The sequence below is a fragment of the Phyllobates terribilis genome, unplaced genomic scaffold, assembly GCF_046119375.1.
Source record: "Phyllobates terribilis strain yellow unplaced genomic scaffold, ASM4611937v1 Scaffold_13__5_contigs__length_258822181, whole genome shotgun sequence".
Lineage (NCBI taxonomy): Eukaryota > Metazoa > Chordata > Amphibia > Anura > Dendrobatidae > Phyllobates > Phyllobates terribilis.
Window position 1 is genome coordinate 228,513,917 of NW_027362773.1, and position 144,179 is coordinate 228,658,095.

Consider the following 144,179-nt stretch of genomic DNA (forward strand, 5'->3'; position numbering starts at 1 on the left):
TCCGTGGCGGCGGCCCGGTCCCGTGGCTCAGGGTGGTCAAACCAGTAGCGGATCTGTTTATTTGGTTCTTAATGTTTAAATGTCCGACTACGCCACAAGGGATTGCGGTCACTAAGAACCGCCGCTGCGGGGTAGACTGCTGAGGCTGATGTTGGGTGCGCAGCTGAGGGTAGTATAACTCCCCACGGGAGGAGTATAACCTCAGGGCAGCGTCTATAGATGGTGAGGGTTGTGGTGCGTGGGCGCAGCAGAAATGACTCAGAGTCCATGCAGTGGAGTTCAGGGTCTTTACTGTTGGTAATGAAGAAGGCCCTGCCGGGAGTACTGGCTGACATTAGAGGCCTGGTCTGTGAGCGAACAAGAGTCCCCCTGGCCAGGTGGAGGTGTATAGGCCTTCCCGTCTGACTGCACTCTTCCTGGCTACCCTGCTGTAGTCGTGTAGTAGCCCACGTCCCTGAGTGTACCGTGTGGTGCTCACCCGTATGGCTGGTGACTTGGGGCCTTTGGTTCCTTCCGCTCCTCGATGGCAGTGCCGGTCCCTTGCGTGTGACTGAGCCTCCGGGCTTTCTATGGCCAGAGGACCTGAAATCCCCTGCCAGGTGGTTTCTGCTGCTGGGTGTATAATCCCCACAGCCTCGGACTCCGGTTCTCTGCGTCTTCGGCCAGACGAGCTCTGCTAGCTTCCAGTCCCTGGCCTTCAGCTCTTGGCTCCTACAGAGCTCCTTGCTGCTGCTCTGTCCCTTCCTCTGGAACTAGACTAGACTAACCCCGCCCCAGATCCAGTTTATAAAGGGCAGGTTCCTCCCCTCCCTGGACTGTGGCAGGAGGCGTTGCATGCAAATGTGCTCCTGACCAGGAAAACCCATGCTCGCTCTCAGACATGGTATTTCTAGCACTGTGGCAACCAGACCCCTGGGGTGCCACATTCCCCCCTAGTAAACTTTAGTACTCCGGGACTAAACACATTTTATGAAAACATACATAACAGGGTATAAACAATAACACAACAACATATGTACAAGGAGTTCAGTCTTGATAGGTCACGGCGCTTCCGTAACCAGGTGTCCATGTCACCCAAGATGCATTTTGAGGGACCCGTCCCAAACCCTCCACGTAGGCCCTGGGGTGGCTACAGGGCATCGATGATCCAGCGCTGGACCACGTCTTCAGCCACCTCCATGGGTTTTTGTTCTGTGGTCTGGCACAAAAGGGGCACTTAACAGGTGCAACTATTTACAAGGGTACAGTTCCGGTTATTCATTGTCCATAACCTGTTAGTCCATGAACCCTGTCGGGTAAGTAGAAAAACATTATTATTATTCAGGTAACAAACATTGAACACTTCAACAGTGGCAATATACAGGTATTTATATCACATTTAAATTCTCCAGCGAGCAGGCATTTGACCCCTAGTGCTCCTTGTGGACCTACGTAACACACTATCTGGTGGTGTTCTTTCTGGGTCCCCTGTTTCCACCCCTTGTGTAGTGGGCTCGCTAGTGTCTGCACTACAGGTGTTTGGAGATGTTACGGGTAGGCTGGGCAGCTTTCTGCATACTCTTTGGCTTACCACGGGCACGGCAGGCTCACTACTAGCAGAGGGTGGATTCTCCTGGGCTGCTGGTATGAAATCTTCTGCCTCCAGGGCCGGTTGCTCTCCCAACACTACTTGCTCTTCTGTAGGCCCTTGAGGGGCTGGCTGGAGAAAGGTAAGGACAGGTACCACAATAGCATTGTTAATTTGTGTCCAGGACCGGGGAAATTCTCCGAGTACTGTACTGACCATTTCTTCCCTTTCCTCTGCGGGTTGAGGGCTATCTTGGTCTTCATCAGTGCTTGGCAGCTGCTCGGGACACTTCTTCAGGTGGTCTCTGGAGATAGTGGCTGTGGTCTCTCCTCCATCCTTACTGATAATGCACACTTTCGGATTGCCATGACTTGAGGGCAGTACTGTGTACGGGTCTTTCTCCCACTGGTCATCCAACTTATGGAACCGCCTCTTCCTCTTCAAGACCTGCTCTCCAGGTGCCAGGGGAACAGCGGGAGCATGCTGGTTGTAAGTCCTCTCTTGCCTTTCTCTTGCTTGAGACAGACTTCTCTCAACACTCTCCTGCACTTTCTGGTACTGCTGCTGCCGTTCTGTATCCCAGTCTGCCTCTGGCGAGGTGTCCTCTGGTGTCAGGACTCCCATGTCCACGTCAATAGGCAGCTTACCAGGTCTTGCATTCATTAGGTAAGCCAGGGTGCAGTTGGTGGAATTTACTGGGATGTGGTTATACAAGTCCACCAGATCAGGCAGTTTTTCAGGCCACAGACTGCGCTCTTCCAGGGGCAATATTTTCAGCAAGTCTATCACCACCTGGTTCATCTTCTCGCACAATCCGTTGGTTTGGGGGTTATAGGGCGTTGTCCTTATCTTCTTGCAGCCATACAGGTTGCAGAACTCCTGGAAGACCTCCGCTTCGAAGGCTGGGCCTTGGTCAGTCAACACTTGCTCCGGATACCCGTGTGGACGGCAGAAGTGCTGCTGGAAGGCTCTAGCGGCTGTCTGAGCTGTTAAGTCCTTGACAGGGACCACCACTAGGAACCGAGAGTATTGGTCTACGATGGTGAGGGCGTAGACATACCCGGACCTACTTGGAGCCAGCTTCACATGGTCCAGGACTACTAGTTCTAGTGGCTGCTTGGTGATGATGGACTGCAGGGGAGTCTTCTGGCTGGCATGGTCCTTTCCTCTCAGGTTGCACGGGCCGCAGTCTCTGCACCATCTCTCAATGGCCCCTTTCATGCCAACCCAGAAGAACCGTTCACGCAACAGGAACTCCCAACTTCTTCCATCCAAAGTGCCCTGCTCCATCGTGGTATGCCTCCAGGACCATAGCCGGGTCTCGTCTCGGGACCACTACCTGCCAGGTCAGCTCATGTGTCCGGGAGTTGACAATTCTCCGGCACAGCTTCCCCTTGTAGAGAAACAGTTTACTCTTCTCCTTCCAGAGCTGTTTAGTTTCTTCCGGAGCGTCTGGGTCAAGGCGGGCATCAGCATCTCTTTTACGAGGCGGATGGCTGGGTCACTGTCTCGCATCTCCGCCCAGCTGTGGTGGGGTAAGGGATTGAACGTGGCAGAGTGCCTGTCCCTTACACGGTGGGAACACTGGGTAATCCCACGACGGTGGAACGCAGGGAGTTCAATCTCTTCCAGTTCTTCTGGATCTTCCCCTCCGTCCGGCAAGTTCGGCATCCTGGACAGGGCGTCTGGGTTGGCATTTGTGCGTCCCGCCCGGTATTTGATGGCGAACTCATAGTTGGATAGGCGGGCCATCCATCTCTGTTCCAGGGCACCAAGTTTTGCAGTGTCCAGGTGTGTCAACGGGTTGTTGTCCGTGTACACGGTGAACTTGGAAGAGGCAAGGTAATGTTTAAAGCGCTCGGTCACTGCCCATACCACCGCGATGAACTCTAGCTTGAAGGAGCTGTAATTTTCAGGATTCCTTTCTGTGGGCCGGAGCTTCCTGCTGGCATAAGCGATTACCCGTTCTCTGCCCTGTTGGATCTGGGACAGCACCGCCCCTAGCCCGATGTTGCTCGCGTCTGTGTGGAGAATAAAAGGCTGGCCGTAATCAGGGTACGCCAGGATTTCATCCCCCGTGAGGGCCATCTTCAGCTGGCGGAAAGACTCATCCTCCAGCTTGTCCCATTCGAAGGGCGGCTTCTGGTTTATGGCCTTCCTGGACTGGCCTATCAGGAGGTCCTGCATAGGAGCTGCCATTTTGGTGAAACCGGGGATGAATCTTCGGTAGTAGCCTACCAACCCGCAGAACTGCCGCACTTCCTTTATGCTGGAGGGTCTTGGCCAGTTCTTAATCACTGTGATCTTATCAGGGTCTGGAGCTACTCCGTCAGCACTCACCACGTGTCCCAGGTACTGTACCTTTGGTTTCAGCAGATGACACTTGGAGGGTTTCACCTTTAGGCCGTAGCCTGCCAGGACGTCAAACACCTCTGCCAGGTGTTTCAGATGGTCCTCGTATGTTTTGGAATACACGATGACATCGTCCAGGTATAGCAGGACCGTCTCGAAAATTCCTGTGCCCCAGGCAGCACTACATCAACCGCTGAAAGGTTCCTGGCGCGTTGCAGAGCCCGAAAGGCATACAGTTGAATTCGCTGAGACCCATCGGGGTGGTGAACGCGGTCTTCTCCTTGTCGGCCTCTGCTACAGGAACCTGCCAGCATCCACTAGTAAGATCCAAAGTGGAGAAGAAGTTAGCAGACTTTAATGCAGCTAAAGATTCCTCTATCCTAGGTAACGGGTACGCATCTTTGTGTGTGATACGGTTGACCTTTCTGTAATCTACACACATTCTCATAGTGCCATCTTTCTTTTTCACGAGAACTAGTGGAGCTGCCCAGGGCCTACAGCTGTCCCTGATTACCCCAGCCTCCTTCATGTCCCGCAACATTCCCTTGGCATTCTGATAGTGTGCAGGGGGTACAGGTCGGTATCTTTCCTTTATGGGTGGATGGTCTCCCGTGGGGATGTGGTGTTCAACCCCCTTTACTTGCCCAAAGTGTAGCGGGTGTTTGCTAAAGACTCTTTCGTACTGCTGCACCACCAGGTAGACTCCCTGTTTTTGGTGTGAGGGAGTGGAGTCGGTGCCCACATTCAGCTTCTGACACCAGTCCTCTATTTGTTTCTTGGAGCCGTTACCCTCCTCTGGTTGAGATGGAGGCAAGGGTTCCACGGCCTTTACAGAGTTTTGGTTAACGGTGAACAATTTGGCTAGAGTGGCATACCGGGGCAAGTATACTTCTCTTTCCCCAATGTTTAGAATATGGACGGGTACCCTCCCATGGCGTACATCGACCACCCCCCGTGCTGTCAAAATGGTGGGCCTACTGTCTGAGTAGACGGGTTCTGCCATGGCTGGGTAGTCTCTTCTTCTCAACCCGATTGCAGTCCGACACCAGATCATCATCTCACTTTTTGGGGGCATGGCGATAGGGAACGGGTCACTCATCCTAATGCTACCAATCTCACCACCAGACAGTTCTACCTGTTGCCTTTTCATCAGGGCTCTGATCTATTTTTGTAGGACACGCTGCTGGCTGGAGCTGGCATTCACCGCAACCTGCTGTAATATGACAATTATCTCTGCAAGACAATTTTCAATAACATTAGTACCCAAGGTTATCTTAGGGTGGCTTTCACGACGGTCAATGTCCACAATAATCAGTCCTTGAGCTGGCAGTTCAACTTTACCAATTTTGATGGTCACCTCCTTGAATCCCACCTGCGGTACGGGCTGACCATTGCTGGCGATGATGCTCAAATCGTCATCCGGGTAGCGGGTAATATCTGAGTCATTCCAGTACCGCTTAAAGAGCACATATGGGATGGTGGTTACCTGTGACCCGGTGTCCAGTAGTGCACTCATAGGAATGCCATCCAGCACCACAGGCAAGACCGGTCATCCCCCTACGTACTTATCACGCCAGCTCGATGGGCCTGATGGTCTTATGTCAGGGGGGTCGGCCCTCTGCCCCAGGTTGCGCCCGTTTAAATGACAGTACCTTGCCATATGTCCTGGTTGGTTGCAGCGGCGGCAGATGGGTTGTCCGTCCTGGTCATAGCGGTCGCTGGGCCTTCCTCTGAACGATGGGATCCTCCTCCGTCGGCTCCAAAGGACGTCCTCCGGACTGGAAGCCAGCTGGATCTTTCCTGGGGAAGAAACCTGTAAAGACTGCACAGTTCTGGTTAGCGCGGCAACACTTTTAGTCAGCTCTTGGACCTGATGGTGCAGGTCTGCCGCTGGGGCTTTGTCCAAAGCCTGTGCATCAGCTCCCACAGGCTCTGCAGACAAGGGCGCCGCCTCCTGGTGATAGGTGATAGCAGGGCGCCTGTGGGTTACAGCGCCACCTGGTGCCGGTTTTCGGAGCACCCGGATGGCCCTGTCTTTAAACTGCGCAAAATCTAAATCAGGGTTCTGCAAGGCCATTACACGCAACTGGGTTCGGTGAGCGCTGGACAGTAGACCCTCAATGAACTGTTCAGTCAACAGCTTATCCTCGTTCCGCACGCTGTCAGGGTCTGCCTGCTTAATGGCTCTCAGGGCCTCCTGCAAATTCAAAGCATAGTCCCGTATACTGTCTTGTGCCCGCTGTTTGCATTCATAAAATTTTAGTTTGATCTCTGCTGAGGTGCGGGTATCAAAAGTGTCCTTTAGACGGGCCAGTATTTCTTTTACAGTCCCCTTTTCCCTGGCTGACCAGGACTTCACTTCTCTTTGGGCTGCCCCGATTAACTGGCCTGTCAGGATGCTCACTTTTTGTTCCTCGGACAGGGGGTATACTTTGAATAGGCTATACAGTCTTTCTTTAAAGTCGCTCAGGGTATGCGACTCCCCTGAGTACTGGGGTAACCATGCCGCTCCGGGGATATACGGCATCGTGAATGGCATCACTGCGGCAGCAGCAGCGCTGGCGGTGGGAGCTCCTTCCATTCCTGGTGTCTTCCTCCCCCCTAGTTAACCGTGGCCTACCTTCCGTTGCTTCTTCTCCGTAGGTTGCGGCTCCGCAGGCGATCGTCGGGGTCGAGGACCTTGCGTCGCGCGCTGGTGACGTCGGCGTCCGCTGGGCTCCTTCCAGGACCTTGGGCAGCGTCAGTGCGTAAGGCGGGGCTTCAGCTATCGCGCGCTTTTGGTGTCCACGCCCCTCTTCTTCACGCGCGGCGTCCCAGAAATGGCACCCAATGGCGGGAAAATGGCGGCGGATGGCGGGAAAACGGCTGCGGATGGCAGGACACTTCACCACGGTAAATATCACAGTCTTTCTTTCAGGCACGCAGTACCCGGTGGTTGCGGGCACGAAATACTTGGCGACTACGCCAAAGTTGACGCGCCCCCTGGACCGTGTGTGGGGGAATACCCGGAGCCGGGTCTCTGCGTAATGCTAGGGGTTGTAGTCTCCGTGGCGGCGACCCGGTCCCGTGGCTCAGGGTGGTCAAACCAGTGGCGGATCTGTTTATTTGGTTCTTAATGTTGAAATGTCCGACTACGCCACCCGTGGATTGAGAACCGCCGCTGTGGGGCAGACTGCTGAGGCTGATGTTGAGTGCGCAGCAGAGGGTAGTATAACTCCCCACGGGAGTATAGCCTCAGGGCAGCGTCTATAGATGGTGAGGGTTGTGGTGCGTGGGCGCAGCAGAAATGACTGAGTCCGTGCAGTGGAGTTCAGGGTCTTTACTGTTGGTAATGAAGAAGGCCCTGCCGGGAGTACTGGCTAACATTAGAGGCCCGGTCAGTCTGTGAGCGAACAAGTGTCCCCCTGGCCAGGTGGAGGTATAGGCCTTCCGGTCTGACTGCACTCTTCCTGGCTACCCTGCTGTAGTCGTGTAGTAGCCCACGTCCCTGAGTGTACCATGTGGTGCTCACCCGTATGGCTGGTGACTTGGGGCCTTTGGTTCCTTCCGCTCCTCGATGGCGGTGCCGGTCCCTTGCGTGTGACTGAGCCTCTGGGCTTTCTATGGCCAGAGGACCTGAAATCCCCTGCCAGGTGGTTTCTGCTGCTGGGTGTATAATCCCCACAGCCTCGGACTCCGGTGTCCGGTTCTCTTTGGCCAGGATGAACTCTGCTAGCTTCCAGTCCCTGGCCTTCAGCTCTTGGCTCCTACAGAGCTCCTTGCTGCTGTTCTGTCCCTTCCTCTGGAACTAGACTAGACTAACCCCGCCCCAGATCCAGCTTATAGAGGGCAGGTTCCTCCCCTCCCTGGACTGTGGCAGGAGGCGTTGCGTGCAAATGTGCTCCTGACCAGGAAAACCCATGCTCGCTCTCAGACATGGTATTTCTACCACTGTGGCAACCAGACCCCTGGGGTGCCACACGTACACACATGGCTCCGCTCTGTACACCTCGTACATACACGGCTCTGCTCCGTACACCTCGTACATACACGGCTCTGCTCCGTACACCTCGTACATACACGGCTCAGCTCCGTACACCTCGTACATCCACGGCTCAGCTCCGTACACCTCGTACATCCACGCCTCCGCTCCGTACACCTCGTACACACACGGCTCTGCTCCGTACACCTCGTACACATGCGGCTCCACTCTGTACACCTCGTACATACACGGCTCTGCTCCGTACACATGGCTCTGCTCTGTACACTTCGTACACACACGGCTCCGCTCCGTACACCTCGTACACACAGGGCTCCGCTCCGTACATCTCGTACACACAGGGCTCCGCTCCGTACATCTCGTACATACACGGCTCCGGTCCGTACACCTCGTACACACACGGCTCTGCTCCGTACACCTCGTACACACACGGCTCTCTTCCGTACACCTCGTACATACACGCCTCTGCTACATCCACACATAAACTTCAGCTCATCCAGCACCATGACAACCAGCACAGCAGAGTCCTGCATACACTGAGGCCCCTGATCATGTGACTGCTGACTCCTCCCCTCCTGTGACCTCATCACAGGTCCTGTGCGCACAGATCAGCCATATATGTGGTGGCGGCTCTGCAGGTGGAGGTATGTGGAGATTCCCCATTACTGGGCGCAGGGGGGCATTAACCCCTTCAGCACTGTGACTCTCTTGGGGTCTTGTGTTCCTCCTTTACAAGAATCATAACGTTTTTGTTCTGTTACCAGTAATAGATACATACGACCCAACTATGGAGACAGGAAGTGAGGAAACTTGTTGTTCTCCTAGTACAGGACCCTTTATTGGCCCCCACACAGTGTAATGCCCCCACTATGCCCCTTATGCAGGATGTGTAATGCCCCCATTATGCCCCTTGTGCAGGTTGTATGATGCCCCCCCACACAGTGTAATGCCCCCATTATGCCCCTTATGTAACATGCATGATGCCCCCACACAGTGTAATGCCCCCACTATGCCCCTTATGTAGCATGTATGATGCCCCCACACAGTGTAATGCCCCCACTATGCCCCTTATGTAGCATGTATGATGCCCTCACACAGTGAAATGCCCCCATTATGCCCCTTATGTAGCATGTATGATGCCTCCACACAGTGTAATGCCCCCAATATGCCCCTTATGTAGCATGCATGATGCCTCCACACAGTGTAATGCCTCCATTATGCCCCTGTAATCAGGTGCCCGGATGTAACACAGACAAACACAAAGCCTCTATCCGTATGTTACTTTATCTACTGACACATATTGGCCATTATGCACTCCGGTGTGGATACAACTACAGGCATGCGCAGTTACGGGTACGAGTGGCGAGGCAGCAATCAGTTTATCTGGTGTTTTAGTGTGAAGCACGTCACTTCCGGACAGTGGCGTACATTGAAACCATGGGGCCCCATAGCAAATGTCCTAATTGGGTTCCTCTTCCCGCTCGGTGGAGTAAATGGGGTCACGGCACATAAGAGAAGTCACAAAATGGCGTGCCTCATAAATTTTAAAAACAGAGAGGTACATGTATTACGGTAAATACAGAGTAATGTTGCTCCTATTGAATCCCCTTTACTGTTCTCACCCACACCAATGTCCCTGTTATAGCCCCTCAGAGCCTCCAAAAATGCATCTAACACATTGCATGATACCCCCACACCCACAGTATGATGATCTCAGTGTCCCCAAAATAATATGATGTCCCACAAGTAAATACATCCACAATATGAGACCCCCATATCACCTCGCACAGTATAATACCCCACCAGTACAATTCCACCCACACACTGTATGAACGCTCCCACAATGATCCCCACCACAGAGTATGATGGCCCCCTATAAGTACTGACTGATAAAAGAAAGGAAAATACTACTTTCCTAGATAGGTTCCCTTCTTGCTATGCTCCACTCTGTGCAGCTTGTGGACTGAAGCTCCGTACAGCAGGAGACTTAGGCCACCGCCCCACTATCAGTATTTGGTCAATATTTTTTGTCAGGAGTGGGTGATAAATTATACCTTTTCTCTGATTGTTCCTCACCTGGTTTTGACTCCCATTCCTGAGAAAAAATACTGACCGAATATTGATAGTGGGGCCGTGGCCTTAGACAGACAAGCTGAATGATGCAGATCAGTTCTGACAGCTGCCTGTTCCACCATTGTATTCATTGTTGGACTGGGGTACATGGGACCCACCAGTGATATTGATTCCTAAGATCCAGACAAAAGGTGCTCATTACCTGGTGGCCAGATTCTGTAAAAATAACAAAATAAATCATATTTCCCAGCTGTCCCCCTCCCGGATCCATCGCAGGCTGCCCCGTGGTTTGCACTAGCATCAATGATGCCACCGCTCTGCCAGACACACGACTGCTGCAGCTTGTGATACATACAGTTCAAGTCACCTGACCGCTGCCACCTATCACAAGATTCAGTGTTCCTGTGTCTGTTAGAATGGTGACATCATTTATGCTGGCGCAGACCATAGATCAATCTGCGCTCGATCCAGAAGAGTGATAGCAGGTGAGTAGAATTTATTTTGTTATTTATACAAAATCTAGCCGCATTAGAACATTTTGCCCAGACAATCTATCGAACATGTATTACTTCTGATGTGCAGCAATTTCATTATTTTGGACAACCTCTTTAACCCTTTCTTCCCAGAGCCATAACTTTTTTTATTTTTCCATCAATATGGCCATGTGAGGGCTTATGTTTTGAGGGACAAGTTGTACTTTTGAACGACACCATTGGTTTTGCCATATATTGAACTGGAAAATGGGTGAAAAAATTCCAAGTGACGTGAAATTGCAAAAACTGTGCATTTCCACAATTGTTTTTTGGGTATTTTTTTACCATGTTCACTAAATGCTAAAACTGACCTGCCATTATGATTCTCCTGGTCATTATGAGTTTATAGATACCAAACATGTATAGGTTCTTTTTTATTGAAGTGGTGAAAAAAAAAACTAATTTTGTTAAACAAAAAAAACAAGCAATATTTTCCAAGACCCATAGCGTCTCCATTTTTCGTTATCTGGGGCTGGGTGAGGGCTAATTTTTTGCGTGCTGAATGGACGTTTTTATTGGTACCATTTTGGTGTAGATACTATGTTTTGATCGTCCGTTATTGCATTTTATTGCAATGTTGCGGCAACCAAAAATACGTAATTCTGGCCTTCTGATTTTTTTCTCGTTACGTCATTTACCGATCGGATTAATTATTTTTTTATATTGATATATCGGGCGATTCTGAACGCGGCCATACCAAACGTGTATTTTTTTTTTTTTTTTTTTTACTTTGAAAGGGGGATGATTTGAATATATATACACAGTACAGACCAAAAGTTTGGACACACCTTCTCATTTAAAGATTTTTCTGAGTTTTCTTGGCTATGAAAATTGTACATTCACACTGAAGGCATCAAAACTATGAATTAACACATGTGGAATTATATCCAAATTGTCGGCTCAAATTGTTAGCGGACACCATGTTGCGTTTAGAGAGCCCCTGTGTGCCCAAACATTGGAGCTCCCCAACAAGTGACCCCATTTTGGAAACTAGACCCCCCAAGGCACCTATCTAGATGCATAGTGAGCACTTGGAACCCCCAGGTGCTTCACAAATTGATTCATAAAAATGAAAAAGTGTTTTTTTTTTCACTTTGTCATTTTTACGAATCAATTTGTGAAGCACCTGGGGGTTCCAAGTGCTCACTATGCATCTAGATAGGTGCCTTGGGGGGTCTAGTTTCCAAAATGGGGTCACTTGTGGGGGAGCTCCAATGTTTGGGCACACAGGGACTCTTCAAATGCAACATGGTATCCGCTAGCAAATTGTCGGCTCAAATTGTTAGCGGACACCATGTTGCGTTTGGAGAGCCCCTGTGTGCCCAAACATTGGAGCTCCCCCACAAGTGACCCCATTTTGGAAACTATACCCCTCAAGGATTTTATTAAGGTGTATAGTGAACATTTTGAACCCAGAGGTACGACACAGAATTTGATAACATTAGGTCATCATATTGAATAAGTTGTCATTAGTCTTGAGCGCAAGTGCTCGCTACTTGAGTTTGCATCGGGTACTCAGGTATGCACCATGTACAGCGTGTGCTCGAGTGACATGCTCGAGTCCCTGCTCCGCATGTTTCACGGTTATTAGACACCCAAAAAAAAACATGCGGGGATCGCTCGTGCATGGCAAGCAATCCCCGCAAAGTTTTTTGGCCGCGAAGCATATGGGGCGGAGACTCGAGCATGTCACTCAAATACCCACGATACTCAATGCATACCCGAGCACCCGATGCAAACTCAAGTAGCGAGCACTTGCGCTCAACACTAGTCGCCATATTGTCATCTGTTTTTCTTACTTTTGAAAAAAATCACAACCCCATCACAACCCTAACCCCAAACCCAGCCCTAACCCTAGCCCAACCCTAACCCGAGAGTTTATTTTTTACGCCGTTCCTCGTGCGGTATAAGTGATTAGACTACCTTATTCTTCGGGTCGGTGTGATTACAGCGATACCAGAATCATATCGGGTTTTTATGATTGACAGCTGTCACACACTAAAAGACGCATTTTTTGTAAAATCTAGTTTTTGCATCGCCATATTTTGAGAGCTATAACTTTTCCAGATTTTGGCAGACAGTCATGTGATGGCTTGTTTTTTGCGGGATGAGTTGACGTTGTTATTGGTGCCATTTTCAGGCACGCGACATGTTTTGATCGCTTCCTATTCCGATTTTTGGGAGGCAGAATAAACAAAAACCAACAATTCAGGAATTGTTTTTTTTTATTCTGTTCCGTGTGTGGTAAAATTGATAAGGCAGCTTTATTCTTCGGGTCAGTACGTTTACAGCGGTACCACATTTATATTGTTTTTCTATGTTTTGCACTTTTACATAATAAAAGCAATTTTATAGAAAAAAATATTTTTTAGCATAGCTTTATTCTGAGAGCTATAACTTTTTTATTTTTCGGCTGATGGAGCTGTATGGCGGCTTGTTTTTTGCGGGACGAGATGACATTTTCAGCGGTACCATTTTTATATATTTTTGTCTTTTTGATCGCGTGTTATTCCATTTTTTGTTTGGTGGTATGGTGATACAGCATTGTTTTTTGCTTCGTTTTTTATTTTATTTTTTTACCGTGTTCCCTGAACGGGTTAACTAGTGGGACAGTTTTATAGGTCAGGTTGTTCCGGACGCGGCGATACCAAATATGTGTACTTTTATTGTTTTTTTTGTGTTTTTTTTATAATAATATTTATTGATGGGTACATTATATTTTTATTTTTGGTGGCTTATATTTTTTATTTTTTTTTAAATATTTTTGCAATTATTTATTTATTTATTTTTTTTTTTTTTCACTTTCTGATAGTTTTTTTGCTTTTTTACTTTGTCCCACTATGGGACTTTCACTTTTTTTTCTCTGATCGCCTGCATGGCACAGGAATGCAGCACCATCCCTGTGCCATGCAGGCTGTCAGCGCTGGACAGGGAGAAGATTGTTTGGAGATGCACTGCGCATGTCCAAAAAATCTTCCTGCTGTCTGGTGACCCGAATGTTGTCATGACGACATCGGGTCGTCATGGCAACATCCTGAAAGCCGGGGCAGACATCGCTGGAGGCCGGAAGAGGAGGTGAGTATCGGCGATCACCTCCCCTTGCCACCGCAATGCTGCGATCGACTTCGATCGCAGCATTGCGGGGGTTAATGTGCTGGGAGCGGTGCATGACCGCTCCCTGCACATAGCCCTGGGTGTCAACTGTGACAATCAGCTGACACCCGGCGGCGATCGCGCCCGCACAGCCTGTGTGCGGGCGAAATCGCCAGGGCGTACTAATACGTATCTGGTCCATAAGTCCCATGGCACAGATACATACTAATACGCCCTTGGTCGTAAAGGGGTTTAAGTAATGATGGCCACTCTTTTTTCTTTACTTAGCTGCTTTTTTCTTGCCATAATACAAATTCTAACAGTCTATTCAGTAGGACTATCAGCTGTGTATGCACCAGACTTCTGCACAACACAACTGATTGTCCCAACCCCATTTATAATGCAAGAAATCCCACTTATTAAACCTGACAGGGCACACCTGTGAAGTGAAAACCATTTCCGGTGACTACCTCTTGAAGCTTATCAAGAGAATGCCAAGAGTGTGAAACGCAGTCATCAAAGCAAAAGGTGGCTACTTTGAAGAACCTAGAATATAAGACATATTTTCAGTTGTTTCACACTTTTTTTGTTAAGTATATAATTCCACATGTGTTAATTCGTAGTTTTGATGCCTTCAGTGTGAATGTACAATTTTCATAGTCTTGAAAATACAGAAAAATCTTTAAATGAGGTGTGTCCAAACTTTTGGTCTGTACTGTATATATAATATATATAAATATATATATATATATAAATATATATATATATATATATATATATATATATATATATATATATTATATCTTTAAAAACATTTTTTTCTCACTGTACACTTGCTTCAATAGAAGCTGCGATCGTCTGATCGCCAGTGTTACATATAGCAGGGCTTCCTTCCTGCAGAGACCTGTCTATCACTGGCAGTAGGTGGAGGGGAAGCCGCCAGGGACCCACCTGTCTGACTAGTCTACAGCACGGTCTGGTCCCTGGCTGCTAATAAAGTGTTTTTCTTTGAAATGCATCCCAAACAACCCTACTAGGTGAGCAGTTTTTAATACTTCTGTACCATTTATTAATTGGGTAAGACTCTATTGCGCTCTTGCATTTTTTCATAGAGCACTGAGATAGAGGCATCCTCTGCATGGTGGACACAGTGCAGCCATAGTAGCAGTGGTAGATCCTTCTCCCGACTCCAGGCCCACGGAATCCTCCGCTGGTCCTGACAGAGCCCGGTTGCTTTCAACTGTAACTTCATACTAAGGATGCAGATACTGTTGAAATTCTGATGAGGGGATAGAGAGGTCTGGTGCTGTTACACAGTGAGCCCCCCTGTTTCATGGGCCCCATAGCAGCTGCGTGGGCTGCCGCTATGGACGGTACGCCCCTGCTTCCATACATTCACATACCTCCCAACTTTTGAGAACAGAAAGAGGGACACATCATGTGGCGTGCATAGCGTGCCGCTGAAAATTTTGGCCACGCCACTGGTCACACCCCAATCAAAGCCCATTCACCGTTATCTTTCTCCTCCGGCAGGAGGAGTTGTCAGAGGAGCGCTGATAAAGAGGGGCATTCACCAGACGCCCAAGACTGCCGGGTGCAGACCCAAATCCAGGACATTTGGGGCTAGAGATGAGCGAATGGATTCTCAGGTCCTGTGTCCAGATCAGTGCTACCGGGCGGCTGGATAGGAGGCCGTGAATCTCTAACCATCTGGCGGCTTTTGATCACCCAGGGCAGTGTGACGTCATCTGTCCATCCTGCTCATCTCCAGTTGGGACCTGTGGATTATTTTTTTGATTCTTCATTCACAGTCGGAGCCGCCGCAACTTTCTCATCTTTATGTAGCCTCACTAAACGACATCTGACTTTTTTTGTGTCTGTAAGGCCGTGTTCACATGTTGCATAAATACTGTGTTTTTTGTTTTCTGCAGGATCTGCAGCAAACTACACAATAACAATATTCTCCCGCTTATTTGTTGCTTTTCTGGTACAGATGTGAAGCCTCATTTTTAATGTGCTTTTTATAGTACAGAAAAGCTTTGATTCTGCACTTAATAAAGTATCTGTTTTTTTTTAGGCTCCACATAGAAGCATCTAAAGAATAAAAAGTACCAAAACCGCACAATTCAGCGGCGTCCTTGGGCGCACATCGGGCTCCTTTTTTTATTTAAGTAGTTTTTATTATGGATTTTTTACATGAATGGGGTAAAGAAAAAGGGGGGAGACATATTATAAATACACAGTAATATAGAAAAAGGGGGGGAAGACATATTATAAATATACAGTAATATAGAAAAAGGGGGGAATTATTATGAATACACAGTAATATAGAAGCAAACAAAAACAAAATAAAAGCAACATTTAAAGGGGTGAAAGATATAGGCAACATAATGGGTGGAATAAATTAATCAATTTAAAATCTTTGAAAATCAACAAATGAAAGTCAGACATTGCTTTTCTGCTTCCACAGAATTTAAAAAAAAAAATTAAACCCATGAAATTGACCTGGACAGAAATGATGGTTCTTGTTAACTTAATGTTTTGTTGAACAACCTTTTGAGGCAATCACTGCAATCAACCGATTCCTGTAACTGTCAATGAGACTTCTGCACCTCTCGACAGGTATTTTGGCCCTCTTCTCATGAGCAAACTGCTCCAGTTGTCTCGTGTTTAAGGCTATGTGCCCACAATGCAGAAATGCTCAGGATTTTTTCCTGAGCATTTCTGCATCTCCCTGGCAGGAAAAAACGCATGCAGATTGTACATGCGGTTTCCTGCCAGGGACATGCAGAAATGGAGCGTTATTCACTGACATTTCCGCATGCGGATTGAGAAGCGCTTTCCAAGCGATTAGCATCACTTGGAAAGTGCTTGTGACAACTAGGTCACACTATATAAATCCATGCAAACTGCATGGATTTATATAGTGTGACCGAGAGAGTGGTTAAAAATAAAAAAATAAATATATACTTGCCCTCCGATGGCCCGCGCTGGCTTGTTTCGCTCGGTCCCGGCTGCCGGCAGCACTGGATTGAAAGACCTGCCGACGTCAGCGTCGCGTGACCTGTCACATGATTCTGACGTCAGCGTAGGTCCTTCAATCCACTGCAAAGTGCCGGGAAGCAAGTAGGAGCACAGCGCAGGCCGTCGGAAGGTAAATATACATTTATTTTTTATTTTATTCTTTTTTTACAGATTTTTTAATGATACCTGGGTGTGGATGAGACTCTCCTCTCCTCTACACCCGGGTACCATCCGCACATTAAAAAGCTTGGATTACGCATCTACATATACAGTGATGCGTAATCCATGCGGTCTAATGCAAGTCAATGGCGGCGAAGACGTAGCACTTCCGCAAAATAATTGGTAGTGCTGTGTTTTTTTCCGCAATGATAATCCGCAGCGGAAATTTCCGCAGCATGTGCACAGCACATGCTGATTATCATTGGGGAACATGGCAGGCCTTCTACCATGCGTTTTTAATGCGTTTCCGCAGCTTCAAAAACGCTGCAGAAACGCATTAAAAACGCATCGTGGGCACACAGCCTGAAGGTTGCCTTTTCCAGACAGCATGTTTCAGCTCTTTCCAAAGATGCTCAATAGGATTTAGGTCAGGGCTCATAGAAGGCCACTTCAGAATAGTCCAATATTTTCCGCTTAGCCATTCTTGGGTGTTTTTAGCTGTGTGTTTTGGGTCATTATCCTGTTGCAAGACCCATTACCTGCGACTGAGACCAAGCTTTTTGACACTGGACAGCACATTTCTCTCTAGAATCCCTTCATAGTCTTGAGATTTCATTGTACCCTGCACAGATTCAAGACACCCTGTGCCAGATGCAGCAAAGCAGCCCCAGAACATAACAGAGCCTCCTTTAGCAAATTCCAGTCTGTTTTTTTTTATGATTTTTTATTTTTCAACAATGGTGTTTTCCTTGGTCGTTTCCCATGAAGTCCACTTTGGATCAAACAACAACGCAAGGGGCGATCTGACACTGATGTCCCTTGAGCTTGAAGTTCACCTTTAATCTCTTTAGAAGTTTTCCTGGGCTGTTTTGTTACCATTCGTATTATCCGTCTCTTTGATTTGTCATCAATTTTCCTCCTGCGGCCACGTCGAGGGAGGTTGGCTACAGTCCCATGGATCTTAAATTTCTGAATAATATGTGCAACTGTAGTCACAGGAACATCAGGCTGCTTGGAGATGGTCTTATAACCTTTACCTTTTAACATGCTAATCTGTAATTTTCTTTCTAATCTCCTGAGACAACTCTTTCCTTTACTTCCTCTGGTCCATGTTGAGTTTGGTACACAAGTAGCGCCCCGAGGGTTCGGCCGCTACAGGGGTATTGCACCTTTGCCAGAGGTGTGATATTCCACTCCCGGGTAAGGATGGAATGTGGACCAGGGCTCGGTAGGCTGCATGCATCACACACACCCCATTTCCGGGGGACAGCTCAACGGTGCTCCCATTAGACACTAATGCAGGCACGACAGACCATGTCCCTGGCTGGAGTGGGGAGGGGGGAGGAAAACCCAGTGATGTAGGAGCAGGAGGGGACGGTCTCTGGGCATAGGTAGGAGCCCATTGGTTGCAAGTCACCTGGGCTCATACACAGAGGGGGAGGTATATAAGGTGGCACCATCTTAAGACAGACAGACAGTGAGTAGGGTGAGTTGAGAAGAAGAGGAGTTCAGCTAGAGAGGGCTGACAGGGAGCTGTGGCTCAGTCTGGGCCCAGCTCCACGAGGCAGGCCTAGAGTGAAGGCCAGGGCCAGAAGGAACAGAAACAGAAGGAACAGAAACAGAAAGAGAAGTACCCAAAGTGTAGAAAGGCCCAGAGACACGAAGGCAGAAGGAACCCTAAGGACCCAGGAGATTGCGGGTGATGGGTTGGCAGAACAGGGTACCGGATCCCAAGTTGGTAGAGGCGACTAATCCTTAACCAAGAACCGGAGGTCGTGATCATCTCTTGGTGCGACCCCTCGCTACACCTACTAGAAAGGCACACCACATAGGGTCAGAGGGGTGAGCACGAAGCCCTCCCAAGAGAAGGCCCGCGGGAGCTGGACAGACGTAGTGTCACTGGTGGGGCACGGCCAGAGAAAGGAATAGAAGGGAGACCTGTGCCACACTCTGGAATTGCCTGGGGGTTGACCGAGCCCCCGCACCTGGTGGACGCAGCACGGCTTGGGCAGTCATTGTCGACAGAGTGACTTGGAATATAAAGAACTGTGAGTAAAGAACTTGAACTGCAACCCCACGTCTCTGTGCTTCATCGCCGCACCAGCACTACTAGTGCTGGGACTCCCGTGCACCACCACTCCCATCATCCACATTCTCTGCCCTGAGGCTATACTCCTCCCGTGGGGAGTTATCCCATCCTTTGCTGCGCACACTACACCAGCCTCAGCGGTCTGTCTCGCAGCGGCGGTACACCCTGACCGCAATCCACGGGTGGTGTAGTCGGACAATTAACCTAAGACCCATAAAAGACTGCCACTGGTTTGACCGCCCTGGGCCACGGGACCGGGTCGCCAGCCACGGAGACTACAACCCCCAGAGACCCGGCTCCGGGTAACCCACACACTTGCACACCTGGCCCAGGGGGCGCGTCACACACCATGTCACCAAACAGCACAGTGAGTATCTGTAGCCCTATATACAGGCCCACTGACTGATTACAAGATTGTAGACACCTGTGATGCTAATTAGTGGACACAACTTGATTTAACATGTCCCTTTTGTCACATTATTTTCAGGGGTACCATCATTTCTGTCCAGGCCTATTTCATGAGTTTAATTTTTTTTCAATTCTGTGGAAGCAGGGTTGAAAAGCAATGTCTGACTTTCATTTGTTCATTTTCATAGATTTTGACCATGTGTTTATATCCATGTTATTTGCTGATTTGTGATGTTTATTCTTTTTTATAAAACTCATTAAAAATTACAAGATTTTTTTCATTATCATGCGTTTTTCAATATAATTGTTTTTTACAATTTTATAGGCTGAATTTTTTTTTATATTTTTAGAATAAAAATATATATATTGTACACAGCAGTGTTTTTCTAGCAGTACAATAAGGCTATAGTCAACTTCTATAGTATAGATCAAGTAATAATAATAATAATAATCTTTATTTATATAGCGCCAACATATTCCGCAGCGCTTTACAATTCAGAGGTTCATATACAACAGTCATAAGTAACATAGCTAAAGATAATACAGATAATAAGATAATGGCAATAATTACAGCAAAAATAATGACAACCCTACTCGTAAGAGCTTACAATCTACAATGAGGTGGGGGTGACACAAAGTACAATGGCTTATTTACAAGGATGGTCCAGCCATCTTGAGGGCATGAGGGATAGATAAAGGCTGCATGAGCTCATCACCAGCCAGTATCTGTAGTTCTTTTTGGTTCGGTGGAGAGTTATGTTTGGAGAAATAAGGGATGGGCTATAAGAAGATAAAAGGACTTCGATTAGGGAAGTTGATAGGCCGCCCTAAACAGGTGTGTTTTTAGGGAGCGCCTAAAACTGTGTAAGTTTTGGTTCACCCTAATTTCTTGGGGTAGAGCATTCCAAAGAATAGGTGCAGCTCGGGAGAAGTCTTGAATCCGGGAGTGGGAGGTACGGATTAGTGCGGATGTTAGTCGAAAGTCGCTTGGGGAGCATAGAGAACGGGTAGGACGATAGACACAAGTGAGGGAGGAGATGTAGGGGGGTGTCACACTGTGGAGAACTTTGTGGGTGAGAACAAGCTATTTAAATTGGATCCTATAATTCATGGGCAGCCAGTGCAATGACTGGCACAGAGTGGAGGAGTCTGAGTAACAGATAGCCAAATAAATGACCCTGGCTGCAACATTAAGGATGGACTGGAGGGGGGAAAGTCGAGTGAGGGGGAGGCCAATTAATAGAGTTACAGTAGTCAAGGTGGCAGTGGATCAGGGCAACAGTGAGGGTTTTTGTTGTTTCCAAGGTGAGAAAAGGGCGGATTCTAAAGATGTTCTTCAGGTGCAAGCGACAAGAGCGGGCAAGAGATTGTATATGGAAGGTGAAGGAGAGATTGGTGTCAAACACAACACCCAGACAAGCGCCCCGAAACGCGCGTCGAGGCATTACATGTGGTGCTGGACCGGACACAACTACTTACCTGATGAGTAAGCCTGATAGCTCAAGCCTGTATTCTTTTTGTGTAGGGCATTAGCCCATAACTGTTTTGTATACACTCATTACTATAGGAGTTATATTTGTATGTTCAAACATTAAATATATATTGAGCTGAGTCCTATCAAGGATTTTTTCCTGTTTGTTTACATCCTTAGTCCCTAATTGGATGGAGAGGTGGGGCTCATCCTACCCCCTTTTTTTGGTCATTAACTTACATGCTTGATATTTCAGCATTGGTTGGTGTACCCTGGTCCATGTGTGCCCACAAATTCTTGATTCATCTTTTCCTCTTTGATTTTTATTTATCTGTGGTTTTGTAAAATGAATTTTTAAATATTTTTTCAATAAAGAATGATGTTATATACATTTGCAAGTAGTATTTGGATTTTATTTATCCAAGTTTAGGTTGTATAATCTGGTAGTGGATTGGCAATCCAGGGAAATTGTGGAATGAGGAGATTACTGTCATGAAAACTGCTTAAACACTTCTCTTTCTGTGGTCTCTACAGAGACGTTACCTGCATTCTGTCTGGTTTTGAGGACCTATTTTCTGAGAAAGGGCGTAAGTTTTGCTCCTCATTGTGTGTATGACTGTCCCATTAACCTGATTCTCAGAGCAAACTACCCAAGTCAAGACTGTATAATCTTTCTGATCCTGAGAGACAAGGATTTCATTGCCGACAGTCTAGTGAAGGGACTTATCAGACCCTCCTCTTCGGCCGTGGAGGCAGGGTTCTTCTTCGTTAATCCCTATTTAGATTTCCGGAAATTGAATCAAGTTACCATCACAGATCCATATCCTCTTCCTCTGACTCCAGATTTATTCAACCAGATTGTGGGAGCTAAAGTGTTCTCCAAGTTGGATTTAAGGGGAGCATATAATCTGGTTAGAATCAAAGAGGTGGATAAATGGAAAATGGCTTTCAATACTATTGAGGGGCATTTTGAGAGTCTGGATATGCCTTTTGGTCTCATCAATGCACCTGCGATTTTCCAGCATTTCATAAACAATATTTTCCACCATTAAGTGGGCAGGTTTGTAGTGGTCTATTTGGATGATATTTTGATTAACTCAAATGATTTAGAGACACATCAGGGTCATGTTAAACAGGTACTACAAATTTTAAGAGAAACTTTATGCTAAACTGGAGAAATGTGTTTACGCTGTCCATAAGGTGCAATTTTTGGGGTACTTGTTGTCACCATCGGATTTTCGGATGTATCCGTAGAAGATCCGTGCTATACTTGATTGGAATCATCCTGAGAACCTGAAGGCATTGCAGGACTTTCTGGGGTTTACTAATTTTTACTGGAAATTTATCCAAAATTATTCGGTAATAGTGAAAACCCTCATGCCAAAAAGGGGTCCGATTTTTCTAATTGGTCGAATGCCGCCCAGCAGGATTTTTCCTCTTTAAAGAGATTTGCCATGGTACCTACAGTAAACGCAACCTGATATTTCTTAACCCTTCGTGGTTGAAACTGATGCGTCGGAGGTGGGGGTTTGGGATTTGTTGTATCAGGGTCTGTCCTCTGGTAAATGGCGTACATGCACTTTCTTTTCCAAGAAGCTGTCTTCGGCTGAGAGAAATTATGACGTGGGTAATAGGGAGCCTTTGGCGATTAAATTAGCTTTCGAAAAATGGCGACATTGGTTGGAGGGGACAGTCTATCCTGTTACTGTTATCACGGACCATAAGAACCTGGCAGGCTAAATGGTCTTTGTTTTTTACCAGGTTCAATTATGTTGTCACTTTGCGCCCAGGCGTTGAAAACATCAAGGCTGATGCGTTGTCCTAGAACTTCCCTGGTGGTAGTGACCATGAGAACCCTGTTCATATTTTGCAGAAGGGGGTGGTCATTTCGGCCTTGCACCCTGACCTGGAAGGGGAGGTGTTAGGGGTGACCCCCTGATCATGTGTCCTGCCCTTCGGGAATATTGTTTGTGCCATCTAATCTGCGCTGTAAAGTAATTAGGAAACATCACAACTCCGTGCTTGCTGGCCATCCAGGTAGTAAGGCAACTGTGGACCGCCTTTCCCGTCGGTTGTGGTAGCCGGGGTTGCTTCAGGATGTGGTTGACCATGTGTCTCCTTGCAGTATTTGCTCGCATTCTAAAGTATCGCATACTCGTTCATCTGTGTCACGGGTGTGTCAGAAGTGACAGACAGTTGCCCTGCAGTGGGTTGCAGAAGATCTCTATATTTGGCATTGCAGACACCTTCTTAGAGGCTACCTTCCTCTGGCTAATTAACACCCTGGCCTGGGTGTATAAATACCTGCTGTGTTGCAAAGGGAGGTGCCGGCGATATTCATTACTCCTTGTGAAGGCTTTAAGAAGAGCAGTACTTCTTCTCTGGTAATGAGGACGTGTGCGCATTTGTCTGGAGTAGTCTAAAGCTAAGCAATTTCACCGCTTGTCCTCCCTTGTTGTCTTTAGTGTTCAGTGGGGATCGACTAGTGCTCATCTCCTCCCTTCCCTAGCCTTAGCCATATGCCAGGGAAAGACAACGCGAGGCATGCGTGCGGTGATTGGAAAAGAGACAATATAGGGACGTTAGGGGAGACAGGGTGATATTCTATCAGCCAGGAGGTCTCCACTTCCCTCTTTCCCTAGAGTCTGGGCTTTTTTTCTCTCTTCCCTTTGTGTTGCACTGAGTCTTTCCCACACCTTGCGTGACATTATCGCCGGCCGAGAACATTTTGAAAAGGAAAAAAACTGAAACTGACACTTTGGGTATTTTTTTCTCTCTGTGTGTTTTTGGGTGTCAACCTTTTCTTTTCCTTTCTCCTTGGTATAGGTTCAGTTGCAGAGCTCGCAGAGCAGTTCCACTGTCTGTCTCTGGAGGTGAATGACCTCTGCTGTGAGGTTCACCAGCAGCATCAGCGGCTACAGGTCGCCAATGTTGGGGTCTCTACAGGTAGGCCTGTCCAGCCTGAACCCAAGCTTGCCCTCCCGGACAAGTTTTCAGGAGGTAGCGACAAGTTTTTTGTTTTCAAGGAGGCCTGCAAACTGTATTTTAAACTTCGTCCTTACTCCTCCGGAAAGGAGGAGCAACGGGTTGACATTGTGATCTCTACTGTAGGGAGATCCGAAGTCATGGGCATTTTCTTTACCACAGGACTCTGTCTCTAGTTTGTGGAGGGTTTTTTCGGAGCTCTGGCCCTCATCTACGGTGACCCTGACCAAGTCTCCTTGGCTTAGTCTAGGCTATGTCGCCTTCAGCAGGGAAATCAGTCAGTGGAGACGTACAGTTCGGGATTCTGTAGATAGGCAACGGATTCCAAATGGAATGACTCAGCCATTAGAAGTCAATTTTGTGAGGGGCTTACTGAAAGGTTAAACGATGCCTTGGCAGTATATTAAACCCCTCAGTTCTTGGAGGCTGCCAAGTCGTTGGCCATACGTCTTGATAGACGCCTTCGGGATAGACGGGCGAGACCACCTTCTCTGGAGCCTTCTTGTTAGGGTTGTGTACCTCTGCAGTCTGGGGGTGAACCAGTACTGGGGAAGGTGGAGGAACCCATGCAGTTAGGGGGTGTCTCTGCATCATACATTTCCCCGGAGATTTGCAAGAGGGCGTATGTTTTTTTTGTGGGAAAAGGGCACAATTTGTTGGGACCTGTCCTTCAATTCCTAAACAAAAGGAGACCATATTAACTCTTGGTAGTCTGGAGTTGGATAAACAAGGGGTGCATTTGTTGCCAACCTGCAGTTCCCGCTTTGTCCTGAGAACAAAGGTGGTGCTAGAGAGCAAAAGCAAGAAAATTTCTGTTTGTTGACAGTCGAGCCGGAGTCAGCATGGTTGATGCTGAGTTTGTGAAGACTCATGGTCTTGCTTGCTGTACTCTGAATAAACCTATTTCCATCTTCGCCATCGAGTCGGCGCCACTTGCACAGAAAGCATTTACTCAGATTGTACATAGATTGTACATAATGTAAAACTGAGGGTGGGGTCAGTTCATTGTGAAATAATCCCTTGCTATGTCCTGGACAATCTTCTCACATCTATTGTTTTGGGTATTGCTTGGCTTGTTAAACATAATCCGTTGGTGGATTGGCAAACCGGGGAGATTATTGAACGGGGAGATTACTGCCATGAGAACTGTTTAGATATTTCCCTTGCTACTGTCTCTACGTAAATATTACCTGCTCTTCTGTCTGGTTTTGAGGATGTTTTTTCTGAGAGGGGTGTCGGGATTTGATTCCTCATCGTGCTTATGACTGTCCTATTAACCTGACCCCCGGAGCTAAACTACTGAAGTCCAGACTGTATAATCTTTCTGACCCTGAGAGACAAGCCATGCAGGATTTCATTTCAGAAAGTATGGAGAAGGGACATATTAGACCCTCATCTTTGCCCTTGGCGGCAGGGTTCTTCTTTGTGCAGAAAAAAGATGGGGGTCTACGTCCCTGTTTAGATTTCCGGGAATTAAATCAAATTACCATGCGTGATTCATACCCTCTTCCTCTGATTCCTGATTTTTTCAGCCACGTTGTAGGAGCCAAGGAATTCTCCAAGTTGGATTTAAGAGGAGCCTACAATCTGGTTAGAATCAGAGAAGGGGACGAATGGAAAACAGCATTCAATACCCCAGAAGGACATTTCGAGAGTCTGGTTATGCCTTTTGGTTTGACCAATGCACCTGCGATATTCCAGCATTGCATAAATGATACTTTCCATCATTTGGTGGGGAAGTTTGAGGTGCTCTATCTGGACGATATTTTGGTTTACTCACCTGATTTTGAGACACATCAGTGGCATGTTAAGCAGGTGCTCCAGATATTAAAGGGATATCTTTATGCCAAACTGGAAAAATGTGTTTTCGCTGTTCAGGAGGTTCCGGTTTTGGGGTATTTGTTGTCATCTTCGGGTTTTCGGATGGATCCGGAGAAGATCCGTGAAGTCCTTGATTGGGAACTTCCCGAGAACCTGAAGACTCTACAATGCTTTATGGGCTTTACTAATTTTTACCGGAAAATCATCCAAAATTACTCAGTAATTGTGAGACCCCTTACTGACATGACTAAGAAGGGGTCTGATTTTTACAAATGGTCGGATACCTCCCTCCAGGCTTTTTCTTCCTTAAAGAATCATTTTGCCACTGAACCTATACTCAGTCAACCCAATGTTTCCCAACCCTTTATTGTGGAGGTTGATGCGTCGGTTGTCGGGGTTGGGGCTGTGTTGTCTCGGGGTCTGTCCCCTGGTAAATGGCGTCCATGCACCTTCTTTTCTAAAAAATGGTCTTCCGCTGAGAGAAATTATGACGTGAGTAATAGGGAACTTTTGGCGATCAAATTGGCGTTCGAAGAATGGCGACATTGGTTGGAGGGGGCTGTCCATCCTATTACTGTTATTAATGACCAAAAGAACCTGTCATATCTCCAGTCAGCTAAACGTCTCAATCCTAGGCAAGCCAGATGGTCTCTGTTTTTTACTAGGTTCAATTTTGTTCATGGGGTCAAAAATGTCAAGGCTGATGCTTTGTCCCGGAGCTTCCCTGGTGGTGGTAACCATCAGAACCCTACCCCGATAATACAGAAAGGGGTAGTCATTTCGGCACTGTATCCTGAACTGGATGGTGAGGTGTTGGGAGGCTCAGGGAGACACCCCTGCCTTCTGCCCTTCAGGAAGGTTATATTGTATCATCTGATCTGCGCCACAAAGTAATTAAGGAACATCATAACTCTGTGCTTGCTGGGCATCCAGGTGGTAAGGCAAATGCGGACCTGCTCTCTCGTCATTTTTGGTGGCTGGGGTTGCATTGGGATGTAATTGAACATGTAGCTGCTTGTAGTATTTGCGCACATTCTAAGGTCTCGCATACCCATCCATCTGGTACTCTTCTTCTGCTACCTATCCCTAGTAGGCCATGGACACACTTGTCCATGGATTTTATTGTTGACCTTCCGGTTTCTGCAGGCAAAACGGTGGTTTTGGTGGTAGTAGATAGGTTCAGTAAAATGGTTTACTTTGTCACATTGCCAGCACTTCCAAATGCCAAGACACTTGCTCAGGTGTTTGTAAATGAGATTGTGAAGCACACAGAATTCTCCTAGTGACATCAGAGCTTGTAGCTGAGCAGCTTAAGTGCCTATGTCAACAACATTTTAAGGTTGTGGGTTCAAGACCAGAGACTCACAGAAAAAAAAATGTTCTAATTGCTCATTAGTTTTACTACTTTTGTGGGACCAAAACAATCATTTTCTTCACCTTGGATATGTGCCCATGATCAGAAGCCGCTCCGGGTTTGAAGCTGTGCAGCGTCCATATGTTACAGCACAGTGGTTGGTCTTTCTAGAAATCCCTTGTCCACTATGCATGCATCTGAGGCTGCGGATCACCTGCGGACACGTACATGCGCCGTGTTTTTGCTGACGACACCAAATGTAGGATATTAAAATCTGATCTTGACCTTACAATGTTGCAGAATGATCTGGATAAGATGACTGAATGGGCGTGCACTTGGTAGATGAGGTTTAATGTAGATAAATATAGAGTAATGCACCTAGGCCGGAATAATCCTATTGCTGCATGCACATTAAATGAGAGTGTACTTGGGACTACAGAACAGGAGAAGAACTTGGGTATTCTAGTTACAAGTAAGATGAGCAGCCGTACTCAATGTCAAGCAGCTGCCGCAAAAGCAAACAAGAGTTTAGGATGTATAAAAAGATAAATAAAATCTCGTGATCCCAATGTATTGTTACCCCTTTATAAATCACTGGGGAGGCCACATCGAGAATATGGGATACTGTTTTGGGCTCCACATTTTAAAAAGGATATTTAGAAGTTAGAGTCAGTTCAAAGGCGGCAACTAGATTATTACAAGGGATGGAGGCCTCTCATATGAGGAGAGGTTGAAAATGTTGAGTCTGTTAAGCTTAGAAAAATGACGCCTCAGAGGTGATCTCATTTACATGTATAAATATATGTGTGGTCAGTACAAAAGGACTAGCACATGACTTATTCCTTCCAAAAACCATTCTAAGGACCAGGGGGCACCATTACGGGTGGAAGAAAGGCAATTCAGGCACCTAAACAGGAAAGGGTTCTTTACAGTCAGAGCAGTCAGACTGTGGAATACCTGACCACAAGAGGAAATAATGACCAATATTATAACCGCTTTCAAAAAAAGGGCTGGACGATTTCCTCGATACACTTAATATTGTGGGTACAGTTAAATTAGACAAAATATTACACCTATAGTAGAACATTTAATACGATAATAGTAATTACATAACTAGTATTATAATTAGGTTTGATCTAGGGTTTTTGGACTTATCACCTTTTAGGCTATGTGCCCCCGATGCAGAAGTGCTCCGGATTTTTTCCTGAGCGTTTCTGCATCTCCCTGGCAGAAAAAACCATGCGGATTGTACATGCGTTTTCCTGCCAGGGACATGCGGATGTGAAGCGTTCTTCACATGCATTTTCCGCATGTGGGTTGACAAGCGCTTTCCAAGCGATTTTAGCATCACTTGGAAAGTGCTTGACAACTTGGTCACACTATATAAATCCATGCAAACGGCATGGATTTATATAGTGTGACCTTAAAGAATGGTTAAAAATAAAAAAATAAATCTATACTTACCGTCTGATGGCCCCCGCAGTCTTGCTTCTCTCCGTCCTGGCTTGCCGGCAGCTCGCGGTACACTGCACTGAAGGACCTGCCGTCACATGACTAAATGATGTCAGCGCAGGTCCTTCAGTCCACCGCGATCTGCTGGCAAGTGAAGACAAGCGCACCGCGGGCCATCAGAAGGTAAATATAATGTTTATTTTTTATTTTATTCTTTTTTTCACAGGTACTTTGGTACCCGGGTCTAGAGGAGAGTCTCCTGTCCTCCACACTCGGGTACCATCCGCACATTGAAACGCTTGGATTCCGCATGTACAGATGCAGTGATGCGGATTCTATGCGTTCCAATGAAAGTCAATGGCGGCGAAAACGGAGCGCTTCCGCAAAATAATTGGTAGTGCTGCTTTTTTTTCCGCAATGATAACCCGCAGCGGAAATTTCCGCAGCATGTTTCTTTTTTTAACACAGCGCACAGACACCGGATGAGGAGACTACTTCTCCACTCAGCCGCACCTGCTCCCGCTGTTATCAGTGGGAGAGGCCGTCGGATGATTGGAGGAGTAGTCTTCCAAGGGTACCATTCTTTGTGCGTTTTTGTAGTGTTTTTGGCTCATTGACTTGAATTGAGTCAGTCAAATATGCAGCAAACATCTGACTCAATTCAATGACAATCCTAACATAATCCTGTCATTGCATTAGCTGGCACACGGATTACCAAGCGTTTTTGGTTCATTTCCACACGGAAAAAACTCAGTGAAAATGCATCAAAAACGCACAGTGTGCACATAGCCTAAGACTCCATGCACTGCAGGCACAATGGCGTCCCTACATCACACATGTAGTATGGCGCCTCAGTACTCACACTGCACAGATCGGAGCAGCACACCTCAGGAACGGAGTTGGTTGAGTAGAGTGTTTTTTTTTTTTTTTTTCTTTTTTTTAATATCAAGAATTGTGGTGGGTAATCATACTGTGTGGGAGCCCTCATTCTGAGCTAGATGGGCACACAGGAGAACAATTTCATGGTGATGAGTCAGATATGGATAAGTAAGTGAGAGATACAGACCTTTTGGTTTATCTGGTTGCAGACTTGAATTGATAGGGTGTTGTGTGCCAGGAGGGAGACATCAAATAGTATGTTCTGAAGAAAAGCAAAGATATAATGGCAGTGTGACTCCGGATTCCAGGCAGAGAGCATAGTGGAGACAAAGAGCAGGGTGAGGTCCTTAGCTCAGGCCAGGAGATCTACTTAGATGGTACAGAACTTTGCCCTGTGTGGACAGTAGACCTAATTAAAGGGGATTAAGATAAGGAAGGATTCCTTATCTTAGACGAACAGGATTTAAGCAAACAATTGTCTATACTTGTGAGGAAGACACAGTGTCGCTAAACTGGGACACAAGAACGGAGAACTGAAGAGGCAGTGCCACTGCAAGGAGTGTGTGGTCCTCATCGAATGGATTTTGTGAGTACTAATGAGGAGTCGTATCGATGTACAGGTGCATCTCACAAAATTAGAATATCATCAACAAGTTAATTTATTTCAGTTCTTCAATACAAAAAGTGAAACTCATATATTATATAGTCATTACAAAAAGAGTGATCTATTTCAAGTGTTTATTTCTGTTAATGTTGATGAATATGGCTTACAGCCAATGAAAACACAAGTCATTATCTCAGTAAACTAGATTAATTAACAAAAAACACCTGCAAAGGCTTCCTACGCGTTTAAAAAGGTCCCTTATTCTGTTTCAGTAGGCTCCACAATCATGGGGAAGACTGCTGACTTGACAGATGTCCAGAAGGCAGTCATTGACATACTCCTCAAGATCCCAGAGTTCCAATTTTCTTTTGGAAATCAAGGTCCCAGAGTCTGGAGGAAGAGTGGAGAGGCCACAATCCAAGCTGCTTGAGGTCTAGTGTGAAGTTTCCACAATCAGTGATGGTTTGGGGAGCCATGTCATCTGCTGATGTAGGTCCACTGTGTTTTATCAAGACCAAAGTCAGCGCAGCCGTCTACCAGGAAATTTTAGAGCACTTCATGCTTCCCTTTGCCGATGGAAATTTCATTCTCCAGCAGGACTTGGCACCTGTCCACACTGCCAAAAGTACCAATACCTGGTTTACAAACAACAGTATCGCTGTGATTGATTGGCCAGCAAACTCGTCTGACTTTAACCCCATAGAGAATCTATGGGGTATTGTCAAGAGGAAGATGAGAGACTCCAGACCCAACAATGCAGACGAGCTGAAGGCTGCTATCAAAGCAACCTGGGCTTCCATAACACCTCAGCAGTGCCACAGGCTGATCGCCTCCATGCCACGCCGCATTGATGCAGCAATTGATGGAAAAGGAGCCCCGATCAAGTATTGAGTGCATTTACTGAACATACATTTCAGTAGGCCAACATTTCGGATTTTAAAATCATTTTTTCAAGCTGTTGCTATAAAGTATTCTAATTTACTGAGATAATGACTTCTGTGTTTTCATTGGCTGTAAGCCATAATAACAGAAATAAAGACTTGAAATAGATCACTCTGTTTGTAATGACTCTATATAATGAGTTTCAATTTTTGTATTGAGTATATACAGTGCCTACAAGTAGTATTCAACCCCCTGCAGATTTAGCTGGTTTGATAAGATGCAAATAAGTTAGAGCCTTCAAACTGCAAACGAGAGTAGGTTTTATGAACAGAAGCATAAATCTTACAAACCAAAAAGTTATGTTGCTCAGTTGAATTTTATTAAATTTTAAACATAAAAGTGTGGGTCAATTGTTATACAACCGCTATGTTTAATATTTTGTGGAATAACCCTTGTTTGCAATTACAGCTAATAATCGTCTTTTATAAGACCTGATCAGGCCGGCACAGGTCTGTGGAGTTATCTTGGCCCACTCCTCCATGCAGATCTTCTCCAAGTTATCCAGGTTCTTTGGGTGTCTCATGTGGACTTTATTCTTGAGCTCCTTCCACAAGTTTTCAATTGGGTTAAGGTCAGGAGACTGACTAGGCCACTCCAACACCTTGACTTTTTCCCTCTTGAACCAGGCCTTGGTTTTCTTGGCTGTGTGCTTTGGGTCGTTGTCTTGTTGGAAGATGAAATTACGACCCATCTTAAGATCCTTGATGGAGGAGCGGAGGTTCTTGGCCAAAATCTCCAGGTAGGCCGTGCTATCCATCTTCCCATGGATGCGGACCAGATGGCCAGGCCCCTTGGCTGAGAAACAGCCCCACAGCATGATGCTGCCACCACCATGCTTGACTGTAGGGATGGTATTCTTGGGGTCGTATGCAGTGCCATCCAGTCTCCAAACGTCATGTGTGTGGTTGGCACCAAAGATCTCGATCTTGGTCTCATCAGACCATAGAACCTTGAACCAGTCTGTCTCAGAGTCCTCCAAGTGATCATGAGCAAACTGTAGACGAGCCTTGACATGACGCTTTGAAAGTAAAGGTACCTTACGGACTCGTCTGGAACGGAGACTATTGCGGTGGAGTACGTTACTTATGGTATTGACTGAAACCAATGTCCCCACTGCCATGAGATCTTCCCGGAGCTCCTTCCTTGTTGTCCTTAGGTTAGCCTTGACTCTTCGGACAAGCCTGGCCTCGGCACGGGAGGACACTTTCAAAGGCTGTCCAGGCCGTGGAAGTCTAACAGTAGTTCCATAAGCCTTTCACTTACGGATGATGCTCCCAACAGTGGAGACAGGTAGGCCCAACTCCTTGGAAAGGGTTTTGTACCCCTTGCCAGCCTTGTGACCCTCCACGATCTTGTCTCTGATGGCCTTGGAATGCTCCTTTGTCTTTCCCATGTTGACCATGTCTGAGTGCTGTTCACAAGTTTGGGGAGGGTCTTAAATAGTCAGAAAAGGCTGGCAAAAGAGATCTTTAATCCACACATGTGAAGCTCATTATTCTTGGTGCCTGAACTACTTCTTAATACTTTAGGGGGACCAAACAGAATTCTTGTGGTTTGAGGGGTTGAATAATAAATGACACTCTGAATTAACTTTTAACGTTTTAAAAAAAAAAAAAAATTTGCTGCAGTGCATTTCCCACTTCCAGGCTGATCTACAGTACAAATGTCACAATGCCAAGTTAATTCCGCATGTGTCAACCAGCTAAATCTGCAGGGGGTTGAATACTACTTGTAGGCACTGTATAAATGGGGAAGGGTGCACCATGCACCAGTCACTAAGTATATCAATTATTAGCGGGTGCTAGATCCTGCATCGAAATAATCAATCATAAATGGCAAAGAGAGAGGAAAGAAACAATGCAAAATTGGATGTGCACACCGAGATTCAAATCAATTATATCAAAATACAAGGTTTATTAATGTACACTGACATACTAAAAACAATTAAAAACAGAGACCATGTCCAAGAATCACGAAGTAACAAATAACATGATGGTTCAAATAATCATGATTATAACATGGGTCCAGGTAGATCCACTCCCACAAACTTATGTATTCGTTATAGCCACCATATATCATGGAGATCAGGTATACCAGAATATATCCACAACTGGGTAGAAAATCATGCAAAGATCAATAATACACAGATTTATGCTATATACTTTAGCTATAGTACAAAAAGAAAACAAAAAAAAAAACAGGTGTCCCTGGAAGGGGTTAACAGCTACAATGCAATACCTGTATTGAAACCCAGTGTCTTGTGTATGTGCCACCATATAGTAATCAGGTGGAGGCAGAGGCTCAAATCAGATCTATGGTGCCTGATCTATTGCTGTCCAAGCAGCTTTGTCAGGGCAGGTCCTACCATTAATTTTGTCAGTACATACATATATATATATATATACACTGCTCAAAAAATAAAGGGATCACTCAAATAACACATCCTAGATCTGAATGAATGAAATATTCTCATTGAATACTTTGTTCTGTACAAAGTTGAATGTGCTGACAACAAAATCGCACAAAAATCATCGATGGAAATCAAATTTATTAACCAATGGAGGCCTGGATTTGGAGTCACCCCCAAAATTAAAGTGGAAAAACACACTACAGGATGATCCAGCTTTGATGTAATGTCCTTAAAACAAGTCAAAATGAGGCTCAGTATTGTGTGTGGCCTCCACTTGCCTGTATGACCTCCCTACAACGCCTGGGCATGCTCCTGATGAGGTTGCGGATGGTCTCCTGTGGGATCTCCTCCCAGACCTGGACTAAAGCATCCGCCAACTCCTGGACAGTCTGTGGTGCAACGTGACGTTGGTGGATGGAGCGAGACATGATGTCCCAGATGTGCTCAATCAGATTCAGGTCTGGGGAATGGGCGGGCCAGTCCATAGCTTCAATGCCTTCATCTTGCAGGAACTGCTGACACACTCCAGCCACATGAGGTCTGGCATTGTCCTGCATTAGGAGGAACCCAGGGCCAACCGCACCAGCATATGGTCACACAAGGGGTCTGAGTATCTCATCTCGGTACCTAATGGCAGTCAGGCTACCTCTGTCGGGCACATGGAGGGCTGTGCGGCCCTCCAAAGAAATGCCACCCCACACCATTACTGACCCACTGCCAAACCGGTCATGCTGAAGGATGTTGCAGGCAGCAGCTCGCTCTCCACGGCGTCTCCAGACTCTGTTACGTCTGTCACATGTGCTCTGTGTGAACCTGCTTTCATCTGTGAAGAGCACAGGGTGCCAGTGGTGACTTTGCCAATCCTGGTGTTCTGTGGCAAATGCCAAGTGTCCTGCACGGTGTTGGGCTGTGAGCACAACCTCCATCTGTGGACGTCGGGCCCTCATACCACCATCATGGAGTCGGTTTCTAACCATTTGTGCAGACACATGCACATTTGTGGCCTGCTGGAGGTCATTTTGCAGGACTCTGGCAGTGCTCCTCCTGTTCCTCCTTGCTTAAAGGCGAAGGTAGTCTCCGGGTGTACTGGCCTGTCTCCTGGTAGCGCCTCTGGACACTACGCTGACTGACACAGCAAACCTTCTTGCCACAGCTCGCATTGATGTGCCATCCTGGACCAGCTGCACAACTTGAGCAACTTCTGCGGGTTGTAGAGTCAGTCTCATGCTACCACGAGTGTGAAAGCACAACCAACATTCAAAAGTGAGCAAAACATCAGCCAGAAAGCATTGGTACTGAGATGTGGTCTGCGGTCCCCACCTGCAGAACCGCTCCTTTATTGAGTGTGTCTTGATAATTCCCACTAATTTCCATCTATTGTCTATTCCATTTGCACAACTGCATGTGAAATTGATTGTCAATCAGTGTTGCTTCCTAAGTGGACAGTTTGATTTCACAGAAGTTTGATGTACTTGGAGTTATATTCTATTGTGTAAGTGTTCCCTTTTATTTTTTTGAGCAGTGTATATATATATATATAATATATACAGTAATTTCCTTACCCTTCAGTCTGGTGTGTGGAATGCATAGTCTCTGGAGACAGAAAGAGGACGCGGGTCCAGATGCAGGTCATATGAACAGTGTCACATGACCACTACCCATGAGGCCAAGAACGACATTGCACATGCACAGTGAGATGAAAGGTGCTGTAAGGCAGCGCTCAACATCATGCTGGGGGACACTCGCTGCATCGGGTCAATTAAAGCACACCAGCCACGTTTTCCAGTATTTCACAATCCGGCAGTTTATTACTCCTCATAACTGCTTATAACCGAGTCCAACTCAGTGGCTCGCCAACATTTACACTTACAATGTCCAGGAGCCTTTCAAGTGGCAGACAGGCCCACTTGGCTCCAGTTACAGCCTTCAGCAAAGTCACTTATATCAACGTCCATATAATGCAGTGCTTTACCTTTGCCGGCTTTTAGCTGCTTCAGTCAGAGGGGAGATCTGTGTATCTAGAGTGAGTACAGACCAATGCCGATGTAAAAAATTGCTCACCTGGTTCCACCCTGTACTGTAATCAGTGATGAACCTGGGAGCAGGGAACGATGGTCGATGGCATGGTGTCAAGAGGGATTCCTGGTTAGAATTCTATGCCCTCTGGAAAGCCCTTGAAATGGTCTTTTTCAGATAACCTCTTCGCAGGAATCTCTGTCAGCTCCTTGGCCTGTCTGTAGAAGTCAACATCCCGGGTACAATTTCATCGGATTCATAAGAACTGGCAAACAGGTACTCCTCTCCTGTTGTGCATTGGGTGAAAGCTGCTATATTGGAGTAAACTGTTGGTTGAGGTAGGTTTGCGATACAAATCCGTTATGAGTTTGTTGTCTGAGGCAGAGATTTTAAGGTTCAAAACCGTGGCGGTACTAGATGAAATGGAATGGGTCTGGAAGATATTGTTAGTATACTGGTTCAAATCACATATGAACTGGGAACAATCCTCCTCGGTGCCTGACCAGATGAAAAAAAACATCATCTATGTACCTGTGCCAATGTGATGCCCGTTGTTGGAATGCTGTCATCCGATACACCACCGTCTCCTCCCACCATCCTAAGAAGATGTTTGCGTATGCTGGCCCACATTGTGCGCCCATGGCCACGCCAGAGATCTGCTGATAATATTGTCTGTCAAACAAGAAGTAGTTATGGCAGAGTACAAAGTTTAACAGATCTATAGAAGGAAATATGCATATGGTTTTGATTGTCCATTCGATCGATGAAGAAGGTTAGTGCTATGATGCCGTCTTTGTGGTCAATGTTGGAGTATAGAGATTCTATATCGCAGGTATCGATCAATGCTTTATCCGGAAGGGTGATTTGAAGAACTGAAATAAATTAACTTTTTGATGATATTCTAAGTTTGTGAGTTGCTCCTGTATCTCATCTGCCAGTGAGGTCCTCACAAATAAACTGGGAGCTGAGAGTAGCTCTGAGGGGCCGTAGCGACATAACTTGATCCTTATGGTCCACACAGGGAATGATGAGCCTTCCCATAATAGTTTACTGGACTGTTGCAGCTTGTAGCAAAATGTACATACCGCTACATGTAATCAGAAAGTTCCTGACTGCTTAATGCAGGAGAAGCATTCATAAAGTATTGAAAAGTTTAAATTTTTAACTTCATCTCCATACCATCTGGTAGTACCCGCCAAGTACAATGGCAGCATGCGGTCTGCAGAGTTGGGGAGATATGACACCGCCAAATATTATATATGTATATACACACACACATACACACACACAGTCAAAATTGTTGGTACCCCTCGTTTAATGAAAGAAAAACCCAAAATGGTCACAGAATTAACTTAAATCTGACAAAAGTATTAATGAATTAAAAATCTTTGAAAATAAACAAAGGAAAGTCAGACATTGCTTTACAACCCTGCTTCCATAGATTTTTTTAAAAAAATGAAACTCCTGAAATAGGCCTGGACAGAAATGATGGTACTCTTACCTTAATATTTTGTTGAACAACCTTTTGAGGCAATCACTGCAATCAAACAATTCCTGTAACTGTCAATGAGACTTCTGCACCTCTCGACAGGTATTTTAGCCCACTCCTCATGAGCAAACTGCTCCAGTTGTCTCATGTTTGAAGGTTGCCTTTTCCAGACGGCGTGTTTCAGCTCTTTCCAAAGATGCTCAATAGGATTTAGGTCAGGAGCATAGAAGGCCACTTCAGAATAGTCCAATGTTTTCCTCTTAGCCATTCTTGGGTGTTTTTAGCTGTGTGTTTTGGGTCATTATCCTGTTGCAAGACCCATGACCTGCTACTGCGGCCAAGCTTTCTGACACTGGGCAGCACATTTCTCTCTAGAATCCCTTGATAGTCTTGAAATATTTATTGTACCCTGCGCAGATTCAAGACACCCTGTGCCAGATGCATTTGTCATCAATTTTCCTCCTGCGGCCACGTCCAGGGAGGTTGGCTACAGTCCCATGGATCTTACATTTCTGAATAATATGTGCAACTGTAGTCACAGGAACATCAAGCTACTTGGAGATGGTCTTCTTACCTTTTAACATGCTTGTCTATAATTTTCTTTCTAATCTCCTGAGAGAACTCTTTCCTTTGCTTCCTCTGGTCATGTTGAGTGTGGTACACACCATGTCACCAAACAGCACAGTGAGTATCTGTAGCCCTATATACAGGCCCATTGACTGATTACAAGATTGTAGACACCTGTGATGCTAATTAGTGGACACAACTTGATTTAACATGTCCCTTTTGTCACATTATTTTCAGGGGTACCATTATTTCTGTCCAGGCCTATTTCATGAGTTTAATTTTTAAAAAATTCTGTGGAGGCAGGGTTGAAAAGCAATGTCTGACTATCATTTGTTCATTTTCATAGATTTTTAATTTATTATTGCGTTTGTCAGATTCAAGTTATTTCTGTGACCATTGTGGGTTTTTCTTTCATTAAACGGGGGGTACCAACAATTTTGACCATGTTTAGTTAAGTCATGGCCATAACAACTTTATTATACTCTATTATCCTATACACAGGGCCGTAGATAGAAATCACAGATCAGAGTACAATATCAGATCTGGCCAAGGTTACAAAAGAATTTCTGCTGTACTCAAAGTTCCTAAAAGCACAGTGGCCTCCATAATCCTTAAATGGAAGAAGTTTGGGACCACCAGAAGTCTTCCTAGACCTGGCCGTCCAGCCAAACTGAGCAATCATGTGAGAAGAGCCTTGGTGAGAGAGGTAAAGAAGAACCCCACGATCACTGTGGCTGAGTTCCAGAGATGCAGTAGGGAGATGGAAGAAAGTTCCACAAAGTCAACTATCACTGCAGCCCTCTACCAGTCGGCCCTTTATGGCAGAGTGGCCAGACGGAAGCCTCTCCTAGTGCAAGACATATGAAAGCCCGCATAGTTTGCTCAAAAACACATGAAGGACTCCCAGACTATGATAAATAAGATTCTCTGGTCTGATGAGACGAAGATAGAATTATCACCAAAAAGTTCTAAGCGGTATGTGTGGAGAAAACGAGGCACTGCTCACCACCTGCCCAATACAATCCCAACAGTGAAACATGGTGGTGGCAGCATCATGCTATGTGGGTGTTTTTCAGCTGCAGGGACAGAACGACTGGTTGTAATTGAAGGAAACATGAATGCCGCCAACTACAGAGATATCCTGGATGAAAACCTCTTCCAAAGTGCTCTGGACCTCAGACTTGGCCAAAGATTCACCTTCCAACAAGACAATGACCCTAAGCACAAAGCTAAAATAACAAAGGAGTGGCTTCAGAACAACTCTGTGACCATTCTTGACTGGCCCAGCCAGAGCCCTGACCTAAACCCAATTGAGCATCTCTGGAGAGACCTTAAAATGGCTGTCCACCAACATTCACCATCCAACTTGACGGAACTGGAGAGGATCTGCAAGGAAGAATGGCAGAGGATCCCCAAATCCAGGTGTGAAAAACTTGTTGCATCATTCCCAAGAAGACTCATGGCTGTACTAGCTCAAAAGGGTGCTTCTACTCAATACTGAGCAAAGGGTCTGAATACTTATGACCATATGATATTTCAGTTTTTCTTTTTTAATAAATTGGCAAAAAATTCTACATTTGTTTTTTTTTTCCAGTCAAGATGGGGTGCAGAGTGTACTTTTAATGAGAAAAAAATGAAATTTTTAGAATTTACGAAATGGCTGCAATAAAACAGAGTGAAAAATTTAAAGGGGTCTAAATACTTTCCGTACCTACTGTGTGTGTGTGTGTATATATATATATATATATATATATATATATATATATATATATATATATATATATATATATATATATATATATATATATATATATATATATGTATATGTATATATATGTATACATACACGAGGGTCAGTCAATAAGTAATGCCTCCTATTTTTTTTCTCCTTAAATAAGGTAGTTATGTTAAATATTTTCGAATTTGGCACAATTCCTCAAACCTTCTTCTCCAATCCACAGCATTTGCAACTTCCTGCACCAACAGGTGGCAGGACTGTATCCGTTTGCAAAATGGCTGACATCGATGTTCGTATTAGACAACGTTCTGTGATTGAATTCTTGCATGCAGATGGTGAAACTCCCATTCGAATTCATGAGAGACTGAAAAATGTGTACGGTGATGCAACAGTGGATGTCAGTACTGTTAGACGATGGGTATGTGCACGGTGGGTCCCAAGAATGCTTTTTACCATGCTGGAATACATGCCCTTGTTAAACGGTGGACCAAGACTGTGGAAATGGATGGAGATTTTATTGAAAAGTGACAAATTAATCATTAATGTTGTGGTTTTCAACCTATGTTATTGCATTTGAATTTCTTGCCAATTAAAAGGAGGAAAAAAAATAGGAGGCATTGCTTATTGACTGACCCTCGTGTGTGTGTGTGTGTGTGTATGTGTGTATGTGTGTATATATATATATATATAAATAATGTGTGTGTATTCCCCCCCCCCCCCCCCCGAGTACAGCTATTTTACTCTGATCTGTGATTTGTATCTATGCCACTGTGTATAGGATAATAGAGTATAATAAAGTTGTTATGGCCATGACTTAACTCATTTGTGCAGTGACTGTTTTCCCTATAGTGATGGATTTCTTGTTGCTAAAACTGATATTTTTTTCATATTAAACCTTTTTTTAATTTTTTTTTAACCCCTTAATGACCGCCGATATGCATTAAAACAGCAGTCGTTAAGGGGTCTTGTTTCCTCATTGCTGTTTTAAAACTGCAATCTGGAATAAAGGAATATTTCCACCCGGCGGCAGCAATTCCCGCGGGTGTCACCTATATGTGACAGCTGACACCCTGCAGTATTGACCCTGACCGGTTTTGCGACCAATCGTGGCCAATTAACCCCTGAAATATAGCTGTCAATCGCGACAGCAGTGTTTAAGTTGTTACAAGGGCGTCACAAGCTCTCCTTTGTAACCATTGGACCCTCGCGATGAGGATTGCGGGTCCCGATGGTTACCATGGTACCCTGAGGTCATGTGATGCATGTGAGATCCAGCTAAGCTATGAGCTGACTGCTCTCATGCGCTGCAGTACACGAATACTGCAGTGTTTGAGACCAGTGATAAAAATAAAAATTATACATGTCCCACAGTGAAAAAGTGAAAAAACGTGAAAAGAAATATATAAAATGGTAAAAAAAAAAAAACGCACACAAATCACGAAAAGCTATTTTGAAGCAAAAAAAAGTACACATAATTGGTATCGCCGCGTCCGGAACGGCCCACTATACAGAACTGGCTTGTTATTTATTCTGTTTGGTGAACACCGTAAAAAAAAAAAAAATAAAAACACTCCAAAAATGTCGCTTTTTCATCATACTCACAAACAAGTGAATAAAAAACTATCAGAAAGTCATATGTAAAAAAAAAAAAATTGCTAAAAATGAAAATGACAAACCGCAAAAATTAAGCCCTAATATAGCTCATTCGGCAAAAAAAAGAAAAAAGCTACAGCTCTCAGAATATGGCAATCTAAACACAAATTCATTTTTGCAAAATATATAATTTTTAGTCTGTAAAAATAGCAAAGCATAAATAATATAAATCTGGTATTGCTGTAATCGTACCGACCCGACGAACAAATCGGTCTCATCACTTTTACCACACGGCGAACAGTGCAAAAAATGAAAACGATGACTGTATGGCTGTTATTTTTTGTTCATTCTGTGTCTGAAAAATCTGGATAAGCGATCAAAAATATTATGGGCCCCAAAATGGAACCAAAAAAATCTGCAACTCGACCCGCGAACAATAAGCCGTCATACAGCTCTGTTTGAGAGCTGTAACTTTTTAATTTTTTTGGCAGAGTATAGCGACGAAAAAAACTAGTTTTTATTAAAAAAAACAAAACATTTTTACTGTGTGATAGCAGCAAAACCTTTAAAAAAAACAATATATATCTGGTATCACTGTAATTGCACCGACCCAAAGAATAAAGCCGCCTTATCACTTATACTGCACGGAAAATGGCGCAAAGATAAAAATAACAAACTATTCCTGTGCTGCTGACTATTTGTTCATTCTACCTCCCAAAAATGGGAATAAGGTCGACCCACATTTATCCTGCTCTCTCCACTGAGCACTTACATCAGGGTTTTTGTGTAAATTCACCAAAACCGCAATTCAAACAAAACCCTGGATGGAACCACTCACTTATGAGGCCGATGGAGTCACTTTGGACTTGTCTGGTCAACGGTCTCCCATTTTTTTAGGCGTCTTTTTAGAGCACAAGTGTGGGCGACCACAGATCTGTGCACCGGAGCAGACGCCAAACGGAGCCCAAGGTGTCTCCATCTGCCTCATCATAGTGGGAGGTTCTATTGGGGGTTTCTTCTCAATTGCATTTTTGTGAAATTTACACGGAAACCCCTCGATAAGTGCTCAGTGTTGAACACAAGATTGTGATCCCGGCTTTATTCTGGATGCGACAAAAAATATTATGTGTCACAAAATGTTACCAATAAAAACCCCAATTTATCCCGCACCAAACTATCCCCACTTAGGTCTGTCACTGGAACTATAGGAGGTTCCCACATTGCTGGTAGAACAAACGCAAACTACAAACAGAATTGTAAAATATGGCTTGGCCATTAAGGTCAAAATTGGCTCTGTCACTAAGGGGTTACACAACTCTCCTATGCAACGTACAAGCCTCTGATTGCTCTGGTGATGCCCTGTAGTGCAGTGTAATACTAACGGCCCCATACAGATGAGATAAGTGCTGGTGAATGGTCATTTGGCAGACGACTATCTCTTTCGACTCCCCCATACACACAAATATTCCAGCTTTCCTGTGGTCTGTATGAGAAAGTCGCCTCCAGACTCCTCTAGTGGAGGATTATCTACAGAAAAAATAAACTGAAATTCAGGATGCCAGATCCTTCTCTGCCCTTACATCATCTTTCTGGAGGCCCCCAAATATATTATATAGTCGACCAAACCCCCAAAGTCAGTTCTTTCATGCAACTTTAGTGTAATATGTATGGCGGTGTTAAAAAGTAACTTATAGGATGCTGCCTCTGGCCCTGCCTAATGGGCTTTTGTACATTGAAGTCCCAGAGACCATTATTAAGCATTTACGTATCGTAGTAACTAGGCAGCCTCATACTATCAAGTACTTGAGGGAGGTGGGGCATTGAGCCGAACTCTGTGAAACCTTAGATGCCATGTTTGGTTTTTACAGCAGCAAGTGGTTAAACTGCCAGGGTTTGTGTAGCAGCCACACCTGTGCCATCCCTGTGGTGAACAGCTATGTTCTGGTGCCCAAAATAGTTTTTTAAGACTATAAGACGCACTTTTTTTCTCCAAAATTTTGGAGGAAAGTGGGGGATGCATGTTATAGTCCGAATGTATATGGTGGTTGTGGGTGGTGTGGGGGAGTGGCAGTGGCGGTGGAGCGGGCACAGGAGGCAGGAGCCGCCTGCTGCAGCCTACACTGTGCCCACTACTAAAGAATATGAATATTCACTGCTCTTCACGCCCACGGGTGTGGGGAGCAGTGAATATTTATTTTCTTTAATAGCTGGCACACTGTACCGCAGCGCGGCTCCTGCTGCTGCTCTGCGGTGTGTGTGCCTGCTATTAAAGTCCATGAATATTCTATACAACCCACTCCCATGGGTTGTAGTAAATATTCATGAACTATAATAGCGTGCACAATGTACCGCAGCGCGGCTCCTGCAGCAGCCGGCGGTCAGTGTGCCCTCTATTAAAGTCCATGAATATTCACTACAACCCATGGGAGGGGTTGTAGAAAATATTAATGGACTTTAATAGCAGGCACGCTGACCGCCTTCTGCTGCAGGAGTTGCGCTGCGGTTCAGTGTGCACGGTATTAGAGAATCAATGGTCCCTGCTCCCCACGCACACAGTCCAGGCGTGGGGAGCAGTTACTCTGCCAGCACAGCATCTCACAGTGTGAGGGCGCATGGCGTCATCCCCATGCGCGGCTCACACTGAGATCAGTGCTGGCTGCAGAGGAGGACATAGCGCTGGAACACAGGGAAGAAAGGTGAGTAGGACTCAGTTTATTTTTTTGTGTGCAGCATGGGATGGGGGGTGCCAAGCATACCAGGAAAAAGGATCAGGGGGACCATACATACCAGGAAGAAGAATGAGGGGGACCATACATACCAGGAAGAAGGATGAGGGGGACCATACATACCAGGAAGAGGGATGAGGGGGACCATACATACCAGGAAGATGGATGAGGGGGGCCATGCATATCAGAATGGGGATGAGGGGTACCATGCATACCAGGATGGTAAATTGGGGTGCCATGCATACCAGGATGGTGGATTGGGGTGCCATGCATACCAGGATGGGGATGAGGGGTGCTATGCATACCAGGATGGTGATGAGTGCCACGTATAACAGGAAGAAAGGGCCATTAATACTAGGATGGAGGATATTAACAGAATTGGGGAGCATTACCCCAATACTAGTGTCAGCAGCCGACCCCCTCCCCCATAACAGTGCATCATGTCCACATTTCTTGCTTACATTTTTTTTCTATTTTCCTCCTCTAAAACCTAGGTGCGTCTTATGGTCCGGTGCGTCTTATGGTCCGAAAAATACGGTAATTTCTTTTAAAACAAATGTTTAATGTGTTAAAAATATAACAGAATGTGTCTTATGCTTTTTGTATGTTTTTTTTTTTACAAGAATTGTTGGTGTAAATTTTCTTTTGAAACATTTTAATATCTGCTTTTATTCTGGAGTTTTTCTTGTAATATAGGATAGCTTAAGGCCAGAAATAAACTCCATGAAACACTGTACATGGAGACTTTGGTATCAAATAACTCCTGTCTTCGTGTTCTTACAAACAAGCTTTCATAAATGCCTCAAACTTCTGTGTGTGAATCAAACCTGAGATGTAACGTGATAGAAGATGACAGTCCGGAGAAGATGGGAAACATGTAGACAGCCGGTGGTGATGTAGTCAGTGACGGACTCTGGCCAAATATGTTTCTAGAGCCGTAGTAGAAGGTCGTCCTCATCATGGAGTAGTTATTTCTCATGTCACGTATAATGAATATCTCCTGCAGTATTGCTAATGTCATTTTCAGTGTCTGTAAATGAGATGAGAATTAGCAATAAGGAAGATGAGTTTATGAAAAACATTTTCAGTTGCGGACTGCAAGAAAGAAACTGCTTGTTGTCTGTGGCCTAAAATATATAGGTTTTATTACTAGACTTAAAGATGAAAACTAAATACTGTCAAATAATAAATCTCCTCATATGTTTACCTTAATATCTCCAGTGATTGTATTTATTACACTGGATTTTTATGATGTTACATCTGTTCATCTTCTTATTCAGGTCTCTGCAATATAGGATCCTAACAGTGAAGATCTTCTATATATGAGAATTTTCCAGATTTACCCATCAAAGATGGATATGGACAGAGACATGATGGCGGAGAGGATATTACATCTCACCCTAGAGATCATCTTCCGGATTACTGGAGAGGTGAGAGATTCTGATGTCACATTACATCATTCTTATCTCTGGGAATAACAGATGGACAGAACTGGAGAGGTGAGGTTTATTAATGTGTCTCTCCATAACCAGGATTACACAGTAGTGAAGAAGACCTCTAGTGAACACTGTCAGGACCCTGTATCTAAGGGATGGGGAAGACCCCTGAGCCCAATCATGGGGCCTCCACCTCATTTCCTGATACATGAGGACATCAATGGCCAGAAGATCCTAGAACTCACCTACAAGATGATTGAGCTGCTGACTAGAGAGGTGACACTCCTGGGAATGCTGGGACTTTATACAGTAACGCTATGAAGGGATCGAGGGCATGACGGTATCATTGTGTGTGACAGGTTCCTATAAGGTGTCAGGATGTCGCCGTCTACTTCTCCATGGAGGAGTGGGAGTATTTAGAAGGACACAAAGATGTGTACAAGGACGTCAGGATGGGGGTTCCCCAGCCACTCACATCACCAGGTAAGAGACCAGACTAAATACACACGGCCTAGTATCTGTATGTAAAGAATTAATTCAGTCCCTATATGTGTTTACTCCAGATCCATCCAGTAAGAGGACAATGCCAGAGAGATGTCCTCGTCTTATTCTTCCACAGGACTGTAAACAGAAAGATCCCAAGATTCCTCAGGAGCATCAGGTAGATGGAGAGAAGGTGTCATGAGATCTCCCCTGCAATGTGTAGATGGCTGTGAAGGTCTTTTGTTCAGTCTTGTTTTATCCACCTGAATTATATGGTTTATACTTGTGTAATGAGAAATGTGGAAATAGCAGGATTAGAATTGATTATTAGTGATGAGCAAGCACTAAAATGCTTGGGTACTCGTAGGGTTTTTCCTAAATTTTGGCAGCTGTTGGACTCACTGCATACCCTATAACTGTATAGCAGGCCCTCACCTTTCTAATTGGAACATGTCGTTATTGTAGCCTAGCTGTATGTGTCTTTAAATTTAGTAGGGTTTTTCCTAAATTTTGGCAGCCGTTGGACTCATTGCATACCCGGGTCAGGTCGAGCAAATTGGAATGCTCGAGTGTGCGATCCGAGTAACTAGCCCAATGTAAGTCTATGGGAAACGCGAGCATTTTTCTCCCCCCCCCCCCCCCACACCTCCAGGCGGTCTGCAGAGGGCCTAAAAATTGTCCAAATTGATAGGATCAGTGCTCAAATGACATGGGAACAGCATGGGGAAGACCCCTGGAAGCCTCTCTAACTCCCGGGTCACTGCTGTCAACAATGTTGTCAGAGGTATTACGCCACTTTTACAGATTCACAATAAAACATACAAAAACGAAACAAAAATGGATTTTCCTGGGAAATATGTTAAGTAACATCCTTTCTAGGGTAATGACTTGTATATAGGGCAAAATAAATATACAAAAACAAAAATGCTCCTCCACTCCTTGGGCAATGTTCACGCATAGCGTTTTTGATACGTTTTTGCACTTTTTCATTGCTTTCAACAGTGAAAAATGCATTCACCGGGAAAAATCATTTTAACATTTTACAACCTTATTTGGCCATGTGGTGTGTGAGACATCCTGTTTCATTTATGAAGGAGGGACTCTGAAAGTCACAAACAGTATTTTTATAGGGCCATCAGGCGGCCCTTACTATTTTTAAAGGGTCAGTAGTCGGCTATGCTTTGTTGTTCCCATTATTAATGAGTGGGTCTCCTATACTGTTATTGCATATGCAGTGACTCCAATGGCTGCCAAAAATTTGGACGCACCCCAATACCCCTTTGAAGAGACATAGAGGAGGGTCTCAGTAAAAGGAGTGGGTCACCTATAGTGGTAATGCCCAACGGAGGACGTTGGAGCGGTCGGAAAGGTACTCCTTCAGCATCTTCTGAAACTTGTCCCTCCTTGTGAGAGTACCCCGTGCATAAAGGCCTGTGTGATGGAAGGATCTGAGAAAACTGTCCCAGAACTTTGACCGTGTTCCTCTGACTCTGCTGGATTGGATTTGTATATCTCTCGGCTGTACTCCTTGGTTGTTCAACGAACTGTGACATCTGCTGCCAGCTTTTTCAGACGGGAATTTTTTTAAGAATTCCGCAACAAGGGTCTTCTGGTACTGCCCCATTTTATTAGGCCTGTACTGTGCGAGAATAAGAGACAGAAAGTTCTCCTTGTAGCATGGGTCTAGAAGTGTCACCAACCAGTAATGACTGTCACCCAAAATTTGGGCAACATGAGGGTCATGGGAAAGGCAGCATAACAAACTCAGCCATGTGTGCCAGACTGCTAACCGGCAAGAATTCCGTGTCCTCACCAATAGGACGACTGACCATGCTCTCATCCTCCTCCTCCTCCCTGTCCTCTGGCCATCCACCCTGAACAGACTGTATGATAGTTGTGCAGGTAGTACCGTCTATAGCATAGGAAACTAGCTCCTGTTCTTCCTCCTCTTCCTCATTGTCACCCAATCCACGTTAGGATGAGATGAGGCTGGGCTGTGTGGAATCACCCTGTAGGGTTCCTTGCTCTATCTTATCGTGCTCAGTCTACAATGTATCCTCTTTAATTGCGAGCAGACAGCGTTTTAGAAGACAGAAAACCACGATGGTGATGCTAATTATGGCGTCATCGCCGCTCACCATCTTGGTGGAGTCCTCAAAGTTTTGGAGGATGGTACAGATGTCTGACATCCATGTCTACTCCTGAGGTCTTATGTGTGGAGTCTGACCTGAATACCGACGGCCTTCTTAAAGGGGTTGTCCAGTACTTTATATTTCCCCCTAATGTATTCCCCCAGGGCCCATAAGGATTTTTGTAATTCGCTTACGTTGCAGATACTGGCTGTGAGCGGCGCTATCACTGGCCGCTCACAGGCATCACGTGACCCCCGGCTGCAGCCGGCGCTGACATCCGCTGACGTCACGACAAGTGCTGGCAGCAACCGGAAGTCTCTGTCTTCTGCTTTCCACGGTGGATGCGAGGCTGTGGGCGGGGTTACCCCACCCCACGCGTCACACCCGGCATCCACCGCATCTGCCTCTCCCCATTCATTGGGAAATTGTGCGGTGGATGCTGAGTGTGACACAGGTGGTAACCCCGCCCACAACCCAGCAGCCACCGCGGGGACCCCAGCGCTGAGTCACGCCTCACTTGTCGTGACGTCAGCGCGGGGTCACGTGATGCCTGGGAGCGTCTAAGGATAGCGCCGCTCATAGGCAGTATCTGTAACGTAAGCTAATTACAAAAATCCTTAGGGGCCCCGGGGGAATACATTGGGGGGGTGGGGTAATATAAAGTACTGGACAACTTCTTTAATGCTGGTAGTCAACAACTGCCCTCTTCTGCTCATAAATCCTTTACACCATCTGCAATGTACAGTTCCAACGCATGGGGACATCGCACAGCAGTCGGTGAGCTGGAAGCTGCAAAACTGCTGACGCACAGCAAGGGCAGCGGAAGCTGTAGCTGACTTTCTAAAATGGGCACAAAGGCGGTGTACTTTGAAAAGCAGATCCGGGTAGGTTTTGAGAAACCGCTGAACCACGAGGTTAAGCACATGGGCCAGGCATGGGACGTGAGTGAGATCATCTCGCTTCAGAGCCACCTCCAGGTTTCAGCCATTGGCACACACGACCATGCCTGGCTGTAGGGTCAGCGGTGTCCGCCACAGATCTGCCTGCTCTTTCAGACCTGTCCACAACTCTTCCGCGTTGTGCGGTTTGTCACCTAAGCATATTTGCTCAAGCACAGCCTGTTTCCGCTTGGCCGTGGCTGTGCTGCAGTGCTTCCAGCTTGTGACTTATGTGGTTATTTCGGAGATGGAGGCAGAAGAGGAGGAGGTGCAGGAGCTGTAGAATGTGGGGGCAACCCTGATTGACCCAAGGCTCACAATCCTCGGTGTCGGGAGGACGTGTTCCATCCCAAGGTCCTCCTGGGTCCCGGCTTCCACTATATTAACCCAATGTGCCATCAGGGAAATGTACCGTCCCTGCCCACGAGCACTTGTCCTCGTGTCCGTGGTTAGGTGGACTTTCCCAGTAACTGCGTTGTTGAGGGCACGGCTAATGTTGTGGGACACGTGCTCGTGTAATGCGAGGATGGCACACCGGGAGAAATAGTGGTGGCTGGGGACCAAGTACCAAGGGAGGGCCGCCGCCATCAGGTTACGGAAAGCTTCCGTCTCCACGAGCCTAAAAGGCAACATTTTGAGCGCAAGCATTCGCGAAATGTGTGAATTTAGTAGTGTGGCCTGTGGGGCTTTGGCTGCTTATTTGCCCTTGCATTCCAAGGATTGGAGTGGGGACAACTGAACGCTGAGCTGGCACAAGAACGTAGACGAGCTAGTTGAGCGTGAGCAACAACACGTGCAGGGCGGGAGGCATCTTCGCATGCGCCATGGACAGGGGATTGGCGTGCACGAACAACAGCGGAACAAGCAGTGGTGTGACTCGCAGACACTGTTTCTGGACCCTGGGGTTCGGCTCACTTAGTCGGGTGATTTGTTGCCATGTGCCTGATCATGCTGGTGGTGGTCAGGCTGGTAGTTTTGCTACCCCTGCTGATCCTGCTGAGCCGGTGGTGCAAATGGCCTTTTGGGTTTATCTGCAGAGTCTTTTAAAAACAACCAGACTTGGGAAGACCTAACAGTTGTACTGGCAACTTCCGTTGTGTTGGCATTACGAGTAGCGCTTTCCCGCCTTTTGTCTGTGGCCATCACACTGTTTCTTCCTGCCTGTTGTGGTGCTACGCCTCCCTCCCCCTGTGTGCTGCTGTCCTTGCTCTGCATGTCACCTTGTCAGTTATTATTTCATCCACCACCTCATCTTCCATTTTCTCACCCTGGTCCTCCTCCTGAATTTCTGGCCATTGTGTCTCCTCATCATCCACCTTTTGCAACAGTTTTTGCACTTTCCCACTGTTGCCTTTGTGTGACTGTGGCTGCTCAAATATTTGGGCATCGCTACACGTGCTCTTCTCTTGAAGCTGGTCGGGCGAGAGTCCCGAATCTACAAATGGAAAAGTGAACAGCTCTTTGGAGTGTCCAAGTGTGGGAACAGTTGTCTCTGGGCACTCAGCATGGTGGAAGGAAAGAAGATCAGGGTGAGGAATATGCGGTCCAGACTCACGGCTACTGAGACATGACCCTGTCGAAGACGTCCACTTCCCTGTCCCTTGCCACGCACCTTGCCCGTTTTAAATGGAGGACAATATTTTCCATTTTCACGAGAAATGGCTGATTTTGGAGTGCAGTTATATGTGATACGTCTGACAGAGAACCACGGTTTTAAATAGGAGGCCTGTAGTTTACTAATACTATTCTTTACAGAGACCTAGTGTAAATAGTTTGACGGACACACTGCAACGAAATGGAAAAGGAGACCAATATTTTCCACATTCAGTTCAAATTTCTGGATTTATATAGCTGTAATATGGAAAAGATCTGGCTGTATCTTGCAATGTTATCAAGCAAATGGAGCAGAAAAATGTTGTACTCTGTATTGCTTTTTAAGCAAATAACCAGGATTAAGATAAAAAAAATTGCCCTTGCCCCTGATATCTGGGATTATGTCTACAAATATCTATATGAACAGCAGCAGCAGACAGAACGTTTAATGGACCCTCTTGTGCTGTATCATGCACTGCAGTCTGCCACATACACTGCCTGCCTGCCTAACTCCTGCTTTCACCACTGAATATATGCAGCTGGATTAGTCCTCAGAAGGACTGTTAGTTCAGATGGATATATATATGTATGTTGTGAAATACATGTATTAACTATAAACAAGCAAATCTCTACCTGAATCAGCATTGCTCTCCCTACTCTGCCTGGTTCCAGGGTAGACTGTGACGAACATAGCGGCGCATGGTCTTATATAAACCTGATGACGCTGTGCGGCCAGCCAATCACTGTAATGCCCTCAACCAACATGGCTACGGCATTACAGTGCGTGGCAAGCAATCCCTGCATGTTCATTGGCTCTCTAAAGAGCACCAAACATGCAGGGAGCGGACCTGAGTCCCCCCCCCCCCCTCCCCGAGCAACCCAGAAATACTCGCCGAGCTTGTCGAGCACCGAACGGTGGCGAGCACGTTCGCTCATCACTACTTATTATAGATGTGACTTGTTCAATATTTGTTTCAGGGTGAAGATCTGCTCCATATTAATACCACAGAGACATATGTGAGGAGTGATGAGCAGTGTAAAGAGGAGATTCCTACATATGACTACCCAGGTGAGTAGTAACCACTAAATGCAGTAAGTCACAGATTCTCCTCAATCACCGGCTGTGGCTGCTTTATCGTTTGTGTAGCCCGGCGATATCACAATCGTGTGATCACCATTTTGCATCTAGACCACAACATTCTCCTTCACAAATTACTGTTCAAATTACTTTGGGTATTGAAACCCCTTTTCTATAGAACTTACAACCTGGAAGATCCACCTACCAACTGAAATTAGAAGATCCTGACACTTTCCTGCCCAGATCTGTAAACTACAAATCCAAATGACAGTATACGCAGAATGTGCTGACAAGTTAGAAAATCACTTGAAGAAAAATATTATGATGGGCCTGTAAGAGAAAGTGGAGGGTAATGATGCTGTTAGTTTCCTAGAACCCTGATATCTTATTAGATGTATCTGCCTTCTCTCCGTTCTCTACTTCGCTTTTATGATCGACAACATTAAACATGCAGTGAGGGCCGTGTGAATTTCTGTACAATAACAACAGTTTCCCTTTATCCTGACTTTTCGATTTCTTTTTAAACCAAATAATTTCAAACAGGATTGCGATAAACTATACAAAAAACATTACACCTGTGCCATGATATATCTCTAAGCTGTGTGTGGCTGATGGCTGTAATATACATTTATTAATGCCTATAGTAGATGTATTGGCATGGCTCGAGCCCTGGTTTCATGGATTCATTCCATGTAATATATTATATTATCAATCCTAAGGAATTCAGATACAATCTCTCTTGGAATGGGGAGCACTAATATTTTCTCTACTCTTCTGGTCAGGACTAGTGTTGAGCGACTTTTGTTCGGCGAATGTTCGAAAGTTTCAAATTCGGCACGAATATAGCACATTCGGATTCGTGATCGCAAAGGCAAGCAAATTTTCTTAAAATCGGAAAAGTTTGAATTTGTGCGGGACTGTGAATACAGGGCAACCACGACGTTTTGAACAATTTTGTTAGCATAGTACAAGTGTATGATGAGCGGTGACATGTGCCAGGTGAGTGTGGGGGCTGTGGAGAGCTTAGAACAGGTCAGATCAGCGACGCACTGTTTTTTGTTTTTTTTCATGTGGGCGGAAACTTTAACTGAGGAAAGCGCGGCCAGCCAATCATAGCGCAGGAAGCATCTACACTGTCCATACATAAGGGCTTCTGCAATTGGCAGCAGAAATCGCCTGTCCTCTCAATATAAAAAACGCCCATGTTCCCTCAGCACCATTATATCCATGTCACTGCTGGAGACAGATGCAGCTCCGTGTTCTCCTGCGTAATGAGAGATATTGGCTAGATAGATGGGCGCTTGTGTAGTAGTCAGAGAGTATTGATAATTCCTGGCCTGTGTACCTCTGCAACCGCTGGTGCAGCACATTTTTGGTGTTCTTGTGCAAGTACTGAGATTCTGACAGAAACAGGGGGCCCATGCCATACAATAGTGCTGTGCACCGCTGGTATAGAGCTCCATGTCTCAGTATACCTTGAATCTTTTTTTGCACTTGCTAAGCGCAGTGCACCTTTTCATTTAGTGGGGTTGAAATTGTGCTCTGCAGAGTTTCTTATTGCAGAGCACAAAATCTGTTTTTTTTTTATTGTGATATTGAAAGCCGTGTGCACTAAAGTTTTTTTTTTTTGTGTCAAATACTATTTTAGTGGAGTTGAACTTCAGGTGGTTTCAGAGTAAAAAAAATAAATTTTTTCTCTTGCTATGCCCAGTCCAAAAAATATTTTTTCCTGTGCCAAAAGTCATACAGTGCTAAAAGCCAGCTACTACGTCAATGGCGATCATAGTCACCTGGACGCAGAGCTTATGCAGAGTAAACCAAAATATTTTTTGCTCTGAGTAAAGTGATACAGCTGGCTAGATCGGAGTCTGAATTTTGGAGCATATATTCTATGTCATACTGGCCTCATCCACATTCAAAAAATTATTTCTTCTGTTCCTAAAGTAATACAGCAGGGGACATCTCAGTTTGAAATTGTTTGGAGAATATCTCGTAGGTTTTATCGGCATCATGCACACTAACAAATTTCTTTTGTCTGTTAGTAACATTATACGGCAGGCCATATCTTACCTTGTCATTTAGTGTCGCTGAAATTCAGGCGTGTGCTGAGCTATTGCACAGGAAAAAAACATATTTTTCTCTAGTTAATTGCGTGCTCCTACCACTGTATCTGACCAACATGAGTGGGAAAAAGAGAGAGCGTGGTGGAAGGGGGAATAGGCTTGGTGCTCAAGGTGTAGATGGGGTACGTGGTAATGTTAGTGAAAGCACTAGTGAACCAGCACAAGCAGATCCTATCCAAAGACAACTGACAAACTTATGTTAGTGGACAGCCTACTGCACTCCCTTTCTTTGGCAGCCGCACAACGATACGCCTTGTTGATAAGGCCCAGAAAGAGCAGGTGCTCCAGTGGATGCCAAGCTCTGCTTCCAGTGGCCTCTCCTCTTCTTCTTCCACCTCAACATCACACGCAGTACAGTCCACAGAGGTGGCACCTGCCACCCATGCTTTTCCCCGCGTCACAACTGGCCAACTGCCCAACTGACTGTAGCGAACCACAGATGGGTGAGTCTGTAGAACTCTTCACCCATTCTACACCATGGGCATCAGAAGTGTGCTCCAAACAGACAGAGTCAAGGGGAGGAAAGCATTTGCACCTATGCCCAAAACTTTTTAGCTTGGATTCCTGTTCACCATACTCCGCCCTCTCTCAGCACCTTAGCCAGCCTTCAGTCCCACAGTTGTGATCACGTAAAAGATTGTTTCATCCTATGCATAACAAAGCTAAGAGGTTGAACTCCACCATCTCCAATCTGTTGGCCACGGAAATGCTGTCTTTCCGACTGGTAGATACAGACTGTTTCCAAAAACTGATGGCCGTCGCAGTTCCCAGTACCAGTTGCCCAGTCGCCTTTACTTCTCTAAGAAAGCTGTGCCTGCGCTACACCAGCATGTCGCAGACAACATCACCCGTTCCTTGTCTAAATCTACGTGTGCCAGGGTGCATTTCACCACAGCCACCTGGACGAGTAAGCATGGCCAAGGGCGTTACATCTCACTAACTGGGCACTGGGTGACTCTGGTGGCTGTGGGGGCAAGCGGAGAAGGGACTGCTCCACAAATCTTGGAATCTACAAGGCTTGCAGAAGAAACCTCTGTATTTCCCACTTCCTCTGCTGCTTCTGCGTCCTCCACCTCCTCTAGGGCCTCCACCTGCGCACTCAACCTCTGCCTTAACCAGACACGCGTTCCAAAGGTGCGGAGAGAATACACACCACCTCCGTACTGTGCAGTCAGGGCTCACCGTAATCAGGCAGTCTTCAAATAATATGCCTTGGAGATCGCACTCATACAGGTGAACATTTGTGGGCAGCTCTCCAGGCTCAGTTTGAGCAATGGCTGTCTCCGCTGAACCTAGAGCCAAGGAAGGCCATGTGCTATAACGGTGCGAACCTGTTAGCGGCCCAATGCCGAGGCAAGCTCGCACACGTGCCTTGCATGGCTCACGTCCTCAACCTGGTAGTACAGCGATTTCTCCGCCAATATCCTGGACTGGATGAGCTGCTTCACAAAGTACGGAAGCTGTGTGCTCATTTCCGCCTTTCGCACCCCTCATGTCATCGATTTGCATCGATACAGAGATCTTTGTCTGTGCCAGTTAACAGGTAGATCTGCGATGTGCCGACGCAGTGGAATTCCACTCTGCACATGCTGCAGCGACTCTGCCGGCAGCAACGAGCTCTGGCGCAGTATGTCATGACTTATAGCTTGGGGCAACACAGTACAGACTTGGGGCATATTACTTTTACGGAGTGAAAACAGATTAAGGACCTCTGCACCCTTCTGCATAGTTTTGAAATGGCTACTAAACTGGTCCGGTCATGTACATGCTGGAGCAAACTTTAAATAACCTGCTTCAGGAGGTGGTGGTCCCAGAAGAAGAGGAGGATGCGGAAGGGATACCAGTGTCTCAAATTTCCAGACTGTCGTCACACAGGCGGATGCCAAGTGACGGTGGATTAAAGCGATCGAGGGGGTTTGGTGATACTAGGCAAACTGTTAGTGAAGATGCAAGAGCCGAGGAACTAATGGAGGTGGAAGAGGTGATGGGCGAGCAGCTGTCAGAGGATGAAGAGGATAATCATCCCCTCTCGTTTGAACGTGGCTGGAGGGGACAGAGGAAACAAGCATCAGTGTTAGGCAGCCCACAATACAGCCTGACTTTGGACCTCCTGGAAGAGCCCGACATATCAGTGCCTTCTTGATGCACTTACTGCAACATGATCCCCGTATAGTTAGGATTCGAAATAATGCTGACTACTGGGTTGCCACTCTGTTAGATCCACTTTCTAAGAGTCAATTTTGCCAGTTGTTTCATGCCCTGGAAAGGGACCCGCTTATGTTGGAGTATCAAAACAAGCTTTTAAGCAACCTTAATAGAGGTTTTCCCCAAGAAAGCAGTGAGGCACACAGTGTGCATCGCAGCTGTAGTCTTTCAACCTCCGGCATGTCAGTTCGTCAACGCCAAAACATTAGTAGCAGAGTAAGTGGCAGAAGCAATTTCTGGCAGTCCTTTCACACATTTTTTGCACCAGCTCGTGCACCAGCACAAGAGTACAAGTCTGACACGTGGTGAACGACTGGAGAGAATGGTGGAGGAGTATCTAGAGCTTAATATGAATACCATCAGGGAGGATTTTGACCCTTTTACATTTTGGTCTTCAAAAATGGATGAATGGCCTGAGCTCGCCTCTCACGCCTTGGAGGTTTTATCATGCCCGGCAGCCAGTGTTCTCTCTGAACGTGTCTTCAGCGCTGCTGGTAGTATCTTAATGGATCAGCGCACCCGGCTGTCCCCTGAAAATGTAGACCGCCTAACTTTCATCAAGATGAACAAATCATGGATCTCCAAGGACTTTTGCACCCCAATTGCAGACTGTACAGAGTAGGCGATGTTGTCGTTTTGAGTGGGCTGCATTGATCTCTTGAAATTGCAGTCTGTGATATGGCTTCTGTGCCTGCTCTTCCTAAAGGCTGCTGCTGCTGCAGGTTTTAGGCCCAAATTTTGGTAAATGTGGAGAATCATGATTGGGTCTCCATCTATTGGGTTGGCTGTAGAGGAACTGGTTTTGGTCTTCTTTGCAATACTTATACTCTAGTGAAATTGATGCCACTTCGGTGGTGTTAGGCCCTCATTTAGGGCAATGTGAACACTCCTGGTTAGGTTTCCATCTCCTGGGTTGGCTGTACTGGAAGAGATGTGGGTCTCATTTACACTATTTCTACTGTAGTGAAATTGATTAGACATTGCTAGTGTCTTCCAATAATTTTTTCAAATCTGTTGAATCATGATTGGGTCTCCATCTATTGGGTTGGCTGTAGGGGAACCTTCCTGTTCTGCAGTCTAAGTTGTGTAAGGTTGCGTACCAGTCCTTGCTGCACTCCTGATACAGACTGTGTGCCGGCTGCACTCCTGATACAGACTGTGTGCCTGCTGCACCATCTAGTCTGTCCTACTTGGGTCCAGCTGCTGCGCGTCCGTTGGTCTGTCCTGGAGTGGCACCTGGCTTTCATCGGGAGCCAAGTCTAACCTCCCCATTAGAGGCTCTAGTGAACAGTCTGGTGCTCGCTTAGTCACAGCCCTCCATGCTCTCTGGGGTCTGTGGCACAGTGGTTCCACAAACCTCGTCCGTGACAGTGTGCCCTCGCAGGCAGGGTTCTCTCTACTGTTGTACCAGTCGGTGACCCCTTTTGACATGTAAAGCCCAACTGAATAAATGTCACTGTCACAGCAATAATAATTATAGTACTTGTACTCTGGGTCAATTGATGGCACTTCTCTGGTGTCTACACCTAATTTGATGTGTTTTGGCAGCTTTTGGTCCCTTTTCTAGGTGTTGTCTATGCATTTTTTTGGTCCCCCCATTGACTACTATGGGATTCGGAAATGTTCGACGAACATTCGGCGAAAATCCATTTGTTAGGCGAACTTTTCCGAACCGAAAATTTAAATGTTCGCTCATGCCTAGTCAGGACTCAAAGTAGCTCCAACGGTCTACCATAAATAGGTGCAACTCCTGTAGCGTCGGCGTCTCTGCCTACTTCCCCCGGCAGAGACGCTGACCCCTTTACCGCCGCGGCCCTGATCCTGTGTGCGCCGCTCCCTCTGTCTCGCTCCATGATGTGTTGAACCCAGCTGTGGACCCGGACTGTCTGCTCCTCCCCGCTTTGTCGGTGATCCCGCTATATGTCGGGGCTTCGTAAATCAGTGCACGCTGCACTTCGAGCTCCTGGCTCATCAGTTTGCTTCTGATTGGGCTAAAGTGGCCTTCATCATATCTCCTCTCACAGAAGAGGCATGGCATGGCTCAAACCCCTATGGGAGAGGAGGACCCTCTGGTGTCTAACCTCCAGGCTTTCCTTGAGGCTTTCCGGAGGGTTTTCGATGAGCCCGGTCTCATGTCCTCAACAACTTCTTCCGTCTACGCCAGGGGAAGTTCCTCACAGTGGGCCAGTACTGTGTACTTTTCCGCACCCTTTCGTCTGAACTCTCCTGGCATAACAAGGCTCTGGTGGCTTCCTTTTGTGAACGCCTTTCTGGGCGGATCAAAGACGAGCTGACCGGTCATGACAAACCCACCTCTCTGGATGACCTAGTGTCTTTGGCCACGCGGATTGACATCAGGGGCAAGGAGCATTCTGAGAGAAGACCTTTACACCTTTCACCTAAATTCCAAAAACCGGTCTCGCAACAAGTCTCTGCCTCGGCATCCACCCCAGAATCTATGTAAGTGGACCAGGTGACGATAGTCAAGACTCGCCAGGAGGTCCGCCGCGCTGAGGGACAGTTTGTTGTGGCAGTTTGGAGCATGTAATCCGCTCCTGTCCAGAGAGACCAGGAAACTCCAGAGCCTAGGATCGCTTGGAGAGGTCATCCTGGGCAAGAATTCTTCCTCTCCATCTCTGTGTAATACTATTGTAGGAACTCGAGGATTCTGATAGCGTGGGGCAATGAACAAACAGAGACGGGTTTCTTTAGTGCAAATATTGTATTTGTGCAACAGCAATAACACCCAAAAACAATATACAGATAACCCGTAGTGACATACAATGAAATAAGTCCAGCAATATTAAGTCTTTGAAACCTATATAGCAAAGTCGGCAATGTTCTTACAACGGAGTCCTCACACAAATGTGATCAAAAGGAAAGTCCGACACACTGGTGACGTGGCTTGATACAAACACTGCGGGTGTAGTAAAAGTCAGAACCAGGTATGCAGTAGCCACAGGGAAGTCCAAGATCAAGTTCACAAGTTAATCCTAGATGTAGCGTAGATTCAGGGAAGTCCAGAAACAAGTTCACATTTAAGTAATATTCCAGTAAATAGTTCCAGCAGCCCTCACCGGAGGGAGTGAACGAAGGGTTAAACAACACAGTTCAGAAACACAGTTCTTACCGGGTGGAGTGAGGCAAGGGTTAAATTCCAAAGTCAACAGGTTAATGATAACACAGTGAGTGTAGCTTACATAGGCAGAGAATGTCCAGAGCCAGGGGCTGCTGCTGAGAAACAGGTGAAGATTAACCTGGTAAATACACAAGAGATCTGGGAGATAATAGTAGGATAAGGCAGCTAGACTGAAGGGTTACGGAAGCAGAATACTCCAGCAAGGAAGCCAGCACCTGAGCCGGGTTTTAAACAAATGTACAGGAAGTAGGGCATACAAAAACAGCAAACTCCATCTTAAAGGGCAAAATCATTCACAAGGTTACCTAGAAAACCCGGAATACTGACACTCTGACTCTCAGTATCGATATCCTGCAGCAACATCCATTTTTTCGAGACTGCTTATCTGTATTCCGGTGCTGCTGGGAATCTCATCCAACAAGCCATTGTGGAGCAGTATCATATTCCTATCTAACGTCTTACAGATCTGTTGGCGGTTTCTTCGGTGGATGGGAGGCCCCTTTCTGAGTCCATCCTGTTCGTCACCGAGCCCGTGGTTCTCCAGATACAAGTAGATTTTCTCCGAGTGTAACATTTCTATGTGCTGTCCGGTCTCGCTCATCCTTTGTTGCTATGACTGCCTTGGCTACAGAGACACGAGCCGGTCTTGAATTATAGTTTGGGCGAGGTGCTCCGCTGGGGTCAGGAGTGTCACAAAACCTGCCTGGTTTCTGTTCGTCCAACTCGACCTCTGTCCACTCCATCTTGTCTACCTGGCTTACCGGCACCCTACAGGTTATACGCTGACGTCTTTGACAAGAAGGAGGTTGAGACCTCATTCCCGATGCCTCACCTCCCCGTGGTATAATCTACCCCCTTTCGTTGGCCGAGACCCATGCCATGTCTGAATACATTGAGGAGAATCTTGCTAGGGGATTTATCCAGAAATCCACCACTCCACCTGGAGCAGGATTCTTCTTTGTTAAGAAGAAGGTCGGCTCACTTCGACCTTGTATCGACTATAGGAGACTAAATCGAATAACAAGTATTCTCTGCCTCTCATCACCGAGTTGTTTCATTACCTCACAGGCGCTAAGATCTTCACTAAGCTTGCCCTCCGTGGAGCATACAACCTTATCCGGATCCGCCAGAGTGACTAATGAAAGCTGGCATTCAACACTTGGGATGGCCACTACGAGTAACGGATGATGCCCTTCGGACTCTGCAACGCATCACAGTCTTTCAAGAGCTGGTGAATTACATCTTCCGAGATCTTCTCTACACGTGTGGTGGTGTACCTGGACGATATCCTGGTGTTCTCTTCAGATGTTCCCTCACATGGGAGAGACGTTCGACAGGTATTGCAGAGTCTCAGGAAGAATCGTCTGTATGCCACATTTGAGAAATGCGTTTTTGAGCAGACTTCTCTTCCCTTCCTGGGATACATAATCTCGGAGACCGGCCTTAAGATGGATCCCGAAAAGGTGTCTGCCTTTTTAAAGTGGCCCCGACCTGAGGGGCTGAAGGCCAATCAGCGGTTTCTAAGGTTTGCAAATTATTACCGCCTGTTCATTCCTCATTTTTCTTCCCGGGCTGCTCCCATTTCTACCCTGACCCGCAAAGGGGTTAATCCCAAGGAATAGACGTCCTAGGCGGAAAGTGCCTCTGTGTCCTTGAAACAAGCCTTCTCTTCTGCTCCGGTGCTGCCTCGTCCTGACTGTAACAAGCAATTCTTCCTGGAGGTATATGCTTCTTCCTCAGGTGCCTGGAGCAATCCTCACCCAGAAATCCTCGTCCGGGCGAATGGTGACCTGTGGTTTCTTTTCCAAGCTCTTCTCTCCCTCGGAGAGCAATTATTCCATTGGAGATCGAGAACTGCTTGTCATCAAACTGACGCTGGAAGAATGGCGATTATTATTAGAGGGGGCCCTGCATCCGTAGGTCATCTACACGGTTGCCAGGTCAGAACTAGGAGGAAAGAGAAAATACAAAATCAGAAGACAAGAGTAGTCGGTAAACAGGCCGTGATCACAAGAAGAAACAAAATAGACAAGCTGGGAGCTGAGCACTGGGGACTGAACCAGAGGAGAACAAGGCTGTATCTGGCAGCTTCCGGCATTATGCTTTGAGCTTTAGTAGAATGTAGTGCTTTCCATTTGAGTTAAGTAGGGAGCGTGTTTGACTTTGGAAGAGCGGATTTTGCTGGATTATTTTATGGAAGCCATGTTGCTTTTCAAGAGCCTTTGAGCCACTACTGATGTGGAAACCTTTGTTTATCCATTGACAGATGATGGACCTGAGTGAGGGCTTTTGTTGTGAGATGAGTAGAAGTTTTTATTGGTATCATTTTCGCCTATATAACATTGTTGGTGGATTTATATTCCATATTTGTGAGGCAGAATGAACAAACAGTTGAACACCATACTTTACTGGTTCATGCTATGAAGTTTTTTATTAGACTGTGAACTGTTATTGTCTTGGTGAATAATTCAATGTTTTCACATAACTTGCCATTTAAACTGACAGTTTAAGTATAAATGTTCAAAAGTATAAATTTCAAGAATATTTTATTCAAATATCTTTTTTATTTACTTAACAGATGACTGTACCAGGAGATCCGAAGGACAACTGACATCTTCAATTTTCAAATCAGATGATCTTGAGATCCCACAGGATACAAGTGAAGTGAATGCCATTACTCCAGATATACCATCATCCCTTCACAGCAAAGATCTGTCATCTGATCCTTTGAAACATGTCCCATCTTCTGCTTCATTAGCAACAACTAAGGAAAATCAAAGTCACAAAATAAGCATTAAAAAAGGAACTGCTTCTAAAGCTAAGAAGCCATTTTTACATTCAGAATATGGAAATAGTTTTCCCCTTGAAAAGTCTTGTTTTAAACATCAAAAAATTCACACAGCCGAGAATAGATTTTCTTGTTCTAAGTGTAGGAAATGTTTTAACAAGAAATCAAATCTTGTTAGTCACCAGAGAACTCACACAGGGGAGAAGCCTTTTTCCTGCTTAGAATGTGGGAAATGTTATACTCTGAGATCAACTCTTGTTAGACATCTTCAAACTCACAAAGGGAAGAAGCCATTTTCATGTTCAGAATGTGGGAAATGTTTTAACCAGAAATCAAATCTTGTTAGTCACCGAAGAACTCACACAGGAGAGAAGCCTTTTTCCTGCTCAGAATGTGGGAAGTGTTTTGCTTCAAGATCAACTCTTGTTATACATCTTCGAGCTCACAAAGGGGAGAAGCCATTTTCATGTTCCGAGTGTGGGAAATGTTTTAACCGGAAATGGAATCTTGTTATACACCAGAGATCTCACACAGGGAAGATGCCTTTTTCATGTTCAGAATGTGGGAAATGTTTTAACCAGAAATCAGATCTTGTTAACCACCAGAGAACTCACACAGGGGAGAAGCCTTTTTCCTGTTCAGAATGTGGGAAATGTTTTACTTTGAGATCAACTCTTGTTATACATCTTCGAACTCACAAAAGAGAGAAGCCATTTTCATGTTCAGAATGTGGGAGAGGTTTTAACCGGAAATGGAATTTTGTTATACACCAGAGATCTCACACAGGGAAGATGCCTTTTTCATGTTCAGAGTGTGGGAAATGTTTTAACCAGAAATCAGATCTTGATAAGCACCAGAGAACTCACACAGGGGAGAGGCCTTTTTCCTGTTCAGAGTGTGGGAAATGTTTTAACCATAAATCGGTTCTTGTTAAGCACCAGAGAACTCACACAGGAGAGAAACCATTTTCATGTTCAGAATGTGGGAAATGTTTCAACCAGAACTCAGATCTTGTTAAGCATGAGAGAACTCACAGAGAGAAGCCTTTTTCCTGTTCAGAATGTGGGAAATGTTTTGCAAATACATCAAATCTTCTTAGTCACCAAAGAACTCACACAGGGGAGAAGCCTTTTTCATGTTCAGAATGTGGGAAATCTTTTAACCACAAATCATATCTTGTTATACACCAAAAAACCCACACAGTTGGGAAGCCTTTTTCCTGTTCAGAATGTGGGAAATGTTTTATGGTGAGATCAAGTCTTGTTACACATCTTCTAACTCACAAAGGGGAGAAGCCTTTTTCATGTTCAGAATGTGGGAAATGTTTCAACCGGAAATTTAGTCTTATTACACATCTTCGAACTCACACAGGGGAGAAGCCATTTTCTTGTTCAAAATGTGGGAAATGCTTTACAGAGAAATCCAGTCTTATCAAGCATCAGAGAATTCACACAGGAGAGAAGCCTTTTTCATGTTCAGAATGTGAGAAATGTTTTATGGCGAGATCAAGTCTTGTTACACATCTTCTAACTCACAAAGGGGAGAAGCCTTTTTCATGTTCAGAATGTGGGAAATGTTTTAACCGGAAATGTAGTCTTGTTACACATCAAAGAACTCACACAGGTGAGAAGCCATTTTCATGTTCAGAATGTGGGAAATGTTTTACTCAGAAATCATATCTTGTTAAGCACCAGAGAACTCACACAGGGGAGAAACCATTTTCATGTTCAGAATGAGGGAAATGTTTTACAGAGAAATCAAGTCTTATCAAACATTAGAGAAGTCACACAGGGGAAGAGCCTTTTTATATTCTTAATGTGGAAAATGTTTTACTTGGAAAGACATACTTTTATATAAAAAAAATAATCTTCCTAATCATTGAGTGTGTCCTTTAGACTGGAGGCAGCTTCCTGTGACAGAGAACAATGAGACAGGTGTCCTTCCTGATCAGTGAGAGAACTGTTCTCTCCTCCATCCCCACACTTATCTAACTGGTGAAGAGCAGGAGAGGAAGGTACCGGGACCTGTACCAAGGCTGCACGTCCTGAGATGAGCAGCTGAAGAACCTTCCAGTAGGTCAAGGACCTTTCAGATGATATAACATTGGTTTACATATTTTCAAAAGTTGTTGGGTTCAGTTATGAAATGAGTAATTTCTTAATGATTTTGACCTCCTGAATTCAAATTGGACAAGGAAAATGTTTAGTTGTTTCTTGTTTCTATGATATCAGAGTTTTTTTCCTATTACTGCTGCATATAATTAATGCATAAAAGTTTCAGTACTTTGAAACATTAATATTTTTGCAAATATACAGATGCAGAATATTTTGTTATGCCAATTTTCTGATATTTATTCAGAAGCAGTTTAACAACCATTTGAATAACTAAAACCTGTCCTAAACACTATTGCGAATTATAAACAGTTAAAGAAATTGCACTACAAAATTTAGTCCTCATTCAGTGACTACTCTTTTTTTTTGTTTGTTTCTTGTACTTCTGCTTCGTATCATCTCTTACAATTGTCCAATAGTAATCTCCAGGCATTGATGGATTTATTTTCTTTGATATCTTTTCTCCTTAACCGCAATATATTGGTTAAATCTCTCACCGTGCTCATCGCTCACTGCTCCGCAGTTTGGTGGATAAGAGTCTAGAATGGAAGAAATTAATCTTTAAGGACATGTTGCAGCTAAGATCCTTTTTTTTAGGAGAATTACCACCACCTCTTCATTGTTACTGTTTCTGCTCTTGAGTTTCCCCAAAATTTGTCACCACTAATGCAAATGTTAACCATGCAGCCTTTTCCTTGCCCTGCAACAAAGGAAGAAACTCCTCATCTTAAAGAAGCTTACTAATCTGAGGTCCAATAAAGACTCCTTCTTTTATCTTTGCTTCCCTTAACTTTGGAAATTTATCAGTGAAGTGCATGAATGCTTTTACATTTTTATCCATTGCCTTTAAAAAGTTCTTCATTAGGCCCAACTTGATAAGATTTTGTTACCACCGTTGCCTAGGTGGGTCAACAAATTCTGGATGCAGGACAGTGTTACTCCCGTGCTGAAGTTTATGTTGGAGAGGCCAGTCTCTTTTATTGTAGTGATATTCTCTTGCACGACTATCCCACTCACATAGAAAGCAGCAGTACTTTTGTGTATCCACCTGTGTATCCACCCTGGAGACCAAGTAAGGGGGCAAGCGCCTTGACAGCATGTGAGAACAAGCGGATGGAGGAGCTCCGGCCAAGCATCTAGCTATTTATCCGATATAGGACCTGACGATCATCCTGAAAATCGCCATACATCTACTGGATTACTTTGAGTGTGGAGGTGCTTTGCTCCAGGGGGAAAACATGACTAGGAAAAGCTACAGAAAGACGGCGGGAGAAGCAAGCTTTCAGCTCCAAGATCTGGAGCCAGATTGAGCAGGGGAGACGAGGAGGGAAGTGGTGGCCAGGCTGGAGCAATTTGCCTGCACAGAAACACAGGTCTCAGCTGGTGATGGTGGCCTTATAGCAGCTAAGCCGCAGCTATGTACGGGCTCCAGAGCGGAGGAGTTGGATGAGGAAGTGAGAGAGGCAGCCACGTTGATGGAGGATCGAAAAGACCGCAAAACTGCATGTGGCACAGTACTCACTGCCCCACGGCCTAATCTGCACGATTGGGACATACAGTTACCTGAGGAACCTACTTACAAGATGTTTTCATGGTAGTGGTACATAGAGAATTTACAATCTGCTTTGAATGTACATTTTGGTGGTCTTAAAGATGAGAGAGCAGGTATATGTCACAAACTGCAGAAAACAGCAGGGACAGTGGAAGGCAGTCAGCACCATTGAGGATCAGATAGCCGATACAAGCAATGAGAGCAGGCTTGCAGCACAACAAATATCAGCACAACAAATATCAGCACAGCTGGCAAAAACATATGCCCTTGAAAATGGATCTAGGTTCAATACTATACCACTTATTGGTGTGCTTGAAAAATAGAAGGCTCCTAGACTACTGAATTCTTTGAAAACTCGCTGAAATTAATAATTGGGCTTGAAGGCTTAACTCCCCCTAAAGGCTGTAGAACGAGTTCTTGTGCTGGCTGAAATTGTACACTACCAGGACATAGATATTATCCTGCAGCAGTCAAGGGATCACCCAGATGTAACGATTAACGGATCCAAAATCTGGATCTTTCCAGATATTCTATAGAAGGGCAGAAACGAAGAGCTTGATATCAAAAAACATCTGAGAGATCTGTATATTCTATATTTAATTATATACTCTGCCAAGTTAAGAGTGGTAGCCTGAAGTACTGTGCACATTTTTCAAGATTCAAAAGAAGCCCTTCACTGGCTGGATATGAATGAGAGTCATAGCACAAAATAGGAGAAAAAAATAACTTTGGAGGAATATATCATATATTAACAAAAATGGGCAAACCCCTTACTAGAATCCCTCACTAGTAAGTCATAAAATATAACTTTTATTTTTACTTAATTAAAATTACTGCAGAGTTTATCTAAAATAGTGTCCCTAACCTGTTAATTTTTCTTTTATATGGTATGCTATGTTTAATGTAGGTTATGTGAAACCCAAGGAGTCACCAGCTTTACCACAGAATGGGACAAGCACACACTAAAGAAAATGTCCCCCCAACATGTTTCACCGCAAATGTGGCATCATCAGGGTATGGGACATTGGTAGAAAATGGCCACCATGCCAGACACGCCACCTATATATACCCATTGTATATGTATCCACAGCCAATTCTGTACTTTGTATCAATAGTGCAGGAAATGATTGCACAATCCGTTAATGCTAGTCCTAGCTCATCTAAAGAACGACCAATCACATTATATTAGTGTCATAGAAAATATTAAAAATGTCTGAAATCTTCTCACCAAACCCCTCTTCCCACCTCCCTTATCCCATTTGCAGTAAGGATAGGAGATGGCAATGTAAAAAGCTGCTTCTGTGTAAAATGACAGTGTACACAAGAAGCAACAAAGTTAATTACCATGCAAAAGAGAGCTCCTGGTAGCACAATGACCATGGAGTTGTATTGTATATTGTGCCTAGACAAAGAGAGGGGTGAAGAATAGACACAGTTTAACATATGGGCCAGAGATTGAATGAAGATGTGTATTTGCATAGAGATAAAGAGTAGAAAACCTGAAAGAAATAGGAAACATCTCATTAAGCATCAATGAGAATCTATCACAATCATGGTCCTTCACATTTACACATTCCTTTCATTCCCAGACATCTGCTGGACATGGAGGCACTCAAAGAAAATATAGAAGCAGAATTTCTAGAACTCCGATTATGATGGGACATGTATTTTTAGCAGCAGAGCTGTAACTCAACAGTGCAAAACAGTGACAGCAGCTGGGTCATGTTTGATCTCTAAGGAAAGATAAAATCTGAACAAAAAATATGGCAGCACTCACCAACTTTTGTGATCATCCAGCGAGGAGTTATCGCATAAATTATGGATTTAATAAAACCATAAAGGGCTGAGACCAGCCCACAACCTGGCCCATGTGAGGTCATCACAGAGGGAGTGTGTGGCCAGGGCCCAGTTTGGCATGAGAGATCAAACCGAATGATGATCTGGGTTCGTGCTGAGAGATACAATTTTTAGTGTAAGAAGGGCCCACGTTCACAGAACGGCCAAATCGGAGTGCTTTCCTTCGGGTAAACTGAATCGTTTCTGCGATCGGTATAGTAAGTTCTTCTGTTAATCCCTTTTATTTTATGTAACTGTACATGCTGTATTGTTTTGTCCCCTTGTAAAATTTTTCATATATTTTTTTCATAAACACTGCCTCTCTTTGGAGTAAATATAAAATTTAATGGTTCTGTTTCTTTTGCTCTGCATACGTGCTTCGCCCCAAAGCCAAAGATGCTACTTAAAAACTGGTGTCCAATCGACCTGTATTGTATTTTAATAGTTAAAAAAAACTGGTGGTGGCAGCTAATAATTTTTCCTGGGTTGTTGTGGTGTTAGCAGTGATCGTCTGGTGGGTATACAGTAAAGGAAATAAGTATTTGATCCCTTGCTGTTTTTGTAAGTTTGCCCACTGACAAAGACATGAACAGTCTATAATTTTAAGGGTTGATTCATTTTAACATTGAGAGATAGAATATCCCCCCCAAAAAATCAAGAAAATCACATTGTATAAATTGAATAATTTGTTTTGCATTTTGCAGTGAGAAATGAGTATTTGATCCCCTACAAACCATTATGAGTTCTGGCTCCTGCAGACAAGTTAGACGCTCCTAATCAACTTGTTGCCTGAATTAAAGACTGCTGTCTTACATACTTGCTTGTATAAAAGACTCCTGTCCACAGACTCAATTACACTGCTCAAAAAAATAAAGGGAACTCTCAAATAACACATCCTAGATCTGAAAGAATGAAATATTCTCATTGAATACTTTGTTCTGTACAAAGTTGAATGTGCTGACCACAAAATCACACAAAAATCATCAATGGAAATCAAATTTATTAACCAATGGAGGACTGGATTTGGAGTCACCCCCAAAATTAAAGGGGGAAAACACACTACAGGCTGATCCAACTTTGATGTAATGTCCTTAAAACAAGTCAAAATGAGGCTCAGTATTGTGTGTGGCCTCCACGTGCCTGTATGAGCTCCCTACAATGCCTGGGCATGCTCCTGATGAGGTTGCGGATGGTCTCCTGTGGGATCTCCTCCCAGACCTGGACTAAAGCATCCACCAACTCCTGGACAGTCTGTGGTGCAACGTGACGTTGGTGGATGGAACGAGACATGATGTCCCACATGTGCTCAATCGGATTCAGGTCTGGGGAACGGGCGGGCCAGTCCATAGCTTCAATGCCTTCATCTTGCAGGAACTGCTGACAAACTCCAGCCACATGAGGTCTGGCATTGTCCAGCATTAGGAGAAATCCAGGGCCAACCGCACCAGCATATAGTCTCACAAGGGGTGTGAGGATCTCATCTCGGTACCAAATGACAGGCTTCCTCTGGCGAGCACATGGAAGGCTGGGCGGCCCTCCAAAGAAATGCCACCCCACACCATTACTGACCTACTGTCAAACCGGTCATGCTGAAGGATGTTGCAGGCAGCAGATCGCTCTCCACGGCATCTCCAGACTCTGTCACGTGCTCAGTGTGAACCTGCTTTCATCTGTGAAGAGCACAGGGTGCCAGTGGCGACTTTTCCAATCCTGGTGTTCTGTGGCAAATGCCAACCGTCCTGCACGGTGTTGGGCTGTGAGCACAACCCCCATCTGTGGACTTTGGGCCCTCATACCACCCTCATGGAGTCGGTTTCTAACCGTTTGTGCAGACACATACACATTTGTGGCCTGCTGGAGGTCATTTTGCAGGGCTCTGGCAGTGCTCCTCCTGTTCCTCCTTGCACAAAGGCGGAGGCAGCAGTCCTGCTGCTGGGTTGTTGCCCTCCTACGGCTCCCTCTACGTCTCCTGATGTACTGGCCTGTCTCCTGGTAGCGCCTCCAGCCTCTGGACACTACGCTGACTGACACAGCAAATATTCTTGCCACAGCTCGCATTAATGTGCCATCCTGGATCAGCTGCACTACCTGAGCAACTTCTGTGGGTTGTAGAGTCCGTCTCATGCTACCACGAATGTGAAAGCACAACCAACATTCAAAAGTGACCAAAACATCAGCCAGAAAGCATTGGTATTGAGATGTGGTCTGTGGTCCCCACCTGCAGAACCACTCCTTTATTGAGGGTGTCTTGATAATTGCCAATAATTTCCATATATTGTCTTTTCCATTTGCACAACAGCATGTGAAATTGATTGTCAATCAGTGTTGCTTCCTAAGTGGACAGTTTGATTTCACAGAAGGTTGCTGTACTTGGAGTTATATTCTGTTGTTTAAGTGTTCCCTTTATTTTTGTGAGTAGTTTAATTAGTCAGACTCTAACCTCTACAACGTGGGAAAGACCAAAGAGCTTTCTAAGGATGTCAGGGACAAGATAATAGACCTCCACTTCTTGGGTTATGTTTACACGTAGCGTTTTTGGTGTGTTTTTGCACTTTTGCATTGCTTTCAACAGTGAAAAATACATTCACTTGTAAATTTCATTTTAAAATTTTACTACCTTATCTGGCCATGTGGTGTGTGAGACATGATCAGACACATCATGTTTCATTTATGAAAGAGTGACTCTGAAAGTCACAGAGCCTATTTTTACAGGGCCATCAGACGGTCCTTACTATTGTTAAACGTACACCAGCCGGCTATGCTTTGTTCCTATAATGTTATTGGGTATTCAATGACTGCAAAGGCTGCCAAAAATGTGGATGCACCTCAATACCTCTTTGAAGAGACATACAGTGGGTATGGAAAGTATTCAGACCCCTTTAATTTTTTCACTCTGTTTCATTGCAGCTATTTGGTAGATGCTAAAAAGTTCATTTTTTTCTCATTAACCCCTTTAAAGCCCAAGACGTATTAATACGCGTCTGTGCCCTGGGCTTTAAGAGCCTGATAAGTATTAGTACGTCTTTGCGAACGCAGCCTGTATAGCACAGGGATGGTGCTCCATTCCTGTGCTATGCATGCGATCAGAATAAAAAAAGTGAAAGTGGGACAAAGTACAAAAGTAAAAAAAGTGTCAGAAAGTGAAAAAAAAAATTGTAAAAAAATAAACAAAACAATCCACCAAAAATAAAAATATAATGTACCCATCAATAAATATGATTATGGGAAATAAAACAATAAAAGTACACATATTTGGTATCGCCGCATCCAGAACGACCTGACCTATAAAATTTTCCCACTAGGTAACCCCTTCAGTGAACACTGTAAAAAAAAAAAAAAAAAAAAAAAAGCAAAAAACCATGCTTTATCATACCGCCAAACAAAAAATGGAATAACACTCGATCAAAAAGACGAATATAAATAAAAATGGTAGCGCTCAGAATAAAGCAATGCAAAATAAAAAAAAATTCTATAAAATTGCTTTCATTGTGTAAAAGCGTAAAAACATAGAAAAATTATATAAATGTGGTACCGCTGTAAACGTACTGACTCGATGAATAAAGCTACCTTATCAATTTTACCACACGCAGAACAGAATAAAAAAAAAAAAAAAAAAAAGAAAAAACAATTCCTGAATTGTTGGTTTTTGTTTATTCTGCCTCCCAAAAATCGGAATAGAAATCGATCATAAAATGTCACATGCCTGAAAATGGCTCCAATAAAAAACGTCAGCTCTCCCAGCAAAAAACAAGCCATCACATGACTGTCGGACAAAATATGGAAAAATTATAGCTCTCAAAATATGGCGATGCAAAAACTAGATTTTACAAAAAAATGCGCCTTTTAGTGTGTGACAGCTGTCAATCATAAAAACCCGATATGATTCTGGTATCTCTCTAGTCGCAGCGACCCGAAGAATAAAGTCGTCTAATCACTTATACCGCACGAGGAACGGCGTAAAAAATAAACTCTGGGTTCAAAATGTTCACTATACCCTTTGATAAAATCCTTGAGGGGTGTAGTTTCCAAAATGAGGTTACTTGTGGGGGGTTTCCACTATTTAGGCACATCAGGGGCTCTCCAAACGTGACATGGCGTCCGCTCTTGATTCCAGACAATTTTGCGTTCAAAAAGTCACACAGTGCTCCCTCCCTTCTGAACTCTGCCGTGAGCCCAAACACTGTATTTTCCCCACATATGGGGTATTGCGTACTCAGGAAAAATTGCACAAAAGTTTTTGGGGTCCATTTTCTCCTCTTACCCTTGTGGAAATAAAAAAATGGGGCTAAAACATCATTATTGTGGAAAAAGTTTGATTTTTTTAATTTCACGGCTCCATGTTATAAACTTCTGTAAAGGACTTGGGGGTTCAGGGTGCTCACCACACATCTAGATAAGTTCCCTGAAGGGTCTAGTTTCCACTGTTTAGGCACATCAGGCGCACATCCGCTAATTATTCAAGCAAATTTTACATTCAAAAAGTCAAATGGCGCTCCTTCCCTTACGAACCCTGCCATGCGCCCAAACAGTGGGTTTTCCCCCACATATGGGGTATCTGCTTACTCAGGAGAAATTGCTCAACAAACTACATGGTGCAGTTTCTCCTGTTACCCTTATGAAAATGCAAAATTGGGGGCTGAAAAACATTTTTGTGGGAAAAATGTGAAAATTTTATTTTTACAGCTCAATGTTATAAACTTCTGTGAAGCACCTGGGGGTTCAAGGTGCTCAGCACACATTTAGATAAGTTCCCTGATGGGTATAGTTTCCAAAATGGTGTCACTTGTGTGGGGTTTCCACTGTTTAGGCACATCAGAGGTTCCCCAAATGCAACATGGCGTTCGCTAATTAGTCAATCAAATTTTACATTCAAAAAGTCAAATGGTGCACCTTCCCTTCCGAACCCTGCCGTACGCCCAAACAGTGTTTTTTCCTCACATATGGGGTATCTGCGTGCCCAGGGGAAATTGCACAACAAATTTTGGGGTCCATTTTTTCCTGTTACCTCTGCGGAAATAAAAAAAAATTGGGTCTAAAGTAACATTTTTGTGAAAAAAGTTAAATGTTCATTTTATTCTTCCACATTCCAAAAATTCCTGTGAAGCACCTGAAGGGTTAATAAAGTTCTTGAATGTGGTTTTGAGCACCTTGAGGGGTGCAGTTTTTAGAATAGTGTCACTTTTAGGTATTTTCTGTAATAAAGACCCCTCAAAGTGACTTCAAATGTGATGTGGTCCCTAAAAAAAATGGTTTTGTAAATTTTATTGGAAAAATGAGAAATCGCTGGTCAACTTTTAACCGTTATAGCTGCCTAATAAAAAAAAAAAAAATTGGTTCCAAAATTGTGTTGATGTAAAGTAGACAATTGGGAAATGTTATTTATTAACTATTTTATGTGACATACAGTACAGACCAAAAGTTTAGACACACCTTCTCATTTAAAGATTTTTCTGTATTTTCATGACTATGAAAATTGTACATTCACATTGAAAGCATCAAAACTATGAATTACACATGTGGAATTATATACTTAACAAAAACGTGTGAAACAACTGAAAATATGTCTTATATTCTAGGTTCTTCAAAGTAGCCACCTTTTGCTTTGATGACTGCTTTGCACACTCTTGCCATTCTCTTGATGAGCTTCAAGAGGTAGTCACCGGAAATGGTTTTCACTTCACAGGTGTGCCCTGTCAGGTTTAATAAGTGGGAAATCTTGCCTTATAAATGGAGTTGGGACCATCAGTTGTGATGTGCAGAAGTCAGGTGGATACACAGCTGATAGTCCTACTGAATAGACTGTTAGCTGCTTTTTTCTTGCCATAATACAAATTCTAAGTAAAGAAAAACGAGTGGCCATCATTACTTTAAGAAATGAAGGTCAGTCAGTGCGAAAAATTGGGAAAACTTTGAAAGTGTCCCCAAGTGCAGTTGCAAAAACCATCAAGCGCTACAAAGAAACTGACTCGCATAAGGACCGCCCCAGGAAAGGAAGACCACGAGTCACCTCTGCTTCTGAGGATAAGTTTATCCGAGTCACCAGCCTCAGAAATTGCAGGTTAACAGCAGCTCAGATTAGAGACCAGGTCAATGCCACACAGAGTTCTAGCAGCAGACACATCTCTACAACAACTGTTAAGAGGAGACTTTGTGCAGCAGGCCTTTATGGTAAAATAGCTGCTAGGAAACCACTGCTAAGGACAGGCAACAAGCAGAAGAGACTTGTTTGGGCTAAAGAACACAAGGAATGGACATTAGACCTGTGGAAATCTGTGCTTTGGTCTGATGAGTCCAAATTTGAGATCTTTGGTTCCAACCACCGTGTCTTTGTGCGACACAGAAAAGGTGAATGGATGGACTCTACATGCCTGGTTCCCACTGTGAAGCATGGAGGAGGAGGTGTGATGGTGTGGGGGGGGGGCTTTGCTGGTGACACTGTTGGGGATTTATTCAAAATTGAAGGCATACTGAACCAGCATGGCTACCACAGCATCTTGCAGCGGCATGCTATTCCTTCCGGTTTGCATTTAGTTGGATCATCATTTATTTTTCAACAGGTCAATGACCCCAAACACATCTCTAGCTATGGCCCAGGCAACTTATGCATTTACAATGGATTTATCAGCACTTGTTCCTGCGGATCCACCACGGGGATCCAAAACGAAGCCGTGCATTTGTGGAGCAATGCATGCTGCATTTAAAGTTCTATGCTCACTATTTTCCTACTGATTGGATTAAAGTAGCATTCATGATGTCCTACCTAGAGGGTGATGCCTTGAAATGGGTCACCGCCCTATGGAAAGCATGGGATCCTATCGTCTCTGACCTGCAGGCCTTCCTGGTGGCATTTCTAATGGTCTTCGATGACCCTAATCCTGAAGCCTCTACTAAAGCTTCCTTTCCCAATATCCCGGAGGATATGGATGATGTGTGTAGGTAGCTCACCAGTTCTCCTGCCTGAAGAGACTGCTGCCCACCCAGAATCCACACAAGATGACTACGCTCCGCAGAATACTTCTCTTCCCAACCTCAAGAGGCAGTACAGATGTGCAAGGCGTAGAGGCAAACCATCACGCCTGGTTCTGTCCTCCCAAAGACCTGCTCCCCAGCCTGTAGAGGCAGCTATCCGCACTGAATCCCTGAAGGTTGACCTTGTTCGTCAGGCGAAGCAGAGGCCGGAACTCAGTCACAAAATCGGATTTCGGTCCCGCTGCGGTTGTTTGAGACCCCCTGACGGTCTTTGTCCAGAGAAGGTTGGAGAATCCCAAGACATTAGGCCTGTAGGAGAGGCTGCCCTTGGCCTTAGTGTTTCCTCTCCACAGATGACCATGACTGTCTCCGTGGCTAGTAAAAGCCTCGGATTAACCGGAAGTTTCTGGCTTAAAATCTTGAAGAGTCAGTGTTTGATTCCCCTCCGCAAACTTCAGAAGCCGGTTTGGGCATTGTCAGCGGAAGGACGAGCCCTACTCAGAAACAGTCAAAATATGTCTGTACAAATTAAGCTCCAGATTGGAGCATTACACATGAAGAAGCTTACATTGCAGGTGCTGACTGGTTTACCCACAAGTCGTCCAGAGCCGAGAGATCTAGTGCCCACTCAGGTCTGGAGACTCTGTATGGTGTATCATGGGGGACTGCTAAGGTACAAGGGGTGTCCAGTCCCCATATCTTCAGGACAGTCAGCAGTTTTTTCTTCTTCTTCACCAGATCTGCTAGCCGCTGACTCGCTGTGCTCTGAAGTCTCCAAAGGAAGAGAAGCGGAGGCAATGTCCCCACACAGTCTCGACGATTGTACCAATGATCTGGCTTCAGGTACCATCCCACCTCACAGACATGTCATCTCTGAAACCAGACTTAAGTTGGTCCCAAAGCAAGGACCCTCCATCTCTAATAAATCTGGCCTTACGTCCATCAAGGCGGTGGATACCTCCAAGCCTCTGCACCCCTCCAACCAGGCGGAGGACCTCCACTTGCCTCCTGAATCCTCTGGGGTGCTACCTGATAACAAATGGAGAGAGACTTCCCTACACCCTGTACCTGATACCTCACCCACTTCATCCAGTGAGCTTGACAAAGTGGACTCAGAAGCAGTGATTGATTACCCCTGAGTCTCTGCATTCCTCCAACCAGGCGGAGGACCTCCAGTTGTCTCCTGAATTTCCCGGGGTGCTACCTGATAAATGGGGAGAGACTTTCCTACACCCGGTACCTTGTACGCCGCCCACTGCATCCAGTAAGCTTGGCAAAGTGAACGTCAAGGCGGTGGTTACCCCTGAATCTCTGCACCCCTCCAACCAGGCGGAGGACCTCCAGTTGTCTCCTGAATCCACCAGGGTGCTACCTGTTAACAAATGGATAGAGACTTTTCTGTGTGCTGTTCCCGGTACTTCACCCACTTCATCTGTTGCTGAAGATGGCTCGATGGGAGGAAGCATCCTAGTTACCAAGATGATGAGACCAGTTTCGTTTCCTCTAATGGACAGAAGAGGTAATCCTCTTGAAGAGAAGGATTGGCCTCCAAATTCTCTACAGATGACTCTTGCAGGCTTGAAGAAGGGGGGGAGTACTGTAACATCCCTGGCGTCGTACTTGCATAGTGCACCACCTCCCACTATGCAAGACCGCAATCTTACCTGTCTGTCCAGTTTGCTATTCCTGCTCCAGTGCATGCTGTGTGCATGTCCCTTGACTGTCTGCTTAGGGCGGCGGCCCGGTTACTTCCTGATTCTTATAGCTGCTGTGGGCGCACCCCTAATGCGTCTCCAGCCTATTGCTGTGAGTCACTGGATATTTAAACCCCCTCCACCCAGTAGGAGGTGCCTGAGCAACTCTTACCTTCAGAGGGCTCCTTGCCTCTGATGTGCCAGGTCCTGTTTTGTTCTTGCCTGTCCGCCAGCCTGGGGGCTGTATTCCCAGGCCTGTCTGAACTATCTCCTAGCCTGTTTGTCCACCTCTCTGGGGGCCGTATACCCAGACTCGATCCTGTATCTTGTTCCAGTTTCAGTTCCTGTCTGAACACTCTCCTAGCCTGTTTGTCCGCCTCTCTGGGGGCCATATACACAGACTCGCTCCTGTATCTTGTTGTAGTGTCAGTTCCTGTCTGAACACTCTCCTAGCCTGTTTGTCTCTGTGTCCGTACCTTCCCTTTTCCTGCAGTCTCTGAACCTGCACCTAACTCCTACTCGTTGTCTCTGCACTTCTGTTGTGAGTTTAGAGTCCACTCGCTACTTCATTGCAAGTACCTTGTGTATATCTGGTTCTGCTTTTCCCTTCCAGTCTGTTCAGTGTGAACTGAGCCCTGTCCTGCCTGCTCTGCCTTGCTCACCGCTCTGGCGGTTCCTGCCTGCTCTGCCTTGCTCATCGCTTCGGCGGTTCCTGCCTTGCTCACCACTCCGGCGGTTCCTGCCTGCTCTGCCTTGCTCACCGCGCCGGCGGTTCCTGCCTGCTGTGCCTTGCTCACCGCTCCGGCTGTTCCTGCCTGCTCTGCCTTGCTCACTGCTCCGGCGGTTCCTGCCTGCTCTGCCTTGCTCCCCACTCCGGCAGTTCCTGCCTGCTCTGCCTTGCTCACCGCTCCGGCGGTTCCTGCCTGCTCTGCCTTGCCCACCGCTCCGGCGGTTCCTGCCTGCTCTGCCTTGCTCACCGCTCCGGCGGTTCCTGCCTGCTCTGCCTTGCTCACCGCTCCGACGGTTTCTCCCTGCTCTGCTTGCTCACCACTCCGGCGGTACCTCTCTGCTCTGCCTTGCCCATCTCTTCAGCGGTTCCTCTCTGCTCTGCTTGTCTACCGCATCTGCGGTTCTGTTCCTGAATCCCAGTCTGTACTGGACCCTATCCAGCCTGTGCTCCAACCTACTAGTACCTCCCCGTCTGCACGCCAGCCGTACTTGTCAGCACCCCCCTGTCTGCATACCAGCCGTGCCTGCCAGTATCCTCCTGTCTGCAATCCGACCGTGCCTGCCCATACCCACCTGTCTGTGTGCCAGCCTAACCTGCCTGTTCCTGTATTCCCCGGTGTGGGTCAACAGCCGTGTCCGGGGTCTGACCTGGAGTAGCACCTGGTCCCTCTGCTCGGTTCCTCCCTGGTGCGCGGCGTCGTTAGCCGTCGTGCGACCTTGGTCGGATCGGGTTGATACTTAGTTACGCCCCTCCAGGCACTCTCCGGTTCATGGCACAGTGGAATCACTAAATCACGCACACGCCAGTCAGCCCGGGTGTGCATAACACTCATGATTCTCATTTGGTCTGACATGCACCGTGAGCTGTGAGGTCTTGTATAGACAGGTGTGTGCCTTTCCAAATCAAGTCCTATCAGTTTAATTAAACATAGCTGGACTCAAATGAAAGAGTAGAACCATCTCAAGGAGGATCACAAGGAAATGGACAACATGTGACTTAAATATGCGTGTCTGAGCAAAGGGTCTGAATACTTATGACCATGTGATATTTCAGTTTTTCTTTTTTAATAAATTTGCAAAAATTTCTACATTTCTAGTTTTTTTTCAGTCACGATGGGGTGCAGAGTGTACTTTAATGAGAAAAAAAATGAACTTTTTAGAATTTTACAAATGGCTGCAATGAAGCAAAGAGTGAAAAATTTAAAGGGGCCTGAATACTTTACATACCCACTCTAGAGGAGGGCCTCAGTAAAAAAAAATGTTTCCTTTATTAAGGAGTGGGTCTCCTATACTGGTAATGCCCATGCACTAAGTGCATGGGCTGAAAAACATTTACCCCTGGGGGGTATACATGAACATACTGTATAACATACAGAATGTTAGAGGTAGTCCCCTAAAAAAAATTCCTGCGGGCATCAAAAACACCCTTAAAAAAATTATGTAGGTGTTGCATCACGGTCACCCTTGTGATATGGCGGTGGAGGATGAAGAGAAGGAGGACAACAGAAAATAGACAAAATCAGGAAGTGTATACCCATGTCTGGGTGTGAAGAGGTGCATGGGAATAGACTGCCCCCAACCCCCCCCCCCCCAAAAGAAAACCAAACACTGGATTTGACTTTGTTTCGCTGCAGTCATCCGTTGGTGTTGAGAAGTCTAGCCCAATTCAGCCGTTGTTCACTTTTATAAGAGTCAGCTTGTCAGCATTTTCAGTTGACAGGCAAATGTGTCTATCAATTATAATGCCCCCAGCGGCACTAAAAATCCGCTCTGACAGAGCACTAGCAGCAGGGCAGCCCAGGACCTCCAAGGTATAGAGAGCCATTTCATGCCACATGTAAATCTTGGATATGACGCGCCCCTGGGCCTTCGTCGCGCGGCATCGCGCGCACGGGAGCTTACCCGGAGCCGGATCTGTTGAGGGTTGTAGTCTCGTGGCGGTGACCCGGTCCGTGCCCAGGGAGTCAACTGAGCGGCGATGTATTAGCGGTAGATGTTGGACGACTACGCCACCCGTTGAATGCAGCGAAGGAGCTGCCGCTGCAGGGCAGACCGCTGAGGCCGGTGGTAGGATTGTGCAGCGTGATAGTATCACCCCCAACGGGAGGGGTATGGCCTCAGGGCAGCCGACGTGGATGATGGGGGTAGCAGGAATCACTCAGAGACGATGCGGTGTAATTCAGGGTCTTTACTGGTGATAAAGATAGACCCTCCCGGAGTACTGGCTAGCGATCGGGGCCTGGTCAGTCCTTGAGCAGATGGGATCTCCCCTGGCCAGGCGGAGTTGTAGGCCTCCCAAACTGACTGTACTCTTCTGGCTACCTTGCTAGAGGCGGGTATAAGTAGCCCACGTCCCTGAGTGTACAGTGTGGTGCTCACCCGTATGGCCGGTGACTCGGGGCCTTCTAGTGGCGTCCGCTCCACGACGGCGGTGCTGGTCCCACGCGTGTGACCGTGCCTTCGGGTTTCTTGGCCAGAGGACCTGAAATCCCCTGCCGGGCGGTTTCTGCTGCTGGGTAAAGATTAGTCCCCACAGCCTCGGACTCCGGGTCCGGTGATAGCTTCTCAGTCAGGGCGAGCTCTGCAGCTGCCAGCCCCTGACTCCTTATAGCACTGCTCCCACAGAGCTCCTGATGTTCTTTTCCTAGATCTGCTTCTCTTCTCTGTCTCTACTTCTTCTCTACTCTCTAACCCTGCCTCAGCCCCAGGTTTATATAGGGGAAGTTCTTCCCCTCCCAGGACTGGGCAGGAGGTGTGGCATGCACAGGATCCCTGACCAAGAGACCTCCCACCTGCTCTCAGACATAACATTGCTGTTACTGTGGAAACCAGACCCCTGGGGTGCCACATTCCCCCCTAGTGAAATTTAGTACTCCGGGACTAAACATATTTTTAGAAAAACATAACAAGGTATAAACAATAATAATACAATAAGAAAAACACATAAAGATGGTTACGGCGTGTCCGCAACCGGGTGCAGTCTTTGAAGAAAACAAAGGTGTCCATTTCACCAAAACAGGGAGACGTAACCAGGTAGGGGTCTGTCCTGCCCCGAGTCCTTAACAGTCTTTTAGTCCATTCCTGGGTTACGCTCCAACCAATTGTACAAGGATTCCCGGTAAATCCACCAAGGACTCCTAAAAATAACTAGAAACACATAATTATTTACAAGTAACAGACAGGTGACCACAAATAAAACAATTTAAACACTTCAAATCCTCCAACGTGCGGGTAACTGGCCTCTAGTGGCCCTAGTGGACCTACGGAGTTGACTGTCTGGCCCTGAACTACAGGGTGTAGGAGCTGTCAAGGGTAAACTGGGCAGCTGTCTACGGGCTCTTTGGCTCACTAGGGGTACGGCAGGCTCACTATGAGCAGAGGATTGATCCTCCTGTTCTGCTTGTGTGGAGTCTGCTGCCTCCTGGACCGGCTGCTCTTCCAGCTCTACCTGTTGCTCCGTAGGCACTTGGGATGCTGGTTGGAGGAACGTGAGGACGGGTACCAGAACTGCACCGTTGACTTGAGTCCAGGATCGAGGGAAGTCTCCGAGCACAGTACTAACCATATCTTCCCTTTCCTCTACGGGTCGAGGGTCTTCTTGCTCTCCTTCTGGGTTCCGTAGCTGTTCGGGACACTTCTTCAGGTGATCCCGGGATACAATGGCTGTGGTTTCCCCTCCGTCTTTACTGATGGTACAAACCTTTGGGTTGTCGTGGCTTGAGGGCAGTACGGTGTACGGGTCCTTCTCCCACTGGTCGTCCAACTTGTGGAGCCGTCTCTTCCTCTTCAAGACCTGCTCTCCGGGTACCAGGGGAACAGCGGGAGCATACTGGTTGTAATTTTTCTCTTGTCTTTCCCTAGCGAGACAGAGACTTCGCTCCACGCTCTCCTGTACTTTCCGGTACTGCTGCTGCCTCTCTGTGTCCCAGTCTGCTTCCGGTGAAGTGTCCTCGGGTGTCAGGACTCTCATCTCCAGGTCAACAGGTAGCTTACCAGGCCTTGCCCTCATTAGGTAAGCCGGGGTACAGTTGGTGGAACCTACAGGGATGTAGTTATATAGGTCCACCAGGTCGGGCAGCTTCTCAGGCCACAGACTGCGTTCTTCCAGGGGCAACGTTTTCAGAAGATCCATTACCACCTGGTTCATTTTCTCACAAAGTCCATTAGTTTGCGGATGATAGGGTGTCGTCCTTATCTTCCGGCAGCCATACAGATTGCAGAATTCCTGGAAGACCTCCGCTTCAAAGGCAGGTCCCTGGTCCGTCAGCACTTGGTCCGGGTACCCGTGTGGATGGCAGAAGTGCTGCTGGAAGGCTCTAGCTGCTGTTTGAGCTGTTAAGTCCTTAACGGGGACGACAACCAAGAACCGGGAGTAATGATCCACAATGGTTAACGCGTAGACGTAGCCACTTCTGCTTGGGGTCAGTTTTACATGATCCAAGGCTACCAGTTCCAACGGCTGCTTGGTGACAATGGACTGAAGGGGGGTCTTCTGGCTGGCACGGTCCTTCCTTCTTAGGTTGCACGGGCCACAGTCTCTGCACCACCTCTCGATGGTTCCCCTCATGCCTACCCAGTGGAACCGCCCGCGCAGCAGGAACTCCAGCTTCTTCCATCCGAAGTGTCCAGCCCCGTCGTGGTATGCCTCCATCACCATGGCTGCGTCTCTTCGTGGCACCACTACTTGCCAGATTAGTTCATGCGTCCGGGAGTTAACCATTCTGCGGCACAACTTCCCCTTGTAAAGGAACAGTCGACTCTTCTCAGCCCACAGTTGTTTGGCTTCCTCCGGAGCGTCTGGGTCAAGGCGGGCATCTGGCTGAGTGAGCATCTCCTTCACCAGTCGGACGGCAGGGTCACTGTCTTGCGTTTCCTCCCAGTTGTAGTGAGGCAAGGGGTTAAACGTAGCGGCTTGCTTACTCCTTACCCGATGGGAATACTGGATAGTCCCATGACGGTGGAACGCGGGGAGTTCGACTTCCTCCAATCCCTCTGGATCTTCTCCTACGTCCGGTAGGTTTGGCATCCTGGACAGGGCGTCCGCGTTGGTATTGGAGCGTCCTGCCTGGTATTTGATTGTGAACTCGTAGTTGGACAGACGGGCCATCCATCTCTGCTCTAGGGCACCGAGTCTTGCCGTGTCCAGGTGTGTCAACGGGTTGTTATCCGTGTACACGGTGAACCGGGAAGAAGCGAGGTAGTGCTTAAAGCGTTCGGTGACTGCCCACACCACTGCCAGGAACTCTAGCTTAAATGAGCTGTAATTCTCAGGGTTTCTTTCGGTGGGTCGCAGTTTTCGACTGGCGTAAGCGATTACTCGTTCTTTCCCCTGCTGGATCTGGGACAGTACGGCTCCTAGCCCGATGTTACTTGCGTCGGTGTGGAGGATAAAGGGCTGGCTGTAATCAGGGTACGCCAGGATTTCATCCCCCGTGAGGGCCATCTTCAGCTGGCGGAAGGACTCTTCTTCTAACTTCTCCCATTTGAAGGGCGGCTTCTGGTTCTTGGCCTTCCGGGACTGGCCTATCAGGAGGTCCTGCATAGGAGCTGCCTTTTTGGTGAAACCGGGGATGAATCTGCGGTAATAGCCTACCAACCCGAGGAACTGCCGCACTTCCTTTACACTGGAGGGACTTGGCCATTCCTTAATTGCGGTGATCTTATCAGGGTCGGGAGCCACTCCGTCAGCGCTCACCACGTGTCCCAGGTACTGCACCTTTGGTTTTAGGAGGTGACACTTGGAGGGTTTTACCTTTAGGCCGTAGTTTGCCAGAGCTTCGAACACTTCCGCCAGGTGTTTCAGGTGGTCCTCATAAGTCTTGGAATATACGATGACATCGTCCAGGTACAACAGGACCGTCTCGAAGTTTCTGTGGCCCAGACAGCACTCCATTAATCGTTGAAAGGTTCCTGGTGCGTTACAGAGTCCAAACGGCATGCAGGTAAACTCGCTAAGTCCCATCGGGGTGGTGAATGCGGTCTTCTCCCGGTCCGCCTCTGCTACAGGAACCTGCCAGTACCCGCTAGTGAGATCCAAGGTAGAGAAGAAGTTAGCAGATCTTAAAGCAGCCAAAGACTCCTCTATCCTTGGTAAGGGGTACGCATCCTTGTGTGTGATACGGTTGATTTTCCGGTAATCTACACACATCCTCATGGTGTTGTCTTTCTTTTTGACTAAGACTAGTGGAGCTGCCCAGGGGCTACAGCTATCCCTGATCACCCCAGCCTCCTTCATGTCCCTAAGCATCCCCTTGGCGTGTTGGTAGTGTGCAGGGGGTACGGGTCGATACCTCTCTTTTATGGGAAGATGGTCTCCCGTGGGGATGTGGTGTTCTACCCCCTTAACTCGCCCGAAGTCTAACGGGTGTTTACTAAACACTCTCTCGTACTCTTGAACCACCCGATAGACTCCCTGTCTCTGGTGTGAGGGAGTGGAGTCAGTACCCAAATGTAGTTGCTGACACCAGTCCTCCATTGTTTCCTTAGAGCCGTTACTTTCCTCCGGGGAAGATGGAGGCAAGGGTTCTACGGACTGTATGGAATTTTGATTGATGGTATACAATTTGGCTAGCGTGGCATACCGGGGCAGGTACACTTCCCTCTTCCCGATATTTATTATGCGAACGGGCACCCTCCCATGGCGTACATTGACCACCCCCCGTGCTGTCAAAATGGTGGGCCTACTGTCTGAGTAAACTGGTTCTACCATTGCCTGGTAATCTCTACCTCTCAGACCAATAGCTGCCCGGCACCAAATCATCATTTCACTTTTTGGGGGCATGGCAATAGGAAAAGGGTCACACATTCTTACGCTACCAATCTCACCACCGGAGAGTTCTATCTGTTGCCGTCGCATCAGTGCCCGGATCTCTTTCTGGAGCACTCGCTGCTGGCCGGAGCTGGCGTTCTTGGCAACCTGCTGTAAAAGGAAAATCACCTCTGCAAGACAATTTTCAATTACATTAGTTCCTAGAGTTATCTTTGGGTGACTCTCGCGCTTGTCAATGTCTACAATGATCAGTCCCTGTGCCGCCAATTCGACTCTACCGATTTTAATGGTCACCTCTTTAAATCCAATCTGTGGCACGGGCTGACCATTGCTGGCGATGATACTCAAGTCGTCGTCAGGGTAGCGGGTGATATCCGAGTCATTCCAGTACTGCTTGAAGAGCACGTACGGGATAGTGGTAACCTGTGACCCGGTGTCCAGTAGGGCACTCATGGGGATGCCATCCAGTACCACGGGCAAGACTGGACGTCCTCCCACATATTTGTCGCGCCAGTTCGATGGGCCTGATTATCTTTTTCCTGGGGTTTGGCCCTCTACCCCAGGTTGTGCCAGTTTAAAGGACAGTACCTTGCCATATGTCCGGGTTGATTGCAGCGGCGGCAGATGGGTTGTCCGTCCTCGTTGTATCGGTCGCTGGGTCTTCCTCTGGCCGGTGGGGTCCTCCTTGGTCGACGCCACGGGATGTCCTCCGGTCCGGATGCCAGCTGGATCTTCCCTGGAGTGGAAACCTGTAAAGACTGCACAGTTCGGGTTAGCGCGGCAACGCTTTTAGCTAGCTCTTGGACCTGATGGTGCAGGTCTGGAGCCGGGTCATTGTTCAAAGCCTGCGCATCAGCTCCCACAGGCCCTGCCGACGAGGGTGCCGCCTCCTGGTGGTAAGTGGTAGTGGGGCGTCTGTGGGTCACAACGCCACCTGGTGCCGGTTCTCGGAGCACCCGGATGGCTCTGTCCTTGAACTGTGCAAATCCCAGATGAGGGTCCTGTAAGGCCATTGCCCGCAACTGGGTTCGGTGGGCATTGCAATATAAACCCTCTATAAATTGTTCAGTCAACAGCCTGTCCTCGTCTCCCACGCCGTCAGGGTCGGTCTGCTTAATGGCTCTCAGGGCCTCTTGTAGGTTCAGGGCATAGTCCCTTATACTCTCGTGTGCTCGCTGCTTGCACCCGTAGAATCTAAGCTTGATCTCGGCTGAGGTGCGGGTATCAAAGGTGTCCCTCAGCCGGGTTAGTATCCCTGCAACAGTCCTTCCCCCAGGTGGCCAGGACTTTACCTCCCTTTGGGCTGCCCCGGTTAATTGGGCCACCAGGATGCTCACTTTTTGCTCTTCTGTGAGGGGATACACCTGGAAGAGGCTATCCAGCTTTTCTCTAAAGTCATGCAGGGTATGTGACTCCCCTGAGTACTGGGGTAGCCAGGCCGCTCCCGGGATATAGGGCATGGTGAAAGGCATGACTGCAGCAGCGGTGGCGCTAGCGGGGGTTGAGGCAGTGAAGCTCTCCTCCGTATCCGACATCTTCCTCCCCCCTAGTGGACCGTGGCCTACCTTGTGATGATCCTCTTCTGTAGGCCGCGGCTCCGCAGTGGATCGTCAGGGTTGAGGACCTTCCGTCGCGCTCCTGTGACGTCGGCGTCTGCTGGGCTCCTTCCAGGACCTTACGCAACGTCTGGACGTGAGGCGGGGTTTCAGTTCTCGCGCGCTTTCGGAGTCCACGCCCCTCTTCTTCCCGCGCGGCGTCTTCAAGATGGCGTCCAACGGCGGGAAAACTCCACGGATGGCGGGAAGAAGGCAGAAGATGGCGCCGGATGGCGGGAAAACTTCGCGGATGGCGGGAAGAAGGCAGAAGATGGCGCCCGATGGCGGGAATCTTCACCACTGGTAAGTTTGAACAGTCTTTTTCAGGCACGCAGTACCCGGTGGTTGCGGGCACGAAATCCTGCCGACTACGCCAAAAGTTGACGCGCCCCTGGGCCTTCGTCGCGCGGCATCGCGCGCACGGGAGCTTACCCGGAGCCGGATCTGTTGAGGGTTGTAGTCTCATGGCGGTGACCCGGTCCGTGCCCAGGGAGTCAACTGAGCGGCGATGTATTAGCGGTAGATGTTGGACGACTACGCCACCCGTTGAATGCAGCGAAGGAGCTGCCGCTGCAGGGCAGACCGCTGAGGCCGGTGGTAGGATTGTGCAGCGTGATAGTATCACCCCCAACGGGAGGGGTATGGCCTCAGGGCAGCCGACGTGGATGATGGGGGTAGCAGGAATCACTCAGAGACGATGCGGTGTAATTCAGGGTCTTTACTGGTGATAAAGATAGACCCTCCCGGAGTACTGGCTAGCGATCGGGGCCTGGTCAGTCCTTGAGCAGATGGGATCTCCCCTGGCCAGGCGGAGTTGTAGGCCTCCCAAACTGACTGTACTCTTCTGGCTACCTTGCTAGAGGCGGGTATAAGTAGCCCACGTCCCTGAGTGTACCGTGTGGTGCTCACCCGTATGGCCGGTGACTCGGGGCCTTCTAGTGGCGTCCGCTCCACGACGGCGGTGCTGGTCCCACGCGTGTGACCGTGTCTTCGGGTTTCTTGGCCAGAGGACCTGAAATCCCCTGCCAGGCGGTTTCTGCTGCTGGGTAAAGATTAGTCCCCACAGCCTCGGACTCCGGGTCCGGTGATAGCTTCTCAGTCAGGGCGAGCTCTGCAGCTGCCAGCCCCTGACTCCTTATAGCACTGCTCCCACAGAGCTCCTGATGTTCTTTTCCTAGATCTGCTTCTCTTCTCTGTCTCTACTTCTTCTCTACTCTCTAACCCTGCCTCAGCCCCAGGTTTATATAGGGGAAGTTCTTCCCCTCCCAGGACTGGGCAGGAGGTGTGGCATGCACAGGATCCCTGACCAGGAGACCTCCCACCTGCTCTCAGACATAACATTGCTGTTACTGTGGAAACCAGACCCCTGGGGTGCCACAGATACACAATAGTTATAAGGCACATAGGAATCACGTAAGACACTGGTATGGTCAGCAAGGTACTCCTTCAGCATCTTCCAAAACCTTTCCCTCCTTGTGAGAGTACATCAGCATCAGAGCCTGGGAGCTGGGGGAGGGGGGAGCTGAGAAAACTGTCCCACACCTTTGACAGTGTTCCCCTGCCTCCGCTGCATCGTATTTGTGTCTCCCTCGCCTGTACTCCTTGGTTGTCCAACGAACTGTGACCTCTGCTGCCAGCATTTTCAGATGGGAATTTTTTTAATATTTCTACAAGGGCCTTCTGGTACTGCAACGTTTTATTAGACCTCTCCGCCATGGGAAGAAGAGATAGAAAGTTCTTGTAGTGTGAGTCTAGAAGTGTGACCAACCAGTATTTACTGTCACCCAAAATGTGTGCAACGCGAGGGTCACGGGAAAGGTAGCGGAACAAACTCAGCCATGTGTGCCAGACTGCCAACAGATAAGACTTCCCTGTCCTGACCAAGAGGATGTCAGTTGATTCTCTCCTCCTCATCCTCCTCACTTTCCCTTTCCTCAGGCCATCCTCGTTGAACAGATAGTAAGACAGTTGTGTGGGTATTATCATCTGCAGCGCAGGAAACCAGCTCCTGTTCCTCCTCATTATCACTTAATCCGTATTGAGGTGAGATGAGGCTGGGCTGTGTGTAATCACCCTGTATGGTTCTGTGGCGCCGCTGAGGGTTCAGTCGCCACAGAGGTACTGCACCTCAACCAGAGGTGTGGTGTCTCCTCTCAGGTAAGGAGGGAGTGCTGCCCGGAACCCCAACACCCACATTCAACACTACACTACTCCAGGCCGGCTGGAAGGGCAAGATGCACTGTGTCTCCTGCTGAGCCCTGTCCCTGGCTGGGGCGGGGGGAACCAAAGGTAGGGGGAACCAGTAGTGGGTGTGGGTGGAGGATGTCAAGTAGGGGAGCACCATTATAGGAGGTATATAAAGGGAAGCCATCTTAGGGTGGCAGAACAGTCAGTGAGTAGTAAGGAAAGGAGGGGAGCAGAGTCTCTTCAGGAGCTCTGCTCCACAAGTGGGGCCTAGTGATAGAGGCCCAGGAGGGGAGCAGAGGAGAAAGGCTCCGTTTTACAGAAGGGATCCCAGGGGGTACGGTGAGTGCAGGACGGCACCCGTACGCCCCGAATCTGACAGGTGTCCAAGGGATCAGGCCGCAAGAAGGGGACCGGCCCCTGGACCAGCCGTGTTAATCCAGGTCTCGGCTGGAAAAACCAGAGGCTTCTGCACTTCCATGCTGCAGTCTCCACAGTCTCATCCTAGTCACCCTGAGGGTCAAGCAGGTCCGGGAACTCCAGGTTGCCCAGAGGGACTTCAGAGCACCCGAGCGGGACTGAGTGTGGGAAGCGCAGGGCAGGAGGGAGAAGACCCAGCACGAGAAGTCGGTCTAGTAAGGAACATAAAGAAAGCGGGGTTCCGTCAAGCACTCCTGATATATCTGAGAAAGTGCTGAACCCCTGGTCTGGTAGACGCAGAGGCGGACAACCGTACAGTGTACCGGAGAACCTTGAACAAGAACTGTGAGTAAAACTTGGATGACTGCACCGCACTACCTCGGTCAGTTATTTCAGCTGCGCCATCCCGACTGCACTACAATCCATAGCAACACCACCCACCGTCAACCTCTACACTGCCCTGAGGCCCGCTCCACCTGTGGGGAGCTGTTCCATTCTAGCTGCCTATCAACTGCCTCAGAGGTCTGCAGCAGCGCTGGTACAAATTACCAGAAACCACAGGTGGCGTCACGATCAAACTACAAATCCCATATAAGCTATCCCCTTATTTTGTTGACCGCCCTGGGCCATGGACCGGGCCAGCCACTGTGACATATTCCCCACCCCCCAGCATCCATAGGCCCAGACACCGAGTACCCCACTGCCCTGGGGGCTCGTCAGTTCCTTGCTCCATCTCATCGTGCTGCACCTGCAATGCCTCCTCTTGTGAGCAGCAAGCATTTCAGACAGAGAAGCGGGATTGTGACGCTAATTATGGCGTCATTGCCACTCACCAACTTGATGGAGTCCTCAAAGTTTTGGAGGATTTCACAGATGTCTGACATCCATGCCCACTTACGAGCTCTTATATGTGGAGGCTGACCTGAAGACGATGGGTGTGTTGAAGCTGGTACTCAACAACTGCCCTCTGCTGCTCACATCCTTCCCAACATCTGCAACGTTGAATTCCAAAGGGTGGTGACATCGCACACCAGTCAGTGATCTAGAAGCGGGAAACGCTGCTGAAGCACTGCGGTGGAAGCTGTAGTTGACTTGCGAAAATGGGCACACACATGGTGTACTTTGACAAGCAGCTCAGGCAGATCCGGGTAGGTTTTGAGAAACCGCTCAACCACTAGGTTGAGCACATGGGCCAGGCATGGTACGTGTGCAAGCTCGCCTTGCTTCAATGCCGCCACCAGGTTCCGGCCATTGTCGCACACAACCATGCCTGGCTGTAGGTTCAGCGGTGACCGCAACAGATCTGCCTGCTCTTTTACAGCTGCAGCCGTGTGTGGTTTGTCACCTAAGCATATTAGCTTCAGCACAGCCTGTTGCCGCTTGGCCGAGGCACTGCTTCCAGCTTCCAACTGATGTGGTAATTTCAGAGGAGGTGGAGATGCAGGAGCTGTAGAATGAGGGGGCAACCCTGATTGTGGACTCTGGGTCCACAATCCTCTGCGTCGGAAGGACGTGTTCCATCTCAGGGTCCACTATATTAAAACCAGTGTGCCGTCAGCGAGGCACTTGTCCCTGTGCCCGCGGTTAGGTGGACCTTCCCAGTATATTTGCGTTGTTGAGGGCATGGGTAATGTTCAGGGACACGTGCTTGTGTAAGGTGGGGACAGCACATCGAGAGAAATAGTGGCGGCTGGGGACCGAGGATGGCCACCACCATCAGGTTGCGGAAAGATTCTGTCTCCACGAGCCTAAAGGGCAACATTTCAAGTGCAAGCATTAGAGAAATGTGTGAGTTTTGTTGTATTGTGGCCTGTGGGACGTTGGCTGCGTAAATAGGACGGGTAGGGACAACTGAACGCTGCACTGGGACAAGGACGTGGACACTGACGGTTACAAGTGTGCAATCACAGGAGCAGGGCCGGAGGCATCTTTGCCTGCATCATGGACGGAGGCTTGGCATCCACGTACAACAGCTGAGCAGGCAGTGGTGTCACCTGCTGACACTGTTTCTGGACCCTGACTTTTGGCCCAACTAGTCGGGTGCTTTGCTGTCGTGTGCCTGAGCATGCTGGTGGTGGTCAGGCTGCTAGTTTTGCTGCCCCTGCTGATACTGGCATTGCAGATGTTGCAAATGACTTTTTTGTGGTTAATTGGACAGTCTTTAAAAAAATCCAGAAGAAACTCTGGAAGATCTAACTGTTTCAACTTCCCTCGTGTTGGTGTCCTGGGGAACATTTGCCTGCCTTGTGTCTGTGGCCACCCCACTGCTTGTTCCTGCCTGTTGTAGTGCTACACCTCCCTCCCCCTCTGTGCTTTTGTCCTCGTTATGCATGTCACCTTGCCAGGTTGGGTCAGTGACTTCATCGTCCACCACCTCGTCTTCCACGTACGCACCCTGGACCTCCTCCTGACTTGTTGGCAATTGTATCTCATCATCATCCATCTCTTGTGACAGTTTCCCACCGTCGCCTTCATGTGACCGTGGCTGCTCAAATATTTGGGCATCGCTACATGCATTCTCCTCTTGCCCCACTTCAAGCGGGCCGGGGGAGAGGCTTGAATCTATAAATGGATAAGTGAACAGCTCTTCGGAGTGTCCAAGTGTGGGATCAGTTGTCTCCTCGCACTCGGCATGGTGGGAGGAAGGAGCATCAGGGTGAGGAATATGTGGTCCAGACTCACGGCTACTGAGACTGGTCCGTGTGGAAGACAGGGTGGTGGGTGGAAGCATTATCTGCTGTTCAACTGACATCCTTTTCACACTGCTCTGGCTTCAAGAGTGGTGTTCCGCTGTCTCCTAGAAATTGGGACAGGAAGGTAGTTCGACATGATGTGGGTGTTTGTTGTGCTCCTTAAGCAGGCACAGTTTCATCTTCACCATTGCCTCGGCCTCTGCGTGCACTATCAGCATCACGTCCACCTCCCTGTCCCGTGCCACACACCTTGCTCATTTTAACTGGAGTGTACATTTTGCCATGCCCCAAAAAGTGTGACGATTATTACTGCAGTAAAATGGGATCACATCTGATGACCACAGTTTTAGGAAGTGGCCTTATTTATGTGGTATTGGTCAGCGACAAAGTGTGAATAGGATGAACAACACCCAAGTGGCAGACTTTAAATAGAGGGTAATATTTGGCACGCTCCAAAAATATCACGATTATTACCGCAGTAATATGGGATCACGTCTGATGATGGAAAAGTTTCACTGTTTCTACAATACAACAATGCAAATAAAATAAAAAAAATCTGGCTGTATTCTGCTAAAGCCCCCGTCTCACATAGCGAGATCGCTAGCGAGATCGCTGCTGTGTCACGGTTTTGGTGACGCAACAGCGACCTCACCAGCGATGTCGCTATGTGTGACACTTTGCAGGGATCAGGCCCCTGCTGTGAGGTCGCTGATCGCTGCAAAGTGTCCTGGACCATTTTTTGGTCGTTGCCCTCCCGCTGGTCAGCACACATCGCTGTGTGTGACCAGCGGAAGCAGCGATCAAGCTGGTAACCATGGTAAACATCGGGTTACTAGGGGCACACGCGCACCTAGTAACCCGTTGTTTATCATGGTTACGAGTCTGCTACGGTGAGTGGTAACCTCCCGCTCACCATAGCAGAGTGGTAACCATGATAAACAACGGGTTACTAGGTGCGCGTGTGCCCCTAGTAACCCGATGTTTACCATGGTTACCAGCCTGCTCCTGCTTCAGCAGGCTCGTAACCAGGTGCAGGACATCGTGGAACGATTCTTTCCACGATGTCGCTGCTCCCCTGATCGTTGGTGAGCCAGCCAGTTTGACAGCTCACCAGCGACCACATAGCAACGCAGCAACGATCCCTGACAGGTCGTATCGTTGTCGGGATCGTTGCAGCGTCGCTAAGTGTGACGGTACCTTAACAATTAAATGGAGCAGTAAAGTGGTGTACTGGATTGCTTTTTAATATTAAATATTCAGAATTAAGAGAAAAAAAAGTTAGCCCTGATATCTAGGGCTATGGATATCTGTAACAGCAGCAGCAGACAGAACGTGCAATGGACCCTATTTTGCTGTATACAGTGTCCACAAACTCTGCCTGCCTAACTCCTGCTATCACCAGTGTGAGGATCTGGCCACTTTCTAAATACTTTTCCACCACTGAGAACCCCTTTTCGTCAATCTTGAGTTTTGTTAGAAATTTGCTTGCTGTATTTTGTTAGTGATTTGTTTGCTCATCAGTTCAACCTCAGGTATCTATTCCATTCAGTGAAAGTATCTCCTAGACCTTGGGTCATTGTTCTCTCCGTCACCACAGGTAGTCTCACATGCAAACCCAGGTGATGGGTTCCACCTGAGAAAATATCTCCACTAAGGCACAATTAGCTGGGGGAGGGAGGGGTGAGCTCTTCTGCCAATTCAGGGGGCTGAACCCTGTGCAGGAGAAAGGGAAGATGCATTTCTAGTCGGACAGAGAGATGGGTGGTATCACGGGCTGCGGTCGTGATATCCATCATCCGAAGGAGCATATGTTGTGACTGCCAATATACCGGCGGGAGATACAAAAAGCTGTGGGCCAACCAAAAGTTGGGGGACAGTGGGTATCACCTGCCAGGCCAGCATCAGCAGGGGTGACAAAACTACCAGCCTGACCACCACCAGCATGATCAGGCACATGTCAGCAAAGCACCTGACTTTGTGGGGCGAACCCCAGGGTCCACGACCAGTGTCAGCAGGTGTCACCACTGCTTCTTCCGCTGTTGTGCATGTAAGAGAACCCCCTGTTGTGCGTGCTAGGCAATCCTCTGTCCATACGGCATGCAAAGATGCCCCCTCCTCTCAGTCTTCACTCGTTATGGCAGTTTCTCAAGAAACAGCATCAACGTCCATGTCCCACCGCTGAGTTCAATTGTCCATATCCCAGACCTTTGAATGAAAGCGCAAATTTGCAGCCAACTCCCCACAGGCCACAGTCCTAAATTCGCACATTTCACGACTGCTTGAGTTGGAAATGCAGCCTTTTAGGCTGGTGGAGACGGAATCCTTCCGCAACCTTATAACGGTGGCCATCCCTCGGTACACAAGCACGTGTCCCAAAACATCTGCCGTGCCTTCACCCACGCAGTTACTGGGAGAGTCCACCTGACAACGGACACGTGGACAAGTGCTTGTGGCCAGGGACGGTACATCTCCCTGACGGCACACTGGGTAAACATAGTGGAAGCCGGAACCCAGTCGGATCTTGGGACGGAACACATCCTCCCCACACCGAGGATTGCGGACCCTATGTCAGTCAGAGTTGCCCCCACAGTGTACAGCTCCTGTGCATCATCCTCCTCCTCATGTTCAGCCTCCATCTCAGATATCACCACATCAGTTACAAGCTGGAAGCACTGCAGTACAGCCTCAGCCAAGCGGCAACAGGCTGTGCTGAAACTCATAAGCTTAGGTGATAAACCTCACACTGCTTGTGAGTTGTGGACAGCTGTGAAAGAGCAGGAAGATCTGTGGCTGAGACCGCTGAACCCACATCCAGGCATGGTCATGTGTGACAATGGACGGAACCTGGTGGCGGCTCTGAGGCGAGATCACACACGTACCATGCCTGGCTCATATGCTTAACCTCGTGGTTCAGCGGTTTCTTAAATTGTACCCCGAGTTGCCAGATCTGCTCATCAAAGTACGCCGCCTGTCAGCTCATTTTCGGAAGTCGGCTACAGCTTATGCCGCCCTTGCTGTGTTTCAGCAGCATTTGCAGCTTCCGGCACACCGACTGGTGTGTGATGTCCCCACAAGTTGGAACTCTACTCTCCACATATTGCAAAGGATTTGTGAGCAGAAGAGAGCAGTTGTGGAGTACCAGCTGCAACAAGGCCGTCGATATTCAGGTCAGACTCCACACATAAGACCTCAGGAGTGAACCTGGATGTCTGACATATGTACCATCTTGACAAACTTTGAGGAGTCCACCAAGATGGTGAGTGGCGATGACGCCATCATTAGCGTCAGCATCCCACTTGTCTGTCTTTTGCAACGCTCTTTGCAGAGAATTAAAGAGGAGGCATTGCAGCCAGAGTATGATGAGATGGATAAAGAAGCAGTAACGGGCGATTACACACAGCCCAGCCTCATCTCATCCCAATGTGCATTGGGGGACAATGAGAGAAAGGAGGAGGAGGAGGAAGAACAAGAGCTGGTATAATGCGCTGGAGACGGTAGTACCTGTACAACTATCATTCTGTCGTTTCAGCGTGGGTGGCCTGAGGACAGGGGGGAGGAGGAGGAGGAGGAGGAGGAGGAGGAGAGCATGGTCAGTCGTCATCTTGGTGAGGACACAGAAGTCTTGCACGCTACCAGTCTGGCACGCATGGCTGACTTTATGTTACGCTGCTTTAACCGTGACCTTCGCATTGTCAAAATATTGGGTGACAGTCATTACTGGTTGGTGACACTTTTTGACCCCCCGCTACAAGGAGAACTTTCACTCTCTTATTCCTGAGGTGGAGAGGTCTACAAAAATGGGGCAGTACCAGAAGGCCCTTGCTGCAGAACTGTTAAAAAAATTCCCATCTGAACACGCTAGCGGCAGAGATCACAGTTCGTTGCCCAACCAAGGAGTACAAGCGAGAGAGACGCAACTCCAATCCAGCAGAGTCAGGGGAACACTGTCAACGTTCTGGAACAGTTTTCTGACACCCGCTCAGCTTACAGGCCCTGAGACGCGGGGTTCTCTCACAAGGAGTGGAAAGTTTCAAAAGATGGTGAGGGAGTACCTTGCCGACCGTACCAGCGTCCTCCGTGATTCCTCTGTGCCTTTTAATTATTGGGTATCCAAGCTGGACACTTGGAATGAACTCGCTCTGTACACCTTGGAGGTCCTGGCCTGCCCTGCCGCTAGCGTGTTATCGGAGCGTGTTTTTAGTGCCGCTGGGGGAATTATAACAGATAAGCGCACTCACCTGTTAACTGACAATGCTGACAAGCTGACCCTTATCAAAATGAACATGTGCTGGATTGGGCCAGATTTCTCATCACCACCAAATGACAGCAGAGTAACAAAGTCAAATCCACTGTGTTATTTCGGGAGATGTATTCCCATGCACCGCTTCACACCCACACATGGGTATACGCTTCCTCATTTCGACTGTTTTTTGCTCTTCTCCTTATCCTCAGCCTCCACCACCACTATACCACCAGGGTGACCTTGGTCCGTGTTGCCAGAATTGCAAATTCCTCGGTCCTAATTTTTGGCAGCTTTTGCTTGGAAGGCTTAGGCAAAGACTATGCGAAACCCACTCCCCAATAATCGGAATAATGATTTTAAGATGCTGTACTGCATGGCTCTTCCAAGGGGCATTTAAACCATCTTGTTAAGCTACTGCAACCTCCACATCTCTTCCAAGGGGCATTAAAACCATCTTGTTAAGCTACTGTGACCTCCACCACTTTCCCCAGGGGCATTAAAACCATCTTGTTAAGCTACAGCGAGCTCCACCATTCTTCCATGGGGCATTAAAACCGTCTTGTTAAGCTACTGCAACCTCCACGTCTCTTCCAAGGGGCATTAAAAAAGTCATGTTAAGCCACTGTGACCTCCACGTCTCTTCCAAGGGGTATTAAAACCGTCTTGTTAAGCTACTGTGACTTCCACCACTTTTCCCAGGGGCATTAATATTGTCTTTTTATTCCACTGCAACCTCCACCATTCTTCCAAGGGGCATTAAAACGGTCTTGTTAAGCGACTTCGACCTCCACCACTTTTCCCAGGGGCCTTGAAATTGTCTTTTTATTCCACTGCGACCTCCACCATTCTTCCAATGGGCATCAAAACCGTCTTATTAAGCTACTGCGACCTCCACCACTTTTCCCAAGGGCATTGATATTGTCTTTTTATTCCACTGCGACCTCCACGTCTCTTCCAAGGGGCATTAAAACCGTCTTGCTAAGCTACTGCAACCTCCACGTCTCTTCCAAGGGGCATTAAAACCATCTTGTTAAGCTACTGCAACCTCCACGTCTCTTCCAAGGGGCATTAAAACCATCTTGTTACGCTACTGCAACCTCCACGTCTCTTCCAAGGGGCATTAAAACCGTCTTGTTAAGCTACTGCGACCTCCACCACTTTCTCCAGGGGCATTAAAACCATCTTGTTAAGCTACTGCGACATCCACCATTCTTCCAAGGGGCATTAAAACCGTCTTGTTAAGCTTCTGCAAGCTCCACCACTTTTCCCAGGGGCATTGATATTGTCTTTTTATTCCACTGCGACCTCCACCATTCTTCCAAGGGGCATTAAAACCGTCTTGTTAAGCTACTGCGACCTCCACGTCTCTTCCAATGGGAATTAAAACCGTCTTGTTAAGCTTCTGCAACCTCCACCACTTTTCCCAGGGGCATTGATATTGTCTTTTTATTCCACTGCGACCTCCACCATTCTTCCAAGGGGCATTAAAACCGTCTTGTTAAGCTACTGCAACCTCCACGTCTTTTCCAAGGGGCATTAAAATCGACTTGTTAGGCTAATGCAACCTCCACGTCTCTTCCAAGGGGCATTAAAACCAACTTGTTAAGCTACTGCAACCTCCACATCTCTTCCAACGGGCATTAAAACTGTCTTGTTAAGCTACTGCGACCTCCACCACTTTTCCCAAGGGCATTGATATTGTCTTTTTATTCCACTGCAACCTTCACGTCTCTTCCAAGGGGCATTAAAACCGTCTTGTTAAGCTACTGCAACCTCCACGTGTCTTCCAAGGGGCATTAAAATCGTCTTGTTAAGCTACTGCAACCTCCACGTCTCTTCCATGGGGCATTAAAACCGTCTTGTTAAGCTAATGCCACCTCCACTACTTTTCACAAGGGCATTGATATTGTCTTTTTATTCCACTCAGACCTCAACGTCTCTTCCAAGGGGCATTAAAACCGTCTTGTTAAGCTACTGCTACCCCCACGTCTCTTCCAAGGGGCATTAAAACCGTCTTGTTAAGCTACTGCATCCTCCACGCCTCTTCCAAGGGGCATTAAAATCGTCTTGTTAAGCTACTGCGACCTCCACCACTTTCTGCAGGGGCATTAAAACCGTCTTGTTAAGCTACTGCGACATCCACCATTCTTCCAAGAGGCATTAAAACTGTCTTGCTAAGCTACTGCTACCCCCACGTCTCTTCCAAGGTGAATTAAAACTGTCTTGTTAAGCTTCTGCAACCTCCACCACTTTTCACAAAGGCATTGATATTGTCTTTTTATTCTACTGTGACCCCCACGTCTCTTCCAAGGGGAATTAAAACCGTCTTGTTAAGCTTCTGCAACCTCCACCACTTTTCCCAGGGACATTGGTATTGTCTTTTTATTCCACTGCAACCTCCACCATTCTTCCAAGGGGCATTAAAACCATCTTGTTAAGCTACTGCGACCTCCACCACTTTTCCCATGGGCATTGATATTGTCTTTTTATTCCACTGCGACCTCCACCATTCTTCCAAGGGGCATTAAAATCGTCTAGTTAAGTTACTGAGACATCCACCACTTTTCCCAGGGGCATTGATATTGTCTTTTTATTCCACTGCGACCTCCATGTCTCTTCTAAGGGGCATTAAAACCGTCTTGTTAAGCTACTGCAACCTCCACGTCTCTTCCAAGGGGCATTAAAAATAAATTGTTAAGCTACTGCAACCTCCACATCTCTTCCAAGGGGCATTAAAACCGTCTTGTTAAGCTACTGCGACCTCCACCACTTTTCCCAAGGGCATTGATATTGTCTTTTTATTCCACTGCGACCTTCACGTCTCTTCCAAGGGGCATTAAAACCGTCTTGTTAAGCTACTGCAACCTCCACGTCTCTTCCAAGGGGCATTAAAACCGTCTTGTTAAGCTACTGCGACCTCCACCACTTTCCCCAGGGGCATTAAAACCACCTTGTTAAGCTAGTGCGACCTCCACCATTCTTCCAAGGGGCATTAAAACCGTCTTGTTAAGCTACTTCAACCTCCACGTCTCTTCCAAGGGGGAATAAAACAGTCTTGTTAAGCTACAGCAACCTCCAAGTCTCTTCCAAGGGGCATTAAAACTGTCTTGTTAAGCTACTGCAACCTCCACGTCTCTTGCAAGGGGCATTAAAACCGTCTTTTTAAGCTACTGCATCCTCCACGTCTCTTCCAAGGGGCATTAAAACCGTCTTGTTAAGCTACTGCGACCTCCACGTCTCTTCCAAGGGGCTTTAAAACCGTCTTGTTTAGCTACTGCGACCTCCACGTCTCTTCCAAGGGGCTTTAAAACCGTTTTGTTTAGCTACTGCGACCTCTACCACTTTTCCCAGGGGCATTGATATTGCGTTTTATTCCACTGCGACCTCCACCATTTTTCCAAGGGGCATTAAAACCGTCTTGTTAAGCTACTGCAAGCTCCACGTCTTTTCCAAGGGGCATTAAAACCGTCTTTTTAAGCTACTGCAACCTCCTGGTCTCTTCCAAGGGGCATTAAAACCAGCTAGTTAAGCTACTGCAACCTCCACGTCTCTTCCAAAGGGCATTAAAACCATCTTGTTAAGCTACTGCGACCTCCACTATTTTTCGCAGGGGCATTGATATTGTCTTTTTATTCCACTGAGACCTCCACCCTTCTTCCAAGGGGCATTAAAACCGTCTTGTTAAGCTACTGCAACCTCCACGTCTCTTCCAAGGGGTATTAAAACCGTCTTGTTAAGATACTGCGACCTCCACCACTTTCCCCAGGGGCATTAAAACCATCTTGTTAAGCTACTGCGAGCTCCACCATTCTTCCAAGGGGCATTAAAACCGTTTTATAAAGCTCCTGCAACCTCCATGTCTCTTCCAAGGGGCATTAAAATCATCTTGTTAAGCTACTGCAACCTCCACGTCTCTTCCAAGGGGCATTAAAACCGTCTTGTTAAGCTACTGCGACCTCCACGTCTCTTCCAATGGGAATTAAAACCGTCTTGTTAAGCTTCTGCAACCTCCACCACTTTTCCCAGGGGCATTGATATTTTCGTTTTATTCCACTGCGACCTCCATATTGTTCCAAGGGGCATTAAAACCGTCTTGTTAAGCTACTGCAACCTCCACGTCTCTTCCAAGGGGGAATAAAACAGTCTTGTTAAGCTACTGCAACCTCCACGTCTCTTCCAAGGGGCATTAAATCTGTATTGTTAAGCTACTGGAACCTCCATGTCTCTTCCAAGGGGCATTAAAACAGTCTTTTTAAGCTACTGCAACCTACACGTCTCTTCCAAGGGGCATTAAAAAAGTCTTGTTAAGCTACTGCGACCTCCACGTCTCTTCCAAGGGGCATTAAAACCGTCTTGTTAAGCTACTGCGACCTCCACCACTTTTTCCAGGGGCATTGATATTGTCATTTTATTCCACTACGACCTCCACCATTCTTCCAAGGGGCATTAAAATCGTCTTGGTAAGCTACTGCAACCTCCACTTCTTTTCCAAGGGGCATTAAAACCGTCTTGTTAAGCTAATGCAACCTCCACATCTCATGCAAGGGGAAAAAAAAACAACTTGTTAATCTTCTGCAACCTTCACGTCTCTTCCAAGGGGCATTAAAACCATCTTGTTAAGCTACTGCGACCTCCACCACTTTTCCCAGGGATATTGATACTGTTTTTTATTCCACTGCGACCTATACCATTCTTCCAAGGGGAATTAAAACCATCTTGTTATGCTACTTCAACCTCCACCACTTTCCCCAGGGGCATTAAAACCGTCTTGTTAAGCTACTGCGACCTCCACCAATCTTCCAAGGCGCATTAAAACCGTCTTGTTAAGCTACTGCAACCTCCACGTCTCTTCCAAGGGGCATTAAAACCGTCATGTTAAGCTACTGCAACCTCCACGTCTCTTCCCAGGGGCATTAAAACCGTCATGTTAAGCTACTGCGACCTCCACCACTTTTCCCAGGGGCATTGATAGTCTTTTTATTCCACTGCGACCTCCACAATTCTTCCAAGGGATATCAAAACCGTCTTATTAAGCTACTGCGACCTGCACCACTTTTCCAAGGGGCCTTGGTATTGTCTTTTTATTCCACTGCGACCTCCATCATTCTTCCAATGGGCATTAAAACCGTCTTTTTAAACTACTGCGACCTCCACCACTTTTCCCAGGGGCATTGATATTGTCCTTTTATGCCACTGCAACCTCCACGTCTTTTCCAAGGGGCATTAAAATCGACTTGTTAGGCTACTGCAACCTCCACGTCTCTTCCAAGGGGCATTAATACCATCTTGTTAAGCTACTGCAACCTCCACATCTCTTCCAAGGGGCATTAAAACTGTCTTGTTAAGCTACTGCGACCTCCACCACTTTTCCCAAGGGCATTGATATTGTCTTTTTATTCCACTGCGACCTTCACGTCTCTTCCAAGGGGCATTAAAACCGTCTTGTTAAGCTACTGCAACCTCCACGTCTCTTCCAAGGGGCATTAAAACCATCTTGTTAAGCTACTGCGACCTCCACCACTTTTCCCAGGGGCATTGATATTGTCTTTTTATTCCACTGCGACCTCCACGTCTCTTCCAAGGGGCATTAAAACCGTCTTGTTATGCTACTGCAACTTCCACGTCTCTTCCAAGGGGCATTAAAACCATCTTGTTAAGCTACTGCGACCTCCGCCACTTTTCTCAAGGGCATTGATATTGACTTTTTATTCCACTGCGACCTCCATGTCTCTTCCAAGGGGCATTAAAACCGTCTTGTTAAGCTACTGCAACCTCCAGGTCTCTTCCAAGGGGCATTAAAACCGTCTTGTTAAGCTACTGCAACCTCCACGTCTCTTCCAAGGGGCATTAAAACCATCTTGTTAAGCTACTGCGACCTCCTCCGCTTTCTCCAGGGGCATTAAAACCATCTTGTTAAGCTACTGCGACATACACCATTCTTCCAAGGGGCATTAAAACCGTCTTGCTAAGCTACTGCGACCCCCATGTCTCTTCCAAAGTGAATTAAAACTGTCTTGTTAAGCTTCTGCAACCTCCACCACTTTTCCCAAGTGCATTGATATTGTCTTTTTATTCCACTGCGACCTCCACGTCTCTTCCAAGGGGAATTAAAACCGTCTTTTTAAGCTACTGCAACGTACACGTCTCTTCCAAGGGGCATTAAAACCGTCTTGTTAAGCTACTGCGACCTCCACGTCTCTTCCTAGGGGCATTAAAACCGTCTTGTTAAGCTACTGCGACCTCCACCACTTTTCCCAGGGGCATTGATATTGTCGTTTTATTCCACTGCGACCTCCACAATTCTTCCAAGGGGCATCAAAACCGTCTTATTAAGCTACTGCGACCTCCACCACTTTTCCAAGGAGCCTTGGTATGGTCTTTTTATTCCACTGCGACCTCCACCATTCTACCAATGGGCATTAAAACCGTCTTTTTAAGCTACTGCAACCTCAACATCTCATCCAAGGGGCATTAAAACCAACTTGTTAAGCTACTGCAACCTCCACGTCTCTTCCAAGGGGCATTAAAACCGTCTTGTTAAGCTACTGCGACCTCCACCACTTTTCCCAGGGGCATTGATATTGTCGTTTTATTCCACTGTGACCTCCACATTCTTCCAAGGGGCATTAAAACCGTCTTGTTAAGCTACTGCAACCTCCACGTCTCTTCCAAGGGGGAATAAAACAATCTTGTTAAGCTACTGCAACCTCCACGTCTCTTCCAAGGGGCATTAAATCTGTATTGTTAAGCTACTGCAACCTCCACGTCTCTTCCAAGGGGCATTAAAACCGTCTTCTTAAGCTACTGCAACCTACACGTCTCTTCTAAGGGGCATTAAAACCGTCTTGTTAAGCTACTGTGACCTCCACGTCTCTTCCAAGGGGCATTAAAACCGTCTTGTTAAGCTACTGCGACCTCCACCACTTTTCCCAGGGGCATTGATATTGTCGTTTTATTCCACTGCGACCTCCACCATTCTTCCAAGGGGCATTAAAACCATCTTGGTAAGCTACTGCAACCTCCACTTCATTTCCAAGGGGCATTAAAACTGTCTTTTTAAGCTACTGCAACCTCCACATCTCATCCAAGGGGCATTAAAACCAACTTTTTAAGCTACTGCAACCTCTACGTCTCATCCAAGGGGCATTAAAACCAACTTTTTAAGCTACTGCAACCTCCACGTCTCTTCCAAGGGGCATTAAAACCATCTTGTTAAGCTACTGCGACCTCCACCACTTTTCCCAGGGGCATTGATATTGTCTTTTTATTCCACTGCGACCTATACCATTCTTCCAAGGGGCATTAAAACTATCTTGTTATGCTACTTCAACCTCCACGTCTCTTCCAAGGGGCATTAAAACCGTCTTGTTAAGCTACTGTGACCTCCACCACTCTCCCCAGGGGCATTAAAACAATCTTGTTAAGCTACTGCGACCTCCTCCAATCTTCCAAGGGGCATTAAAACCGTCTTGTTAAGCCACTGCAACCTCCACCTCTCTTCCAAGGGGCATTAAAACCGTCATGTTAAGCTACTGCAACCTCCACGTCTCTTCCAAGGGGCATTAAAACCGTCTTGTTAAGCTACTGCGACCTCCACGTCTCTTCCAAGTGGTATTAAAACCGTCTTGTTAAGCTACTGTGACCTCCACCACTTTTCCCAAGTGCATTGATATTGTCTTTTTATTCCACTGCGACCTCCACGTCTCTTCCAAGGGGAATTAAAACTGTCTTGTTAAGCTTCTGCAACCTCCACCTCTTTTCCTAGGGGCATTGATATTGTCTTTTTATTCCACTGTGACCTCCACCATTCTTCCAAGGGGCATTAAAACCATCTTGTTAAGCTACTGCGACCTCCACCACTTTTCCCATGGGCATTGATATTGTCTTTTCATTCCACTGCGACCTCCATGTCTCTTCTAAGCGGCATTAAAACCGTCTTGTTAAGCTACTGCAACCTCTACGTCTCTTCCAAGGGGCATTAAAAACATCTTGTTAAGCTACTGCAAACTCCACATCTCTTCGAAGGGGCATTAAAACCGCCTTGTTAAGCTACTACGACCTCCACCACTTTTCCCAAGGGCATTGATATTGTCTTTTTATTCCACTGTGACCTTCACGTCTCTTCCAAGGGGCATTAAAACCATCTTGTTAAGCTACTGCAACCTCCACGTCTCTTCCAAGGGGCATTAAAACCATCTTGTTAAGCTACTGCAACCTCCACCACTTTCCCCAGGGGCATTAAAACCACCTTGTTAAGCTAGTGCGACCTCCACCATTCTTCCAAGTGCATTAAAACCATCTTGTTAAGCTACTGCAACCTCCACGTCTCTTCCAAGGGGGAATAAAACAGTCTTGTTAACCTACTGCAACCTCCACGTCTCTTCCAAGGGGCTTTAAAACCGTCTTATTAAGCTACTGCAACCTCCACGTCTCTTCCAAGGGGCATTAAAACCGTCTTTTTAAGCTACTGCATCCTCCACGTCTCTTCCAAGGGGCATTAAAACCGTCTTGTTAAGCTACTGCGACCTCCACCACTTTTCCCAGGGGCATTGATATTGTCGTTTTATTCCACTGCGACGTCCACCATTGTTCCAAGGGGCATTAAGACCGTCTTGTTAAGCTACTGCAACCTCCACGACTCTTGCAAGGGGCATTAAAACCGTCTTGTTAAGCTACTGCAACCTCAACGTCTTTTCCAAGGGGCATTAAAACCGTCTTTTTAAGCTACTGCAACCTCCACGTCTCTTCCAAGGGGCATTAAAACAGTCTTGTTAAGCTACTGCAACCTCCACGTCTCTTCCAAGGGGCATTAAAACCATCTTGTTAAACTACTACGACCTCCACCACTTTTCCCAGTGGCATTGATATTGCGTTTTATTCCACTGCGACCTCCACCATTCTTCCAAGGGGCATTAAAACCGTCTTGTTAAGCTACTGCAACCTCCACGTCTTTTCCAAGGGGCATTAAAACCGTCTTTTTAAGCTACTGCAACCTCCACGTCTCTTCCAAGGGGCATTAAAACCGTCTTGTTAAGCTACTGCAACCTCCACGTCTCTTCCAAGGGGCATTAAAACCGTCTTGTTAAGCTACTGCGACCTCCACCACTTTTCCCAGGGGCATTGATATTGTCGTTTTATTCCACTGTGACCTCCATATTCTTCCAAGGGGCATTAAAACCGTCTTGTTAAGCTATTGAAACCTCCACGTCTCTTCCAAGGGGGAATAAAACAGTCTTGTTAAGCTACTGCAACCTCCACGTCTCTTTCAAGGGGCATTAAATCTGTATTGTTAAGCTACTGCAACCTCCACGTCTCTTCCAAGGGGCATTAAAACCGTCGTTTTAAGCTACTGCAACCTACACGTCTCTTCCAAGGGGCATTAAAACCGTCTTGTTAAGCTACTGTGACCTCCACGTCTCTTCCAAGGGGCATTAAAACTGTCTTGTTAAGCTACTGCGACCTCCACCACTTTTCCCCGGGGCATTGATATTGTCGTTTTATTCCACTGCGACCTCCACCATTCTTCCAAGGGGCATTAAAACCATCTTGGTAAGCTACTGCAACCTCCACTTCACTTCCAAGGGGCATTAAAACCGTCTTGTTCAGCTACTGCGACCTCCACCACTTTCCCCAGGGGCATTAAAACCGTCTTGTTAAGCTACTGCGAGCTCCACCATTCTTCCAAGGGGCATTAAAACCGTCTTGTTAAGCTACTGCAACCTCCACGTTTCTTCCAAGGTGCATTAAAACAGTCTTGTTAAGCTACTGCAACCTCCACGTTTCTTCCACGGGGAATTAAAACCGTCTTGTTAAGCTTCTGCAACCTCCACCACTTTTCCCAGGGGTATTGATATTGTCGTTTTATTCCACTTCGACCTCCATATTCTTCCAAGGGGCATTATAATCGTCTTGTTAAGCTACTGTCACGCTGTCTCTGTGTACTGGAGGTAGGGGGCCTAAGCTGACCCTAAGCTGGGGCCCTGACTAATCCCTCTACCTGGAGGTACTGTTAAAGGTACAGAGGTCCAGGCCACCAGCGTAACCCCTACCTCCTGAGGATCCCTGCACCTAAGTAATCTAGTCCTGAGAAGGACCCCTGATCACAACAAAAGGGGACAGGTAATAATATGCCCACACTCAGTACTTAGACGAACGAGACAGTACAAGGGTAAAATCAAAACCACCTTGCATACAAAAACTACACAACTACAACAGAGGGAACACCAACGGGAAAGGAGATAAATGATAAAGCGAGGAAGGGAAAAAGCGCTCCAAATACACTTAGCTCTTAAACTCCAAATACCACGATCCGCTCTGTTAGTCTGCATGAAATGCTTTCACCGACACTTCCCTAACAGACTGGCAGGCATTTGAAGGAGTCCCACTACAGCAGCATTGATTGCAGCTGGGCGAGGCTGGACCTCGTCTAGCACAGAGAGAGAGAGAGTTAACTCCCTCAGTGCCGAAAAACACAAAGCACCAAAAACTCAGCTGCGAGAAGTCAGGCTGTGTAATCGTGACGATCTTCGTGGCGACACACCTGTGACAGTACCCCCCCTTCTACGAGGGGCCTCCAGACCCTCAGGGCCAGGTTTATCCGGGTGAGTCGTGTGGAAGGCCCGAACTAATCGGTCTGCGTTAATATCCGACGCAGGAACCCACATCCTCTCCTCAGGACCATACCCCTTCCAATGAACCAGGTACTGAAGGGACCGGCGATTAAAGCGTGAATCGATGACCCTCGATACCTGGAACTCCAAGTTACCATTGACCACCACTGGAGGGGGAGGTAAAGGTGACGGTACCACCGGTGCCACATACCTCTTAAGCAACGATCTGTGGAACACGTTGTGAATTTTAAACGTAGGGGGGAGGTCAAGACGGAATGCCACCGGATTAATTATAGAACTGATCCTGTACGGCCCGATGAACCTGGGACCCAGTTTCCAGGAGGGAACCTTAAGTTTTATATTTCTGGTAGACAACCATACCCGATCGTTCACACTTAGGTCCGGACCAGACACTCTCCTCCTATCAGCCATACGTTTGTATCGGTTCCCCATAGTATTCAGATTCTTCAGCACCCCTCTCCATACTGAAGCGAGTGATGAGGAAAATCGTTCCTCCTCAGGAACCCCCGAAGAGCCCCCCCTACTGAAAGTACAAAACTGGGGGTGAAAACCATATGCCCCAAAAAACGGGGACTTACCAGTGGACTCGCTCCGCCTATTATTAAGAGCAAACTCTGCCAGAGGTAAGAAAGAAGCCCAGTCCTCCTGATTCTCTGACACAAAACACCGGAGATATGTCTCCAAGCTCTGGTTCATACGTTCCGTCTGACCATTGGTCTGAGGATGAAAAGCCGATGAGAACGATAAATGCATCCCCCGCCGTGTACAAAACGCCTTCCAGAATTTGGACACAAACTGAGACCCCCGATCTGACACCACCTCGGAGGGTACCCCGTGAAGCCTCACAATCTCCCCAATGAACACCTGCGCAAGAGTTTTAGCATTAGGAAGAGCAGGAAGAGCGATAAAATGTGCCATCTTGCTGAACCTGTCCACTACAACGAGTAAGACCGTTTTACCCGAAGACGGCGGGAGATCCGTAATAAAGTCCATAGACAGATGAGTCCAAGGACGCTCCGGGATCTTCAAAGGTAAGAGGGCCCCAGACGGACGGGTATGTGAGGTCTTAGAGCGCGCACAAACCCCACAGGACGCGACAAAAGTTACCACCTCCTTATGTAAGTTAGGCCACCAAAACCGACGCGAGAGGAGATCCACAGTTGCTTTACTCCCCGGGTGTCCTGCAAAAACTGAGTTATGGTGTGCCTCGATCACCTTTTGTCGCAACTGATCTGGAACAAACAGTCTCCCCGGAGGTTCAACAGGGGCGTCCCCCTGAGCCTCCAATACCTCCTCCTCAAGCTCAGAGCATACTGCCGAAACCACCACCCCCTCCTGAAGGATAGGAATCGGGTCGTCCGTATTCCCGGCCCCAGGGAAACTACGAGATAAGGCATCCGCCTTCACATTTTTTGACCCAGGACGATATGTAACGACAAAATTAAACCTGGTAAAAAACAATGACCACCTAGCTTGTCTGGGATTCAGACGTTTCGCGGACTCCAGATATAGCAGGTTCTTGTGATCGGTGATGACGGTGACCGGATGGACTGCCCCCTCTAAAAAATGGCGCCACTCCTCAAAAGCTAACTTAATGGCCAAGAGTTCCCTATTGCCGACATCGTAATTCCTCTCAGCGGACGACAATTTTTTAGAGAAAAAGGCGCACGGATGCCACTTACCAGGGGACGAACCTTGTGACAATACTGCTCCCACCCCTACCTCGGAAGCGTCTACCTCTACAATGAATGGCTGTGACGCATCAGGTTGAATGAGTATGGGTGCCGAGGCAAAACATTTTTTCAAGGAGGAGAATGCTTGACAAGCCTTGTCAGACCACCTAGAAAAATCCGTCCCCTTTTTAGTCATGTCTGTGAGAGGCTTAACCATGGACGAGAAATTACGAATGAACTTCCGGTAATAATTAGCAAACCCCAGGAAACGTTGTAGTGCCTTAAGATTCTCTGGCCGATCCCACTCAAGAACTGCCCGCACTTTCCCAGGGTCCATACGAAAACCGGACGCTAAAACCAGGAAGCCTAAAAACTGGAGTTCCTGTACGGCGAACACACACTTTTCCCATTTGGCATACAGTTTATTATCCCGCAAGATCTGTAACACCTGCCTAACGTGCTCCTGATGAGACACCAGATCCGGCGAGTAAATTAAGATATCATCCAGATATACCGTACAGACCAAAAGTTTGGACACACCTTCTCATTTAAAGATTTTTCTGTATTTTCATGACTTTGAAAATTGTACATTCACACTGAAGGCATCAAAACTATGAATTAACACATGTGGAATTATATACTTAACAAAAAAGTGAAACAACTGAAAATATGTCTTATATTCTAGGGTCTTCAAAGTAGCCACCTTTTGCTTTGATGACTGCTTTGCACACTCTTGGCATTCTCTTGATGAGCTTCAAGAGGTAGTCACCGGAAATGGTCTTCCAACAATCTTGAAGGAGTTCCCAGAGATGCTTAGCACTTGTTGGCCCTTTTGCCTTCACTCTGCGGTCCATCTCACCCTAACCATCTCGATTGGGTTCAGGTCTGGTGACTGTGGAGGCCAGGTCATCTGGTGTAGCACCCCATCACTCTCCCTCTTGGTCAAATAGCCCTTACACAGCCTGAAGGTGTGTTTGGGGTTATTGTCCTCTTGAAAAATAAATGATGGTCCAACTAAACGCAAACCGGATGGAATAGCATGCCGCTGCAAGATGCTGTAGTAGCCATGCTGGTTCAGTATGCCTTCAATTTTGAATAAATCCCCATCAGTGTCACCAGCAAAGCACCCCCACACCATCACACCTCCTCCTCCATGCTTCACGGTGGGAACCAGGCATGTAGAGTCCATCTGTTCTCCTTTTCTGCGTCGCACAAAGACACAGTGGTTGGAACCAAAGAATTCAAGTTTGGACTCATCAAACCAAAGCACAGATTTCCACTGGTCTAATGTCCATTCCTTGTGTTCTTTAGCCCAAACAAGTCTCTTCTGCTTGTTGCCTGTCCTTATCTGTGGTTTCCTAGCAGCTATTTTACCATGAAGGCCTGCTGCACAAAGTCTCCTCTTAACAGTTGTTGTAGAGATGTGTCTGCTGCTAGAACTTTGTGTGGCATTGACCTGGTCTCTAATCTGAGCTGCTGTTAACCTGCGATTTCTGAGGCTGGTGACTCGGATAAACTTATCCTCAGAAGCAGATGTGACTCTTGGTCTTCCTTTCCTGGGGCGGTCCTCATGTAAGCCAGTTTCTTTGTAGCACTTGATGGTTTTTGCAACTGCACTTAGGGACACATTCAAAGTTTGCCCAATTTTTCGCACTGACTGACCTTCATTTCTTAAAGTAATGATGGCCACTTGTTTTTCTTTGCTTAGCTGCTTTTTTCTTGCCATAATACAAATTCTAACAGTCTATTCAGTAGGACTATCAGCTGTGTATCCACCAGACGTCTGCACAACACAACTGATGGTCCCAACCCCATTTATAAGGCAAGAAATCCCACTTATTAAACCTGACAGAGCACACCTGTGAAGTGAAAACCATTTGCGGTGACTACCTCTTGAAGCTCATCAAGAGAATGCCAAGAGTGTGCAAAGCAGTTATCAAAGCAAAAGGTGGGTACTTTGAAGAACCTTGAATATAAGACATAATTTCAGTTGTTTCACACTTTTTTGGAAAGTATATAATGCCACATGTGTTAATTCAAAGTTTTGATGCCTTCAGTGTGAATGTACAAGTTTCATAGTCATGAAAATACAGAAAAATCTTTAAATGAGATGGTGTGTCCAAACTTTTGGTCTGTACTGTATGACAACAAACTGTCCCACCAGGCGGCGAAAAATGTCATTAACAAAGTGTTGGAACACCGCCGGGGCATTAGTCAGACCGAATGGCATGACAAGGTTCTCATAATGCCCCTCCGGAGTGTTAAACGCCGTCCTCCACTCATCCCCCTCCTTCATCCTAATCAGATTGTACGCCCCCCTGAGATCCAACTTAGAGAACCATTTGGCGCCCACGATCTGATTAAAGAGATCGGGAATAAGTGGGAGCGGATACGGATCTCGGACCGTAATCCGATTAAGTTCACGGAAATCCAGGCAAGGGCGTAGACCTCCATCTTTCTTCTTAACAAAGAAGAACCCCGCGGCCACCGGTGAAGATGAAGGTCTAATATGCCCCTTAGCCAGACTTTCTGAAATATAATCCTTCATGGCCTGCCTCTCAGGACCAGAAAGGTTATACAACCTAGCTTTAGGTAACTTGGCCTCAGGGAGCAGTTTTACAGAACAGTCATACTCGCGATGAGGAGGTAGTTCCTGACACCCTTTCTCCGAGAAAACATCCTCAAAGTCCGCCAGAAATGGAGGTAAGACCCTAGGAGTAACCGCACCGATGACCGTATTCATGCAGTTTTTATTACAGAATTTACTCCATTGGCTTATCTCTCTGGATTGCCAATTAATAACCGGGTTATGCTTAGTTAACCAAGGAAGGCCCAACACTATAGGAGTGGGAAGACCCTCCAACACGTAGCAAGACAACAGTTCTTTATGTATCGCCCCCACTTGAAGTTTTACGTTATGCACAGCTTGCAAAAAACTTCCCTGACCGAGAGGCCTGGCATCGATCGAGAATATGGGGATGGGTTTAGCCAACTCACTCAAACGCATACCTTGAACCCGGGCAAACCGAGCGTCCACCAGATTAGCCCCGGCCCCACTATCCAGAAGAACAGATATCCTCTCAGTTCTCGTACCCACCACCACCTCCGCCGGTACGAGAAACTGAGACGAACCTAGGGACGAAATACCTACTCCCAGATTGCCGTCCACCACACAACCTGGGATCAACAGTTTTCCGACGACTCTTCACTCTGCAAGGGACGGGATGGACACCCCCCAATAAAATGTCCCTTTCTCCCGCAGAAGAAACACCTTCCTGTCTTATGACGCACCACCGGTCCCCTCCCCCGAAATGATGTTCCTCCTAATTGCATAGGCTCCTCTGGACTGACCAGGGGAACCACCATATGAGGGGACCTTGTAGGAGGTGAAGTCATCACAGGGGGTGGAGTTATCCCGCACCTCTCCCGAAGCTGTCTGTCAATGCGAATAGCAAGGGCCATAGTGGCTTCCAGTGACGCGGGAGAGTCATACTGTGCCAACACATCCTGTAATTTGTCGGATAAACCTTGACAAAACTGGCTCCTAAGAGCCGGGTCATTCCACTGGGTGTCAGTGGCCCACCTACGGAACTCCGAACAGAATTCCTCCGCCGGACGATCTCCCTGCCGGATCCTACGTAACATAGATTCAGCAAGGGAGATCCGATCCGGGTCATCATATACAAGACCCAGAGCAGCAAAAAACCTATCCACTGACTGAAGAGCCGGGGAGCCCGGGGGAAAAGAGAATGCCCAAGATTGTGGGTCCCCTTGTAGGAGCGAGATGACAATTCCCACCCTTTGTTCTTCACTCCCCGATGACCGAGGCCACAGCCGAAAGTACAACTTGCATGCCTCCCGGAAAACAAAAAACTTGTCCCGCCCCCCAGTGAACCTGTCAGGGAGAGCTACTTTAGGTTCTGGTCCGGCTTGCTCCTGAGGATACAAAACCTTGGACCTAATATCCGCCAGCTCCATGGACAAACTCTGCAACTGCCGAGCTAGACCGGCTACTGGATCCATGGTAGCTGGAGAAAATCTAAGTGGTCGGTGAAAATGTCACGCTGTCTCTGTGTACTGGAGGTAGGGGGCCTAAGCTGACCCTAAGCTGGGGCCCTGACTAATCCCTCTACCTGGAGGTACTGTTAAAGGTACAGAGGTCCAGGCCGCCAGCGTAACCCCTACCTCCTGAGGATCCCTGCACCTAAGTAATCTAGTCCTGAGAAGGACCCCTGATCACAACAAAAGGAGACAGGTAATAATATGCCCACACTGAGTACTTAAACGAACGAGACAGTACAAGGGTAAAATCAAAACCACCTTTCATACAAAAACTACACAACTACAACAGAGGGAACACCAACGGGAAAGGAGATAAATGATAAAGCGAGGAAGGGAAAAAACGCTCCAAATACACTTAGCTCTTAAACTCCAAATACCACGATCCACTCTGTTAGTCTGCATGAAATGCTTTCACCGACACTTCCCTAACAGACTGGCAGGCATTTGAAGGAGTCCCACTACAGCAGCATTGATTGCAGCTGGGCGAGGCTGGACCTCGTCTAGCACAGAGAGAGAGAGAGTTAACTCCCTCAGTGCCGAAAAACACAAAGCACCAAAAACTCAGCTGCGAGAAATCAGGCTGTGTAATCGTGACGATCTTCGTGGCGACACACCCGTGACAGCTACTGCAAACTCCACGTCTCTTCCATGGGGGAATAAAACAGTCTTGTTAAGCTACTGCAACCTCCACGTCTCTTCCAAGGGGCATTAAAACCGTATTGTTTAGCTACTGCAACCTCCACGTCTCTTCCAAGGGGTATTAAAACCATCTTGTTAAGCTACTGTGACCTCCACCACTTTTCCCAGGGGCATTGATATTGTCTTTTTATTCCACTGCGACCTATACCATTCTTCCAAGGGGCATTAAAACCGACTTGTTATGCTACTTCAACCTCCACGTCTCTTCCAAGGGGCATTAAAACCGTCTTGTTAAGCTGCAGCGACCTCCAGCACTCTCCCCAGGGGCATTAAAACCGTCTTGTTAAGCTACTGCGACCTCCACCAATCTTCCAAGGGGCATTAAAACCGTCTTGTTAAGCCACTGCAACCTCCACCTCTCTTCCAAGGGGCATTAAAACCGTCATGTTAAGCTACTGCAACCTCCACGTCTCTTCCAAGGGGAATTAAAACCATCTTGCTAAGCTACTGCAACCTCCACGTCTCTTCCAAGGGGTATTAAAACCGTCTTGTTAAGCTACTGTGACCTCCACCACTTTTCCCAAGTGCATTGATATTGTCTTTTTATTCCACTGCGACCTCCACCATTCTTCCAAGGGGCATTAAAACCATCTTGTTAAGCTACTGCGACCTCTACCACTTTTCCCATTGGCATTGATATTGTCTTTTTATTCCACTGCGACCTCCATGTCGCTTCTAAGGGGCATTAAAACCGTCTTGTTAAGCTACTGCAACCTCTACGTCTCTTCCAAGGGGCATTAAAAACATCTTGTTAAGCTACTGCAAACTCCACATCTCTTCGAAGGGGCATTAAAACCGTCTTGTTAAGCTACTACGACCTCCACCACTTTTCCCAAGGGCATTGATATTGTCTTTTTATTCCACCGTGACCTTCATGTCTCTTCCAAGGGGCATTAAAACCATCTTGTTAAGCTACTGCAACCTCCATGTCTCTTCCAAGGGGCATTAAAACCATCTTGTTAAGCTACTGCAACCTCCACCACTTTCCCCAGGGGCATTAAAACCACCTTGTTAAGCTAGTGCGACCTACACCATTCTTCCAAGGGCATTAAAACCATCTTGTTAAGCTACTGCAACCTCCACGTCTCTTCCAAGGGGGAATTAAACAGTCTTGTTAACCTACTGCAACCTCCACGTCTCTTCCAAGGGGCATTAAAACCGTCTTATTAAGCTACTGCAACCTCCACGTCTCTTCCAAGGGGCATTAAAACCGTCTTTTTAAGCTACTGCATCCTCCACGTCTCCTCCAAGGGGCATTAAAACCGTCAAGTTAAGCTACTGTGACCTCCACCACTTTTCCCAGGGGCATTGATATTGTTGTTTTATTCCACTGCGACCTCCACCATTGTTCCAAGGGGCATTAAAACCGTCTTGTTAAGCTACTGCAACCTCCACGACTCTTCCAAGGGGCATTAAAACCGTCTTGCTAAGCTACTGCAACCTCCACGTCTTTTCCAAGGGGCATTAAAACCGTCTTTTTAAGCTTTTGCAACTTCCACGTCTCTTCCAAGGGGCATTAAAACCGTCTTGTTAAACTACTGCGACCTCCACCACTTTTCCCAGGAGCATTGATATTGCGTTTTATTCCACTGTGACCTCCACCATTCTTCCAAGGGGCATTAAAACCGTCTTGTTAAGCTACTGCAACCTCCACATCTTTTCCAAGGGGCATTAAAACCGTCTTTTTAAGCTACTGCAACCTCCACGTCTCTTCCAAGGGGCATTAAAACCGTCTTGTTAAGCTACTGCAACCTCCACGTCTCTTCAAAGGGGCATTAAAACCGTCTTGTTAAGCTACTGCGACCTCCACCACTTTTCCCAGGGGCATTGATATTGTCGTTTTATTCCACTGTGACCTCCATATTCTTCCAAGGGGCATTAAGACCGTCTTGTTAAGCTATTGCAACCTCCACGTCTCTTCCAAGGGGGAATAAAACAATCTTGTTAAGCTACTGTAACCTCCTCGTCTCTTTCAAGGGGCATTAAATCTGTATTGTTAAGCTACTGCAACCTCCACGTCTCTTCCAAGGGGCATTAAAACCGTCTTTTTAAGCTACTGCAACCTACACGTCTCTTCCAAGGGGCATTAAAACCGTCTTGTTAAGCTACTGTGACCTTCACGTCTCTTCCAAGGGGCATTGAAACCGTCTTGTTAAGCTACTGCAACCTCCACCACTTTTCCTAGGGGCATTGATATTGTCGTTTTATTCCACTGCGACCTCCACCATTCTTCCAAGGGGCATTAAAACCATTTTGGTAAGCTACTGCAACCTCCACTTCATTTCCAAGGGGCATAAAAACCGTCTTGTTCAGCTACTGCGACCTCCACCACTTTCCCCAGGGGCATTAAAACCGTCTTGTTAAGCTACTGAGAGCTCCACCATTCTTCCAAGGGGCATTAAAACCGTCTTGTTAAGCTACTGCAACCTCCACGTTTCTTCCAAGGTGCATTAAAACCGTCTTGTTAAGCTACTGCGACCTCCACGTTTCTTCCATTGATATTGTCGTTTTATTCCACTGCGACCTCCATATTCTTCCAAGGGGCATTAAAATCGTCTTGTTAAGCTACTGCAAACTCCACGTCTCTTCCAAGGGGGAATAAAACAGTCTTGTTAAGCTACTGCAACCTCCACGTCTCTTCCAAGGGGCATTAAAACCGTATTGTTTAGCTACTGCAACCTCCACGTCTCTTCCAAGGGGCATTAAAACCGTCTTATTAAGCTACTGCAACCTCCACGTCTCTTCCAAGGGGCATTAAAACCGTCTTTTTAAGCTACTGCATCCTCCACGTCTCCTCCAAGGGGCATTAAAACCGTCAAGTTAAGCTACTGTGACCTCCACCACTTTTCCCAGGGGCATTGATATTGTTGTTTTATTCCACTGCGACCTCCACCATTGTTCCAAGGGGCATTAAAACCGTCTTGTTAAGCTACTGCAACCTCCACGACTCTTCCAAGGGGCGTTAAAACCGTCTTGCTAAGCTACTGCAACCTCCACGTCTTTTCCAAGGGGCATTAAAACCGTCTTTTTAAGCTTTTGCAACTTCCACGTCTCTTCCAAGGGGCATTAAAACCGTCTTGTTAAGCTACTGCGACCTCCACGTCTCTTCCAAGGGGCATTAAAACCGTCTTGTTAAACTACTGCGACCTCCACCACTTTTCCCAGGGGCATTGATATTGCGTTTTATTCCACTGTGACCTCCACCATTCTTCCAAGGGGCATTAAAACCGTCTTGTTAAGCTACTGCAACCTCCACATCTTTTCCAAGGGGCATTAAAACCGTCTTTTTAAGCTACTGCAACCTCCATGTCTCTTCCAAGGGGCATTAAAACCGTCTTGTTAAGCTACTGCAACCTCCACGTCTCTTCAAAGGGGCATTAAAACCGTCTTGTTAAGCTACTGCGACCTCCACCACTTTTCCCAGGGGCATTGATATTGTCGTTTTATTCCACTGTGACCTCCATATTCTTCCAAGGGGCATTAAGACCGTCTTGTTAAGCTATTGCAACCTCCACGTCTCTTCCAAGGGGGAATAAAACAATCTTGTTAAGCTACTGTAACCTCCTCGTCTCTTTCAAGGGGCATTAAATCTGTATTGTTAAGCTACTGCAACCTCCACGTCTCTTCCAAGGGGCATTAAAACCGTCTTTTTAAGCTACTGCAACCTACACGTCTCTTCCAAGGGGCATTAAAACCGTCTTGTTAAGCTACTGTGACCTTCACGTCTCTTCCAAGGGGCATTGAAACCGTCTTGTTAAGCTACTGCAACCTCCACCACTTTTCCTAGGGGCATTGATATTGTCGTTTTATTCCACTGCGACCTCCACCATTCTTCCAAGGGGCATTAAAACCATTTTGGTAAGCTACTGCAACCTCCACTTCATTTCCAAGGGGCATAAAAACCGTCTTGTTCAGCTACTGCGACCTCCACCACTTTCCCCAGGGGCATTAAAACCGTCTTGTTAAGCTACTGAGAGCTCCACCATTCTTCCAAGGGGCATTAAAACCGTCTTGTTAAGCTACTGCAACCTCCACGTTTCTTCCAAGGTGCATTAAAACCGTCTTGTTAAGCTACTGCGACCTCCACGTTTCTTCCATTGATATTGTCGTTTTATTCCACTGCGACCTCCATATTCTTCCAAGGGGCATTAAAATCGTCTTGTTAAGCTACTGCAAACTCCACGTCTCTTCCAAGGGGGAATAAAACAGTCTTGTTAAGCTACTGCAACCTCCACGTCTCTTCCAAGGGGCATTAAAACCGTATTGTTTAGCTACTGCAACCTCCACGTCTCTTCCAAGTGGCATTAAAACCGTCTTTTTAGCTACTGCAACCTCCCGTCTCTTCCAAGGGGCATTAAAACCGTCTGGTTAAGCTACTGCGACCTCCACCACTTTTCCCAGGGGCATTGATATTGTCTTTTTATTCCACTGCGACCTCCACAATTCTTCCAAGGGGCATCAAAACTGTCTTATTAAGCTACTGCGACCTCCTCCACTTTTCCAAGGGGCCTTGGTATTGTCTTTTTATTCCACTGCAACCTCCACGTCTCTTCCAAGGGGCATTAAATCCGTCTTTTTAAACTACTGCGACCTCCACCACTTTTCCTAGGGGCATTGATATTGTCCTTTTTTGCCACAGCGACCTCAATGTCTTTTCCAAGGGGCATTAAAATCGACTTGTCAGGCTACTGCAACCTCCACGTCTCTTCCAAGGGGCATTAAAGCCTTCTTGTTAAGCTACTGCAACCCCCACATCTCTTCCAAGGGGCATTAAAACTGTCATGTTAAGCTACTGCGACCTCCACCACTTTTCCCAAGGGCATTGATATTGTCTTTTTATTCCACTGCGACCTTCACGTCTCTTCCAAGGGGCATTAAAACCGTCTTGTTAAGCTACTGCAACCTCCACGTCTCTTCCAAGGGGCATTAAAACCATCTTGTTAATCTACTGCGACCTCCACTACTTTTTCCAGGGGCATTGTTATTGTCTTTTTATTCCACTGCGACCTCCACGTCTCTTCCAAGGGGCATTAAAACCGTCTTCTTAAGCTACTGCAACCTCCACGTCTCTTCCAAGGGGCATTAAAATCGTCTTGTTAAGCTACTGCAACCTCCAAGTCTCTTCCAAGGGGCATTAAAACCGTCTTGTTAAGCTACTGCGACCTCCACCACTTTTCACAAGGGCATTGATATTGTCTTTTTATTCCACTGCAACCTCCACGTCTCTTCCAAGGGGCATTAAAACCGTCTTCTTAAGCTACTGCAACCTCCACGTCTCTTCCAAGGGGCATTAAAATTGTCTTGTTAAGCTACTGCAACCTCCATGTCTCTTCCAAGGGGCATTAAAACCGTCTTGTTAAGCTACTGCAACCTCCACGTCTCTTCCAAGGGGCATTAAAACCATCTTGTTAAGCTACTGCGACCTCCACCACTTTCTCCAGGGGCATTAAAACCGTCTTGTTAAGCTACTGCGACATACACCGTTCTTCCAAGGGCCATTAAAACCGTCTTGCTAAGCTACTGTGACCCCCATATCTCTTCCAAGGTGAATTAAAACTGTCTTGTTAAGCTTCTGCAACCTCCACCACTTTTCCCAAGTGCATTGATATTGTCTTTTTATTCCACTGCGACCCTCACGTCTCTTCCAAGGGGAATTAAAACCGTCTTGTTAAGCTTCTGCAACCTCCACCACTTTTCCCAGGGGCATTGATATTGTCTTTTTATTCCACTGCGACCTCCATGTCTCTTCTAAGGGGCATTAAAACCGTCTTGTTAAGCTACTGCAACCTCTAAGTCTCTTCCAAGGGGCATTAATAACATCTTGTTAAGCTACTGCAAACTCCACATCTCTTCGAAGGGGCATTTAAACCGTCTTGTTAAGCTACTGCGAACTCCAGCACTTTTCCCAAGGGCAATGATATAGTCTTTTTATTCCACTGTGACCTTTACGTTTCTTCCAAGGGGCATTAAAACCATCATGTTAAGCTACTGCAACCTCCACGTCTCTTCCAAGGGGCATTAAAACCATCTTGTTAAGCTACTGCGACCTCCACCACTTTCCCCAGGGGCATTAAAAACACCTTGTTAAGCTAGTGCGACCTCCACCATTCTTCCAAGGGCATTAAAACCATCTTGTTAAGCTACTGCAACCTCCACGTCTCTTCCAAGGGGGAATAAAACAGTTTTGTTAAGCTACTGCAAACTCCACGTCTCTTCCAAGGGGCATTAAAACGGTCTTAGTAAGCTACTGCAACCTCCACGTCTCTTCCAAGGGGCATTAAAACCGTCTTTTTAAGCTACTGCATCCTCCACGTCTCTACCAAGGGGCATTAAAACCGTCTTGTTAAACTACTGCGACCTCCACCACTTTTCCCAGGGCCATTGATATTGCGTTTTATTCCATTGCGACCTCCACCATTCTTCCAAGGGGCATTAAAACCGTCTTGTTAAGCTACTGCAACCTCCACGTCTTTTCCAAGGGGCATTAAAACCGTCTTTTTAAGCTATTGCAACCTCCACGTCTCTTCCAAGGGGCATTAAAACCAGCTTGTAAAGCTACTGCAACCTCCACGTCTCTTCCAAGGGGCATTAAAACCATCTTGTTAAGCTACTGCGACCTCCACCACTTTTCCAAGGGGCATTCATATTGTCTTTTTATTCCACTGCGACCTCCACCATTCTTCCAAGGGCCATTAAAACCGTCTTGTTAAGCTACTGCAACCTACACGTCTCTTCCAAGGGGTATTAAAACCGTCTTATTAAGCTACTGCCACCTCCACCACTTTCCCCAGGGGCATTAAAACCATCTTGTTAATCTACTGCGAGCTCCACCATTCTTCCAAGGGGCATTAAAACCGTCTTGTTAAGCTACTGCAACCTCCACGTCTCGTCCAAGGTGCATTAAAACTGTCTTCTTGAGCTACTGCAACCTCCACGTCTCTTCCAAGGGGCATTAAAACCGTCTTGTTAAGCTACTGCGACCTCTACGTCTCTTCCAAGGGGAATTAAAACCGTCTTGCTAAGCTTCTGCAACCTCCACCACTTTTCCCAGGTGCATTGATATTGTCTTTTTATTCCACTGCGATCTCCATATTCTTCCAAGGGGCATTAAAATAGTCTTGTTAAGTTACTGCAAACTCCACGTCTCTTCCAATGGGCATTAAAACCGTCTTGTTAAGCTACTGCGAGCTCCACCAATCTTCCAAGGGGCATTAAAACCATCTTGTTAAGCTCCTGCAACCTCCACGTCTCTTCCAAGGGGTATTAAAACCGTCATGTTAAGCTACTGAAACCTCCACGTCTCTTCCAAGGGGCATTAAAACCAGCTTGTTAAGCTGCTGCGACCTCCACGTCTCTTCCAAGGGGTATTAAAACCGTCTTGTTAAGCTACTGCGACCTCCACCACTTTTCCCAGGGGCCTTGATATTGTCTTTTTATTCCACTGCGAACTCCATCATTCTTCCAATTGGCCTTAAAACCGTCTTTTTAAACTACTGCGACCTCCACAACTTTTCCCAGGGGCATTGATATTGTCTTTTTATTCCACTGCGATCTCCACGTCTTTTCCAAGGGGCATTAAAACCGTCTTTTTAAGCTATTGCAACCTCCACGTCTCTTCCAAGGGGCATTAAAACCAGCTTGTAAAGCTACTGCAACCTCCACGTCTCTTCCAAGGGGCATTAAAACCATCTTGTTAAGCTACTGCGACCTCCACCACTTTTCCAAGGGGCATTGATATTGTCTTTTTATTCCACTGCGACCTCCACCATTCTTCCAAGGGCCATTAAAACCGTCTTGTTAAGCTACTGCAACCTACACGTCTCTTCCAAGGGGTATTAAAACCGTCTTATTAAGCTACTGCCACCTCCACCACTTTCCCCAGGGGCATTAAAACCATCTTGTTAATCTACTGCGAGCTCCACCATTCTTCCAAGGGGCATTAAAACCGTCTTGTTAAGCTACTGCAACCTCCACGTCTCGTCCAAGGTGCATTAAAACTGTCTTCTTGAGCTACTGCAACCTCCACGTCTCTTCCAAGGGGCATTAAAACCGTCTTGTTAAGCTACTGCGACCTCTACGTCTCTTCCAAGGGGAATTAAAACCGTCTTGCTAAGCTTCTGCAACCTCCACCACTTTTCCCAGGTGCATTGATATTGTCTTTTTATTCCACTGCGATCTCCATATTCTTCCAAGGGGCATTAAAATAGTCTTGTTAAGTTACTGCAAACTCCACGTCTCTTCCAATGGGCATTAAAACCGTCTTGTTAAGCTACTGCGAGCTCCACCAATCTTCCAAGGGGCATTAAAACCATCTTGTTAAGCTCCTGCAACCTCCACGTCTCTTCCAAGGGGTATTAAAACCGTCATGTTAAGCTACTGAAACCTCCACGTCTCTTCCAAGGGGCATTAAAACCAGCTTGTTAAGCTGCTGCGACCTCCACGTCTCTTCCAAGGGGTATTAAAACCGTCTTGTTAAGCTACTGCGACCTCCACCACTTTTCCCAGGGGCCTTGATATTGTCTTTTTATTCCACTGCGACCTCCATCATTCTTCCAATTGGCCTTAAAACCGTCTTTTTAAACTACTGCGACCTCCACAACTTTTCCCAGGGGCATTGATATTGTCTTTTTATTCCACTGCGACCTCCACGTCTCTTCCAAGGGGCATTAAAACCGCCTTGTTAAGCTACTGTAACCTCCACGTCTCTTCCAAGGGGCATTAAAATCATCTTGTTAAGCTACTGCAACCTCCACGTCTCTTCCAAGGGGCATTAAAACCATCTTGTTAAGCTACTGCGACCTCCACCACTTTTCCCAAGAGCATTGATATTGTCTTTTTATTCCACTGCGACCTCCACGTCTCTTCCAAGGGGCATTTAAACCACTTGTTAAGCTACTGCAACCTCCACGTCTCTTCCAAGGGGCATTAAAACCGTCTTGTTAAGCTACTGCGACCTCCACCACTTTTGCCAAGGGCATTGATATTGTCTTTTTATTCTACTGCGACCTTCACGTCTCTTCCAAGGGGCATTAAAACCATCTTGTTAAGCTACTGCAACCTCCATGTCTCTTCCAAGGGGCATTAAAACCATCTTTTTAAGCTACTGCGACCTCCACCACTTTCTCCAGGGGCATTAAAACAGTCTTGTTAAGCTACTTCAACATCCACCATTCTTCCAAGGGGCATTAAAACCGTCTTGTTAAGCTACTGCGACCACCACCACTTTTCCCAGGGGCATTGATATTGTCTTTTTATTCCACTGCGACCTCCATCTTTCTTCCAAGGGGCATTAAAATCGTCTTGTTAAGCTACTGCGACCTCCACCACTTTTCCCAGGGGCATTGATATTGTTTTTTTATTCCACTGCGACCTCCAACTTTCTTCCAAGGGGCATGAAAATCGTCTTGTTAAGCTAATGCGACCTCCACCACTTTTCCCAGGGGCATTGATATTGGTTTTTTTATTCCACTGCGACCTCCATGTCTCTTCTAAGGGGCATTAAAACTGTCTTGTTAAGCTACTGCAACCTCCACGTCTCTTCCAAGGGGCATTAAAATAGTCTTGTTAAGCTACTGCAACCTCCATGTCTCTTCCAACGGGCATTAAAAACATCTTGTTAAGCTACTGCAACCTCCACATCTCTTCCAAGGGGCATTAAAACCGTCTTGTTAAGCTACTGCGACCTCCACCACTTTTCCCAAGTGCATTGATATTGTATTTTTATTCCACTGCGACCTTCACGTCTCTTCCAAGGGGCATTAAAACCGTCTTGTTAAGCTACTGCAACCTCCACGTGTCTTCCAAGGGGCATTAAAACCATCTTGTTAAGCTACTGCAACCTCCACCACTTTCCCCAGGGGCATTAAAACCACCTTGTTAAGCTACTGCGACCTCCACCATTCTTCCAAGGGGCATAAATAACCGTCTTGTTAAGCTACTGCAACCTCCACGTCTCTTCCAAGGGGGAATAAAACAGTCTTGTTAAGCTACTGCAACCTCCACGTCTCTTCCAAGGGCCATTAAAACCGTCTTGTTAAGCTATTGCAACCTCCACGTCTATTCCAAGGGGCATTAAAACTGTCTTTTTAAGCTACTGCAAACTCCACATCTCTTCCATGGGGCATTGAAACCATCTTGTTAAGCTACTGCAACCTCCACCACTTTCCCCAGGGGCATTAAAACCACCTTGTTAAGCTACTGCGACCTCCACCATTCTTCCAAGGGGCATAAATAACCGTCTTGTTAAGCTACTGCAACCTCCACGTCTCTTCCAAGGGGGAATAAAACAGTCTTGTTAAGCTACTGCAACCTCCACGTCTCTTCCAAGGGCCATTAAAACCGTCTTGTTAAGCTACTGCAACCTCCACGTTTCTTCCAAGGGGCATTAAAACTGTCTTTTTAAGCTACTGCAAACTCCACGTCTCTTCCATGGGGCATTAAAACCATCTTGTTAAGCTACTGCGACCTCCCCGTCTCTTCCAAGGGGCATTAAAACCATCTTATTAAGCTACTGCAACCTCCACCACTTTTCCCAGTTTTATTCCACTGCGACCACCACCATTCTTCCAAGAGGCATTAAAACCGTCTTGTTAAGCTACTGCAACCTCCACGTCTCTTCGAAAGGGCATTAAAACCGTATTTTTAAGCTACTGCAATCTCCTCATCTCTTCCAAGGGGCATTAAAACCAACTTGTTAAGCTACAGCAACTTCCACGTCTCTTCCAAGGGGCATTAAAACCGTCTTATTAAGCTACTGCGACCTCCACCACTTTCCCCAGGGGCATTAAAACCGTCTTGTTAAGCTACTGCAAGCTCCACCATTCTTCCAAGGGGCATTAAAACCGTCTCGTTAAGCTACTGCAACGTCCACGTCTCTTCCAAGGGGCATTAAAACAGTCTTGTTAAGCTCCTGCAAACTCCACGTCTCTTCCAAGGGGCATTAAAACCGTCTTGTTAAGCTACTGCGACCTCCACCACTTTTCCAAGGGGCCTTGATATTGTCTTTTTATTCCACTGCGACCTCCACAATTCTTCCAAGGTGCATCAAAACCGTCTTATTAAGCTACTGTGACCTCCACCACTTTTCCAAGGGGCCTTGATATTGTCTTTTTATTCCACTGCTATCTCCACGTCTCTTCCAAGGGGCATTAAAACCGTCTTGTTAAGCTACTGCAACCTCCACGTCTCTTCCAAGGGGCATTAAAATCGCCTTGTTAAGCTACTGCAACCTCCACGTCTCTTCCAAGGGGCATTAAAACCATCTCCTTAAGCTACTGCGACCTCCACCACTTTTCCCAAGGGCATTGATATTGTCTTTTTATTCCACTGCGATCTCCACGTCTCTTCCAAGGGGCATTAAAACCGTCTTGGTAAGCTACTGCATCCTCCACATCTCTTCCAAGGGGCATTCAAATCGTCTTGTTGAGCTACTGCAACCTCCACGTCTCTTCCAAGGGGCATTAAAACTGTCTTTTTAAGCTACTGCAACCTCCACGTCTCTTCCAAGGGGCATTAAAACCGTCTTGTTAAGCTTCTGCAACCTCCACCACTTTTCCCAGGTGCATTGATATTGTCTTTTTATTCCACTGCGATCTCCACGTCTCTTCCAAGGGGCATTTAAACCATCTTGTTAAGCTACTGCGACCTCCACCACTTTTCCCAGGGGCATTGATATTGTCTTTTTATTCCACTGCGACCTCCACCATTCTTCCAAGGGGCATTAAAATCTTCTTGTTAAGCTACTGCGACCTCCACCACTTTTCCCAGGGGTATTGATTTTGTCTTTTTATTCCACTGCGACTTCCATGTCTCTTCAAAGGGGCATTAAAACCGTCTTGTTAAGCTACTGCAACCTCCACGTCTCTTCCAAGGGGCATTGAAATCGTCTTGTTAAGCTACTGCAACCTCCACGTCTCTTCCAAGGGGCATTAAAACCATCTTGTTAAGCTACTGCAACCTCCACATCTCTTCCAAGGGGCATTAAAACCGTCTTGTTAAGCTACTGCGACCTCCACCACTTTTCCCAAGGGCATTAAAACCATCTTGTTATGCTAATGCGACCTCCAGCATTCTTCCAAGGGGCATTAAAACCATCTTGTTAAGCTACTGCAACCTCCACGTCTCTTCCAAGGGGGAATAAAACTGTCTTGTTAAGCTACTGCAACCTCCACGTCTCTTCCAAGGGGCATTAAAACCGTCTTTTTAAGCTACTGCAACCTTCACATCTCTTCCACGGGACATTAAAACCATCTTGTTAAGCTACTGCGACCTTCATGTCTCTTCCAAGGGGCATTAAAACTGTCTTGTTAAGTTACTGGAACCTCCACCTCTTTTCCCAGGGGCATTGATATTGTCGTTTTATTCCACTGCGACCTCCACTTCCCTTCCAAGGGGCATTAAAACCGTCTTGTTAAGCTACTGCAACCTCCACGTCTCTTCCAAGGGGCATTAAAACCATTTTGTTAAGCTACTGCAACCTCCACGTCTCTTCCAAGGGGCATTAAAACCGTCTTGTTAAGCTACTGCGACCTCCAACACTTTTCTCAGGGGCATTAATATTGTCTCTTTATTCCACTGCGACCTCAACCTTTCTTCCAAGGGGCCTTAAAGCCGTATTGTTAAGCTACTGCGACCCCCACCACTTTTCCCAGGAGCTTTGATATTGTCTTTTTATTCCACTGCGACCTCCACTTCTCTTCCAAGGGGCATTAAAACCGTCTTGTTAAGCTACTGCAACCTCCACGTCTCTTCCAAGGGGCATTAAAACCGTTTTGTTAAGCTACTGCAACCTCCACGTCTCTTCCAAGGGGCATTAAAACCGTCTTGTTAAGCTACTGCAACCTCAACGTCTCTTCCAAGGGGCATTAAAACCGTCTTGTTAAGCTACTGCAACCTCCACCACTTTTCCCAAGGGCATTGATATTGTCTTTTTATTCCACTGCGATCTCCACGTCTCTTCCAAGGGGCATTAAAACCGTCTTTTTAAGCTACTGCAACTTCCACGTCTCTTCCAAGGGGCATTAAAACCATCTTGATAAGCTACTGCAACCTCCACGTCTCTTCCAAGGGGCATTAAAACCATCTTGTTAAGCTACTGCAACCTCCACGTCTCTTCCAAGGGGCATTAAAACCGTCTTGTTAAGCTACTGCAACCTCCACTACTTTTCCCAAGGGCATTGATATTGTCTTTTTATTACACTGCGACCTCCACATCTCTTCAAAGGGGCATTAAAACCGTCTTGTTAAGCTACTGCAACCTCCACGTCTCTTCCAAGGGGCATTAAAACAGTCTTGTTAAGCTACTGCAACCTCCACGTCTCTTCCAAGGGGCATTAAAACTGTCTCGTTAAGCTACTGCAACATCCACGTCTCTTCCAAGGGGCATTAAAATCATCTTGTTAAGCTACTGCAACCTCCACCACTTTTCCAAGGGGCATTGATATTGTCTTTTTATTCCACTGCGACCTCCACCATTCTTCCAACGGGCATTGCATTTCCTCCTAATTTTAGTCAGCTTTTGCTTTTCAATGCATAGGTGAACACTAAAGGAGACCCACTCGCAAATAATGGGTAGAAGGTTTCTAGTATGCTGTAATCCACGTCTGTTTCAATGGGCAGTTCCTCATAATTTTTGGAAATCCTTCCATTCACTGCTTAGGCCAACAGTGCACAGGAGACCCAGTTGCTATAAATGGAAAAAATGGTTTAGTTAAGGCCCTCTGACCTCCATGTCACTTCCAAGGGGCATTGGAGTGCCTCAAAATTTTTGTTAGGCATTGCACTCACTGCAAAACAGGGGAGGAGTCCTGAGGAGATAATTTGCATATTCCCACTGCATTTTGGGGTAAGTGAAGAGTCTCCGCGAGCTCAAAGAACACTGGATTTTGGCTGTTGGAGCTGAAAAGAGGACATCGGTAAACCAGGGGAGGAGTCCTGAGGAGATAATTTGCATATTCCCACTGCATTTTGGGGTAAGTGAAGAGTCTCCGCGAGCTCAAAGAACACTGGATTTTGGCTGTTGGAGCTGAAAAGAGGACATCGGTAAACCAGGGGAGGAGTCCTGAGGAGATAATTTGCATATTCCCACTGCATTTTGGGGTAAGTGAAGAGTCTCCGCGAGCTGAAAGAACACTGGATTTTGGCTGTTGGAGCTGAAAAGAGGACATCGGTAAACCAGGGGAGGAGTCCTGAGGAGATAATTTGCATATTCCCACTGCATTTTGGGGTAAGTGAAGAGTCTCCGCGAGCTCAAAGAACACTGGATTTTGGCTGTTGGAGCTGAAAAGAAGACATCGGTAAACCAGGGGAGGAGTCCTGAGGAGATAATTTGCATATTCCCACTGCATTTTGGGGTAAGTGAAGAGTCTCCGCGAGCTCAAAGAACACTGGATTTTGGCTGTTGGAGCTGAAAAGAGGACATCGGTAAACCAGGGGAGGAGTCCTGAGGAGATAATTTGCATATTCCCACTGCATTTTGGGGTAAGTGAAGAGTCTCCGCGAGCTCAAAGAACACTGGATTTTGGCTGTTGGAGCTGAAAAGAGGACATCGGTAAACCAGGGGAGGAGTCCTGAGGAGATAATTTGCATATTTCCACTGCATTTTTGGGTAAGTGAAGAGTCTCCGCGAGCTCAAAGAACACTGGATTTTGGCTGTTGGAGCTGAAAAGAGGACATCGGTAAACCAGGGGAGGAGTCCTGAGGAGATAATTTGCATATTCCCACTGCATTTTGGGGTAAGTGAAGAGTCTCCGCGAGCTCAAAGAACACTGGATTTTGGCTGTTGGAGCTGAAAAGAGGACATCGGTAAACCAGGGGAGGAGTCCTGAGGAGATAATTTGCATATTCCCACTGCATTTTTGGGTAAGTGAAGAGTCTCCGCGAGCTCAAAGAACACTGGATTTTGGCTGTTGGAGCTGAAAAGAGGACATCGGTAAACCAGGGGAGGAGTCCTGAGGAGATAATTTGCATATTCCCACTGCATTTTGGGGTAAGTGAAGAGTCTCCGCGAGCTCAAAGAACACTGGATTTTGGCTGTTGGAGCTGAAAAGAGGACATCGGTAAACCAGGGGAGGAGTCCTGAGGAGATAATTTGCATATTCCCACTGCATTTTGGGGTAAGTGAAGAGTCTCCGCGAGCTCAAAGAACACTGGATTTTGGCTGTTGGAGCTGAAAAGAGGACATCGGTAAACCAGGGGAGGAGTCCTGAGGAGATAATTTGCATATTCCCACTGCATTTTGGGGTAAGTGAAGAGTCTCCGCGAGCTCAAAGAACACTGGATTTTGGCTGTTGGAGCTGAAAAGAGGACATCGGTAAACCAGGGGAGGAGTCCTGAGGAGATAATTTGCATATTCCCACTGCATTTTGGGGTAAGTGAAGAGTCTCCGCGAGCTCAAAGAACACTGGATTTTGGCTGTTGGAGCTGAAAAGAGGACATCGGTAAACCAGGGGAACTGGAAAACATGTATTTGGAAGTCGCCTTGCTACACTCATCAGAAGAGCTTTAAACTAGAACAATGTGGGAAGGGAAGCAAAAGGCCAGAAAAAGTCATACAGCTGACAAATACTATTGAGATCTCTGCTACTGGAAGTGGAAAAGAAGAACAAAGACAAAACAATTTAAATAATAAAAATATGGGAGGAAGAGAAACCAATCACAAACTAAAATGTTTTTATACAAATGCACAAAGCATGGGCAACAAACAAGGAGAATTAGAACTACTAATGCAGGAAAAGGAATATGATGTCATTGGAATCACTGAAACTTGGTGGGACGATACACATGATTGGAATAAAAGGCTAAAAGGATACAACTTATTTGCAAGAAACAGACTTGATAAACGAGGAGGAGGTGTTGCATTGTATGTTAGAAAAGCGTATATCTGCACAGAGATTGAAGCTTCAGAGACTGGGAGTTCTGTGGAAACTGTTTGGGTAAGAATACAAGGAGAGAACAACGGAAAGGACACCATTGTAGGCATTTACTACAGGCCACCTGGGCAAGCTGAAGATATGGATGAACTCTTTATGTATCAAATGACCAAGTTCTCCAAAAAATATGACGTAGTGGTCATGGGAGATTTCAACTATCCAGACATTTGTTGGGAATCTCTCTCAAGTAAAACTAACAGGTCAAGCAAATTCTTATCCTCTCTTGCTGACAACTTTATCTTCCAAAAGGTAGGGGAGAAAACAAGGGGATCTGCTACTTTGGATCTAATCCTTATAAAGAGGGAGGAAATGGTTGAGGAGGTAAAGGTGGCTGGGACCCTAGGAGGCAGCGATCATGCTATTATAGAATTTTGGATAACTAGAGAAGGAATACATGTGAAGACTCAAACTTCAAGGTTAGATTTTAGAAAGGCAGATTTTAAGAGACTCAGAAAGAGAATAGGAGGGATCCAATGGCTGGATGTCCTTAAGGACAAAAATGTCCAGGAAGGATGGGAAATTTTTAAAAATGAGATTCTCAAAGCACAATCGTTAACAATCCCGAAAAGTAGGAAGAATGGGAAGCTTTTAAGGAAACCAGGATGGATGAACACAGAACTTAAACACATGCTAAAAAGAAAGAAAGAAATGTTTATTAAATGGAAAGAGGGAGGCATATCTAAAGAAGATTATAATGCAGTCTGCAGATCCTGCAGGGCACGTATCAGGTTAGCTAAAGCTGACAATGAATTAAGGCTTGCAAGAGATGTCAAAAGCAATAAAAAAGGATTTTGGGGGTATGTCAAAAGTAAAAGAAAAGTCAAAGATGCTATAGGATTTTTACAGGATGAAAATGGAGAAATGGTAAGAGAGGATGTTGAGAAGGCCAAACTTTTTAATTCCTATTTTGCATCTGTTTTCTCTCAGAAAGAAAATGTAACATCAACTGATCTTCACTGTCCTTTTAAAGGAATAGAGGAATCCAAGTTATCTGTAAACAGAAAGATTGTGAGGGAATATTTAGCTAACATAAATGAGTTCAAGTCTCCAGGTCCAGATGAATTACACCCCAGAGTACTGAAGGAGATCGTAGAAGAAATTTTAGAACCACTCTCCATAATCTTTGAAAATTCTTGGAGAACAGGAGAAGTCCCAGAAGACTGGAGAAGAGCAAATGTTGTTCCTATCTTCAAAAAGGGGAAGAAGGTGGACCCAGGGAACTATAGGCCGGTGAGTCTGACTTCTATACCAGGAAAGATCTTTGAACAAATTATTAAACAACATGTATGTAAGTACATGGATAAGAATGAAGTGATTAACCAGAGTCAGCATGGGTTTGTAACTAACAAGTCATGTCAGACTAACTTAATTTCCTTCTATGACAGAATCACTGACTGGGTGGATCAGGGAAATGCTGTAGATATAGTATATCTTGACTTCAGCAAAGCATTTGATAAAGTATCTCACACCATCCTTATTGAAAAAATGACCAAGTATGCAATGGACCAGGCAACTGTTAGGTGGATTCATAACTGGCTTAGTGATCGGACTCAAAGGGTGGTTGTAAATGGCTTCACATCCAGCTGGATGAATGTCTCAAGTGGGGTACCACAGGGCTCCGTCCTGGGACCTGTATTGTTCAACATCTTTATCAATGATTTAGATGAAGGAATTGAGGGTAAGCTGATTAAATTTGCTGATGACACAAAGCTAGGAGGGATAGCTAATACTAGAGAAGAGAGAGAGAGGATTCAAAAAGACCTAAATAAACTGGAGCAGTGGGCAGCAACCAACAGAATGGTTTTTAACAGGGAAAAATGCAAAGTACTACATCTGGGCAATAAAAATGAAAAAAGCATATACAGAATGGGAGGAATAGAGCTAAGCAACAGTACATGTGAAAAAGACTTAGGTATACTAATAGATCATAGACTGAACATGAGTTAACAGTGTGATGCAGCAGCAAAAAAGGCAAATACAATTCTGGGATGTATTAACAGAAGCATACAGTCTAGATCACGTGAAGTCATTATCGGTCTTTACTCCTCTTTGGTCAGACCTCATCTGGAATACTGTGTACAGTTTTGGGCACCACATTTTAAAAAAGACATAGACAAACTGGAGCAAGTTCAGAGAAGAGCGACCAGAATGGTGACTGGTCTGCAAACCATGTCCTATGAGGAACGGTTGCAGGATTTTGGAATGTTTAGCTTGCAAAAAAGAAGACTGAGAGGAGACTTAATAGCTGTCTACAAATATGTCAAGGGCTGTCACATTGTAGAAGGATCATCTTTATTATCATTTGCACAAGGAAAGACTAGAAGCAATGGGATGAAATTAAATGGGAGGAGACACAGATTAGATATTAGAAAAAACTTTTTGACAGTTAGGGTGATTAATGAGTGGAACAGGCTGCCACGAGAGGTGGTGAGTTCCCCTTCAATGGACGTCTTCAAACAGAGGCTGGACAGACATCTGTCTGAGATGATCTAGTGAATCCTGCTTTGAGCAGGGGGTTGGACCAGATGACCCAGGAGGTCCCTTCCAACTCTACCATTCTATGATTCTATGATTCTATGAACTGTGTAGCCGAACCGCTCCTTTTGGTACAGAAACATATCCTACAAGACATGTGTGGTTGACTGGTCTGATATTGATGTGAATGGTCCCTGTTCCTCCTGCTCTTTCTCCTTTGCCACCACCTCATCCATCATTCATCACCTGAAGCTTTGTTTTAACGGGAGTCATAGAACTGGGATAGTAGCAGGAAAACATCCAGCAATCCTCGGAGGAGGTAGGATATGCGCCAAAAAGCTGACCACCTCAGGCCTAGCCGCTACTACATACAAGCGCTTGCATTCCAAGAAAACCAAGCAGACGCTAACTTCTATCATCATCATCATGCTCCTCATCTTGGCACTCTCAACTCCCCTGATGGAGAAGCCAGGGCCCACTGGAGGAGTCTGGTTCTCTGGTGGGCTCGTCCAATGCTGCCCTAAAGCAGGCCAGGCTAAGAAATGTGTGGGGGAAGTTTCAAGGAGAAATAGGGGCGGCTGGGGACCGTTTATGGACATCCGGCTGCCCCCAGGCGGCTGGGGATCGTGTGTGGACACCCGGCCGCGGGGCAGCTGGGGACCGAGTATGGACACCTGGCTGCCCCCTGACGGCTGGGGACAGAGCGTGGACACCTGGCCGCCAGGCAGCAGGGGACTGAGTATGGATACCTCGCTGCCGAAGCAGCCATGAGGTAGTGGCCAGCTTCGGCCTCCTCCAAAATAAAAGGCCCCATTTCAAGTGCAAGCTAGCAGTATGGTATTGCAGCCTGGGGGTGGGTGGGTGGCAGGTTGCACTCTTACGCTTGCATTCCAAGAAAACAAAGCAGATGCTAACTTCTATCATCATCATCATGCTCCTCACCTTGGCACTCTCAACTCCCCTGATGGAGAAGCCAGGGCCCATCGGAGGAGTCTGGTTCTCTGGTGGGCTCGTCCAATGCTGCCCTAAAGCAGGCCGGGCTAAGAAAAGTGTGTGGGGGAAGTTGACAGGAGAAATAGGGGAGGCTGGGGATCGTTTATGGACACCCGGCCGCCCCAGGCAGCTGGGGACCGTGTGTGGACACCCGGCAGCGGGGCGGCTGGGGACCGTTTATGGACACCCGGCCGCCCCCTGGCGGCTGGGGACCGAGCTTGGACACCCGGCCGCCAGGCGGCTGGGGACTGAGTATGGATACCAGGCCGCCGACGCAGCCATGACGTGGTAGCCAGATTCCGCCTCCACATGCCTAAAAGGCCCAATTTCAAGTGCAAGCAAGCAATCAGTATGGTATTGCAGCCTGGGGGTGGGTGGGTAGCAGGCTGCTTACTTGCGCTTGCATTGCAAGGAATGGGGGAGGTACAATTGAACACTGCCCTGGGACAAAGACTTGCACGGGTATTGTTGCAAGTCTGCATCTTCTGATGCGGAAAGGATCACTTCTGATGGGCACACTTTTAGGCAGTGACCTGGGTGTCAGAGATGCTTCCAGGGGTCTTCCCCATGCTGTTCCCATGTCTTTTCAGCACTATATGCATGTGTCACACATTTCATGGCCAGATAAAATTGTAAAATGTTAAAATGACATTTCCCGGTGAATGCATTTGTCACGGTTGAAAGCAATACAAAAGTGCAAAAATGCATAAAAAATGCTACTTGTGAACATAGTCCAAGGTGTGGAGGAGTATTTTTGTTTTTGGTTATTTATTTTACCTTATACACAAGTCTTTACCCTGGAAAGGAAGTTCCTTAACATATTTCACAGGAAAACCGTTTCAGTTTCATTTTTGAACGTTTTATTGTGAGCACGTTAAAGTGGCTTGATATCTCTGACCACGTTGTTGACAGCAGTGACCTGGGGGTCAGAAATGCTTCCTGGGGCGATGCCCATGCTGTCCCCATGTCTTTTGAGCACTGTCACTATCGTTTTGGGCACTTTTTAGGCTTTCTACAGACTGTCGGGGATGCCGCCGCAAAAATGCTCGGGTCTCCCATAGACTAACATTGGGCTCGTTGCTCGGGTCGAGCAACCGAGTATCACGGTGAGCTCGGCCCGAGCTTCGAGCACCCGAGCATTTTAGTGCTCGCTCAACACTAATAATTATCTGTATGTAAAGAATTAATTCAGTCCCTGTATGTGTTTGTAGTAGAGGCGAGAGAGCCTTTAAGAGAACTCTTACATGACTCTTACATGATGCTTCAAAGATGGAGAGAGACTGCCATCTGCTGGCCAGACACAGTCAAGCGGAACCAAGATATACAAGAGAAGTTGAAGGGAGAGCAGATTTAGACGCTGGACCCGGTTAGGTGACTTCCAGGAAGGAGTTCCTGGAGATAAGAGGCCAGTGCGCCAAGCCTGAGGGTTTTTTGGTGCCAAGCAGCAGAGAGGGGCAGATGTGCTCCCTGCATGCTGAGAAGCCCTAAGGGGCAGGCTTAAGCCGGAGGCCTGCGAGGTGCCACAGCCGGGCGCCGGTGGATGAGCTCCGGATCCCTCACAGATGTGACCCGAGTGCTGTACCTACTGAGGATAGTCGGAACCTGCTTGCGGTGCTGAGTGAGTTTGCGGAACCCAACATCGCCCGCCGACAGACGAGGTGTGGACCCCCTATTCCCGGCTTCAGAGTCTGCCTCCAACGGCCAGGAAGAGAGGAGTCGAGAGACTGCAGAGCCAGGAAAGTCACGCCAGTGAAAGCAGAAGACCTGCATACATGAACAGGGCCGTCACTTCTTCTGTTCACTCACGGTACCGGGGCCAGTTGGGTTTAGGTACTCAGGTTGGGAGGGGAACAGTTGGGGCGGAAGAAGCTAAACTTGCTTTAATTGATTTTGTCCGGAAAAGACTTCCAGCCTAGCGGGAATAACCGGTGACCCCCGCTAGAGCCATATACAGAGATAAAGAACTGACGTGGTGACTCCCCTGACTGGGTGCACCACATTACTTTGAGAGACTTCGTATTTTGTTAATATTTCAAATTACCGTTCAATACCCTTGTTGTTATCCCCTTGTTCAAAATACCTGTTTTATATATACAGTACAGACCAAAAGTTTGGACACACCTCATTTAAAGATTTTTCTGTATTTTCATGACTATGAAAATTGTACATTCACACTGAAGGCATCAAAACTATGAATTAACACATGTGAAATTATATACTTAACAAAAAAGTGTGAAACAACTGAAAATATGTCTTATATTCTAGGTTCTTCAAAGTAGCCACCTTTTGCTTTGATGACTGCTTTGCACACTCTTGCATTCTCTTGATGAGCTTCAAGAGGTAGTCACCGGAAATGGTTTTCACTTCACAGGTGTGCCCTGTCAGGTTTAATAAGTGAGATTTCTGGCCTTATAAATGGGATTGGGACCATCAGTTGTGTTGTGCAGAAGTCAGGTGGATACACAGCTGATAGTCCAACTGAATAGACTGTTAGAATTTGTATTATGGCAAGAAAAAAGCAGCGAAGTAAAGAAAAATGAGTGGCCATCATTACTTTAAGAAATGAAGGTCAGTGCGAAAAATGGGAAAACTTTGAAAGTGTCCCCAAGTGCAGTTGCAAAAACCATCAAGCGCTACAAAGAAACTGGCTCACATGAGGACCGCCCCAGGAAAGGAAGACCAAGAGTCACCTCTGCTTCTGAGGATACGTTTATCTGAGTCACCAGCCACAGAAATCGCAGGTTAACAGCAGCTCAGATTAGAGACCAGGTCAATGCCACACAGAGTTCTAGCAGCAGACACATCTCTTCAACAACTGTTAAGAGGAGACTTTGTGCAGCAGGCCTTCATGGTAAAATAGCTGCTAGAAAACCATTGCTAAGGACAGGCAACAAGCAGAAGAGACTTGTTTGGGCTAAAGAACACAAGGAATGGACATTAGACCAGTGGAAATCTGTGCTTTGATCTGATGAGTCCAAATTTGAGATCTTTGGTTCCAACCACCGTGTCTTTGAGCGACGCAGAAAAGGTGAACGGACGGACTATACATGCCTGGTTCCCACCGTGAAGCATGGAGGAGGAGGTGTGATGGTGTGGGGGTGCTTTGCTGGTGACACTGTTGGGGATTTATTCAAAATTGAAGGCATACTGAACCAGAATGGCTACCACAGCATCTTGCAACGGCATGCTATTCCATCCGATTTGCGTTTAGTTGGACCATCATTTATTTTTCAACAGGACAATGACCCCAAACACACCTCCAGGCTGTGTAAGGGCTATTTGACCAAGAAGGAGAGTGATGGGGTGTTACGCTAGATGACCTGGCCTCCACAGTCACCAGACCTGAACCCAATCGAGATGGTTTGGGGTGAGCTGGTCCGCAGAGTGAAGGCAAAAGGGCCAACAAGTGCTAAGCATCTCTGGGAACTCCTTCAAGATTGTTGGAAGACCATTTCTGGTGACTACCTCTTGAAGCTCATCAAGAGAATGCCAAGAGTGTGCAAAGCAGTCATCAAAGCAAGTGGTGGCTACTTTGAAGAGCCTAGAATATAAGACATATTTTCAGTTGTTTCACACTTTTTTGTTAAGTATATAATTCCACGTGTGTTAATTCATAGTTTTGATGCCTTCAGTGTGAATGTACAATTTTCATAGTCATGAAAATACAGAAAAATCTTTAAATGAGAAGGTGTGTCCAAACTTTTGGTCTGTACTGTACATAAACTGTTTATAATAATTTCCGACTATCCCTGCCTTGTGTCTCTGTGCGTTGCATTCCGGTACCTGCATTACATTTGGCGTAGTCGGCAGGATGCAACATTCAGACGCAGAGATGGCAGATCAGTCTGGGGCTGGGGCTGGCCGGAACCATATACCCCTGGGGGCTATGCTCAATCATCTTCCCAAATTCACGGGGGATGGCATGTCACTGTGGGACTGGGTAGAAAGACTGAGAAGTATGCTACGTATGTATCCCCTCGATCCCCCAGCCCAGGCGGAACTGGCCCTCCTAACCCTTGATGGGGAGGCCCGGCAAACTGTGATGTACCGCCCACCTGGGGACCGTGACACCGTGGACAAAGTGATAAAAATCCTAGAGGACATGCACGGTGACACCACAGATCTGGGACACTTGCGCCTACGGTTGTTTCAGCGGGTCCAAGTGGAAAATGAGACCATAAATCAGTATGTTAATGCATTACAGGAAGTGACGGCCCATATCACTAAGAAGGCTCGAGATGGGAACCGAGGACTGGGACCATTGGATGAAGTGTTGCGTGACCAACTGATTGCTGGCTTGAAAGACCCTTCCCTGAGGCAGATCTTGAAGGAGCGGCTGCGTTTGAGCCCTGATCTGGGCTTCCTGGAGGTAGGGGCTGAAGCTAGAGTCCTGGAGAAAGAAGTTCCTGTTCTCAAAGCCACAGTTAGAAGTCATGAGGCAATTACCCCTGGATTCACCAACAAGGAGCCTGATTGGGTACAGGAGATACATCAGGAAATTCGAGATATTCGGGGTGAGCTGAACACTATTAGAAAGGCCCCTGCTGCCTCCTTGCCGATGCATCCTACTGCCCCACGTGGGCGGAGACCAGAGCGAGAAAGACGTTCCTACCAGGCCCCAACACATCATGTACCCGACCTATCGGTAGAACGAGGACCAGAGTGTTGGACCTGCAGTGGTAGGGGGCATATCTCCAAAGACTGTCCAAACCGAGAAAGGAGGAGGCGGGGGCTGCCATTAAACTAAGATGCCCCACGGTTGTGGAGCATACCATGGGGTCTCGAGCTTCAGAGAGTGGAAGAGGGAGCTCTGAAGACATTGTCTCCGAGAGGCCCATTATCTAGGCTGAATTTAATGGGCAGCGGATCCGCTGCCTAATGGACACTGGGTCCCAGGTGACCACTATGCCTGAGGCGTATTTCCAAAGCCACTTTTCTGAAGTTGCTCATTCCTGGCAGGAACCCACTGTAAAACTGGTGGCTGCTAATCAACTACCTATACCAGTAGCGGGAGTAGTATGGATGTCTGTCCGGGCATGTGGAAAGGACCTCAGTCGGAAGGGGATAGTACTGACCACAGGGCCCGAAGGCGATGGGCCCATTGTAACCCTGGGCATGAATGTGCTGAAGGAGGTCGGACAGTTCCTGGCCGAGGGCTGTAACAAAAACAACTGGACCCGAGCCACTCATGACCCAGCTAACATGAGAGTATTGCAGCATCTCGTGGGGGTCAATCAAATTCAAAAATTGCCCGCTACCTCTCAGTACCTTGGTAAGGTATCGATAGCACCCGAAGCCACAATGACACTGCCAGTGGGACAGACTGTACTCACTTTACCGGTTCTGGCACATGTGTCCTTAGAGGGCGTGGACATTCAAATTGAACCAATGGAGGGAGAGGAAGCTCCCTCAGGACTCCTGGTTGCTCGGACCCTGGCCACCGTGCGGCAGGTTCGAGTGCCCGTGCGTTGCATCAATCTAAGTGGCACGAGTTTACAGTTGTTGCCCCGACAAGAGGTGGCGCGAGTCTGTATAATGCCAGAGGCCCTTACCAGAGCTGACGCTATAGGGCTGGCACCTGTGGAAGGAGAGCCATGGACCCTGGAGGTGTCCCTCAACAGCCAAGAGAATGGAAGAGAACCATTGGCTGGGTGCCACCTCTTGGAGAAAATGGAGGCTAATATTACTGAGTTTTCTGCTGGACAAGTAAGGCAGATCGAACAACTTCTACAGCGATATCAGGGAGTGTTTGCACAACATGAAGACGATTTCGGGTGCACTCGGGACATTCAGCACGAAATACCCACCGGAAATACTGCTCCCATTCGAGAGAGATATTGGCAGATCCCGCCTCAAATGTACCAGGAGGTGAAAGAGCTGTTGGCCCACATGTTGCGGAACGGCGTGATCCGCGAAAGTCAGAGTCCTTGGGCGGCTCCTATCGTGCTGGTCCGGAAGAAGGATGGTACCCTGAGATTCTGTGTAGACTATCGAAAGCTGAATGCCTGTACAGTACGGGACTCCTATCCACTCCCCCGAATTGAAGAGTCTCTATCTGCGCTAGGAGGCGCCAAGTTCTTCTCTTCCCTTGACCTGGCCAGTGGCTATTGGCAGGTCCCAGTAGCTGAGAAGGATCGTCCGAAGACAGCTTTTGTTCTCCCTATGGGTCTGTTTGAGTTCAATCGGATGCTGTTCTGGCTAACAAATGCGCCGGGAAACTTCCAAAGACTGATGGAGAGATGCTTGGGGGACCTCAACTTTGATGCCACTTTAATATATCTGGACGATATCATTATCTATTCCGCTACGTTTGAAGATCATCTCCGCCGACTGTAACAAGTGTTAGAACGGCTTCGGAGGCAAGGCCTGAAGATTAAGCCTCGTAAGTGTTGTCTCTTCAAGCGGGAAATTGAATATCTGGGGCACACTGTGTCCAGTGAGGGAGTGCACCCCACTGCGGAGAACGTAGCTGCCGTGCAGAAGTGGCCCACACCCGCCAATCTAAGAGAACTGAGGGCATTTATGGGGCTCGCTGGATACTACCGCAGATTCGTTAAAGACTTCGCTAAGATTGCGATCCCGCTCAATGAATTGTTGAGAGGAACGGCTGAGGGAGCCAAGCGGCAGCCTATTCAGTGGGGCCCACGACAAGAAGAGGCATTCCGAGCATTTAAAATGGCGCTAACGGATGCCCCAATTCTGGCCTACGCTGACTTTTCGCAGCCTTTTGTGTTGTACACTGACGGAAGCTTGCATGGACTGGGAGCAGTGCTGGCTCAAGTGCAAGGAGGAAAAGAGCGGGTGATTGCGTATGCCAGCAGGTCGCTCCGCGATATGGAGAAGAATCCGGACAACTACAGTTCGTTCAAGCTGGAGCTACTGGCACTGGTGTGGGCCATGACCGAGAAATTTGCTGAGTACTTGTCGGGGTCAGAAGTGCAAGTGCGGACAGATAACAACCCTTTGGTCCACTTGGAGAACGCCAAGCTGGGCGCGCTAGAGCAGCGGTGGGTCGCAAGGATGTCCAAATACCAGTATAAGATCGCCTATCGGTCCAAGGCTCTGAACACTCATGCAGATGCCCTGTCCCGGGTTACTCAGACGGGCCTGAAGAGGGATAGAGATGAGGAGCTAGAAGGCGACGAGATTCCGGATTTCAGCCAGTCTGCCGCTGCTGTGGTCGACGCCCAGGAGACCAGAGAGGAGCCGAGGCCCACTCAAATCCTGGGCCGCTCAAGAGACGAGTGGATACATCGCAACAATCCGACCCAGAGCTGGCAAAGCTGAGAGAATGGGTCGCCCTTGGTCAAAGACCCGACCAGGTCTTCCAAATACCCTACAAATCCTAGGCCAGTGGGCGAGGGTCTTCCTGAAGGATGGCTTGCTATGCCAAAGAATCCAGCTACCTTGAGAGTTTGATGTTACCTGCAGGTAGTAGTTCCAGAGGCGCTGGTAACGCAGCTAGCCCAGGAGGCTCATAGAAGAGGTGCTCACTTTGGTGTGGAAAAGACCTTTCGGTGGTTGCAACGGCTGGTGTATTGGCCTCAACTGCGGCAAGGAGTTGAAGGGGTCTGACGAACATGTGGCCAGTGTGAGTTGAACAAACCCCCGGGAACAAAGGGCTCCCATTCAGGTCATCCGAACTTCTGCACCTTTGGAAGTCCTGATGATTGACTATCTGATGATCGGAACTTCATACAATAGTTACGGACACTGTTTGGTAATGACTGATCACTTTACCAAGTTCGCAGTAGTGACGCCTACCAAAGACCAGACAGCAGAAGCCGCAGCTAAGGCCATCTGTCAAGATTTCATCCGGATTTATGGGTGTCCGAAGCGAATACATTCTGACCAAGGGGCCTGCTTCCAAGGACGAGTGATGGATGAACTATATCGTATCTATGGGATCGACCAATCCCGAACAACGCCTTACCACCCTCAAGGGAACGGCACATGCGAGCGCTTCAACCGAACCCTGTTGCAAATGTAGTGAATGCTGGAAGCAGACAAAAAGATGAAGTGGCCCGAATTTGTGTCCGAGCTGGTGTGGGTGTATAATAATCGAGTTCATGCGACTACTGGCTACACCCCTTACATGCTGCTGTTTGGAAGGAGTGGACGAGAAATTACTGAACTAGAGCTAGACTCAGAAGACTCCGGCCCGGGCAGTAGCCCGAGTACCTGGATTCGAGAGCACAAGTGCCGACTTCATACGGTGAGAAGATTGGGAGCTCAGAAGTTTCAGGAAGTAGAGCATGCAGATCGGCCCCCGACCTCAGGTGGATCACTCCAGCCAGGAGACCGTCTGCTGGTCAGGGCCAAATGATTTGGGAGTAAACTGGACCATCGTTGGGAGGCGATACCATATCGGGTGGTGAAGAAGATACACCCCAACAACCCAGTCTACGAGGTCAGGCCCGAAGGGGATGATGCGGCGACACCCAGGGTGTTGCACCGTAATATGCTGCGACCTTGCTCTTCTGAAGCAGAGACCTGTAACGAAGTTGGGCCTTCAAACAAATTGGCTGAGGTGCCGCATACAGGAACCTTGGGGGATGAAGAAGGATGGGCCACAATGCAATTGGGCCCGTCAGAAACGTCGATGCCAACCCCGAGTGGGAGCCAGAATGAATCAAGAAGTGACTTGCAATCCCCAGAGGTTGATTCATCGGATATCCTGGAGTAACCTCCGCAGGAGGAGCCTCGCAGAACTGAGCGGGCTAATGCCAGAATTCCTCCTAACCGGTATGCTCAAGAAGAGTTTATCTGGTCTCAGACCCAACAGAAAACGCAGGAGTGTGCCCAAGAAATCCACTCGCCCGAGGACTGGCGAACAAAAAGGAGGGAGGAATGTAGTAGAGGCAAGAAAGCCTTTAAGAGAACTCTTACATGATGCTTCAAAGATGGAGAGAGACTGCCATCTGCTAGCCAGACACAGTCACGCGGAACCAAGATATACAAGAGAAGTTGAAGGGAGAGCAGATTTAGACGCTGGACCCGGTCAGGTGACTTCCAGGAAGTAGTTCCTGGAGATAAGAGGCCAGCGCGCCAAGCCTGAGGGGTTTTTGGCGCCAAGCAGCAGAGAGGAGCAGATGTGCTCCCTGCATGCTGAGAAGCCCCGTGTGGCAGGCCTAAGCCGGAGGCCTGCGATGTGCCACAGCCGGGCGCCGGTGGATGAGCTCCAGATCCCTCACAGATGTGACCCGAGTGCTGTACCTACTGAGGAGAGTCGGAACCTGCTTGCGGTGCTGAGTGAGTTTGCGGAACCCGACATTGCCTGCCGACAGACGAGGTCTGGACCCCCCTATCCCCGGCTTGAGAGTCTGCCTCCAACGGCCAGGAAGAGAGGAGTTGAGAGACTGCTGAGCCAGGAAAGTCACAAGAGTGAAAGCAGAAAAGCTGCATACGTGAACAGGGCCGTAACTTCTTCTGTTCACTCACAGTACCGGGGCCAGTTGGGTTTAGGTACTCAGGTTGGGAGGGGAACAGTTGGGGCGGAAGAAGCTAAACTTGCTTTAATTGATTTTGTCCGGAAAAGACTTGCGGCCTAGCGGGAATAATCGGTGATCCCCGCTAGAGCCATATACAGAGATAAAGAACTGACGTGGTGACTCCCCTGACTGGGTGCACCACATTACTTTGAGAGACTTCGTATTTTGCTAATATTTCAAATTACCGTTGAATACCCTTGTTGTTATCCCCTTGTTCAAAATACCTGTTTTATATATACATAAACTGTTTATAATCATCTCCGACTGTCCCTGCCTTGTGTCTCTGTGCGTTGCATTCCAGCATCTGCATTACATTTGGCGTAGTCGGCAGGATGCAACATTCAGACGCAGAGATGGCAGATCAGTCTGGGGCTGGGGCTGGCCGGAACCATATACCCCTGGGGGCTACGCTCAATCATCTTCCCAAATTCACGGGGGATGGCATGTCACTGCGGGACTGGGTAGAAAGACTGAGAAGTATGCTACGTATATATCCCCTCGATCCCCCAGCCCAGGCAGGACTGGCCCTCCTAACCCTTGATGGGGAGGCCCGGCAAACTGTGATGTACCGCCCACCTGGGGACCGTGACACCGTGGACAAAGTGATAAAAATCCTAGAGGACATGCACGGTGACACCACAGATCTGGGATACTTGCGCCTACGGTTGTTTCAGCGGGTCCAAGTGGAAAATGAGACCATAAATCAGTATGTTAATGCATTACAGGAAGTGACGGCCCATATCACTAAGAAGGCTCGAGATGGGAACTGAGCACTGGGACCATTGGATGAAGTGTTGTGTGACCAACTGATTGCTGGCTTGAAAGACCCTTCCCTGAGGCAGATCTTGAAGGAGCAGCTGCGTTTGAGCCCTGATCTGGACTTCCTGGAGGTAGGAGCTGAAGCTAGAGTCCTGGAGAAAGAAGTTCCTGTTCTCAAAGCCACAGTTAGAAGTCATGAGGCAATTACCCCTGGATTCACCAACAAGGAGCCTGATTGGGTACGGGAGATACATCAGGAAATTTGAGACATTCGGGGTGAGCTGAACACTATTAGAAAGGCCCCTGCTGCCTCCTTGCCGATGCATCCTACTACCCCAAGTGGGCGGAGACCAGAACGAGAAAGACGTTCCTACCAGGCCCCAACACATCATGTACCCGACCTATCGCTAGAACGAGGACCAGAGTGTTGGACCTGCAGTGGTAGGGGGCATATCTCCAAAGAGTGTCCAAACCGAGAAAGGAGGAACTAAGGTTGTGGAGCATACCATGGGGTCTCGAGCTTCAGAGAGTGGAAGAGGGAGCTCTGAAGACATTGTCTCCGAGAGGCCCATTATCTGGGCTGAATTTAATGGGCAGCGGATTCGCTGCCTAATGGACACTGGGTCTCAGGTGACCACTATGCCTGAGGCGTATTTCCAAAGACACTTTCCTGAAGTTGCTCGTTCCTGGCAGGAACCCACTGTAAAGCTGGTGGCTGCTAATCAACTACCTATCCCAGTAGCGGGAGTAGTAAGGATTTCTGTCCGGGCATGTGGAAAGGACCTCGGTCGGAAGGGGATAGTACTGACCACAGGGCCCGAAGGCGATGGGCCCATTGTAACCCTGGGCATGAATGTGCTGAAGGAGGTCAGACAGTTCCTGGCCGAGGGCTGTAACAAAAACAACTGGACCCACGCCACTCGTGACCCAGCTAACAAGAGAGCATTCCAGCATCTCGTGCGGGTCAGGGCTCAGCAAACATTTTGCAGATTTTCACTGTGGTGATTTTTCCACACTTAGGCTATGTGCCCACGATGCAGAAATGCTCAGGATTTTTTTCTGAGCGTTTCTGCATCTCCCTGGCAGAAAAAAACGCATGCGGATTTTACATGCGTTTTCCTGCCAGGGACATGCGGATGTGAAGCGTTCTTCACTTGCATTTCCGCATGCGGGTTGACAAGCGCTTTCCAAGCGATTTTAGCACCACTTGGAAAGTGCTTGACAACTTGGTCACACTATATAAATCCATGCAAACAGCATGGATTTATATAGTGTGACCCGAGAGAATGTCAAAAAGTAAAAAAATAAATATATATAAATATATACTTACCCTCCGATGGCTCGCGCTGTCTTGCTTCGCTCGGTCCCGGCTGCCGGCAGCGGTAGAGAGAAGGACCTGCCGACGTCAGCGTCGCGTGACCCGTCACATGACTCTGACGTCAGCGCAGGTCCTTCATTCCATCGCGAAGTTCCGGGAAGCAAGGAGGAGCGCAGCGCGGGCCGCCAGAAGGTAAGTATATATTTATTTTTTATTTTATTCTTTTTTTACAGCTTTTTTAATGGTACCTGGGTGTGGATGAGACTCTCCTCTCCTCTACACCCGGGTACCATCCGCACATTAGAACGCGCCAATTACGCAAGTACAGATGCAGTCTTGCGGAATTGGCGCGTTCTAATGCAAGTCAATGGCGGCGAAAAAGCAGCACTTCCGCAAAATAATTGGTAGTGCTGCGTTTTTTTCCGCAATGATAATCCGCAGCGGAAATTTCCGCAGCATGTGCATAGCACATGCGGATTATCATTGGGGAACATGGCAGGTCTTCTACCATGAGTTTTTAAGCGTTTCTGCAGCGTTTTTGCCGCTACGGAAACGCTTCAAAAACGCATCGTGGGCACACAGCCTTAAGGTTATTGGTATAGACAAGGTGCAAAGACAAATACTTGGAGGAGATAGAGGCAAGCTTCTCCTAGCCAGAGAAGCCTCGTGGATTCTTAAACTTAACTCTCGCATTCCCAATGGTCTCAATTTTCGCAATGATTTAATGTACATTTTTTGATACTTTTTTCTAATGATGTACTTGATTTGCCAGCATACCATGCACATAAGTTTAATTTATGTATATTACTGAGCAATTATCCTCAGGAGGATTTTCATTCACTAATGAACTTCCTGTTCTTTGTTGTCTCCACCCTATTTTCTCTTTTGTTTTCAGTCCATATGTATATATATATATATATGTCTTTTATCTATAGCAGGGTTCCCCAACTCCAGTCCTCAAGGCCCACCAACAGGTCATGTTTTCAGGATTTCCTTAGTATTACACAGGTGATAATTGCATCACCTGCACAGGCAATAATTCCATCACCTGTGCAATACTAAGGAAATCCTGAAAACATGACCTGTTGGTGGGCCTTGAGGACTGAAGTTGGGGAACCCTGATCTATAGCAATGTTACCTATGATTAAGAACCCTTGCTTGGTTCGAAAAGCATAAGGTCTGCCTTACATATGGCACTTTTTTAATGGAATTAATAAAATGGACGTTTTAACTTTACATTTCTTGTGATGGATACGGAGAAAGTGCTGGAGTTTTTCTCATCTACTTCCTACTGCTTCTCATCCTTGGATTTGCTACCAATGATTTCCATGCACCAGTGGACCCTTATGGCATATGCATGGTAGGCTGAAATTTCCCTTTTTTTTTCCCTTATATACCTTTGTTCATAGCAATTTTCGTGCCACCATCATTGCCAGGGCCACATTTCTTTTATTCCATTTTTCATCACATTTATTGGTGGAGTATTTGGTGTTCTCCTTCTTGTGGCTATTTAAGATGGACACTCCATCAGGTTTTCTTCCCGTGGCTAATGAAGTTAGAATGGGAAAGGTTAATGATTAGTGTTGAGCGAGTATGTTCTATTAACCCTTTTGCCGAGTATGCTGGGGCCGAGCTCCGAGTATTTACAGCTGCTCGGTGATAAGGTTAAATCGCTCCCGTGTGCATGATTTGCGACTGTTTGACAGTTTTATTACATGTGAGGAATGTCTTTCTTACACATTCCTCACATGTGATAAAGCTGTCAAACAGTCGCAAATCATGCACACGGGAGTGATTCAAACACATCACCGAGCAGCTGTAACTACCCGGAGCTCAGCCAGAGCATACTCGGACAGAACATACTCGCTCAACCCTATTAATGATGTTTTCAGCAGCAATAAACCACAGTCTTATGATCCCAATGTGAATACTGTGTTAAAAGAGCTTGAACAAGCCATGACACTAAGATTAAAGACATGGTGGGACTCCATAACTTTGCAGCGGTACTTAGATAATGATATGATCCCTAGAGGGTTACACCTAAAGAAAATTGCAAATTTTAATTATGGAGAGGAATTCACTGCTGAATGGAACAGCATTCTGTCCCAATCTTCA

At 46.9% G+C, this 144,179-nt stretch overlaps 1 protein-coding gene across 1 annotated transcript; it reads left to right on the plus strand.

Annotated features, from left to right (window-relative positions):
* The first annotated feature begins 8,475 nt into the window (after positions 1 to 8,475).
* Positions 8,476 to 67,726, plus strand: LOC141174422 (uncharacterized). The gene is made up of 8 exons (XM_073659337.1): positions 8,476 to 8,542; positions 43,819 to 43,861; positions 44,605 to 44,754; positions 44,857 to 45,036; positions 45,120 to 45,243; positions 45,324 to 45,421; positions 50,885 to 50,975; positions 61,030 to 67,726. The coding sequence occupies exons 3-8, from the start codon at positions 44,647 to 44,649 to the stop codon at positions 62,973 to 62,975; spliced, it is 2,547 nt and encodes an 848-aa protein (XP_073515438.1). The 5' UTR covers positions 8,476 to 8,542; positions 43,819 to 43,861; positions 44,605 to 44,646; the 3' UTR covers positions 62,976 to 67,726.
* Positions 67,727 to 144,179: the final 76,453 nt, after the last annotated feature.

What these genes read in the sequence shown, in the direction of transcription:
- LOC141174422 (XM_073659337.1), top strand. Translation starts at nt 44,647, where the DNA reads ATGAGAATTTTCCAGATTTACCCATCAAAGATGGATATGGACAGAGAC. An exon ending in TTGAGCTGCTGACTAGAGAG is followed by an intron (nt 45,037 to 45,119) that starts GTGACACTCCTG and finishes TGTGTGTGACAG; the next exon opens with GTTCCTATAAGGTGTCAGGA. An exon ending in AGATTCCTCAGGAGCATCAG is followed by an intron (nt 45,422 to 50,884) that starts GTAGATGGAGAG and finishes TATTTGTTTCAG; the next exon opens with GGTGAAGATCTGCTCCATAT.